Source organism: Bidens hawaiensis, unplaced genomic scaffold, assembly GCF_021521415.1.
Source record: "Bidens hawaiensis isolate Kalapana, Puna unplaced genomic scaffold, B.hawaiensis_p1.1 tig00003822_1, whole genome shotgun sequence".
NCBI lineage: Eukaryota > Viridiplantae > Streptophyta > Magnoliopsida > Asterales > Asteraceae > Bidens > Bidens hawaiensis.
In genome coordinates, this window is record NW_027491219.1 from 2123982 (window position 1) to 2268160 (window position 144179).

General features: G+C 37.1%; 3 protein-coding genes and 1 pseudogene across 3 annotated transcripts; 2 read left to right on the plus strand and 2 right to left on the minus strand.

Annotated features, from left to right (window-relative positions):
* The first annotated feature begins 38271 nt into the window (after positions 1–38271).
* Positions 38272–95405, plus strand: LOC143624500 (uncharacterized). Its single transcript, XM_077095132.1, has 8 exons — positions 38272–38434; positions 60198–60490; positions 60574–60702; positions 61177–61226; positions 61326–61423; positions 63359–63703; positions 93808–94200; positions 95334–95405. The coding sequence occupies exons 2-8, from the start codon at positions 60258–60260 to the stop codon at positions 95403–95405; spliced, it is 1320 nt and encodes a 439-aa protein (XP_076951247.1). The 5' UTR covers positions 38272–38434; positions 60198–60257.
* A 17269-nt stretch (positions 95406–112674) lies between these two features.
* Positions 112675–114984, minus strand: LOC143624501 (uncharacterized). The gene is made up of 4 exons (XM_077095133.1): positions 114488–114984; positions 113787–114087; positions 113010–113375; positions 112675–112923 (listed from the first exon to the last, which is right to left on the minus strand). The coding sequence occupies exons 1-4, from the start codon at positions 114982–114984 to the stop codon at positions 112675–112677; spliced, it is 1413 nt and encodes a 470-aa protein (XP_076951248.1).
* A 5144-nt stretch (positions 114985–120128) lies between these two features.
* Positions 120129–120638, plus strand: LOC143624502 (zinc finger BED domain-containing protein RICESLEEPER 3-like). Its single transcript, XM_077095134.1, has one exon. It carries the CDS (start codon positions 120129–120131, stop codon positions 120636–120638), a length of 510 nt encoding a protein of 169 aa, XP_076951249.1.
* Positions 120639–141570: 20932 nt separating this feature from the next.
* LOC143624503 (secreted RxLR effector protein 161 pseudogene) lies at positions 141571–142314 on the minus strand (annotated as a pseudogene).
* Between the last annotated feature and the right edge of the window lie 1865 nt (positions 142315–144179).

The window sequence follows — 144179 nt, forward strand, 5'->3', positions numbered from 1 at the left end:
TTTATTTAAATTAGTGAAACTCACCAACTATTCGTAGTTGACCCGTTTTCTTTACATGCTTTCTAGGTACACCCAAATTGGAATGAGTGATACGTGCTTGATGATGTGTTCTATTTTGTGGAAGCTTAAGGATCTTTATTTTGTATTAAATATACTAATGTACTATCGGTAAAACTTATGTGTTAACGCCTAGTCGGTAACGAAACTTGGAACAATGTAATACGTTGTAAATTAATGTAGTGGTGTTTTCTTTATAAGCAATGTTGTTGATATCAGATGCGTCTGTTGCATCCCGTTTACGTTTCCGCTGCGTTACGGGGTGTTACATGCCGGATGACCCTTTCGTAGATATTTCTGCGCCTTCATGAGGGTATTGACGCTGGTGGTCATGCCGCTTCTCTCACCCCGGATAGAAATTATCTCGCCGGAAGGGGTAGTAATGTGAACTATCTTGTCGTGACATATAATCTCCGCTCGGTTCTCGGATAACCAGTCCATGCCGACCACGACATCGAAACTACTAAGCGTAAAAGGAATAAGGTCGATATCAAAGACATGACCTGACAGTTTTAACTTACATCCCGCAAGTACATGAGTCGTTACTATAGTCTTACCGTCAGCTAATTCAACAGGAAACTTAGCATCTAACGGAGTTGGAGTTAAGTCTAAGAGTTGGCTAAAGGCTTTCGACACAAAATTCCTATCAGCTCCAGTGTCAAACAATACAGAAGCAAAACAATCGTTCACAGGGAACTTACCAGTCACCATGTGCGGATCATTGCGGGCTTGACCCGACCCAATTACAAAAGCTCTTCCCTTGCCATTGCTTCCACCACTACTGCCACTTCCATTACCTCCGTTGTTGTCGTTCTGTTTCAGCTTGGGACAATCTTTCCTGAAATGACCTTCCTGCCCACATTCGAAACATCCCTTCGTCGTCATAGGTGGTTTAGGAGCACCCTTGGCCGCAAGGTCTCCTCTACATTCCTTCGCCTGGTGACCCATCTTTCCGCATCTTTGACACTTGACACGGTCACATGGGCCAACATGATGATAGTTGCACCTATTGCACTTCGGATATTTCCCAGCATATCCGCTCGAACCCTGCCCGCTACCGTTGTTATTGTTGTTGTGACTTTGATTGTTAGAGCTCCGAGTGAATTCGGGCTTACGGTAGTGTTGTTGCGGTGGGAGGTTCGAGGACGAGGATCTGGTGTTGTCAAACTTCCTCTTTCCGCTGCTCGGGTTGCTGTTGCTGTTGTTGTCATTACTCAGGTTGTCACGGGCTTTAGTGGTTGAACCCCTAGGTGGTAGCGCACCTTGGGTCATAGCCTGATCCGTCAATTTGTGAGCTAAACGGATCGCTTGTTGAATCGTGGCTGGTCTGGAAGACGTCACCATGCCCTGAATCTGCGGTGCTAACCCATCGATATACATCTCAATCCTTTTACTCGGCGGATCCACCATCCGCGGACACATCACAGCCAACTCGTGAGAACGGGTAATGTAGGCTTCAATTTCTGAGCCCACCATCTTCAGTGACCAAAGTTCTGACTCTAACTTTGCAATCTCGGACAGTACTCTTCTCGCATCACATTCTTGAACTCCTCCCAATTCATCGCGTTAGCCAGTTCCAATCCAAGGATCTGTACATTCGAATTCCACCAAGTGAGGGCAGAATCCTCAAGTGTTCCAGCAGCGAATTTGACCCTACTGGCAGGGGAACAATTACACATCTAAAATGCCGACTCGGCCTTCTCAGCCCAACGCAGGAAGCCTATAGCTCCCTCAGTGCCCTTAAACGAATTGGGCTTGCAATCCAGGTAGTTCATGAAAGTACACGTTCCAGCTGTACCTCCGGCTTGATTTTGAACATGTGCAGCTAGAGCTGCCGCCGCATGGTCATTCAATAGGGTTTGGAGTTCTGCTGTGGTTAGTTTAATGTTACCGCGACCATGACCAGCGTTTCTTCCAGACATCTAGGTGTTATCATCCTGAGATGTCGCCGCCTGAGGACACGTCCGAGTGTGCATCCTCCTCAGTATCTTCCTCGGGTTCTTCCTCGGGTTCTTCTGCATCCGGGGCAATCTGCGCCCATAGTGTGTCGCTCGGGCTAGAGCTGTCGTTGCAAGGGCTCTTGCACTAAAAATTTGGTCACGCAAATCTATCATCTCTGCTTGCATTTTGTTCATTATCTCCACTTGCTGTACATGAGCATCCTGAACTTCCTTCATGGCTTCAGTCAGGTGGGAAATTCTCTTCCTAGCCTTTGCTCCATCCCATATCAATCTAGTAACATTCACTCTCGTCGAGTACATAATGTCAACTTCACGCTCTAAACAGGAGGCGAGAGCTGCGAAAGCACGATCCATTGGTTCGGTTATGGGTGGTAGCGTGTTGAAAGACATAGTACAGCCCAGGTGAGGTAATGGGGGAACTTGCTCGCGATAGACCATACGTCTGATCATGTTAGGGTACCAATCCTAGCTAACGTCGTTTTATATGCCTCCGGATAGGCGGTACCTCTTCGGTGTGGGAGCTTCGAGTTCCGGGACTACTCGGGGTGGGGATGCGGTAGGTAACTACGGTTCCTTCCCGTGAGCATGAGTCATCGGATCAGATGATGATGAGGGTGGCGTCGACATCCCTACAGGTAAGCCGTGTATGCGCGCGTATGAATGAAAGAGGTAAAGATAAGATTACAAGACTACACAAACCTATGCAGTGCGTATCATTATAACTAATGGGTCGTCGCGGTTATAGTCTAGTATGCATGCAGCTTCTAGTTCGCTATAACCAATGGCTCTGATACCAATCTGTCACACCCTCAAAATCCACTAACGGAGTTTTACCGTCAGAGGGTGTGAACTACAGGATCGGAATCATTAGTTATAATCAAACCATAAAACAAAGTTTCAAAACCATGAAAAACGTTTACGAGTAATTTAATGCGGAAGCGTAAAAACCTTTAACCAAAAGTTGCGTCACGCAGGACGACTTAAAACCAATGATAACTGTTAAAAATTAGTTTGCACAACAAAAGCGTTTTCAAGCAATGCATGTTCCTAAACCGCGCGCCCGCCTCGGCTACCTGAGAATAACATACTAAAAGTGTCAACACAAGGTTGGTGAGTTCACAAGTTTATATAAAAATAAAGCGTTTAGCGTTTGCGTTCAGCGTTTTGCGTTACAGCGTTTTGCGTTACCAGATGGTGTTATGTCAATTATATATCTATAGGTAGCTAGCCTATAAAACAAGTATCACTAAGTGTTCGACACCGAAGCTGACTGTTTATCATTTGCCTTGCCACCAGGTCATCCAGACCATGGTATGTGTTTAGCCAAGATTACACCCGCTCGACATCCAGTCGAGTTTAGCGTTGGGTGGGGTTTGTCAAACCCAGTAGTACTACTCAACAATGACTCGCTATTATCCAATATTAAACGGTTCGATGTGAATGAAGGACTTTAGTTAACGCGTTTGCCACTTAGTCTTTACAAGTGATATATAATCTATATAAACAAAATCTTAAATGCGTTTCGGAGTATGTTATCTCCCCCAAGTGAAAAGCGTTTAAAAACAGTTTAAAAGGGGAAAGTGAAACTCACTGTTTGCGAAGAAATTCCCAAATTAAATCACCAAGATGCGCGTCACAGAAAAACTCTCTCTAGCGTTCTAAAACAACAAAGAGATTTTTCTAAGTGTCGGAATATTATCGAGTCTCTAGACCCGGCACATAATACCTATGCACATAACATGTTTCCTGTTTCGTTTGTGAATCGTGTGTGACTTTAACAAATACATTTGTGATACGATACGCGTGTGAGCAATTATTTGTGTGTCATGTAATAATAATGTACATAACTAGCAATTATTCCCCGTAAGGGCAATTTGGTCAAATCATTACAATCAATTAGCAATTATTCCCCGCAAGGGCATTTTGGTCAAAACACGACAATTAACTTGCAATCATTCCCCTCAAGGGCAATTTGGTCAAAACACGATAATAAATTAGCAAGTATCATGTTTCATGCATTTTCACAAAACTCAGCAGCTAGTTTCACCGAGACAGAAATTCTACTTGAAAGATTGTACTATTCCACCGATCATAGCATCTCAATTAATTTACCAAAAATCATCACAGAAGCGTATATGTCTTAGGTTTCCAGAACATATTTTATTATATTTTCATTCCACATAGTTTTCTCACAATCATCAAATCATTACAGCAAACTCATAATAGTCAAATTCATGCGCAACAAAATTTTATTTGCAATTCCCGTTAAAAGAAAAATCCAATAAATGCAAGACCACTTGGGTTAGGTTCCTAACTCAATAAGTCAACTTCCAGAAGTAGAACCAACCCAATTGATCTCGTAGTTCATGAGATATAACATTTACAAAACAACCCAACAGCAGGTCTAACAGCTCAGCTTTGCACAACGTTTTTGTAAAATCATAAAAGTTAACCTTTACTTGTCCAAAAATTACAAATTTATACTCTATAGAAACTAGACTCAACCTAGTTTACTGTAGTACCAATAATCTCAACCAATTTTCACATTTACACTTTGTTACAGTCACTTAAACATCATTAACATATTCTGTCCAGAAACTGTTTGCATCCAAACTCAACATATTAACTATCTATGGACTATCATGCATTCATATAACACTCTCGACTCCATAAACACCATCCATGCACATCAATTACACATTACATACATGATTAGGGTTCTTGTTTGAACTCAATTCAAAGACTCAACAATTAACGTATAACAATATCAATACTAGTTATCATATCATTATCAAATCATCATCCAATCAAACAAAATCATATGAACACATAACCATATAGAATCGGCAGCTAGGGTTTGTGATTAACCCAACAAACATCAAAATCAAGTATAAAGGAAGCATAGGATAATCAATTATACCTTCCTAGCACCTAATTCTTCAATCAAACACTTGATTTCTTGATTGTATGTGTGTGTGTAAGTCGACGGCAGCCAAGGGAGGGGGAAAGGGTTTCTGATCGGGACTTGTGTGTTGGGAGAATAATAATAAGTTAGGGTTTAGTTATTATTTATAAACATAATATGTTACACTCAAATCTCTCCACTTTCAATTGTTGTTTTTCTAACTTAAATAACTAGTTTACCTCTTGAGTTAATGTTTATAACCATGTTATCACACAACACATAAGTCTAACACATAATTATCACATAATTACTGTTTTGACGTTTTTCGTTTATTCATCAATCGTTTGCGTCAACTCGTTTGCGTTTCAGTGCAATTCCAGAAAAACTACACATGTAGTAAGTGTTAAGCATCATTTAAACCCTAGTTTAAATGTAATGAAGTGTGCGTTATAGATTCAGTGATCTTAAGTTTGAATTGACGGAGTTGAGTTAACGGAGTTAACCTGAAATTGACGATTGTCACAAATACCGAATTCCATCGGATTCGACCTCTGACTTTCCATTGATTCCAAGCAAGGCTTCGAAATCTAAATTCTCTGCTTTTAAGGCTTCATGCTGAGCCTCCCGAATTCTTTACAACAACCCTGAATGTATAGTTAACTGCAATGCCCAAACACTTCGAGGCTTTAGGTTTTCCTTACGACTTAGAGCGTCAGCTACCACATTAGCTTTTCCCAGATGATACATAATAGCATACTTATAGTCGTTGAGAAGTTCAACCCATCTCCTTTGCCTCATATTAAGCTCTTTCTTCTCGAATATATGCTGAAGACTCTTATGGTCAATGTAGATGGTACACTTGCCTCCAAATCATTAGTGCAAATACAACAGCTCCCAATTCAAAATCGTGAGTCATATAAATTCGCTCGTGGACTTTTAATTGTCGACAAGCATACGCTATAAATTTCTCACGTTGCATAAGTACACATCCGAGACCTTTAATGGAAGCGTCACAACATATAACAAAATCATCGAATCCATCTGGCAATAATAGAATCGGTGCGATACAAGTTTTTTGCTTAAGCGTTTGAAAAGTTGTTTCCTGCTCTTCACCACACTTGTACACAGTGCCTTTATAGGTTAGAGCAGTGAGGAGTTGAGCGATCTTCGAAAATCCTTCAATGAACCTACGATAGTACCCAGCCAAACCAAGAAATTGGTGAATCTCGGTCGGCATTCTTGGGGTAGCCAATCCTTAATGGACTCAACCTTAGCTGGGTCAACATGAATACCTTGTGCGTTAACTTAACCTTAGAAGTTCCGAAATCAACCGTAAATTATGTTCGTGATCCTTTAGTCTTTGAGTATATCAAGATATCATCAATAAACACAATGACAAACTTGTCGGTCCCTTACTCACTAGGATATATCACTCACGATTATGTCGCAACCCACACTATAAAGTGTTGACAAGAAGGTTAACGACCTACTACTATATATGGAAAGAACAATAGTATGTTAACGGCGGAATCACTAACACACTATCTGTTGCACAACAAATGCTAATGTAACACACATAATCATTAACTCAAAAGATTTCCATTTATAGAAAGGTTCATACTATTGGAATCGATCTGCCCAAGACACATTATTGAGTTGATGTGGCTAGTACGTTATGATCCAAGTCGGGACATACCCAATAACAAGCTAGACAAACACCACGATATTTATTATTAGATATGATCTAGTTAATAAATATCAACACTTATGATAGTTGAAAAATGGTTTTCTAAATATTTTGCGTTTGTGTGATATAAATAAATTATGTAGATAATTTATATTTTGATAGATATTATGTACTTAGATAAATAACAAGTGTGGAAAAAATGAAATAAACAATTTTGAGTTTTGGTTTTGGTGGGAAATGCCCCAAGTGGGCCTGCCCTCTCTCTACTCTCTCTCCTCTTTTTTTTCTTTCAAGACCATGCAACCCTTTTGGTTGTGAGATCACCTTTTTACCAATAAGTTATCTCTCACACACACAAAACTCTCTGTTTTGTTGTTCTTTTCGGCCGAAAAGAACAAGAAGAAGAACAAGGGAGTTTTGCAAGCAAGCAAGTGTAAAATCCTAGCAACTTGGGTGTTCGTTGATGAGCTTGTACGTGTATACTAGCTTGAGGTTTTCCTCCGTTGGAAACTAGCCATTTGCAATATCATCCCTTTCAATTTCTGGAAATTTGAAGGTATGTAAACTAACAACATATGGTTTCTTGATAGTATGTATATTGTATATAGATCCTGGATTGGGTTTTATATATTAAACGGGTTTTATATGTATTGGTAAAGAAGATTTAAAACTAACTTTTTCCACTGCGTTTTTCTATATATGGGTTATATGGACTTTGATAATCTTGTAAAACCCAAACAATGGTATTGAGAGCCTCTTATACGATTACATGCTTCAAAAATGGGATCTAAAGTATTCAGGATTCTTTACCATATTGGCCGAAAACTTTAGGCATATTGGTTGCCCCTTGGGTTTTCAAGATTGTACCACACATGTATGTGGAAATCTGGAAAAATTAAGTCATTTGGATGACAAATTCTATTTGGACATAATCTGGATTTTTCAAGTCTGACCGAAAACTCTTGGTTGGAAACCAAGGTTTTTGGTCTAGCCGGAAACACCATAAGACCTGTTTTCGTTTTGGCCGAAAACTCATGGTTGGAAACCATAGTTCCCGGTCTTGGCCCGAGAACTCCAGGTTCTCGGCCGACTGAAATATTCGGGCCGAAAACTCTAAAGCTTTGGTCTTCTGACCGAAAACTCTCTTTCTGGCTGAGAACTGATAGGTCAAAGGGCAACCACTTTGGTCAAAGGTTGACCTCCTTGTTTGGATGTTAATAACCTAGCCATGATCTTGTGTCTATTTAAGTGATGTGTTGTGATTTATTCAATTTGATTGTAATATTCTTTTATTCGGGTATGTAATATATTTATTTATTTCAAATTGGTTTGTAATAATAAGTAGAATAGTTTTACTTCCTTTTAATTGAAAAATGTATAAGGATATATTTTGTAAAAGAAATGAAACTACATTACCATTTTGGTTTTGGGCCTTAATGGACCTAATAGTCCACCATGGGATTTAAGCCCAAATGGCCCAAGCCCAAAAGAGGCCCAAGTAAGCAAGGAGCTGAAATTTGGAGCCCAAATGGAAGCCCAAATAAAGAGAAAGGATCACAACAAGAGGTGAACACTTGAAGCATATGGATGCGAAGTCAAGTAGGAATTCACCAATTACATACTTTGTGTCATGCTCGTCTCTTAGGAGAGACCTTATGACACACTTGTTTCTGTCAACAAGTGTTGTCAATTTAGGTGGCTATGGTTATGGACTTGTGATTATTATTTATTCTTGTGTGCTTGATTTATGTTTTTTTTTTATCATATTTGGATATGGATGTTAACAATTTAAAATCAACAACTTGCATAAAATTGATTCCTTTAGAAATTATTAAGTAATAAAATTGGTTTTATTAACTATTAATGATTTCATAATAAAATGGGTTTTATTAAAAGGAATTGTGAAAATTGGTTTTCAACAAAGTACCATACATTTGAATGCATGCAAATGGAAGGTACATAAAATAGTTTTCCAATCTAGAATTTTGAAAACTTAAATCCCTTTTAAAACAAGTTAAACACCATCCTTTTATACAAAACTCGAATCACTTGGGAACTTGATGTGGGTAAAGGTCACCTAACCGCATTTAAGGAAGCTTGTGAGTTTGAGGTGGATTTACAATACTTGTGGGATACAGGTCTCCTAACCACTTGTATGTGTAAACTCTCACGTGTGTGTAAGTAGGACGACTTGATTTGGAAACCATGTGAATAGGGTCACCGAAGCATGGCGTACAAAGGTGTTGATGGGATTAAACATGCCAACTAAACATATGATGTTTACCCCAATCCCATAAAGCTAGAAGTTGCAAAGGGTTGCAATTGTCAAATGTTGACTACCTTGTTAATTTGAATAGGAGGATAAAAGTCACCTAATTACTATTTGAATGAAACATTGGGTTCTAGATTTTAATCATTAATTGTCTTGGAGACATTAAAGGGTATTAAGTATTAAAATTTGATAATGATATCGAAAATACTAGATTGAACTTTGTTAAATTTATAGATGGCCGCAAACAACAACCTCCCTAATGGAATTATCTCACCTGTGCATAATCTATCACTAAGATCCATTCTGGATAAGGATCGTCTGAATTACAACAATTTTATGGATTGGATAAGGATCGTCAAATACCAAAAATCCAAAAGTATTAACTGGATGGGAACAACCCTTCCCATCTAGGTTTATATGAAGTCTAAGCATGATTCGGAAAGAAAAGAAAGGGAAAAAATCCATCCATCATCAGTGAGTCACCCAGACCCAGCACTATAAGTTGGCGCTTCATAAGGGTCCTCTAGTTCATCCTCAAGGTCCTCCTCAGGATCCTTTTCTGGTTCAAGCTGCTCTTCCAACTCACTAATCCTATTAACTGCCAGGCCCAGATGGTCTTTCAAATGCTGCACTCTGCCAACCAGTTCAGCAACTTCGGTTCTCAACGCGTGAAAAGCTCGCACCATATTATGATGGTGTTCCCCAAGTTCCGTGTTCCTATCTGTCAGCTCTTTAATCCTTTGCTTAGCTAGATCTAAGTCTTTCCTCATATAGAATATCCCCCCAGGTGTTATCTTCCACTTGAAGGCGTTGGCGCTCCGACGAAGCTACTATAGCAGCCATCACATGTAACTCATGGCACAGAAGAACAGGAAGAGTAGGCTGGTCGGCTCATTAGATAACGAAGGGTTATTTAGACGAGGCATGGGTGGGAGATGCTCCCTACCGACGATATTAGCAACATACTCTGGGTACCAGGTCCATGTCTTTTGTCTCCTAAGCAAGTGAGAAGATCCACCCTGAGAGGTTTCCCCCTTCGACAAATCGGTATGGTGCCTCTTCATCCTTGCTGACGAAGGTGAAGTAAGATGATTTGGTGACAATGGTTCTTTACTTCCGGTGATGGGTTCCTTTCCATGAGCGCGAGTGGGATTTGATGATGACATACTGTAACATAGGCGGGTGCATGAATAAGTACCTACTATGTGTGTGATGTGTAACTAATGCAAGATGCTCAGTTATAGTCAGGAATGCAACCTAGTTCACTATAACTAATGACTCTGATACCAATCTGTCACACCCTCAATTTCCATGTGCGAGATTTTACCGCGAGGAGCGTGACAAACCAGGATCCCAGTCATTAGTTAAACCAAACGTCTAATATTTTAAAAGACTTTATTGTCCCATATTTTGGAAAACCATTTCAGAATTAACGGCTGTTGTTTTAAAGTGCGGAAGCGTAACATAGCGGGAAAGATAAATCCCTAAACAAAATCAAATAGTCTAAGGCGCAAAACACGCGCATGCCATAACATTATTAATTAAAAAGTTTCAAGTTATGATGCAGTTTTATTGAGTGACCAAACTCCTATTAGAGACCTGAGAAAGACATGACAAAACGGGTCAACACAACGGTTGGTGAGTTCACAGATTTGAGTTTAAAGCAAGTTTGTCAAACAAACCATTAAGTAAGTATTCATTGTAAGTGATAAGTGTGGATAATGTATGCATTAGTACTACCACTAGTTAATTAGGCTAGTTATCATGTTACATTAGTGTAAGTTCCAATGTGACCATGGCTGACTTGTTAGTTTGTTTGCCACCCACGGAGTCTAATATAAGACTAGTGCACGTCGCGTTTCTATTGAATGAAGACACCCGGCGACTCCCTCTCCCGAGAGTCTCGAGGGGGTTCGTCAAACACAGTAGTACTACCTTCATTACCCAACCAATATACAACTAGTAGTTGACCCGTCCGATGGACGGGAATATCAACTTAGGAATATTATGATTACATTAATACACTTTTAAATTATTTTTTTGTAACATGCAATTGATATGAGACGAAACATTATGCTAAGATAGTAATTATTCCCCACCTTCTTGCATGTAAAAAGCAATGATGACTAACTTTTTTATAATTTATATAAACTGTTGCATTAACTTTATTTGTTATAAATAATAAAGGACTAATTACGTATTTTTGTATTTTTGTTGTTGTTAATATAACAGATGAAGGACTAATAATGTATTTTTGTATGAATGCGGGAAACATAAGAGATTTATAAACACATTTTAGGATTTAAAACATGTGTTCTTTGTAAGGTAACCACCATATTCGCTCCACAACTCCTCATTTCAGTATCATTGTATTTGCACACAAGTTGACCCTACAAAGTGACATTGATATCTACAGAACTACATATTTAACGATATTGAATATACACAATTTGTACCCAAAAATAAGGTTAAACAAACTTACGCTTCATTAGTGTAACGATTCCGACGAAACCAGGTATACCCTAACCGGTAGACGTTAGTAACGTCACATGTAATGTCGGGTACACGAGTTACCATGGTAATTATACGAGAATACATGGTTCATTGTATTGATTGTACGTGAATATATAATTCACCGTATTGATTATGCGATCAAACGATCGATAGTTATTGAAACCCGAATGAATCGAGGGTTCAATTATAGACGAGATATATGATATTTAGTGATGTTACGAAGTATTAAAGCTTCGGGATAAGTGGATTAAAGCACAGAAAAAGGATTTCGATTCAATAGTACGTCGGTACGTTAAACGAAACCTTTAATACCAAACCGAGCAAGAGACGATCGATCAAGCCGAAAAAGATGCGTAATAACTAATAATATGACGTTTTAAGTTAATAAATGTCATGGGTTAAGTTTTTAAATCGGTTTTATATAAAATTCAATTTTTAGACCAAAAACGACCGTTTTAGCCTCGTTTTAAGCCGAATTAGACGTTTAACCTGTTGGAATACCGTATGCCCGAGACGCATAATCAGGTTAATGTGGCTAGCCGTGTTTGATCCAAGTCGGGTCATACCCAATAACGAGTTAGACACACACCAATTATGTATTTGTTGAGATATGATCTATAAAACAAATACAGAACACGACACATTCAGAAATCGGGTTTCTGAATAATTACTTGAAAGTGTTAAATAAATTAATTGGTTAATTTATTTATTCAAATAATTATTATTGGAATGATTATTTAACCATGTGTTCCTTTATAAAATGTTTTATAAAATATGGGGTGTTTATATATTTTATAAGGTATAAAACATATGATAAAAACATGAGTCATACACACTCCATACACTTGGTCAAAGTTGGTAAGGTTTGTTGGAGGTTGAGTAAGGATCACTTGACTAAAACCTAACAAATGATTTGATTGAGATATGATCTCATTATATAAAAGGTTCAAGACTTTCAAGTAAATAATAACAACAACAACTCTTCCTTTCTTTCTTTCTTTCTTGTTTACGGCAAAAAGAAAAGGAAGGGCTCGGGTCTCGGGTTTTTCGTGTTCAAGCTTCCTAGCATAGCTCGGTGTGTGTTGGAGGCTCGGGGTATATTCCGTTTGAGGGTTTTCCTTTGAAAGTCTAGCATTCACATCATCATCTTCTTCAACCATCTACTAAACTCTTAAAGGGTTAAGAATGTAAGTGTTTACAAGCTTGATAGTTTAGCTTTTCCGTATCATTTGATCCTTGCTTCGGGTTTCTAGTAAATAGATTATTGGTAATCTTATAACATGAATAAACTAGGTTATTCATGAACATATACATATATAAACACATGGATACATATGTTTAGTTTGTAAATATCACGCTTCCGCCTTAATTGTGACTAGTCAAATGGTTAACTAAGCTTGTTAATTTCATAGAAACCCAACAAATGGCATCAAGAGCCGGGATACGGGAAACTAAGCTTCGGGTTCTCGGTTTTATATTTTTTCCCCTTGAAAGATTTTATACAAAAATTAACATGCATGATTTTTTTTTGTATTTAATCTTGTTATTGTTTTTTGGCTTGGTTCAAAAAAAAAAAAAAAAAAAAAAAAAAATTAAAACCGAGTAAATGGGCCGAAGCCCAATTCGGGTGAATTTGGGCCGAAGCCCACTTTAACATGGTTATTGGGCTAACCGGAAATTAAAGGGAAAAGCTTTATGGGCCGAAGCCCATTTTTGGTTAAATGGGCCGAGCCCATGAGTTTTTTAATTGGGCCGAAGCCCATGTGTTTTGCACATGTGGGCCGAAGCCCATAATCTAGTTATTGGGTCAAGCCCAAATGGGTTGGGCTAGGCCCGATAAAGTCAAGGGGTTTTGGAACGGGTTCCTAAAACATAACGGGTTATGTTTGTTAAAACTAGACCGAGCCGTAGACCAAAGTGGATGTTTGTTTGTGGTTGATGTTGTGATTGTAGTTAATTATTCAAAGTTTCGATTTGTAATAATTAATTAGGGGCTATTTTGTAATTATTTATTCATATGGGTATGTAATAAATAGGTTATTTGTAATATCTTTATTTTATAGAAAAAATGTATTAGGACATTTGATTTTGTAAAATTAAAGAAGATTGCAAAATTGGAAGTTTGGGCCTAATTGGGCCGGGTATGGTGATAATGGGTCTCACAAGCCCATTAAAGGGATTCAAGCCCAAAAGGACCTAAGCCCACCAATTAAGCCCAAATGGAAGCTTATGGAAGCTAAGGCCCAAGTTCAAGCCCAATGGATCACAACGGGGTTGAAGAAGATGCTCGAAGCATTTGGATGCGGGATCGAGTGGGAGCTACAACATCCATGTGTCATGTGTCCCTTAGGATCGGACCTAAGACACACACTTGTTTCGGCTAACAAGTGTGGTCTAACTTAGTGGCTCGTGTCTAGTATAATTGTGTATGCTTGTTAATTAATTGATTGTTTGATTGTGTGGTTGTTAGATATTAGGATATCAACTTCGTCACATAGAATTAATTAACAAAGCATAAAACGGGTTCTAATAATTATCGGTAATTACGTGACACATAGTTTAATAAAATGGATTTATTAACTAGCCGTCTCACGCCCATAATAAAATGGTTTTATTATAAATTAGAATTTTGAAAATGGTTTCAAAATATCATGTTACTAAATGCATGTTAGTACATGATTTAAAGTTTTACAACTAGAATTATTAAAACTAAAAATCCCTTTTAAAATTAAGGATAATAAGTTAAACACCATCCTTTTGTATAACGCTTAACATATTAGTAAGCTCTTAGTGGGAAAAAGGTCACCTAACCGCATAGAGTAAATTAATATGTTAAGGTAATATTGGCATATAAATGGGAAAAAGGTCACCTAACCGTTTGTATGTTAATATTACAAGTTGATACAAGTAGGACGACTTAAATTAGAACCATGTGAAGAGGGTCACCCAAGCATGGGGTCTAATAGGTGTTGATGGGATAAACATGCCGACACGAAATATGATTTCGAACCGGTCCCATAAACTCTAGAAGTTGCAAAAGGGTTTGCAATTGTTATGAATAACTACCTTGATAAATCGACAATGGGAAAAAGGTCACCTAACCGGAGTCGGGTTTATCGTTGGATTCTAGATTTTAATTATTAATTATATTTGGTATATATATAAAAGGGTATTAATAATTAAAAAGGTAAAACACTAAAATGAACTTAATTAAAATTCTGCAGATGGCCGCACACGTCGACGACAACATAATCCCTAACGTCCAAAATGTCTCTCTCCGATCTATTCTCGCTAAAGACCGTCTTAACCACAATAACTTTTCGGATTGGTTCCGAAATTTAAGGATTGTTCTAAAACAAGAAAAATTATATCATGTTTTGGAAACACCTATCCCCGAAGAACCGGAAGAGGGTAGTGAGGTCGAATATATGAATTGGGTCAAACTTACGGAAGATTCCATTCAAGTGTCATGCCTCATGTTGGCGACTATGGTTCCCGAAATCCAAAAGGATTTCGAAAACCATAATGCGTACGACATGATTACTCAACTTAAGGAAATGTTCCTTAAGCAATCAAGAGTTGAAAGGTTCGAAACGGTTCGAGCCTTGCATGCATGTAGAATGGATGATAATCAACCAGTTTCAACTTATGTACTTAAGATGAAAAGTTACATTGATCGCCTCGCCAAGCTCAATTGTCCCATCTCAAAAGAGTTAGCAACGGATTTGATCCTTAACTCTTTGTCGAAAAGGTTCGACACTTTCGTGTTAAAATTATAACATGAACGGGTGGGACAAAACCATTGGAGAACTTCACTCAATGCTTAAAACAGCCGAGGCGAGCATGGGCAAAAGGGTTTTACCCATGTTTGCGATCAATGAAGGTAGATCCAAGAATCGGTCTCAACCCAATCCTAAGGCTAAGGTAGCAAAAAGAAAGGGTCCCCCAGTGCATCTTAAGGGTAAGGGAAAATCACCGGTTATGGCAAAGAAACAAAAGGTTATGGAACCGAAGGGTCATAAGGATGATCCTTGTTTTGGTTGTGGGGAGACCGGACACTGGAAACGCAATTGTCCGGTCTACCTAAAAGAGCTAAAAGACAAGAGGAATGCGGCGCATACCTCGGGTAATGTCTTTATGATTAATGTTGAGCTAAATCTTATTTCTTCTAACACATGGGTATTGGATACCGGATGTGGAACTCATATTTGCAATTGGTTGCAGGGGTTCAAAAAGAATGAAGACTTAAAGAAGGGCGAAGTGAATCTTTTCATGGGCAACGGTGCAAGGGTGCACGTGGTCGCTAGAGGAGACTTCACTTTATCGCTTCCAAGTGGTTTGGAAGTTATTTTGAGAAATGTTTTGTATGCTCCTAGTTTGACTAGGAACATTATTTCTGTGCACCTTCTTAGACAATGTAATTTTGACTTTAAATTTGTGAGATCAGAAATGCATGTATCATCTAATGGTATCTTTTATTTTAAAGCTGTACCAAACAACGGTATTTATGAATTGGTTCATGATAATACCTTAAATAGCTCATTATATCAAACTTCTACTAAAAGACTCAAAAAGGATTTGAGTGATTCCTACATTTGGCATTGTCGCCTTGGACACATAAACAAGAATCGTATAAATACTCTCCAAAAGAAAGGTCTTTTGAAAACAAACGAGTTAGGTTCGTTTGATGAGTGTGAATCTTGTATTCAAGGCAAGATGACCAAAGAGCCTTTCAAAGGTACAAATGAAAGGGCTAAGGATTTGTTAGGTATCATACATACGGATGTATGCGGACCTTTCAAGCCAACTAGTAGGAATAGTGAAAGGTACTTCATTACCTTTACCGACGATTTTAGTCGATATGGGTATGTTTATCTAATGAAACACAAACATGAAGCCTTTGAAATGTTCAAAGAATTTCAAAATGAAGTACAAAATCAGCTCGACCGAACAATCAAGGTACTCCGCTCCGATAGAGGAGGCGAATACCTAAGTGATGCTTTTCAAAGTCATCTTAGAGATTGTGGAATTATTTCACAGCTCACTCCTCCTGGAACTCCTCAACATAACGGAGTATCCGAGAGGAGGAATCGAACACTGTTGGACATGGTTCGATCAATGATGGCACGAAGCTCACTACCGCCATCATTTTGGGGATATGCGCTACTCACAGCGGCTCGTATTTTGAATATGGCCCCGACCAAAAAGGTGGATCGAATACCCTATGAAGTGTGGCATGGAAAGGTTCCATCCTTTTCATATTTAAGGGTATGGGGATGCATAGTTTATGTTAAACGTGACACCCCAAATAAACTTGAGGCTCGATCCATCAGGTGTATCTTCATAGGATACCCAAAGGATGATATAGGATATATATTCTATGATCCTAGTGAACAAAAAGTGTTTGTTTCACGCAAAGGATACTTCTTAGAAACTAGGTTCCTTATGGAAGGACCTAGTGAAAAGAGAGTGGAACTTGAAGAGGTTCAAGAATCACTGGATGATACACAGTTGGTCGATACTAGCTTTCAACACGAGGATGTTGAAGGTGATCAAATGGTTGATCATACACACGTTGCTCGCAGATCTAATAGGATTAGTCGACCTCCCAAGAAATATGGATTTCTTGTGGATGATTGCTACTTGGTCGATTCGGATGAACCGATCTCCTACAAAGATGCTATGTCACAACCTGATTGTGACAAGTGGCTTGAAGCCATGAGCGCCGAGATGCAATCCATGCACGATAACCAAGTTTGGGAATTGGTTGATCGTCCACTTAACTCCAAAATGGTTGGATGTAAGTGGGTCTTCAAGAAGAAGACCGATATGCATGGAAATTTAGATACTTACAAAGCTCGACTTGTCGCAAAAGGTTTCACGCAAACTCAAGGGATTGATTATGATGAAACCTTCTCGCCGGTTGCGATGCTTAAGTCGATCAGGATATTATTTGCCATTGCAGCTCATTTTGATTATGAGATATGGCAAATGGATGTCAAGACCGCTTTTCTAAATGGATATCTTGAGGAAGATGTCCATATGGTTCAGCCTGAAGGTTTTGTCGATCCATCTAATCCTGATAAAGTATGTAAGTTAAGGAAATCAATCTACGGGTTGAAACAAGCATCACGGATGTGGAATCATCGTTTTAATGAAGAAATCAAAGCGTTTGGTTTCGTCCAAAACGGTGATGAGGCGTGTGTGTATAAATGGGCTAGTGGGAGTATAATCATGTTCCTTATTTTGTATGTCGATGATATACTTTTATTTGGAAATGATATACCAAGTATGGAAAGCGTTAAAACGTGGTTAAGTAGTCGTTTCTCAATTAAGGATCTTGGAGAAGCGACATATATCTTGGGAATAAAGGTCTATAGGGATAGAAAAAGGAAATTGATCGGACTTAATCAAAGTGCATACATTGATAAAATCCTAAAAAGGTTCAGGATGGAAAACTCTAAGAAAGGTTTGGTACCTATTCCTAGAGGAACCGTGTTAAGCTCATCCCAAAGTCCTAGCTCTAAGGAAGAGCAGGATAGGATGAAGCATGTTCCTTATGCTTCGGCAATAGGATCTATTATGTATGCAATGATGTGCACTAGACCGGACGTCTCGTATGCTTTAAGCATAACGAGTAGATACCAGCACAACCCAGGTGACAGTCATTGGATGGCTGTCAAGAATATATTAAAGTACCTTAGAAGGACTAAGGATATGTTTTTAATATATGGGTCTGGTGAGGAGGAACTCGTCGTAAAGGGTTACGTGGATGCGAGTTTCCAAACTGACCGAGATGATTCTCGATCACAGTCGGGATATGTCTTCATTTTGAATGGAGGCGCTGTCTCTTGGAAGAGTTCGAAGCAGGATGTTGTCGCGTTATCCACTACAGAATCTGAGTACATCGCCGCTTCAATGGCAGCCCAAGAGGCTGCATGGATGAAAAAGTTCATCATGGATCTAGGGATTATCTCTACCATTCAGGAGCCCCTAGAGATATTCTGTGACAATGAAGGTGCTATTGCACAGATCAAGGAGCCTCGTGCTCATCAGAAAACGAGGCACATTGAGCGCAGATTCAACTACATAAGGGATGAAGTTGAAAAGAGAAAGATATGTATTCATAAAGTTCATACCGATCAAAATATTGCGGACCCACTCACGAAGCTCCTCGATAGGCCAAAGCATGAGGGTCATGTTTGTGCATTAGGACTTCGGTATTCTAGTGAGTGGATTTAATCTGTATTTAGTGTTTGTATAAGAACGAATGTAATGGGGATCTCATGAAAATTAATTATGTTTTAATTATTCAATGAGTTATGTTCTATATTTGCATGTTTAATCCATGAATGACTTATGTTGTTCTAAACGTCCGTAGTCGATCATACTTGTGGGAACAAGTATGAAGTTAAGACTATTATGAACTCGGATTGGTTGATATTCATGTGATGAATATAGGGCATAGGTTTGCCACCAAGGTTCATAGATATTTGTGGGATACAAATATTGGACATGATCCGCTCTCAAGGATCACTGCATGGAGTTAGTGCAATTGATCATAAGTAATCCTTGAGTAAAGGCGAGTATCATTGTGTCCTTTGACCTGAGATGCATATCGGATCTGGTTTTTCATCAAGTCTGATATCTTGACTCTATTCTTTGTTATTTCGGTAACACGATGACGTGTAAGAAAGAGATCAGATATTATATGAGATGACAACGAGGATGTATGCAGTCAAGATGGGATTTGTTCCTCTTATGTGTTGAGAGTTTAGATGTCTAAGGCCTGTTAAGTTAAATCGTTGAGAGAATGATCACTCTGTGTCTCTTCGATTTGACAGGACATCTAGTAACAAAGGGATGTAATGATAAGACTTACCTATATCATATCAAGTATGGACTTGAAGGGGATGATGTTATTGAATGGCACTTAGTCAAACACACTAGGGGTGGTGACCTGTTGTTAGGCGGTATTCACCATTAGCATTAACTTCCTGTGAGTCTCGTGCAAGTGGGAGATTGTTGGAATACCGTATGCCCGAGACGCATAATCAGGTTAATGTGGCTAGCCGTGTTTGATCCAAGTCGGGTCATACCCAATAACGAGTTAGACACACACCAATTATGTATTTGTTGAGATATGATCTATAAAACAAATACAGAACACGACACATTCAGAAATCGGGTTTCTGAATAATTACTTGAAAGTGTTAAATAAATTAATTGGTTAATTTATTTATTCAAATAATTATTATTGGAATGATTATTTAACCATGTGTTCCTTTATAAAATGTTTTATAAAATATGGGGTGTTTATATATTTTATAAGGTATAAAACATATGATAAAAACATGAGTCATACACACTCCATACACTTGGTCAAAGTTGGTAAGGTTTGTTGGAGGTTGAGTAAGGATCACTTGACTAAAACCTAACAAATGATTTGATTGAGATATGATCTCATTATATAAAAGGTTCAAGACTTTCAAGTAAATAATAACAACAACAACTCTTCCTTTCTTTCTTTCTTTCTTGTTTACGGCAAAAAGAAAAGGAAGGGCTCGGGTCTCGGGTTTTTCGTGTTCAAGCTTCCTAGCATAGCTCGGTGTGTGTTGGAGGCTCGGGGTATATTCCGTTTGAGGGTTTTCCTTTGAAAGTCTAGCATTCACATCATCATCTTCTTCAACCATCTACTAAACTCTTAAAGGGTTAAGAATGTAAGTGTTTACAAGCTTGATAGTTTAGCTTTTCCGTATCATTTGATCCTTGCTTCGGGTTTCTAGTAAATAGATTATTGGTAATCTTATAACATGAATAAACTAGGTTATTCATGAACATATACATATATAAACACATGGATACATATGTTTAGTTTGTAAATATCACGCTTCCGCCTTAATTGTGACTAGTCAAATGGTTAACTAAGCTTGTTAATTTCATAGAAACCCAAAAATAAGGTTAAACAAACTTACGCTTCATTAGTGTAACGATTCCGACGAAACCAGGTATACCCTAACCGGTAGACGTTAGTAACGTCACATGTAATGTCGGGTACACGAGTTACCATGGTAATTATACGAGAATACATGGTTCATTGTATTGATTGTACGTGAATATATAATTCACCGTATTGATTATGCGATCAAACGATCGATAGTTATTGAAACCCGAATGAATCGAGGGTTCAATTATAGACGAGATATATGATATTTAGTGATGTTACGAAGTATTAAAGCTTCGGGATAAGTGGATTAAAGCACAGAAAAAGGATTTCGATTCAATAGTACGTCGGTACGTTAAACGAAACCTTTAATACCAAACCGAGCAAGAGACGATCGATCAAGCCGAAAAAGATGCGTAATAACTAATAATATGACGTTTTAAGTTAATAAATGTCATGGGTTAAGTTTTTAAATCGGTTTTATATAAAATTCAATTTTTAGACCAAAAACGACCGTTTTAGCCTCGTTTTAAGCCGAATTAGACGTTTAACCGAATAACGAACTGAACCAGATTATCCAAAACATTATCCGGATTACGAGAATCCGAATATGTGGCCTAAAATGAAGAGGTGGGTCCCACCCCACCCCCTCACTATGTCCGATCGGACTTCACAACCCCAAAACATTTCATTTTCTTTTTTTCATCCAACTTTTCAATAAACCTCCAATTCTCTCAACACCAAGAGCCAAAAACCGAGATTTTTGACAAGAAAAACCGAGGTAAAAATTGTGTTATGTACGTGTTTATGTTCGTTTCTTGAGTGTTCTTGCAAGAAAAGGAAGTTTCCAAGTGAAAAAGGGTGAAAACCCGAGATGGAAACCGATTCTTGCATGATCAAGTGATGTATACAAGTTATACAAGGGATCTTGGTCCAAGAAAGGAGTTAAAAGAGTCAAAAACGAATTTTTACGGTTAAAATCTTTGTTTTAGTATCATAACCGTAACCTTGAAAGAAATGGCTTGATCGTGAGTGTAACTTGCTTGGTATTGTGGTATGTTGTTTGTAGATTCTGTATTTAGTGGTAGACAAGGCGGAAAGATGAGTTTGTAGCTTGTAGTGGCGGAAAACGAAAGGTATATTCGGTTATGTTCGGTTTTGGGAAATTTGGACAGATTGTTGATGCTTTAGAGTTAGGTCATGAAATTTTACAGAGGTGTTAAACACATGAAAATATGAGTTCTGTGAATTTTTGGTAATTTTTGGATAAAGGATGAATATTTGGTGAATTTAATGCTCGGTTTTGGCCAAAAATGGTGAAAAATAGTTAAATATCATGAAAAATTCTGGAAAATTGCAGATAAGCTTTTCATATCATGTATAAGTCACACACAAAATTTGAGGTCCGTTGGAGAAGTCTAAGTAGGCTTTTCGGTTAAACGAGTTCTAGGGATTTCTAGCTCGGTTTGGGTAAAAAGGGAATGTAAAAGAAGATTTTGGTTTTGGAAAAATTACAGGGGACTATGTGGATGGCAGGGGACATCCAGGAAAAATTTGGGATTTTTCTAAGATCGTTTGGTATTTACGACATATTTAGTGTTTAAATGGTATTTAAAAATAGATAAATAAATTTTAAATATAAGAATTAATTCTGGAAATATTTTTATAAAATTCCCCACTGTTAAAAAGTGATTTGGGCAAAATTTCAAGATCCGAGGGTAAACGGATAATTAATCGTGCTAATTAGCAAACTTTTAAAGTTAAAACGTGTAAACCGGTGAAGTTCGCTTAAGCGAGCTGACTGGTGTATAAAAACCTTGAAAATGGACTATTTTCATATAATTGAGTTAAACAAGTAAAAATAAATCATCCGAAAATAATTCGGATGATTTGGGTATTTTTAACCGATTTTAACGGTTTCCGGTACGCCAAAGACGGAAACGAGTCCCGCGGCCAATCGAGACGTCTAAACCGAGCTATGATTTCACATTTTAAATCAAATTATCAGATAACCACTATTTTCGGGTCGTGTGTGACCAAACTCATTTTTGAAACATAAAACGGATATTCGTGCTAGGCACGCAAAACGAGAAAACGACTAATAGAAATGGTGACCATGGAACTCTAAACGACATCACAATCTGAGTCCGGAGAAGTATTACTGGGTTAACATTTCCCCCGGAACAGGTACAGTACTGGGTTAACAGTGTCCCCAGATGTACCGATTGATAAGGTTAAAGATTATATAAACAATAATTGCATAATAACGATCGTAGGGATCATATTACAGATTGGACGTGTTAACTGATATTGATTGTTGTTACCTGCTTGCATGTGCTAAGGTGAGTTTTCACGAGCCCCTTTTACTGAACTGTTTTAAATATTTTCCCGGGGCGGAAAGCATGTTTTTATCAAAGTGTTTAAGTACATGCTGATCGCATGGAAATGAACGTATTTATATAATGTTTATTGTACGGAAATCGTACGGTAATGAATTAAGATGGTAATTGTCTGAGTTGCTAACAGTGTAAGGCCCGAAACAGTGTTCTGGGGTAACCGAGTTCCCAGAGGTTATTAAATGTGTTCTGGGGTAACCGAGTTCCCAGAGGTTATTAAATGTGTTTCTGGGATAACAGAGTTCCCAGAGGTTATTAAATGTGTTTCTGGGGTAACAGAGTTCCCAGAGGTTATTGGAAGTATTCTGGGGTAACAGAGTTCCCGGAGGTTAATCGATATGTTTTGGGATTAACAGAGTTTTCACTTGTGGGCTCAGCATAATTACATCGATAATAATATTATTTTATGATAATGATTTATCATGGTTTACTCGAATTGTGAAACTCACCAACTATTCGTAGTTGACCCGTTTTCTCACATGCTTTTCAGGTACAACTAAGATAAAATGATTGATTACGTGCTAAGTGCTTGATGTGTGTAAGGTTTGCGTGCTGGATGTTAGGATACATTATAACAGATAGAATTATGAACCGTATTGTATGATTTGTGTATCACCTAGACGATAATGAAAGACGAGATATTGTAATTTTGAAGTATATTAATGCATTCAGTTTTCTTTATAAACAATGTGGTTGATATCAGAGGTGTCTGTTGCATCCCGTTTACGTTTCCGCTGCGGTTGCGGGGTGTTACAGAACTTGGTATCAGAGCCATTGGTTATAAAAGAATTAGGATGTCTTTAAAAGATACCTAAAATATAACCAGTAGCTCAAGTATTATAGGATCTGAATATCAACTAATAATTTATAGTGACGGGGTCTGGATGAACTTGGATGGACAAGTGAGTTATTATGGTCCGGAACATAATAACAGACTTGTCCGCACGAGGGAATTCAGGGGAAGTCACGGGGTACATTAATAGGTAAAAATGGCAACATATGTGTAAAGTATATAGTATTATTTATACCTGCTAATGTGTATATATATATATATATATGTACATATCTTGTGGGTACATGTATTGAGAAATAGGACCCGGATAAGGAACCGGGGGGATGAAATAATAAAAGTGCCGAGGATGCTAAAAATTTCTAGAGCATCGGTTGATAATGAGTCTGACTTATCGGGTCATAATTATGATAGTACCAAGTTAGATCTCCCGTTTGACATTAACCAGAAATATCTAGTAACCGTCACTCCCAACCAAAATTGATGAATCCCTTACCCTACCAACACCGGTACCGTATATCCTAGTAACCCCAGATGTTCACCCGAACCGTCGACCCTCACGTACAGACGGATCCGTACCTGAACCCATTCTTATTCCATTAAGGTAAAGGAGTAAATAAATAAATAAATAAAATAAAATAAAATAAAATAATATATAGAAATATATATATATGTATTGCTCACTCACAAACATATGAGACAGACCAACTTCAGATTGAGAATTACCAATTTCAACAAACCTAGAACGCCTGAGGACAGTGACTGAGCAAGTGATAGAGTTTCCCATAATAGTAATTAATAATATTTGAAGGCAACCCATGTTGCGCAATTACCTTGAACCTTGCAACTCCCTATGTTATCCTTACATCCGTTAGATGTTTACACCCATGCATGCTCGAATAGAATGATTACCTATACACAAAGAGGTGTTGGAATCATTATAGCATAGTTGGTTGTTCGTTCGTAGGAGGTATACTGTGTATGCCGGATATACGAATAAACACGGATATTATAACTCCGTGGTATGTAATCGTTTGGTGCTCACGGAGAGCATGTATCGGTTATGCTATCATGCAGAAGGATATTGAAATCAAGTATATTAAACGTTGATCTTTGTTGAGAAAGATCTATATGTCGGCTGGTGACAAGAGTATGAAAAATGTTTAAACATTAACCGACGTCAGGTTAAGTCCGTATGTTATTATATTTATGGGACATATATATGCTAGATGCCGGTATGTGTAATATATATGATAATATTTGGTGTGTATGTGTACCTGCTGTTATGATTGAGCTGGTGACGAGCTATATGGTGAGATTAGTATTGATTACTGCGTACGAGATGAGTACGGCAGAATGACATAAAAAGAGTAACTCCAATGATGGAGATTGATATGATTCAGTTGATTACTCAAAGATAGCAGATGATGATACCGAATGTCGTATCACAGATCACTGCTAGTGTTGATGCGAATGTGATCGCAGAATTATAGATCGAGCAATCACATGAATATGAATATTTAAATTCTTAGTGGTATTACTAAGAGTGATAATGTCCCACCGGATACTATTATGACTACAAGTATTAGTTATAAACTAAACATGAATAGTAGTCGTAACGAATTAGATCCGGTATGAAGGATATGTTTGTTGGTTGTGTTAAGGAAATTATTAATAGTTTACTGATGGTAAAGAGAGGAATATATTAGCGAGGGGATAGAAAAGATCGAAATGGTTAAGGATATTGGTAAGAGGATAGAACATTGTGTAGTGAATTATGCTACAGATATGTTGGTAGATTATGTTGTATCGTGATGGAACACGATGGTACAAAATTATAGTTAGAAAATTATTGCTCAGATGATATGGTCAGGATTTAAAAATTCTTGTGCTAGAGCACTTTATTTCGAGTAATTAAACTCAGAGATTGGAAACTGAGCCATGAAAGATAGAAATGTTGTGTGCTGATCACTTAGAACACGCTAACCGTTTGAAGGAATTGTCATGTCTGGTAACATGGCTAATTACTCCTGAAACTAAGCGAAGTGATCACTATATTGGGGACTAACTCCATCGATAAGGAGTATAGTCAACCCTGTAAAATATACAACATTTGGAAGGGTTGTGTCACAAGCCAGCATTGATATATTCGACTTTATGGGAAGCGAAATGGAAGGACGTTAGGTGAGGCGTCGAGTGCTAAAGAAGAGAAATGATAAAGGTATAGTGCAAAATAGACTTGTGAATAAGTAGGTATGCCCTACAATCCAGAATTATACCAAGACTAGTTCTGGTGTGAAAACATGAACCGCATGAAGGATCCTTCCCTAAATGTAGAAAATATGGTTATAGGCAGGAAGAAGAATGTCGAGTGATAGTAGGCCACAGGTGTGGTAAAGATGGAAGTAATGCCCCAATTGTAGAACCAATTGAAGCCATGTGAACCGGCAACCCCAACCCATTCGTGTACAATCACTCCGAACCCAACAACTTCAATAATAATCCATCCAAAGAAATCAAATTATGCCAAACAGTTGTACTTGCTATGAATGTGGCAGTACAGAACGTTTTAGGAGAAATTTCCCAAAGTTGAACCAAGGTGTCGTTGAAAAACGAACCTCATGACAAACATCAACCTCTGATCAAGCAAGGAGCCGTACTTATGTGAGTAATTCGAATAAAGCACGTCATGATCCAAAGGTGGTATTAAGTATGTTGTAGTTTTAAATCAATATGCTTCAGTGATATTTTTACGGTCGTCGATAGAAGTTAGTTCCTGCTAACCTCATATCATTTGGAAAGATACCGATTAGTGAAACTATAGAACCCTATACTGTAGAATCGCTAACGGTAAATCCCTAATGGTTAACTAAATTGTTCGGAATTGTCCTATTATTCTGAACGATTAACCTTTCCTTATTGACCTACGACCAGTAAAGTTATGAAGTTTTGACGTAACAGTTAACATGGATTGGCTAATTCAACATGAAGCTGAAATCAAATATGAAAAGAAGATGATTAGAAGCTCTCTTTCGGGCGGTGAAGCGATTAGATACAGAGAAAAGTGTACGGTGTTATGTTACCACTCTAATCTCATCTTGATATATTATAATAGTTACGATAAGAAGACGTGGTGTATTTAACAAACGTGATTGCCAAAGTATTTAAAAGAAAACATATAGAAGATATCCCTATGGTACGCGAATTTCCACAAGTTTTCCTAGAAGAACTTCCTGGATTACCGCCAACCCGACAGGTCGAATGCAGAATCGATTTAATGTCTCAAGCCGGCCCTGTTGCTAAAGCATCTTACCGACTTGCACCAACTGAAATGCAAGAATTATTGGATAAAGGTTTTATACGACCTAGTTAGTCACCATGGGGTGCACCAGTGTTAATTGGGAAATGAAAGACGAAAGTGTTAGGATATGTTTTGATTAGAGAGAATTGAATAAAGTGACGATCAAGATTAGGTGCTCACTTCTTCGAAGTGAACGATCTGTTTAATCAACTGCAAGGGGCAATTTATTTTTAGAAAATTGATCTTAGATATAGTTATCACCTAATGAGAAATCCGAGAGGAGGACGTTGCAACAATAGCGTTTCGGACTCGCTACGGCCATTATGAATTCTTAGTTATGCCTTTCGGGCTAACAAATGCGCCGGCAGTATTCATGGAACTCATGAACCGAGTCTGTAAACTTTATTTTGACAAATTTGTCATAGCATTCATTGATGATATTTTGATATATTTGCAACGTAAAGAAGAGCACGAACGACGGTTAAGAAAATTGTGGAAATGTTAAAGCAAGAGGAGCTGTACGCGAAGTTTTCGAAATGTGATTTTGAATAAAGAAGGCATAATTCCTTGGTCATGTTGTAAAGCAACAAAGATTTCACAAAGATCCAAATAAGATAGAAACCATTAAAATTGTGCCAAGCGCCGATTTTAAGTCCCCTCGATGGAGACGATGGTTTTGCAGCGTATTGTGACGCATCGCGTAAAGGGTTAGAATGCGTGTTGACACAGTATATTAAGGTTATAGACTATGCTTCCCGACAGTTAAAAGTACACGAGTAAAATTACACTACTCACGACTTAGAACTGGGAGCGGTTATCTTCGCACTTAGAATGTGGAGACATTATCTCTACGATACGAAATGCACCATCTTCTCCGATCATAAAAGTTTGCAGCACATATTTGATTAGAAGGAACTGAATATGAGGCAACGAAGATGGGTCGAGTTGTTAAGCGATTATGACTGTGACATCCGTTATCACCCCGGTAAGGCTAACGTCGTAGCCGATGCCTTGAGTAGGAAAGATCGGGGTAAGCCATTGCGAGTGCGAGTACTGGGGATGATAGTCCAGTCGAACCTTTCGGACCTGATTCGAGTCGCTCAACGTGAGGCGTTGAAAGAGGAACAATTGGAAAAGTAGGGACTTTACGACAATGAGAAGAATTTCGAACAACGCGTGGATGAAATTCTCTACTTCAAAAATTGGGTTTGGATCCCGACCCCCATGACCTGCGTGAATTAATCATGGACGAAGCGCATAGATCGAAATATTCCATACATCCGGGATCGGATTAGACTATTGATGATACGAATATCTGAAAGGATTTTATTAATGGCCTAGTTTGGAGAAAGATATGGTTACGTATGTTGGTGAATATTTAAGTTATGCAAGAGATAAGGCTGCATACCGAAAACCCTTGGGAACGCCACAACGACAGAAAATTCGCCAATGATAGTGGGAATAAATTACAATGGATTTCGGGACACAAATTCCCAAGATATATCAAAGGCATGAGGCAAATTGGGTAATCGCGGATCGATTAACCAATCCTCGCATTTCATCCCAATCCATGACGATTACCACAATGAATTCTCGCCCAAATTCATGATGGTGAAATGGTATCTCGTCGTGGAGTACCAGTTTCAATTATCTCAGATCGAAATAGTCATCCTACTTCCAATATTGGAAGGCGGGGAAGGAAGCATCGAGAGCTTGAAGCTTTCTATGGGTGAAGTAATTATCACCAAGTTGTTAAATTGAAAATGGGCGTCAATCAAGCCATAAGATTGGAATTGATTCGAGAAACAACCAATCGGATTTATAACATTTAAGATAAGCTGAAAGCATCGCGAGATTGGCAAAGGATTTATGCCAACATTCATAGGAAACCATTGTCATTGGAACGAGGTGACAAGGCATTTTTAAGGCATCACCTTAGAAAGGTGATATGAGGTTTGCCAAAACCGAAAATAGCTCCTTAATATATTGGGCCTCATGAGATTATCTCCATGATTGGTCACTTAGTTTATTGATTAAAGTATTCCAGGGGCTAAGTACTATACATGATGTTTTGCCATGTATACGGATTGAAAAGTGCCTAAGCGATGAGGCAACGAAAGTACTAGTAATAGAGGTACTTATAGAAGACATGTTTGATATCATAACTAATTCCGTAATGATAGTAGACGGGAAAACTAAACAGTTTGGACATACCAAGCTTTATTAATTAAGATTAAGTGGAATTCACAACGAGGACCAGATTATACTTGGTAACGCGAGGATGAATTCTGAAGGAAAAACCCCCCACCTTTCTCTCGAAAGGAGATAGTGGGCGTGTAAAATTTCGGGGACGAAATTTCTTAATGGGGAGAGAATGTAACGATTCCGACGAAACCAGGTATACCCTAACCGGTAGACGTTAGTTACGTCACATGTAATGTCGGGTACACGAGTTACCATGGTAATTATACGAGAATACATGGTTCATTGTATTGATTGTACGTGAATATATAATTCACCGTATTGATTATGCGATCAAACGATCGATAGTTATTGAAACCCGAATGAATCGAGGGTTCACTTATAGACGAGATATATGATATTTAGTGATGTTACGAAGTATTAAAGCTTCGGGATAAGTGGATTAAAGCACAGAAAAAGGATTTCGATTCAATAGTACGTCGGTACGTTAAACGAAACCTTTAATACCAAACCGAGCAAGAGACGATCGATCAAGCTGAAAAAGATGCGTACCAACTAATAATATGACGTTTTAAGTTAATAAATGTCATGTGTTAAGTTTTTAAATCGGTTTTATATAAAATTCAATTTTTAGACCAAAAACGACCGTTTTAGCCTCGTTTTAAGCCGAATTAGACGTTTAACCGAAAAACGAACTGAACCAGATTATCCAAAACATTATCCGGATTACGATAATCCAAATATGTGGCCTAAAATGAAGAGGTGGGTCCCACCCCACCCCCTCACTATGTCCGATCGGACTTCACAACCCCAAAACATTTCATTTTCTTTTTTTCATCCAACTTTTCAGTAAACCTCCAATTCTCTCAAGACCAAGAGCCAAAAACCTAGATTTTTGACAAGAAAAACCGAGGTAAAAATTGTGTTATGTACGTGTTTATGTTCGTTTCTTGAGTGTTCTTGCAAGAAAATGAAGTTTCCAAGTGAAAAAGGGTGAAAACCCGAGATGGAAACCGATTCTTGCATGATCAAGTGATGTATACAAGTTATACAAGGGATCTTGGTCCAAGAAAGGAGTTAAAAGAGTCAAAAACGAATTTTTACGGTTAAAATCTTGGTTTTAGTATCATAACCGTAACCTTGAAAGAAATGGTTTGATCGTGAGTGTAACTTGCTTGGTATTGTGGTATGTTGTTTGTAGATTCTGTATTTAGTGGTAGACAAGGCGGAAAGATGAGTTTGTAGCTTGTAGTGGCGGAAAACGAAAGGTATATTCGGTTATGTTCGGTTTTGGGAAATTTGGACAGATTGTTGATGCTTTAGAGTTAGGTCATGAAATTTTACAGAGGTGTTAAACACATGAAAATATGAGTTCTGTGAATTTTTGGTAATTTTTGGATAAATGATGAATATTTGGTGAATTTAATGCTCGGTTTTGGCCAAAAATGGTGAAAAATAGTTAAATATCATGAAAAATTCTGAAAAATTGCATATAAGCTTTTCATATCATGTATAAGTCACACACAAAATTTGAGGTCCGTTGGAGAAGTCTAAGTAGGCTTTTCGGTTAAACGAGTTCTAGGGATTTCTAGCTCGGTTTTGGTAAAAAGGGGATGTAAAAGAAGATTTTGGTTCTGGAAAAATTACAGGGGACTATGTGGATGGCAGGGGACATCCAGGAAAAATTTGGGATTTTTCTAAGATCGTTTGGTATTTACGACATATTTAGTGTTTAAATGGTATTTAAAAATAGATAAATAAATTTTAAATATAAGAATTAATTCTGGAAATATTTTTATAAAATTCCCCACTGTTAAAAAGTGATTTGGGTAAAATTTCAAGATCCGAGGGTAAACGGTTAATTAATCGTGCTAATTAGCAAACTTTTAAAGTTAAAACGCGTAAACCGGTGAAGTTCGCTTAAGCGAGCTGACTGGTGTATAAAAACCTTGAAAATGGACTATTTTCATATAATTGAGTTAAACAAGTAAAAATAAATCATCCGAAAATAATTCGGATGATTTGGGTATTTTTAACCGATTTTAACGGTTTCCGGTACGCCAAAGACGGAAACGAGTCCCGCGGCCAATCGGGACGTCTAAACCGAGCTATGATTTCACATTTTATATCAAATTATCAGATAACCACTATTTTCGGGTCGTGTGTGACCAAACTCATTTTTGAAACATAAAACGGATATTCGTGCTAGGCACGCAAAACGAGAAAACGACTAATAGAAATGGTGACCAAGGAACTCTAAACGACATCACAATCTGAGTCCGGAGAAGTATTACTGGGTTAACATTGCCCCCGGAACAGGTACAGTACTGGGTTAACAGTGTCCCCAGATGTACCGATTGATAAGGTTAAAGATTATATAAACAATAATTGCATAATAACGATCGTAGGGATCATATTACAGATTGGACGTGTTAACTGATATTGATTGTTGTTACCTGCTTGCATGTGCTAAGGTGAGTTTTCACGAGCCCCTTTTACTGAACTGTTTTAAATATTTTCCCGGGGCGGAAAGCATGTTTTTATCAAAGTGTTTAAGTACATGCTAATCGCATGGAAATGAACGTATTTATATAATGTTTATTGTACGGGAATCGTACGGTAATGAATTAAAATGGTAATTGTCTGAGTTGCTAACAGTGTAAGGCCCGAAACAGTGTTCTGGGGTAACCGAGTTCCCAGAGGTTATTAAATGTGTTCTGGGGTAACCGAGTTCCCAGAGGTTATTAAATGTGTTTCTGGGGTAACAGAGTTCCCAGAGGTTATTAAATGTGTTTCTGGGGTAACAGAGTTCCCAGAGGTTATTGGAAGTATTCTGGGGTAACAGAGTTCCCGGAGGTTAATCGATATGTTTTGGGATTAACAGAGTTTTCACTTGTGGGCTCAGCATAATTACATCGATAATAATATTATTTTATGATAATGATTTATCATGGTTTACTCGAATTGTGAAACTCACCAACTATTCGTAGTTGACCCGTTTTCTCACATGCTTTTCAGGTACAACTAAGATAAAGTGATTGATTACGTGCTAAGTGCTTGATGTGTGTAAGGTTTGCGTGCTGGATGTTAGGATACATTATAACAGATAGAATTATGAACCGTATTGTATGATTTGTGTATCACCTAGACGATAATGAAAGACGAGATATTGTAATTTTGAAGTATATTAATGCATTCAGTTTTCTTTATAAACAATGTGGTTGATATCAGAGGTGTCTGTTGCATCCCGTTTACGTTTCCGCTGCGGTTGCGGGGTGTTACAATTAGCCAAAACAATCCTTCTTAATTGCGCATTACGTGATTTTGATGACTGCAATTCAGTCTCAACACAACCCCATTCACGCAGAACACCAGTAACATCTACATGTAAACAAAAGTTACTCATAAAATAACAGCCAATTAAAAAGATCTAACGTAAGACACCTGTTAAATAGGCAGTCTCATTAACAGGTGACGGCATGACGGTGAATGGTGTTAACTCAAACAAATAGCGTTTAGACAAAAACGGATGCATAAGGGAAGGGATAATTGACGTGTCAAGTGTAAACTGGATAAATTATCTCGGCGCAACGACCGATATCGATGTAGGCGATACACTTGACCCTCCTCCAAACGATTATTAAATCAATTTATCAAATGAGATTAGTATGAATTGCAGTATCCTGCTTAAAATGGGTTATTTTAATTTTAAAAATTCAGATAATAATTGTATTAATATAAATCTTTTGTAATCACATTTGTTAATTGATACATTAGTTATTCATAAAAAAACATCAATGGACAATATTCCTAGAGGTTTATAGATTTTGTAAATAACAATAGTAATCTTTACACGTTCATACAAATATTTACATTTATAAGAAATTAGTTTATTGATTTTTGTAAATAACTCTAGTAATCAATCAACAAAAATATAATAAAAAACTCATCTCATTGTTTGTAACACAACTATGTAAAAAGAGTCATAAGTTTTGATTTTATAAATTACAGTTTACAATAGACATAATTACGTGTAAAGTTATAAACTTACTGTACCTCCCACTTCCATGGATTGAATTCTAGTGTATTCTTATAGTTGTCATGGTTTAAGTGAATCGATGGCAGGCATACCATTACTTCCCAACCAGCTCGAAGCGTAGATCCTGCATAATTCAACATCCAAATCAAAGTACATTCACAAACTTTATTATTTATAGAAATTAAAAATGAAATAGAAGACTCGTGGTGCAACCTTTGAATTTGATATCCTTTAGTGCTTTCTGACCGTTCCTGAACTATGTTAGCCTAGCGGGCAGTGTCATTTATAAGCTACAAAATGAAGTAGTATATATTAGTGAGTGACTACTGCTGCTAGTAAAATCTATATTATCCATAATTGCATAATCATCATACCTAAAACATGAAAGTCATTGACTTATACTCTTTCCATTTAAGTCCATATTATGTATTTCTCTCTTTTATACAACATTATCATGCTCTTCCTTCACACAGTAGTCGAGACATCAGGTCATAGGGCTAAAGACTTTTAGCAATAGATAAATTTATTTAGATTCGAAACACGAATATAGACAATTTTATTATTAGATTGAATTAAGTCCTTTTCACTCACAAGGCTTGAAGGAGTTCTTCTGCAGTAATACACTCACTACTATATTTAGAAAAATATGAAAAGGCTGCAAAATTTGAATCCATAAGAATAAACCATATTAGAAAAAAACGTCAATAGTTCGATTATTAACAGATTACCATATGGGTTAAGCAACATGACGTGATCCTTCTTGACAAGCTACCCATCCCCGACCCATTTTGACATGATTAGTTAACCAACGGCCAATAAGTCTCCTCAACTTATATGCTGATTGAGCATTAAAACACTTTCATGGTTATAACCAACGCCAAGATATACCTAAATAAAGGAATAAGAACTGAGTAACCAACTTGTAGTTCGTCAAGTAATTGCTGATGGGTGTCGCCTTGATACTCCAATATGTGTGTGTTAGATTTTTTGGACCCCACACTACTGTTGTCAACAGACATTGCTAGTGGCCAGATTTGTAAACTGTTGAAACTATCAGTTGACATTTTTGATCCTTCACCATGCTTGCGTTGAACCCTTATGACAGGTAAATTGTCATGACCGTTTTTTAGGAGGATAATGACTTTCAACTTTGTAGCCACTTAACATGTTTCAAGTTTCTAGCATGTGGATTATCAGGTAGCGTTTATCAGGACTGTAAACAACCAGAACCTGAATAAAAAAATAAAAATTAATTCACATTAACATGTTCTCGTCTATTAAGTTCAATATATTTGCTTGATTGTCAGCAGGTAACTAAAACAAGAAATAAATCAAAACCTTGATATCATATATAAGCACTTTAGTTTGACCAAACTCCTTCACTTTGATCGCCAGGTCATCTCTTTGCTCATTAAGTTTATCAACTGTTTCATTAAGTTCAATATATTAAGGTCATCTCTTCGACACTACTCTACTCTAATTTGTCACAACACACTTCAATTACGTATATTTATGTTTCTTACATGCAAATGCTAATAATCTTTCACGCTTTGAAGTCAAAACTAGAAACCCTTTTGTAGGGGTATGGTACTAAACCCGGTTTTACGACCCTAAATTTATTATGTTTGGCTTATTTTATTATATGGACTAATACAATGTTATTGGGCTGAGGGGGTTTTGTGGAGGTAACCCTAACCAGTTAGGGTTACCTCCACAAAACCCCCTCAGCCCAATAACATTGTATTAGTCCATATAATAAAATAAGCCAAACATAATAAATTTAGGGTCGTAAAACCGGGTTTAGTACCATACCCCTACAAGCCCCCCAAGTCCAGCGTTGCTCCTGGGCGCACAAGCGTCTAGGTGGAGCGCTGGACTTTATGAGGTGTGTTAGGTCATGGGGCGGTTTTTTCCCTTTCCTTCGGCCTTGTCTTTATTGTCTGAGTTTTGGGAGGTTTTCCCCATGATGGTGACATGTTGCGGTCCTTGTGATAATGATGGTACCCTGGTATAAATAAGATATAGCACGCATCATAGTGGCGCGAGGCCTGATAAAAGATGGAGCGCGCATCTTGATAATAATGTAACATAACTTGCGCGCGAGGCAGCTTATGAGTTATGAGAATAATAAAGCCTGCGCGCGAGGCGACTTACGGATCTATGAGAATAATGAAGCTTGCGCGTGAGGCGACTTACGAGCTATAAGAATAATAAAGCTTGCGCGTGAGGCGACTTATGAGCTGTAAGAACAATAAAGCTTGCGCGAGTTGCGGCTTACGAGCTATAATAATAAAAAGCTGCGCGCGAGGCGACTTACGAGCTGTAAGAATAATGAAGCTTGCGCGTGAGGCGGCTTACGAGCTAAAATAATAGAGCTTGCGCGAGTTGCGGCTTACGAGCTATAATAATAATGAAGCTTGCGCGTGAGGCGACTTACGAGCTATGAGAATAATAATGAAGCTTGCGCGAGTTGCGGCTTACGAGCTATGAGAATAATAATGAAGCTTGCGCGAGTTGCGGCTTACGAGCTATAAGAAAAATAAAGCTTGCGCGAGTTGCGGTTACGAGCTATAATAATAATAAAGCCTGCGCGTGAGGCGACTTACGGGCTGTAATAATAATGGAGCTTGCGCGAGCTGCGGCTTACGAGCTATAAGAAAAATAAAGCTTGCGCGAGTTGCGGCTTACGAGCTATGATAATAATAAAGCCTGCGCGTGAGGCGACTTACGGGCTGTAATAATAATGAAGCTTGCGCGTGAGGCGGCTTACGAGCTATAATAATAGAGCTTGCGCGAGTTGCGGCTTACGAGCTATAATAATAATGAAGCTTGCGCGTGAGGCGACTTACGGGCTGTAATAATAATGAAGCTTGCGCGTGAGGCGACTTACGGGCTGTAATAATAATGAAGCTTGCGCGTGAGGCGGCTTACGAGCTATAATAATAGAGCTTGCGCGAGTTGCGGATTACGAGCTATAATAATAATAAAGCCTGCGCGTGAGGCGACTTACGGGCTGTAATAATAATGAAGCTTGCGCGTGAGGCGGCTTACGAGCTATAATAATAGAGCTTGCGCGAGTTGCGGCTTACGAGCTATAATAATAATAAAGCCTGCGCGTGAGGCGACTTATGGGCTGTAAGAATAATAAAGCTTGCGCGTGCGCGTAGACTGTGCGCCATGCGCAGATGTTGTGTGCGCGTGCGCATAGGCTCTGCTTTGTGTTATGCGCACGCGCAGATGTTGCATGCGCGTGCGCGTAGATTTTGCTTTGTGATATGCGCACGCGGAGATGTTGCATGCGCGTGCGCGTAGATTTTGTGTCCCGCGCCACGCGCAGATGTCACATGCGCGTGCGCGTAGACTTTGTGTCCCGCGCCACGCGCAGATGTCGGATGCGCGTGCGCGTAGACTGTGATGTGTGAGCATGTGGTGCGTAAGCATATGTAATATGCGTGAGCATCTGTGATGCGTGAGCATATGTGGTGCATGAGCATGTGATATGCGACTGCGCTCAAGCATCATGGTGGTGTGCATGTTGAACGGAGCGGAACCGCGTTCGGTCTTGTATTCGGCGCGAAGCCGTATGGGTTTATGAGGATTCCCAACCTTTAAGTATGGCGCGTAGCCATATGGGATATTATGAGGATTCCCAACCTTTAAGTATGGCGTGTAGCCATATGGGATATTATGAGGATTCCCAACCTTTAAGTTTGGCGCGTAGCCATATGGGATATTATGAGGATCCCAACCTTTAAGTTTGGCGCGTAGCCATATGGGATATTATGAGGATTCCCAACCTTTAAGTTTGGCGTGTAGCCATATGGGATATTATGAGGATTCCCAACCTTTAAGTATGGCGCGTAGCCATATGGGATATTATGAGGATTCCCAACCTTTAAGTATGGCGCGTAGCCATATGGGATATTATGAGGATTCCCAACCTTTAAGTATGGCGTGTAGCCATATGGGATATTATGAGGATTCCCAACCTTTAAGTTTGGCGCGTAGCCATATGGGATATTATGAGGATTCCCAACCTTTAAGTTTGGCGCGTAGCCATATGGGATATTATGAGGATTCCCAACCTTTAAGTTTGGCGCGAGGCCTGATGCGCGCATGCACGGCGATGGAGTGGTGACTCGTGAGTGCGCGTGCATGGCGGAGGTCTCTTGCGCAAAACCCAGATGGTGGTTTCCGCGGCGGCACATGCACGGCTGCGGAGTAAGAATCCGCGGGCGCGTGTACATGGCGGCGGAAGTCTGGTAATTTCTGGATCTGCAATTTTAGAGTCAGATCTGCAACTTTAAACCTAAAATCCAGGTCTGTAATCTAGATCTAGATCTGTAAATCAGATCTAGATAGATCTGAAGCTCGGAGCAGATTTAAAACCATCACAGATCCGGAGACCTGATCATTCGAATCAGGCCGTTTCTTTTTGCACAGATCTGGAAGCCTCTTTTAGATCTATGGATCTTTTTGAGCTTTTTCAGAACAAGCCTTTCAGCCTTTTTCTGTAAACTTCCAGATCTGGGTTTTTCCTGAGAGAGATCTGACAACCGAGATGAAGATCGAATGGTAGTTCGTTGCCGTCCCACGGATGGCGCCAATGTCGAAGCACGAAATGAATCTGACCTGATCCATGACGATGTTTCCACGGATTTTCGAGATGAACGAACCACGTCTTGGTCTTCTTCTCCGGCTGCTTGAGACCTGCAATGGTTTTTCGAGGGTGTGGAGGTGACTGCTAAGAAATACTGAGGATCTCTTGTTTACAGACACAAAAAAGTGGTGGTGGCTCTTATTGAGCATGACCCTTTAATAAGGAGGTGGAGACCTCCTTATATAGAGAGTCTCATGGCCACCATCATGGTACCCTAATGGGCCTAACCCAGTTAGGGTTACCTCCACAAAACCCCCTCAGCCCAATAACATTGTATTAGTCCATATAATAAAATAAGCCAAACATAATAAATTTAGGGTCGTAAAACCGGGTTTAGTACCATACCCCTACAGAAACGATACAATCCATTATAAATAAACAAATAAATGAATTATATATGAGACTTGTTAATAATCTTTATTATAAATAAAGTCCTTATGTTATATACCTTTGAATCTATTAATAGTTTCATTTAATTTAAATCAACATGCAATTTAACCACCACCTTGTCAAAAACAAATACATCTACAGATCTCTAAATTTTTTTCACCCATTAATTCTACAAAATAGTCCGATTATGGAGCAACATATTTGATCCTTCTCTCATTAGTTCTACATAAATTATCCGAAAATCATCTCAATTCATACAAATCCCGCTGCATTTGAAATCTACCTTGTTGTTGTTCAAGATCCGTGCTTGTTCGCGGTAAGAGAATCCATCATCTCATGGTTAGGGTTCGATGTTCTTATTTTATTGTGTTAAAGATTTGAATTAGATCGTTCATAAGAATGAATTAAATGATGAACCATATATAATTATGGGTTGGTTTTGTTTAGGATCTTGGTAATCTACCTCTATTATTCATTAGAATTTAGGGATAAGAATTGCTTATATACATATCCCTTTAGTTTTTGTCTGCAACATGAACGATATCGCATACAATTTGTCGGTGTTTATGTTTAGTTTCAAATTCAGAAAATTATATCTTCCTTTATAAATCAGTCATTTTGCCATTCATATTCCTTTAACATTTTTTATCTTTCTTTCGCCATGCCTACCTATTAACCAAAAACAAACAAGTAGACAATATTGTCGAATTCAACAATATAATACGGAATTGTTCCAAGAATTATCCGACTTCTACTTAGACCAGCTAGATAGTGAAAAATACCATAAGGATGTTAACAAAAAAAATAAAAAATAAAAAGAACCTTAGGTTACAAGTGAAGTTACGGTGCCCATAAACAATGGACGAAGAGGACATGAGTTGGATAGTGTGAAAAAATGCCGTAAGAATTCCATCAATTAGAGCTCTAGAACATACCCTCCCCCCCCCCCCCCCTCCTCCTCTTTCTCCCCTTCAAATTTAGTGATTTTTAGTTCTTTTGTTAGAACATTCACACTGAAACCTTTAATCTTATATTTTCTGTAGAATATAGAGTATGTGTTACACCCCGAAAACCATAATTTAAACAGCGAAAGACTTTGACTAAGTCATTCGGGTGGTGACAAACGCCGTTTCAGCCAATCACAATTAAGCATACATTTATAATAAAAGTTGAACTTTATTTAACCATCAGAGTCATTACACGTGTCATATCACACGATTATTATTCAAACTACAAGTTCAACATAAAGTCAACATTTTTCATTTAAACACACGCCACTATTTTCCCTAGGTCTTCGCGAAGCTTCCATACTTCATTTTAATTACCTAAAAAGCATATTATAACAGTCAACACGATGTGTTGGTGAGTTTCTCTTTATAACAAAATAGTCTCTCTCTCTCTCTCTCTCTCTCTCTCTCTATATATATATATATATATATATATATATATATATATATATATATGAATCGAAAACAACATCCATATAATGATTAAATCCGATATCAATTCGTGTATAATCGTCACTACACCCTGAATTATATCCAAAATATCCGTGTATAATGGCTTACCACCATTATAACACCAAACCGTGTGTAATGATCTACCGTCATTACATCACCAACAATAGGCATTATATTTCTTAAATAAATCGTGCTGTTGTAAACGAGCAAAGAATACAACATTACGTATGACTATCATAGTTGATAACACGATACATAGCAGACTCAAAATATACCCACTTTTAACCCAACGCGATGGAAGTGAGAGACGTCATCCCGATAGATCTACCCATATTTATGTGCCCCTTTCTAGGGTTAACCGTTATTTAGCCAACTAGACTCATCACGGGTTTGACAGAGTTTTTAAAATAAAATGATTTTACAACATCAATGAAATCCGTACGTATTAAACAAATATGGATTTACCCAAAACACAATTAATTGTCGATTTGAAAATAATTCTAGTTAAAAATCGAGGGGGGTTTCATAGAGAAACTCACGGCTTGTAGCTTTTTGTTCCAAAATCCCGTGTCCGATATTAGTAAACGTTTTGTTAATAAAAAACTTGGTTTTAGTTTTTATATAAAATCCTTTTTAGTTTATTAATCTTAATCTAGTGTCCACACAAGCACATAAGCAATTAAGTTTTTATAATGTTAACGAGTACACATAGTTCGGTTTCCCGTTAACTATTAAATAACTATGACAATTAACTAAAAAAATATATTTTAAGTTTCAGTTGCTGGAAAGTTTTAAGAAAATATTAATCTTTTTACTTTTCATAATTCTTGTCGGTTTCGTCGGTTTTGTCGATTTTATGTTTAAAATGAACTGTTTCGGTTTTTCGTTTAAAATGTAACTTATAAATCATATAAAATACTTGTTACATATATATTAATCAAGTTTTCTAAGTTAACTTGTGAAAATATATTATTTTCATTTTTTTAATATTTTCTTAAAATAGCAACTTTTTAACGCTTTCGTGTCGGTTTTTGCGACACGAACCGTTTAGGACTAAGTTTTATCATCTTGTCCTTTTCACATATATTATCTTATGTTATATATGAGTATTTTATAACTTTAGGGCCTGTTCTAAAATAGTCCCTAAGAGTTGTGTCGGTTCGTTTAAAAAGCCGATTTTTCGATCGTTAACGTTACCGACAAGTCAACTAAGTTGAACAAGTCTACACTAATCATCCTATGAACTAATCACACATATAATAAGACATAATTCACCATAAATTCAAGTTTTGATCAAATCATTTCACGAGACACGTTTAACCCAATTTTCAAGTTTCTAGTTCATATTCTAAGTTTATTAATAATGTTACTAATCAAGTTTTGTTATTTTTATATGAAAAAATATCATATTAATACAAAAATGTCCAGGTTCAAATAATCATATCATTTATGTATAAGTTCAAGTAGTTCATTAACCAACCAAATTATGAATTTCCCAATTGTTTAACTAACAAAGTTTCATGTTATTGTAACTTTTAATTTTTGATAATTCTATCTAATTCAATCTTCCCACTTTGATTAAGTACAAGTCTAAGTTTAATTCATTCAATTAGTTTAATAGGGTTTCATGCATCGTAAGTGTTCTATCCCATTTTGTTCTTTCAATTTATCATTCAACAAAGTTTCCTTATATAGTAAGTTGTTGTCCATTTTAACCAAGGTGTTAACTAATCCATGCTTCTAATCATGCACCCTATCTTAGTTCAAAGTTGTTATTAATCACATATTGATCACATTCATCACAAGTATTCACATCAAAATCCAAATTTCAATTTTTCTTAAATTAAAGTTTCCTTAATTAGCAACTTTAACAATCTTTGTTAATCATCAAATACTAAGTATTGATTCTATCGTATATCCTATCTTATTTTAAATTAGTTTATTCCATATCATTTCTTAATTCAACAATCCATCCAAATTCCCTAATTAATCCAAAACCCAAAAATCCCCAAATTTACAATTATGAACATATCCTTGTTTTGTTCATTTCTAACAACAATTTTCCATTAAACCAAGTCATTTCTACCAAGCTAATAATCAATAATAAATTAACATTTCTTTCCAACAACAAACCCTAACATCAATTTCTTTCAAGTTCATCTCAAATATTCAAGTGATTAACAACACCTAATATCAAACATAACGACCAATGTATGATCTTTAAGATGAATGTATGCATGTGTAAGTGGGTTTAATCCTTCCACCAACACATACATACATACCTACGGTTTATACATACACACCTACCACATCCATAATTTCAAACTTTCAAGCTCAATCTTAACTCAAGAACACCTAATTTAACATAGTTAACCCAAGAAATCATCTCATAAACAAAACTTACTTGTGTTCTTAAAGATCTAAAGATAAGATTGAGAGTGTAGTGGGCGTGAATGTGATGATCTTCCTCCTAGTTGATCATTTTCATGACTCTTGATTATGATTTGATTGTAAGTGTGTGTTTGTAATTTAGTGGTGTGTAAAATGTGTGTGTGTGTGTGTTGTGAGTTTTATAGAGAGAAAGAAAGATGAGTAGGGTGATGAGTAATGATTAGGGGTGAAAGGTGTGTGGATGTGAATGGTACAACACACCGTGTTTCTAGAAGATGTAATGATTGGAAGGGTGATGTCTAAGGTAGGTTGAAAGATGAGTGGTGGTGGTTACAACACATGAGATTCTAGAAGCTTTCAATCATTTGATGGGTGTATTATCAACAAATGAAGCCTTCTAAGTGTCATGGTAATGATTATGGCAATCATTACATGTGACATGTGTGGTGGGTTGGCCATTGTTTCTGAGAAAACTAGTGGTGGACGGTTTTGGGTTGGGTTGGTTAATGGGTATTTAAACAATAATCTTAAGTTTCCGTTTTAACGTCTAAAAAATTTTAGCTAATCAAACGATACCCGTTTTTAATAATTTTTTTCAGACTTTGAACGAAATTGGATTCTGGATAATACAAGCCTAAGAAACTAATTTTTGGAAATAGTTGACGTTGGATCCTTACTGGGTCGTCCACCGACACTCGGTTACTTATTTTGCAATTTTTGCGATTCAGGCTTTCTAATATTAAGTTTATACATTGTTTCGACTACTTAAATATGTATTTTAATTTTTCAAGATCATTTAGCCCCTTTAAGGATTTATTTACTTTTTAACTCGTTACCCGAGGTTATTCCATGTCAGGTTCGTTACGTGGCGATATTTTCTTTTTTTGTTGACTTTGAAACGTCTAGATCACTAATAAAGAATATTTTTCTCATAATGATGAGTTTTATTGCTAATCGAGATTATATTAGTCGCGGTTTAGGCTAATTTTTAGCCGGGCGTCACATTCTCCCCTCCTTTAAGAATTTTTGTCTCGAAAATTTTGGAGGTAGTACTCGAGTCTGATCTTACCAGAGATAGATGAAGTTATAATGTTTTCATTTGTTGTAGATATTTTCAAGTGAACTCAGGACCAAGTCTTGTATTCCACTTGACTTTGACTAACTTGATTAAATTTCGCCTAAGCTTATGAATGTTATTATTCATAACTTATGCAGGTTCTTCTATGAATCGAATCATGATGTCCACATGGACTCTTGTTGATAGGAATGACTAGATATTTCCTTAAATTTAATACATGGAACGTGTTACTTATTCTACTAATTTTCGGAGGTAATTCGAGCCTACACACAATTGGACCAACTCGATTGGCGATTTCGAAGGAGTCCAATATAATGAAGACTCAACTTCCCTCTAGCTTAGCTTAGTAATGTGATGGTTGAAAAATTCTATTTCCATATAAGGCTCCCAATAGAGGAATTGTAATGCTGGAAGATGATTGCTTAAAGAAAATAAGCTAAATGGTAGGCGAGTATTCATAGAATCTTGGAGAGTTAACCCGATCCTTGACATAGAAAGTTCTATGAGAGTTCAAATGCACCTGTAAATTCACAATTATGTTCCGGAACCATAATTGTCAATTTACCTTAAAAGATTACTCTAGCATTCTTTCCGTTAGGAATCAATTATTTTCTCCATCTTATCGTTTTCCTAATGGTTAGAGAATGAACTAATTGTTTTGTTATTACCTAGAGAGTGTCGTGCTTACTTAGGTGTTTGTGGGATTTTATTTATGAAATCTATGATGAATTAAGCATTTAGACTTATGCTTTCGTCTAATACTAATTCACATAAATTTTCATATCGAGGCATCTAAACTTTATCCAATCAGTTTTAGATTTCTCTTTCTTCAAGGCTTTGCCTTGTACTTTTCCAATCTGAGTTGTAAGACTTGTTTGTAACGTTAATCCCATCGTACATATATGTGAAGGCTTTTCTTTTATACTGAATCATCAGCTACAATATTCAATTTACCAGCATGGTAACAAATATCGCAATTGTAATTATTGATTCTTTCTACTTCAATGGGCTGCCCCATTTTGAATTCCATTTGATCTACAACACATAGAAAACCATTATGGTTGGTGTATACTTTGTTCTATAAAGGGGGTTTCTTCAAGTCTTAAGAGTAAAAACGTCAACTCCTAGCTTAAAAATGTGAGTTGTATAATGCTTCTTGTGCAAATTGAGTTATCATGATGCATAGCCCATCATCTTTTGTCTTTCTGCATAAGAATGCATACAAGGCCTAAACGTAAAACATCACAATCACTACAAATCTATGTGCTCCTTCTGGGAGGGGCAAGATATGTGCACTAAACCATCTTTTACTAAGTAATTGAGAAGTTTCCTCTTATCTTATTGTGTCAGGCATATTTCTTATCCTTTTGGGTTAATGTCATTATAGGTCAAGCTAATCTTAATTACACATCTCCAATAATTCTTAGTAAGGCCTAAAAATTGTCGCACGTCGTTAGGAGACCTTGGTGTTTCCCAATACTCAATTGCTTCAATCCTTACATGTATACCTTTCTTACTGATTATGTGTCCAACAAAATGAATTTCCCAAATCCATAAATCATACTTAGAGAATTTCTACCTTTAACTATTCTCAAAAAGTGTTGTTCATGAATTTTAATGGTTTGTGAATAAATATGCTTATGTAATCAAAGTAGGATTTGCATATCCTATTCATGAGATTTAGGAACATTACGACTTATTTGTCAATATGACTGGTTATGACTTACACACTTATAACGGTCTTATCGTGTTTCTAAATGTCTTTAGAAGGTCTTCTTCTATTGATATCTAGTTAGTAATTCGATATTCGGGTATAGATCAGGTCCTTGCAACTGATCAATTAAATCCTTGATTCTTGATAATGGGTATCGAATTTTAATGGTAAGTTTGTTCAGTTCCAGTTCTTGGAGTTGTTTGAATAGATTTTGTTTATCTAATGACGCCAATCTGTACGGATATCTAGATATCGGTGCGTCATCTTGTACAAGATCTAGTCTAAACTTGAAGTGTCTTGATGGAAATTATCTAGGAAAAGCTAAGGGGAAAAATTCTACATAAACTTGAATTGTAGGCATATCTCAAGGTGTAGGGTATTCTTCGTGTAATAATTCGTGTGTCTTGGTAACAATCATCAATTCGGTATCACACTAATCACCATGGATTGCTAGAGTTAACCACTGGCGAGTGGTAAACGTACCAGTCTTTTTGAACCCACGATCTTAGCATGATTTTCGGATAATTAGCCTATGCCTATATCAAGGTTGTCTAATTTAATAGGTATATAGATCATTACGGAGGTTATGGGTTTCTATCGAAAGATTACAGTCACGGATTACTATAGCGGTTTTCCATAAATAACTTAATGAATACCTTTTATCTAAGTCGATTGGTATTCTAGCAAGAGATAGCCCTAATCGTTTGGAGATCAAACTTAACCCGGATCTAGTATTAACAGGTACAAGAACATAATGGTTATTCAATGATAACTAAGTGAATTCTTAAGGGTTTTCATGGATCTTCCTCTAGCATTTTAATTTTTGAATTTGAGACAATCCTTTTTGGGTGTGTCGTTCATTTATCAAAACAATATCGGGTTTGCTTATTGCTAGCTACTAAATTCCTTGTTTAGCATTGGGTTTGCTTATCGCTATCTATCGAATTTCTTAGTTACCTAATGTTCTACTCAGTGTATACTATTGGGTTATAATAACTCTTGGAATCATCACAGATACCTTCAATCTTATTCTTCCTAGTGGATTTCAAATAATAGTTCTATTGCTAGTGTCTTCACTTGCATTACGTCTTTGTTGCTTCAATGTAGCGTTAATGTATTGCATGACATATTGAACTAATTTTTCAAAGTAGGTTGTTAACTTAGATCTTCTAATGGCAGATGTTTGTCTTAATTTGGGTGGTTTATTGTCATTTCTATTATTTTTGAATAGCAGAAATAGACAAAGGTCATTATTAATTATTGAAGGTGTGTGAATAAATATAGGAAATATTCACAACCACATAATAATCAATAAATCAACCCAAAAGATCATCGTGATAATGGAAAATTATCGTACTTGTTTAGAGTTACTAAAATAACTGCTAAATAGGTGTGAATACGTATCAGCACCAATCACAAGTTTTCAAATTTTTCCTTACCAAAATATCTAAGCTATAGGATATCTAACTAGAGTAATAAAAGGGAGTTACTAGAAGTCCAAGTATTCCATAAATAAGTTCTAAGAATTAAAACAACAACAATATTAATAACGGAGTTAAGCATCATGAGAATCTGGAGATATGTTCGCATCCTCATCCTCAATGATTTCAACAAGATCTAACGTAGGAAGATGAAATATGGTCCTAATGTTAGTGGGAACTAGGCTCTATAAATTCTCTAAAAGGAATATTAAGATTCACATAAAAGGCACTGACGCAGTGCACGATTGATGGTACAACAGAGGTCGTTGGGGGCGGTCCTTCGACCTACTGTCGATGTTGCGAATCTTGATAATAGTGTGTGAACTAAGCCTTTGTGACATGTAACATAATATGTACTAAGTAATAGATAGTAATTAATATATATATATATATATATATATATATATATATATATATATATAAAACTTTAACTTTAAACTTTACAACTTTATTTATTTATTTACCTATTATTATTACTATTTTCATTCATTTATTTATATATTTATTATTATTATTTTATTTATTTATTTATTAAAAAAACAATATAATCATTTACTTGATTATACCTTTGCTTCGTGAGGAGGGAAAACCGTGTGTTTGAATATACGAGTTATAGTTTGGAAATATTTACCCAAAATTTCTAATTCACTATAACTATTGGCTCTGATACCAACTTCTGTCATACCCCGAAAACCTTAATTTAAACAGCGGAAGACTTTGATCAAATCATTCGGGTGGTGACAGACGCCCTGTCAGCCAATCACAATTAAGTATACATTTATAATGAAAGTTGAACTTTATTTAACCATCAGAGTCATTACACGTGTCATATTACATGATTATTATTCACACTACAAGTTCAACATAAAGTCAACATTTTTCATTCAAACACACGCCACTATATTCCTGAGCTCTTCGCGAAGCTTCCATACTTCATTTTAATGACCTGAAAAGCATATTAAAATAACGGTCAACACGATGTGTTGGTGAGTTTCCCTTTATAACAAAATAGTCCATATTATATATATATATATATATATATGAATCGAAAACAACATCCATATAATGATTAAATCAAATATCAATTTGTGTGTAATCGTCACTACACCCCGAATTATATCCAAAATATCCGTGTATAATGGCTTACCACCATTATAACACCAAACCGTGTGTAATGATCTACCGTCATTACATCACCAAAACAATAGGCATTTTATTTATTAAACAAATCGTGTTGTTGTAGACGAGCAAAGAATACAACATTACGTATGAATATCATAGTTGATAACACGATACATACCAGACTCAAAATATACCCACTTTTAACCCAACGCGATGGAAGTGGGAGGCGTCACCCCGATACATCTACCCATATTTTTGTGCCTCTTTCTAGGGTAAACCTCTATTTAGCCAACTAGACTCATCCCGGGTTTGAAACGGTTGGTAAAATAAAATGCCTTTACAACATCAATGAAATCCATATGTATTAATGAACATGCTTTTCTGCAAAACACAATTAAATATCGATTTGAAAATAATTCCAGTTAAAAATCGAGGGGGTTCCATAGAAAAACTCACGGCTTGTAGCTTTTCGTTCCAAAATTCAGTGTCCTATATTAGTAAACGTTTTGTTAATAAAAACTTCGTTTTAGTTTTTATATAAAATCCTTTTAGTTTATTAATCTTAATCTAGTGTCCGCACAAACACATAAGCAATTAAGTTCATATAATGTTAACGAGTACAAATAGTTCGCTTTCCCGTTAACTATTAAATAACTAATTAGGTTAACTAAAATATATAATGTATTTTAAGTTTCAGTTGCTGGAAAGTTTTAAGAAATATTAATCTGTTATTTTTCATAATTCTTGTCGGTTTCGTCGGTTTTGTTGGTTTTATGTTTAAAATGAACCGTTTCGGTTTTTCGTTTAAAATGTAACTTATAAATCATGTAAAATACTTGTTACATATATATTAATCAAGTTTTATAAGTTAACTTGTGAAAATATATTATTTTCAATTTTGTTAATATTTTCTTAAAATAGCAACTTTTTAATGTTTTCGTGTCGATTTTCACGACACGAACCGTTTAGGACTAAGTTTTATCATCTTGTCCTTTTCCCATATATTATCTTATCTTATATATGAGTATTTTATAACTTTAAGGGCTGTTCTAAAATAGTCCCTAAGAGTTGTGTCGGTTCGTTTAAAAAGCCGATTTTTCGACCGTTAACGTTACCGACAAGTCAAATAAATTGAACAAGTCTACACTAATCATCTTATGAACTAATCACACATATAATAACACATAATTCACCATAAATTTCAGTTTTGATCAAATCATTTCACAAGACACGTTTAACCCAATATTCAAATTTCTAGTTCATATTCTAAGTTTATTAATAATGTTACTAATCAAGTTTTGTTATTTTTATATGAACAAATATCATATTAATACCTAAATGTCCAGGTTCAAATCATCATATCATTTATGTATAACTTCAAGTACTTCATTAACCAACCAAATTATGAATTTCCCAAGTGTTTAACTAACAAAGTTTCATATTATAGTAACTTTTTATTTTTGATAATTCTATCTAATTCAATCTTCCCACTTTGATTAAGTACAATTCTAAGTTTAATTCATTCAATTAGTTTAATAGGGTTTCATGCATCCTAAGTGTTCTATCCAATTTTGGTCTTTAAATTTATCATTCAACAAAGTTTCCTTATATAGTAAGTTGTTGTCCATTTTAACCAAGGTGTTAACTAATCCATGTTTCTAATCATGCACCCTATATTAGTTCAAAGTTGTTATTAATCACATATTAATCACATTCATCACAAGTATTCACATCAAAATCCAAATTTCAACTTTTCTTATATTAAAGGTTCCTTAATTAGCAACTTTAACAATCTTTGCTAATTATCAAATACCAACTATTGATTCTAGCATATATCCTATCTTATTTTCAATTAGCTTATTCCATATCATTTCTTAATTTAACAATCTGTCTAAATTCCCTAATTAATCCAAAACCCAAAAATCCCTAAATTTACAATTATGAACATATCCTTGTTTTGTACATTTATAACAACAATTTTCCATTAAACTAAGTCATTTCTACCAAGCTAATAATCAATAATCAATTAACATTTCATTCCAACAACAAACCCTAACATCAATTTCTTTCAAGTTCATCTCAAATATTCAAGAGATTAACAACACCTAATATCAAACATAACAACCAATGTATGATCTTTAAGTTGAATGTATGCATGTGTAAGTGGATTTAATCCTTCCACCAACAAATACACACATACCCATGGTTCATACATACACACCTACCACATCCATAATTTTAAACTTTCAAGCTCAATCTTAACTCAAGAACACCTAATTTAACATAGTTAACCTAAGAAATCAACTCATAAACAAAACTTACTTGTGTTCTTGAAGATCTAAAGAAAAGATTGAGAGTGTAGTGGGTGTGAGTGTTATGATCTTCCTCCTAATTGATCATTTTCATGACTCTTGATTATGATTTGATTGTAAGTGTGTGTTTGTAATTTAGTGGTGTGTAAAATGTGTTTGTGTGTTGTGGGTTTTATAGAGAGAAAGAAAGATGAGTAGGGTGATGAGTAATGATTAGGGGTGAAAGGTGTGTGGATGGGAATGGTACAACACACCATGTTTCTAGAAGATGTAATGATCGGAGGGGTGATGTGTAAGGTAGGTTGAAAGATGAGTGGTGGTGGTGGTTACAACACATGATATTCTAGAAGCTTGCAAACATTGGATGAGTGTGTTGTCAACAAATGAAGCCTTCCAAGTGTTATGGTAATAATTATGACAATCATTTCATGTGACATGTGTGGTGGGTTGGCCATTGGTTTTGAGAAAACAAGGGGTGGGATGGTTTTGGGTTGGGTTGGTTAATGGGTATTTAAACAGTAATATTAAGTTTCTGTTTTAACGTTTAACGAATTTTAGCTAATCAAACGATACCCGTTTCTATAATTTTTGTTAGAATTTGAACGAAATTGGATTCTAGATAATACAAGCCTAATAAACTATATTTTTGGAAATAGTTGACGTTGGGTCCTCACCGGGTCGTCCACCAACACTCGGTTACTTATTTTGCAATATTTGCGATTCGGGTTTTCATTATTAAGTTTATACATTGCCTCGACTACTTTAATATATTTTAATTTTTCGAGATCATTTAGCCCTTTTAAGGAGTTATTTACTTTTTGACTCGTTACCTGAGGTTATTCCACGTCAGGCTCTTTTACGTGGCGTTTTTTGCACTTTTTGTTGACTTTGAAACGTCTAGATCACTAATAAAGAAGATTTTTCTCATAATGATGAAACTTTATTACTAATTGAGATTATATTAGTCGCGGTTTAGGCTAATTTTTAGCCGGGTGTCACAGTATGGAACAAAGAAAACACCTAAAACCTTCCCCCGTTGGAATCTCTTTAAATACGAAAATTTGATAAAAGCAATTGTGGCCCTCTATTTTTAGAGAGGGATTATTCGATGATCTATATAATTTTCTAAGTGTGTAAAATTGAGAAAAAAAATAAGTGTTTGTATATAGGATAGAGCTACGAGATAAAAGAAAATTTATTTTTCGTCCCGGTTTTATAAAAACAATAAAAATTTTGAAAAAAAAATATCGGTTTAACAAAATTATACACATATGTATAATACTTATTTTTTTAATTTTATACATGTTTTTTATACACATATGCACAATTTTAGGTAAATGATAATGTACATATGTGTACATTACGTAACTAGAGATTCAATGAAATTATAAACATGTGTACAATAAGAATTTTTTTTTATGAAACCGGAATGAAATAAAAAAATTTTGGTTTTTTTACTTTTTTAAATTATTGTTTTTTTATGATTTTTTAAATATTTTTGTAGAGACTTTTTAGTGGTTCAAAATGGTTTTCAAAGTTTTCAATTTTCAAATGGTTTTCTTAGGATCCTTACTATATATATAGGGGAGAGTTATCCTAAAAATAAGTAGTTTCCTATATATACTAGAAAATAAATCATAGCCATTAGATCATGTTAATCAATGGTTGAGATATAAAATTACCAAAAACCAAAATAGTTTCTTATAATTACTCTTTCACCATTATAACAGACATAGTTTCTAGAATTGTTCTTTCACCATAATTTGTAACGCCACATGTCAAAAATCTGTTGGTTTTTACCATTCCTAGGAAACCCTTAATTTTTATTTGAACCCTTATATATATAGTAACTGCACCGTATATATATATATATATATATACGGTGCAGTTACTGTACGCTAATGCCTTAACATATGATAGGTACGCGAGACGCTCAAAGGCAAAAACAAAGGCAAAACCCAAAAAACGCTTAGAAAACGCTCACAAAAAACTAATACGCTCAGAAAACACTCAAAACGGTTTTCGTGAAAAAGGTGAAAAATTGATCGATTAACCATCCAAAACTGTTTTTTCGGTGTACCAATGATTAATTGAGTATGTATTGACGATTCCAAGATGTTTGGATGTGATTTCATGGATCGAATTCGTAAAAAAATGGATTAAAGTACGTATTGTACGTTAAGACATTATTGTATCGGATCTTTTCCCTATATATATATAATAGCTTTTAGTCCACGTGTCACACGGTTTTATTTAAGTTTTTGTATTTAATCGGTTTGCAATTCCTTTTTCATGGTTCACCGAACATTCGGATCTTTGTATGGAAAAAAATAGCTATCTATCTATTTTAAAAACTATAAAACTTAATAGTTATATGTATTAAACGAACTTATATGGAAGAACAATATACAAACATAAACGTACAAACATATATGAACGAACAAAATGAACACAGTTACATTAATTTTTAATCAAATGAACTAGAAATTTAGTTAATATTTGCTCGTTTATTAAATAAACATAAACGAACTTTTCGCTGAAAGGTTCACCAAACGCTCTATTCTTTTACCGGCCATTAGTTCAAAATCAGAATAAAAAATAGTTTCTAAAAACTCATCGTGTTCGTTCATTTAATTAAAACAAAATAATTTATTCGTTCATTTATCAAATTAGTATTGATAGTATTGGTAAATTCGAGTTGAAACAGTTTAGGTCCGGACACAATCATGTTATCAATAAAGGTTTGATCAGGACATGAACTTTTAAAGTGGAGGCCGAGATAATATCTGGAGTTAACTATTAATCTGAATGTTATATGGACTGGTATAGCCTCCTGACATTCAAACAACTTATGAAAAAAATCTAATGAATTCCTAACATAAGCATATAATTAAAATTTACAAGCCAAAAACACCAATAAATTATATACCGAATAATCATACATTAAGTAGTAAGCCGACAGTTAATGCGATTCTTCAACCGTACAAAATTAACTAGGTAGCAGTCAAGTAAACGGCGAATGATGAAAGGAATTCAAGAACACGTATGAAAAGAAAAGTAGGTACCCAGAAAAAAACCATAGCTTAAACACTAAGCTGACATTCGAATCAACTCTTCAGCCCATAGTTGATTGTTCTCAAAGCATGTACAATTATGATAGTTAATATTTGTTGTGGATCAAGTAATCAACCAACGGATCTGAAAAAAACTAGAATTGAAAAAATTTACTATAACTTTATGGAACCCAAATCCAAATACCATCAAGAACTTGATTGTAACTTAAAAAAGTGTACAAATAATTAAAATTACTGCAAAATACTCACAAAAGCAAGCTGGAACCTGCTTCAAGGTCCTAACATCTAAATAAGCGTGAATGTGATATTAACACCAACTACAACAAAATAATATTCTCAGATGAACCTATCACCTTCCTGCTTTCTAAAAAGATATGGAGATGATTTCTGCATCAAAACTAAAAATTAACACCAAATAAATATATCAAAATCCATTACGTGTACTAAACTACAATAAGTTCTCATGTGTTATAACCCACCACCACTGTTATGATAGACCTCCATGTCATCAAAACATAAATAATCAATGCTAAATCTAAAAAAACAAAACAAAACATGAAATTTTTGCTGAAAATCAATAGACGGGTCTTTTTCCTACCAATCTATTTCTTTCCACTACTCATTAATTAGACCCGTTAAATCTTCTTCATGAAATGCAACTTTCCAGATTGTCCTCAATGATAAACAATAAAGAATCCAATTGACCCGTTAGTCGAATCGACCAACCCGTTTTAGAAGTATTATCAAATCATACCACTAAGCAATGCCTAATTTTTTTGCAGCCTCATTAAACAATCCTCCTGTTATGTTTAAACCCAAATAAAACAACCTACTTTATGTTAAATTTTATAGAGTTAATGTACAATGTGTACATATGATATTATTTTATCTAGAAGTTGACATGTGTAGAGTCAAATCAAATGAGTGGCGAGAATCATCTTCTCAACTATGAGCACAAACACATGAAAGGCCTCTACCAAGCCATGTAGTTGAACCTGCTACAACCTAGGCTGTAATTAAAAAAAATATATATTTTATGTACAATCAAAAGAAACATTATGTACAACCAAAGAAGTATTATGTACACAAAGAAATATTCTATACAAATCTAATTTTAAACTGATTTCTTAGGGCTTTTGGTTGGAAGGGGAATACAAGTTGATTGATGTAAAACTTAGCTCGAAATGAGGCTCCACACAGCTTAATTAGTACTTCAAATCGGGTATTTGAACTTTCAGTTAACAAAATATTGGAAGGATGATGAGACACCATTAGTTCCATGAACTTTATAAATGTACCTCTAGTATCTGGTTTAATCATCTGTCAACAGATATAAAAATATTTAACAAGTCAATGCAGTCAAATGCAATAATAATCATAAATGGTAACAAAAATGCATTCACCTTGTTATCTAGAATGATATCAAAGACAACATATGTAGCCTCTTCAACATCATATACAGCCTCTGCAATCTACCTCACAAATAAAAAAGGTTAATAACTCTTACAAAATGTAACTTCAAATTGTAAATGTTTCTTTAGCAAACTTGTCCAGGGTCTGAGACGTTTGAATGAAGGTGATCATCTTCAAATTTCTCATCTTCAAATTTCTTGTCTTCAAGGTTATATGAGCTATATAATAAACAAATACAAAATCAAGCAGATGCATCAATGAATAACCTTTTATTCTCATTTTAATATAATATATTTATCTCAAACAATCATACATTCCTAATTGTTTGTTAATCAATTTAAGCAAACGCATAGGGGTTCTTCCATCATCAATAGGACGAATGTCACTTTTTTCATCTTTTCTATCCCATCCACCACTAACGAACTTAAAAGGTGGACCCCAATATAGTGTCGCGTAGAAACTAACAGAGAACTGATCACAGAGTTTAGTATTTACCTGGGCTGCCAAACATGATTAAACGATGAATTGGTTGCTAACCCATAAAACAATAAGAATGTCACATCCAAAAGAAAGGATGAAAAAATAGTAATGTTACCTTATTCGCACAATCTACTTGTGTCATAAATATAGTACCCGTATGAACAACACTGGCTCCATTAAAAAGCCTAGCAACCTTTTTATACTGGGGCTGCAAAAATAAAGGTGAAAAGATAAGCGGATCAATAAATATATGTTGCCCTTGTGAATGAAAAATACAAGTACCTTATAATTTCTACATGTTGGACACCTACAAAGTGTAATAATAATTAAAATTAGAGTTATACATATGGATATTTGAGAACCCAAAATGAGCTGAATTGTATTGTATCCACAGATCCAAAAATTAGAAGCTTCTAGCCATATAAAGTAAGATGCATTTCCTTTTAAGGTGTAGACAATCTACAGATCTCTGCAACTGTATGGTCCTTCATCTTTGTTCTTGAATCCCATACACATGCAATCGAGTTAAGGTGTCCATAAAGCCATAAAAATCCATCTGTAAGCGAAACAAAAATTGACGATTTGGTTTAATGTTTCTGTAGAAACCGAATTTACGGTTCGGTTTTAGTTTTGCATGTAATAGAAACCGAAAAAACCAAACCGAATAAACACATTTTCACTTTTTATTATGAAGTAATTTATAAGAATTTAATAAAACTATAACTCCCCAAGTGTTTAATAATTAATTAGTTATTAATTAACAAAATAATTTAAACCCCATACTTTCAAGCTCAACTAACAACCAAAAAACCTGAACAGTTTTAAAAAGCTCAAAAACCAAAGTTTCGGTTTTTGGTTCGGTATAACCTAAAACCGATCCAAACCGAACTTTAACATTTTTTAAAAATATTTAACAACTCAAAAACCAAAGTTTCAGTATTAGCCTAAAACCAAACCACATGCCTGACAAGTCACCGGCCTACTTTGATATCTAAGTTTCATATACCTTTGAAAACTTGCAAGTTACACATACTGCACATTTCCTAAAACGATCTCCGCTTAAGACAGTTTAAACCCAAATTTATAAAACCAGGAACATAAGTTGAATGTCAACCCTTTATTTTCAATATTATAAATTGCAAGTATTCACAATAAACTTTTATTTTCATTTCAAACCAAGTGAACTCAGAGTCTGACGTGAGGTCGAAGACTCACTCAAAAATAAACCGATTACAACTAATTAGATAGCAGTAAGCGGGTGCCAAACACAAGGAGTTTGTGAAAAATGTGTTACTAGATAGCTTTGTAATCTGACTATATTAAATTAAACTAAATTGCAAGTAAATTCAAAGATTTGTTTGTTTTTGTTGCTTAACGAAAAGAACTGAAAACAATTTCACGAGTTTTACTGATTCAATAAAAAGAATGCTTACTCCTGATTTCAGGTTTCCAAGATTGATAATGTTAACTTTTACTTTTGGGATGAACTACATAGACATTGTTCGTGAGTATGTGTTTGATTGTTATAAAAGAGGACTAAGTACTTGGGTTGTAAAAACGCAAGGTTGTCACTCGATAATCAGTTTTATATAGCCAACCCTAATTCCCTTCCAATAAATCTCGATTGCCTATGGCATCAAGAACTGATAGTCAAGAACACGAATTACACTATACTAACAATTACTAATCAAACTCACAATAACCATAGCAACATAATCAAAAGATCAAGTAACTCTCCCACATATAGCATAAACAATTAACAAACATTCAATAGAAAACCTTACAATTCGGGAGAGAACACAAAAGAAATTAGCCGAGCATGATTCGGTTCATCATCCCTTTGATTATAGTAATCATATCAAACACAAGTATTCAATGGTTACACAACTCACAGTTGATGTTATTGAACCCCCAAGATCGCCCATAGTCGTTCGCCAATAATAGATATGTGAAATGACAATTAAAAACGGATTAAAAACAAAGAAAAACGGATGTTACAGCTCCCGGACCCACCGTGGGCCACAATGGCTTCCACGGTGCCCCAGAATACCACGGTACGGTGGAAACTGTCATTTTGTGCAATTTTGACCGTGGCCCATGGTACTCATTTTCTTGTTTTCTTCATATCTTTCTCGTTTCAACTCCGTTTTCTTCGCCGTTTTCGCTCACGTTCTCGTTATTTCATCCCCTATCTCCTCATACCTGAAATTATATGAGTAACCATCGTCAGCTAATTCCATAAAATTAATTGGTTAAGCATATGCATTTATATCTTTTAGCTCGCTTAACGGCTTCCCTACGGTTCACCCGTCAGAGCCACCGTTAGCGATGATTCGTAAACCAAGTAAATAATTGGTTGGTTCCCATTCAAGCTAATGGGTCCTAAGGTTAAATTCCATGATTCCTTCATGTTGACCTAATAGGAATCGTATCTAGTTTCTACTCTAAATGTCATTTGTTTATTTTAGGAGGGGGTCAAGTGAAATATTTCTATAAATAGGTAGTAATAGCTAATAGGGAGATACAGAGTATGTTTATGTTGAATATGGAATTGCCATGGCTCCTGCTTATGCAGTGAGATAGGGCTAGGCCCGGGAATCTATTGTAATTTGTAACCTTTACATTTCGTTAATACAATCGTTCTTCCATCTTATCCCTATTATCCGATCTTCACTCTATCTATCACAATCATCACATATATCAAACCCTAGCATTTGTCCGACCTGCCTGTGACATGTCGTTTTATTCCGTTCCATCATGAAAATCCTAATTCAAAGTTATCGATTAGATGCCCATGAGCTTCCAATAAAGCAATTACAGACTGATGTCACTGAAATCAAATCCACCTTGAAGTTATTGGAGGAGGATTGAGCTTAATCGGTGAAGTTCCGAAAGGTATTTCTCAACTGGATGAAGCAACAGGAGAAGAGAAAAGATGATGTTTCGTCGGGATTGGGGTTTTCCAGCGAGGTGTTATCTGGATCTGAATCTACATATGGTCATATTACTCCAATTTCTTGTTACACCAAAACTGAAAATCCAATCAATACTCCACTTTCCAATGTGTTTGGCGCGGTTAATATGCGATCGATCAGTTCTTATTCTAGATCTTCGTCACATGTGGCTCAGGTAACTGTCGTCATACCTATATCAGCCAAAAATTCAATTGACCATGCCAAATCGGGGCAGACAGGTGATAAGTGGGTTATATTGAATGATCTTCGGTGGGCTTTGGGCTCCGGTATAGGGGTGGGCCATTATGTGGAGCAAGTTGTTATTGGCCGATACTCTCCAGATCTGTTTTTTTAGGAACATTCAACATATCGCTCTGTTTTTATCTTCACCGTTGTCATCGGAAGCGATTTTTCCAACAGTGGAGGTTGCATCATTCGAGCCCTCACTACATCCTAATTCTTCTTTTCCTTCCTTAATCGATTCAGATGTGGATCTTGTTATTGCTCCACATGTTACACCATCATTCTAAACCGCCTTCTACACCACAATCAATGATGTTTCCTTAATTGAATGCGTTACTTCCTTCATCAGAATATAAGGATTCGGGTTCTGAACAACTTACAATCAATTATGGCGCCTATGTTCCCAAATACGTAGCACATGTTCAAGTTCGACTCAAAACTCATATTCAAATATTCGTTTTCGATCCTGGTCCGAATTCTATTAAAACGCCTTATGTAAGTCAAATTATTTGCATCTGTCATCGTGTTTGTACGATTTTGTTGGAGTTTGGTATTTCGATTTTGGGCTATAAACTTGTTTTCACTCAGCGTTATTTTGACCAACTTATGGTGATTCTGTTTCGTGCTACGTTTGAGAACATCTTTGTAGAGCGTTGTTGCCCTAAAATACCGATATCTTTACCGATTTAAATAGATTTAGATAAGACGAATAAGCAGGATATCAAGAAAGTACTGACAACGAACGGGAATTCTCAGTTTTGGACGAACGTTCTTTCCTACAAAACTACGAGATTTTCTTTGGTGGTACAAGACTGCAAGTTCTGTTATTGAGTTAACTATTGGATCCTATCATTTGTGGATGGTTCATGGGCAGGGTCGACCACCTGAAAACGCTCTTGGGGAAGCCTGCGCTTGGTTATCAAGTCAGCTGCTCGTTCCCAGTCTTGAGGACAAGACTATTTTGAAGATTGGAGTATTGATAGGAATCGTATCTAGTTTTACTCTAAATGTCATTTGTCTATTTTAGGAGGGGGTCAAGTGAAATTATATTTCTATAAATAGGTAGTAATAGCTAATAGGGAGATACAGAGTATGTTTATGTTGAATATGGAATTGCCATGGCTCCTGCTTATGCAGTGAGATAGGGCTAGGCCCGGGAATCAATTGTAACTTGTAACCTTTACGTTTTCGTTAATACAATCGTTCTTCCATCTTATCCCTATTATCCAGTCTTCACTCTATCTATCACAGTCATCACATATATCAAACCCTATCATGACCCATTTAGTTTTTATATTTACTTCCTATTGTTTTCTTGTATAATTTACAACAATATACAGACCTTTCTTAGAAGCATGCAATTAAGATCGATATATTGCTATTTCTCCAGATGTGGCACTGTGATACAGATTTCCTTTGGATACCTATAATGTATATAAAAAATATCAAATCAGATATTAATAATTACAAAGTAAGCAGCTAACTAAAAGAGCTAATAATAATATCTAGTAATTAGGAAACAAAATACCTCAGCAGCATCTTTTGGATTAATCTTTACAGGTGCATATGCAAGTCGTGGATCTGAAACTTAACAATCTGCCACAAATTTAAGTTTTTCATTGTCATAATTTAAGTTTAATGCATTAAAAATCCATTAAATATCAAAAACTTAATATCAAGCCATTCTTTGGCTTCATATTGATCAAAGCATTACTCGAGAGATGCAACAACCCATGCGATAATAATCAAAACCTTAGAACAAAAAGGATTTGGCTTATTCATTTTTATATTTTCCATGTATGAGGCCACCTCTAAACACAACCTTCACTTTTAGTGGATAAACCTTTCACATCATTAGACATTAATGTTGGTTGTTTTTCTTTCTTTATAGAAAAACTTTCTTTTGTGTTTTATATGTGTTATTTTACTTATTATTATTATTATTATTATTATTATTATTATTATTATCATCGTTGCTGCTTTGGTCTGTATTGGGCTTTGAAAATGCAATCAAATTAGTAAAATTGTCAAATTATTTCACATAATTAGAAGTGTGATTTCAGAACCCTATTTTATGCTCGTCTTGAGCCTTAAAATTTTAAAGGATTATTGGATATGGTCCTGTGAACCAAAATGTGAACTACAACGAGGTGTTTTTGGATTTGATTAATGTGAAACAGATTAGTCAACTTGACTATTTTTCCTCAGAATTTTCTGTACACGGAATCTGACTTAACTGTTTTTATCAGTTAATAAGATAAAATTTTGGGATTTCTCTCTACGTATTTAATTTTTCACTTCCACTCTAGGTCATATATATTATCTTTAACTAAGTATGTGTATGTGTTTTCTAGCAGATTGTGTCAATTATGGATCTATGAACATCAACAGGGAAGAATCAAGGATTTATCTTATAAATGGACAATGTGACTAGACCCTTTGATGGCCCGGAAATCATAGAAATCAAAGAACCAATGTTGAGTAATAATGGACCTGATATAAGTCTATCTGCAGTTTCAGATGAATCATCGTTAAATGCAGCCTATAACGCGCCTGATGTTCGTGATGAAATAACAAGGACGTTAGGAGAAGAATGGTCACTCATACAACCCGATCCAACCACGCGAAGTAGGATTCCCATATTTCGAGGGTAGAGATTCAAAATTTTAGCCTGGTTATGTTATAACAAAACTTTTATTTGAAACTTGATGATTATGTGATATTATGTTTTAGGCTTGTTGAGCGCGTTCGACGAACAGTTCGTGGGTCTTCTGATGATATTGGATGGCTACAGAGTGCTCCAGAGATGCCTCCCGTTGAAGATGGGACAGACCGTTTTAGTAATATTCTTGAAATTATTAGGTACATAGAGACAATTTCTAAACAAAATTGATTGAACAGTGAACAAATGAAACACTAAATTGTGCTTTTATTTATAAATTTCTAAATTTGACAAATACTACTAAGATTTCGAAATTAGAAACTATTAAAAAAATTATTAAATAAATAAACATGTAAAATCAAACAGTTGTGATTTATGTTTTCTAGAACAAAAATAATATATGAAAATAGCTAAAGTTTTGAGAAAATTTTCAGTAATAAAGTTGGAGTCCTATGTGATGAAATTCAGGTCCAAAAACTCGCTACCTTTTAGTCTGCTGAGTATCTCAATATAACTCCACTCATAACTCAAGTTAAGATACTTTTGAAAATCGGACATTTTCTATCACGTTTTTTCCCTCTGAACAACTTAGCCTCTTAGGAAGTTAATTTCTTAATCTACTATCACTCCCTAAAGGACTACAACTATTGACCACATCATAATCCCTATATCAGGCACGATGTTCACATGCTGCCAAATTCAATGGTTTATCTCTTGGTTCCTGGTAACATTATACATATATCTTGTAAATATCCTATTTTGACGGGTTATAATTAATCATTTTGGCTTCTTATCATTATATATTATGTTATGTTTAATGGAGGCCTCTTTAGCAACCACGGACCACTATATTTTACCAGCACGAAGGCCACTTTTTTGAAAATGGGATTGACATGTCACATTGCAAAGATTCATAGTGAGGTAATTTACAATTATTTTTATTCTTATTAATACTCACTGTTTGAGTAGAATAGTTATAAGGTCGGGTTTGGTTCACTTGCAAAACACTTTTTGCCAGTTCATTTCGGTTTTATATTAATGCCTCAATACGATTAAAATGATAAACAACAACAATAATAATATTTGAATATGCTGTTCCAAAGTTGCATGTATTATTATGAAATCTGAGTGACTTCCAACCCGTTCGTCTATTCAACTTATTCACTTATCAGCTAAGTTATGTTGTTGAGCGTGTACAATACGGGTGGAAATATAGAAATCGTTTAAGAAAATATATAGTTTGAAATGACAAGATAATTTGTAGTATATTTTTGGGGACAACATGATATGTATTGCTTACCAGGGCGGCCATGGCATGGGGCTGAGTGGTTGCGACCATATGCCTGACTACCCGCTATGTCCGATTTTTCTTTTTTTAAATTATATATAGTTTTATGAAAAACAATATGTGTACTAATGTTTAAATTCAATTTCATAACAAGTAAGTTGGTCTAGTGGCAAAGAGGTATGGCTCCCAATCAAATGGATGTGGGTTCTAGTCTCATTTGAGACATTTCATGTTTATTTTTATATATTAGTTTTTTACATAACCCAAATCATAGTTAAAGAAACCAATTAAAAAATTAACATTTTAAACCCAACAAAATACCCTTTTTACTTAAGACCCAAAATATTTTTCACCTTCGGCCCTGGCATTGTTACGCGCATAACTTATTTTTCAATTCTCATAACCATTTGTATTACCCCTCTTATTGGAAGGGATTAATTGAAAAAAATTAGTTGTCTTTGATTTTGAAGACATCTGTAATATAATATAATAGAGTTATCATATGAAAATGAAGAACAACATAATTAATGCTGGCAAAAAAACATATATAGCGTGTTGTCTAATTTTGTTGATTTCAAGAATGATTTTAATACACAAAACGTAACAATTAGAAAAACATGACAACAAAGAGTATAAACCTTATGCACAATGGTTGCTTATTTCTATTGGATGTTTATAATGTAATTGTAAAAACATGGAAATTATAAACATTACATAGATAACATAAATAACATGCCTTAGTCTACTGGATACGAAGAATAATGGTTAACTTCAAACGGCATAGAGGATTAAAAAATCGTTAATGTAAAACTGTCTAACCCATCAACATTGTGTGTTAAATGTATATGAACAAAATGTTTAGAGTTATAGAGTATTCACCTTTTCATGCGTATATTAGGAGTTCCAATTTTATTTAATATCAAAATCATTAACATTAATATATAAACTGAATTGTTTACTTTTTGAATTATTTAATTATGAAGATAAATTGAGAAGCCTTAGTATGCATGGAAACTATAGTGATAGCCTAATATATAGATATTTGTACAAAAACTTATTTCTTTAATAGTATAGGTAAATATATTGATTAGATGACAATTACACTTGTGTATGTGACTTGGAAAAATTCTCGGTTTTAGTCCATTATTTTCTTTTTGTCTACGATATCATTTCAGTCCATGATGTTAAAACATCTATAATTCTATTGTTAACTTGTTTTGCATCGATCAAAATACCCAACTTATTAAAACGGACAAAAAAATTAAAAGAAACTTATAAAATATCAAATATTTGATAAAAAAAAATAGATTGTTAAAACTAAAATCGGAAAATATACCTTGGGGAAAGAGGATAGTACCATGATAGAATGAAGGAGGTCAACCTATTTCAAATATACAACATAGATTAAAAGTGATTAAAAACAAGCCGAAACCTAGAATTTCATCAAACTTGAGAGACAAAAACACAAACTCTAATTGACGTTTATAAGTAACTATATTGAAAGTTTATTGTCCTTAATCTATATGTTACTTCTGTTGAAGTTACATCATTAACATCAAATGTTTTAGGCATCGGTTGAAAGGAATGCTAGAGAAATAAAGGAGTACATTGAAGAGTTCCATTGGGGTTCTAAGAAGCGTGTTTTCCTACTTGGTCATAGTAAAGGAGGAATAGATGCAGCTGCTGCATTATCAATGTATTGGCCCGATTTAAGAGACAAAGTTGCTGGTCTCGCTTTAGCCCAAAGCCCCTATGGCGGTAGTCCTATCGCTTCGGATATATTGCGTGACGGGCAAATTGGGGATTATTTTAACGTCCGCAAACTTATGGAAATCTTGATCGGTAAAGTGATAAAGGTACATTGTTTTTCTATGTCTATTTCATATGTTGCTTTCGTTACTTCTTCTGGTTCTGTCATTATTTGCATTAAATGCAACTTCTCTACCTTTGGGTTTCCATATATACAAGCATACATATATACACACACAAATATATATATATATATATATATATATATATATATATATATATATATATAGGATCAGGATAATGTGAGAACCTTTTTAAAATTGAGAACTATGAGAACCATTTTGAAACACAAAAAACTCAAAAATAAAAAAATCATAAAATAAAAAAAACACAAAAATCAAAAAAGTAAAAAAACCAAAATTCTTATTTTATCATCCCGGTTTCATAAAAAAAACTCGGTTTAGCTAAATTATATACACATATGTATAATATATACATATATGTACATTTATATGTTTTTTTTGTACACACGTGTATAATTTAAGATAAATGATACAGTACATATGTGTATATTACGTAACTAAAGATTATATAAAATTATACATATGTGTATAATACGACGTTTTTTATTTTTTATATATTTTTTTATTTTTTTTAATGAAACCGGAATGAAATATAAGAATTTTGGTTTTTTTACTTTTTTAAAATTTTTATTATTTTTTGTTTTATGATTTTTTTAAATGTGTTTTTAGTGGTCTAAAATGGTTCTCAAAGTTCTCAATTTGCAACGAGTTCTCTTAGGATCCTTACACTATATATATATATATATATATATATGATAAGTTTCATTACAAAACTCTTACATTATTTAAGAACTTGAAGAAACCCTTGAAAACTAACGTTTTTTATAAAAAAGTTTTTGTATGTTAACGTTCTTGAGTGTAGCTTCATCACATTTTATATCTATACTTACGAGTTCAGTTTTGAAAATTAGTTTTTATACATATCTATGTTTTGTTTTACACTTATGTAAATTTGTTTGTACATTAATTTTACATATATGTAAACTTGTGATTAATATATGTAATCAAATTTTTTTATATAAAATATGACAAAATTACTCTTATATAATGTTACTATATAAAAAAAATTAAAAAAATGTTTGGTTGTATAGAGTTCTAGTAGTTCTTAACTTTTTTAGAGTTCTTAAATGATACTAACCCTGTGTGTGTGTATATATATAATTAAAATCATGTGAGAATCATTTGAAACTTGAGAACTTTAAGAATAATTTTAGACCAATCAAAAAACCCCTCAAAAAAAATTAAAGAAAAATTACAAAACAAAAAAAACGCGAAAATAAAAAAGTAAGAAAACCAAAACGCTTATTTAACATCCATATTTCAAAAGAAAAGAAAACAACTCGATTTATCTTTTGGGGTTCTTTTGGTATGTACACATATTTGTATTAACATTTAATCTCCAGTTACATAATATAAATATATGTACATTATCATTTATCTTAATTGTATATAAATGTTCAATATACTAATGTACACAATTATTGTCTTACCTATTTACATAACTTGTTAGTTTATATTCATACATACATTATCATTTTTCATACACAATCACGTAATTTGTTACTTTTGTTAATTTATACACATATATGTAATACTCATTTTTCAATTTTAAACACGTATGTATGAACACACATGTTATTCTTTAATAAATTTGTACAGATACATATATTATCATTTCCCTATGCAATCACATAATTTATTATTTTTTTCATTTATACATTGACGTGTGTTAATATATACAAAATAACTGAAGTATGGTTTCGCACAAATCGGTTTTAAGAATAGGCTTTCACCTACAAATAAACCACACATGAATGACAAGTGTACTTATCGTTTGTAATAAAGTGTCGGTAAGAACCGAGTGTCAATCCATGGATACGGTAATTTTCTAGTACTAAATCTTTATAAATGAGTAACCGAACAAAGAAATCTTGATTAGAATTTTTTAACTACCTAAACTAGCATACAATGAACACAAAGCAAGTAGAAATACAATAAACAATCAATCCAACAAAACTACCTAGACCGTGCATCCATTTATACTAGTGATACAAATGACAATGATAATGACAAAACATCATGAAAGGGTTAGCAATAACTAGTGGAAATTAAACTAGTGTTAAAATCTCATAACCAATTTAATTTCCACTAGTTATTCCTACCAAAATGATACAAAGTAAGCATGCATACACATACAAAGTTTATAAACAAACACTCAACACATCATTTTCCAACATAATATAGTCAAGCATTCATCATACTGATAATACTATGTAAATTAACAAGCATTTCAACCATCAATTTCTACTTAAGATCTTATCATAAACTTGAAGAACACCAAAATTACCAAAATCATGCATAGATAATTTATCACGTAAGTAAAATCTTCAACAAGAACTAAGTAACAAGAGTAATTAGCCCATAAGGCTTAGTATAATAAGAACAAACATGTTAGAAATCATATTACAAAACATGTTCTTCAACAAGGAATTGTAAACCAAAATTAAGCAAGAAATAAAGGATGGAATGATGATCTTGTGATGTTAGAAGCTCTAAAAGACCCTCCAAAATTTTGCAAATTATTTAGAGAGAATCCCCTAGCTTCCACCCTACTAAATAAAGAAGAATAAGTGTGTATAAAGCTCTTTGGACAGTTGGAACCGTCGTGCACCGGCATTAAGTCAGTGTTTTGTTTTCGGCCGACCAGATTTGCAGTTCCGCATCTGACATAAAGTATCGGCGAGATATGGCACGATCGTGCCCGACCATGGTACACTCGTGCGTGGTTGATGAGCACTCGGTACCGGGTACTACACTACCCCGTACAAGATGCGCTTGGCTTGGGTCTGGCGCAGTCGTGCCCGGACACACACATGGTTGTGCCATGTCTTGATTTGGCACTAGCCCGTGCACCAGCGTGAACTGGTGCTTTTGCTCGACATCGCACGGTCGTGCCATTCAGTGGCATGGTCATGCCTAGTCAAATGCAGAACCACCAAAACCAGAAGCACCTTGTCCAGGATTACCACCACCAAACAAATCTGGCATACTATCGAATGGGTCGGGCATAGTGAACTGACTCGGTTGGCTACCAAACTCTGACCGGTCATTACCAAACTAACCAGGTGAAGAAGCACCATATGTCCACTTGTGAGCGGCAGAAAGAGTGTAGCCATGATGTAAGCATGTGCCCGCTCGGGCAAGAACAACCACTCGATGCTCCTCTGACTGTAGTCGGCAGTGTATTCGATCAAGCCCCCTGACGAGTCTGCTCGTTAGAGGGTGTATCCATACGCGTGTTAAGGTTATGCTGTACTGTATAGATCTTATCCTGAGAAATCTCAAACTAGTCAAACATGTGCCACAAATCGTCCTAGTTTTGTGGCGCGTCGGCATCACGGGGCCCTCCTGATCATGCATCACCTCATCCTCAAAATAGGGTGGTGTAAATGGTCCCCAAACTCGCCCGCGCGCATTGACTAACTGGGTGATGTTTCCGATCTTCCAGATCATGCCCATAGCCTTAAATTTCTTCATAATTAAGAACCCATCGGAGAACTTAGTCCAATCGCGCGCCAGACCAGAACTAAAGACCTTCAAAAGCATAACTAGCTCTGTGATAATAAGTCCCCAACAGAAAGTACTCCCCGGATGAGACCCCACAGCTCGGTTGAGACACTCAACCAAACTAACACCCAAGCTACATTCGTGACCATCAATATGCTATATAGGTGAAACATGACACGTGTAACGACATTACCCACACTGTCACCACACCTGCAAATATAGTGAAATATGGTGTGGTAAAGTAAGCGGTGGATGGGGTCGATGAGTTAAGTGGCCTTTGAAGATTGACAACTGTGCCGCTTAGTTGTAAAACGAAGCCAAAACTGATCCTTTTCATCAGCATCGGGAAATTCACGCAACCCATCTAACAAGTCGGTTTTGATCTCCTATGTAGTGTACAAACCGAGTTTTCTAGAAAATGTGGCCACAGACCAAGTATACCACTTGCTTCCCAAGCAGAATTGTACCCCCTTTGCTTTGTCATGCACATCTTCACAGGGGTTCTTTCGAAAGTGTTAGAGCCAAGGAACTCGATAGTCAACTCAGTGTGGCTGACGAATACTATATAATCTTAACACAGGGGTGGTTAGCATCTCTTCATACCACTCGCGCTGATTTAGTTCATCAAGCGCGTCAAAAGAGATGCTACGACCCGTGTCCATTGAGCCTTGTGGGACGCACGTCTCATCAAACTTTGTCCTCGCCATGATATTTTGGGCATTATTGCGAGTGAATTGCAGAAACGTATGATCCAACCCTAACATCTGTATAAAAAGATGGAAGAATAAGCACAAAAACACGAAAAAAGTGGAAAAACAATTTGTTCGGGAAAGGGTGCATGGTCGTGCCGAGCCAACACACAGCTGTTTGATCAGTATGACCGTGCACGAGCCTGTGGTCACTGATCTGGCCTGACATGACCGTTCCATGACACAGCACGCCCGTGCGCTTGCTGTAGAAACAGTAAAAACGGGCCAATCTTGCTCGTTTTTCGCATTAATCGACCACGACCGAACGCACCAAAAGAAAATTTGATGGGAAGAAAACAAAAGGGGGTTCTCTCTCTCCCCCTTTATATAATCAGACATGTTTTACATCTTTTACATATTTTAACATTAAGAAAAAAACATACATTTCATATATTTAAAAATTTTACATGCTTTACGTTCAGATCTTTTTTACATGTTTACATACTTTACATATGTAAACTAGAGAATTCTTTTAATACACCAATAAATTTAACAAACGCAAATTGGAATGTAACAAATGTAAATGAACGAGTCCATTAACAACTCCAAAATGTAAGGAATTTAAAAAAAAACATTCTTTCAAATTAAGAATTCATTCTTAGAAACACGCTTACGAAATTTATTTTGTTCCAATAAAGAATTCAATCGTGGAAACCAAATAAAAAAATTTAAAAAATTGTTAATCAAATAAAAAATAAGTAGAACATGATACTTCATGTAAGGCCCCGGTCCCGGTGCCCCACATTGGCGTTGGATTTACTCATAAACACAATTCTAAATATCAGAGTTAAATTAACTTTCGCGGAATAAATAAAAATTCAAACATTCATTACAAAACATTCATAACTTGTCTTTAAAACATAACTTAAAATATCTTATTTAAACATCATGACAGATCTTCAGATTTCAGCCTCTTCAATTCTTGCCACGTGTCTCCCTCAAGCTAGCTGCTTCAGTCTATTTACCTGCGTGCATACTAAAAGTTAGCTACGCTAAGTGAGTTCTAGTTAATCAGGCAACATAAAACACATTCACATACTTACACATATACGTATCCGAAGATACTTAGCTCGTTATCTTTCTTACATACTTTCATACTTTCATTCTTTCTTTCGTATGTACATTCATATATATTTTAAGAGTATTTCGTCCTATAACATTCGCAGATACTATTAGGGTATGTTCCCTTCATTCGCTTATATTATTAGGGTATATTCCCTTCATTCGCATGTATTAGGGTCTGTTCCCTACATTCGCAGATATTATTAGGGTATGCTCCCTACATTCGTACAACCATACCTCCATACTATCATTCATACGATTTCATACATATCCTGCTTTTTCATTCATACATACTATATACACAATAACATATTCCAACACTTACCTTCCTTGGCGATACGTGCAATATTCGAAGATCGTTCACGTACCGACAAGCATTCATTCATAACTTCGATAACTATTACACATATCATATATGGCACACACCTACCACTTAAGGTAAGCGTATTAACTATTCAAATCGAGTATGCACACAACCCCAAAAACATAACAATGAAATGGGGCTAGAAACTCACATATAAGCGATTCTGTCACACCCCCATCTTAGGCCTAGGAGTGCGACCAATAGTTGGTACCATAACTGTAATAAATCAGAGTTGTGTTAATTTAGCGGAAGACTTATAAACTTCAAGGATCAAAATATAATATTTACATATATTCAAAAGACGAAATTATAAAATACCTGTTTAAGTTGTTAACAAAAGTATTACTTGTTTTATAATTACAAACCACCATTTAATATGTTAAGTTTACAAAATGAATCCGAGCCATCGGATATTCAAAGCACTTCGTCACTCCAAGTGCTAACTTTGTTCACCTGCAAAATGTAAATAAAATACGTCAGCAACGAATGCTGGTGAACACGCTGACGCAAAAATATTTACTTCTACTTTATTACCCCTCGAGACTACGCCTGCCTCAGCCCAACGTGGCTTAGGAATAACAAAGTTAAAACAACACATTATAAATTCAAGTCTCTACTCTAGGTCACCTCAGCATACACCGCAGCGCTCGACTTAGTTAAGTACCCGAAATATACACAACGGTCGTACTCCCTGCAGGAGAGCATCTCTACGACCAAGGGCGGTACGGTGTGCCCACCGCGTAGTACCACCTATGTAAGGATCCAGACACACGTATACCACAGTCTGAGGACTGGGTTTATACTCTTATTTATAACGGTTTTAGGAACACATAGTTCCTTGTAAATAACTTTCGTATAACATGTTTGACTCATTTTAAAAAGTAAGTTTATAAAAGTTTGGGGGCGTATTCACCTTATCGCTTTGGGATCGGCTTCACTCACTGTCCGAGTGTCTATCCCTTGCTATCTTGCACCTATAGTACGAGTATAACCATTTGTTAGTCGGATATACAATCCGGCTTAAGACATTTAGTCTTATTTTATAACTCAACCTCGATGAACCTTTAGTTCATTTTCTTTTACTTAAAAACTTTTAGTTTAAATATAATTATAAACCTTTAGTTAATATTTAAAACCCGACGTTTCTTCTTCTCTAAGAAACATATTCTTTTTCTTTATTATTTAAGAATACACATTATTACTTAAATAATAATTTCATAACAAAGAGTATACATATATACTTACACACATATATACATATTTATGATTCAATCTTTTATTCTTTTCTTTGTTATGTTTGTATTTCTTTTATCGAGGCATCGAGTATAATCTCAACTTAAGACTTAAGCCTTATAATATAATATTATATTGATTTTTCGTTACGCCTAACCTTATTGGCGTATTGGAAACCCTAGGAACTTGAGCAGCAATCCAATGCCGCTTGGTTTCTTTCGTTGTCTTGATCAACTTATCCCCTTGTCGCCAAACGATATCACCAGTTCTTCAATACTCGATGGCACGCTTTTCAAGACTCATCGCCATGAACACACCTTCTTGGTTGTATGTGGGAGGAGGGTGGCACGAACTTCGATGAAACATTGGTACACAAACGAGATATCGGGGCACGCTTATCGAGGGAAATCGTTAATATGAACTTGGAATTCTAGTGAGATGTTAGAGAGAGAGAGAGAGTTGTATGTGCAAATTGAGGTGTGGATGGACTGAACCCGTAGCCTACTATTTATAGGCAAATTTTGGATCCCATCGCGGTACGCGATGAGCTCCTGGGCACCCGTCGCGTACCGCGACGTAGCCGTGCCCAGTCATGTAGTAGGTCTGCCACGTGGCGACACGTCCCAGGCGTTGCGCCCTGTGGCGACTGTGTTGCCACGTGGTGACACGTGGCAGCAGACGATGCCACCGTGTGCCATGTGGCACACGTGTCACAGTGTATCAGACACCCCATAGCGATACGCGATGGGTATCTTTTCTGATCCATCGCGTAGCGCGATGGGTCAGGAAATTAGAATTTTCATTTTTAACCTCGGAGTTTGGAATTTGGCAGAATTGATCCCTAGACTTTGAAAACTTGACATTTTTGGCTCAAAATTTCAGTAATGTTACATCCTCCCCACCTTGAAATAAATCTCGTCATCGAGATTGCTTCACAAGAATAAGTGGGGGTATTCCTTTTTCATTTTCGATTCGAGTTCCCATGTATATTCGGGCCCTCTACGCGAGTCCCGTTTTACTTTCACAATTTTCAAAGTTCGTCTTTTTAATTTCTTTGTTTTCGAATCTTCTATTTGAATTGGACGTTCTACAAATTTTAAGTTTTCTTTTATTTCAACTTCTTTTAATGGCATAGCCAAAGATTCATCGGTTAAACACTTACGCAGATTCGAAACATAGAATGCATCGTGTATCCCTTGCATTTCCTCGGGCAGTCGCAATCGGTATGCAACAGTGTCGATTCGTTCAAGTACCTCAAAGGGTCCAACGAATCGAGGACTCAACTTTCCTTTCTTACCGAAGCGAACAACTCCTCTTCAAGGCGAGACTTTCAAAAGAACCTTATCTCCACATTTAACTCTAACGGCTTACGACAGACATCGGAGTAACTCTTTTGGCGATCACGTGCCGTCTTAATTCGTTCTCGGATTTGGAGAATCTTGTCGGTGGTTTCTTGGACTATCTCGGGTCCAGATAATTGATTATCTCCGGTTTCAGACCAATACACGGCCGTCCTACACTTACGACCATATAACGCCTCAAATGGTGCGGCTTGAATACTTGTGTGATAACTATTATTGTACGAGAATTCCATTAGGGGTAAGTGGTCATCCCACCTTCCACCTAAATCAATCACACAAGCCCGAAGCATGTCTTCCAACATTTGAATAGTCCTTTCGCTTTGCCCATCGGTTTGCGGATGATAGGCGGTGCTAAGGTTAAGCTTAGTACCGAGAGCTTGTTGGAAGCTTTTCCAAAAATGAGACGTGAAACGACTGTCTTGATCAGAGATTATAGACAACGGTACTCCATGCAAAGCAACAATGTTGTTCACATAAATACGCGCTAGTCTATCCATTGAGTACGACTCATTGATGGGTATGAAGTGTGCGGATTTGTTAATCGATCCACAATCACCCAAATAGCATTGTGTTGTCGAGTCGTTTTTGGGAGTTTGGTAATGAAATACATAGTAATTAACTCCCACTTCCATACGGGAAGTTCGGGTTGCTGAAGCAATCCCGAAGGCTTTTGGTGTTCAGCCTTGACTTGCAAACAAGTTAAACATTTCGCAACATGTGAAGCGACATCTCTTTTCATTCCATTCCACCAATAATTTGCTTTAAGATTATGGTACATTTTGTCGCTTCCGGGATGCATCATATACTTGGATTTGTGAGCTTCATTAAAAATTTTCTCACGTAAGCCTCCAATGATTGGTACCCAAATCCTATTTCCGAGTCTAAGGATACCATCATCACCCTTGACTAACGAGTCAATGGTGCCGTTGCGTTTTTCATCGGAGATTTGGTTTTCAATAATCGCTTGAGCTTGGGCAGATTTGATTTGTTCGAAGAGATCAATTTGAAGTTCTAGACGCAACGCTCAGACTCTTTTGGTCTTTTCAGGTTCTTTACGACTTAAGGCATCATCCACAACCTTGGCTTTGCCTTCATGGTAAACAATCTCACATTCGTAGTCGTTGAGCGTTTCTATCTATCGCCGTTGGCGCATGTTGAGCTCTTTTTGATCAAAGATGTGTTTTAGACTTTTGTTACTGGTGTACACGGTAAATCTTCCTCCATAGAGATAGTGCCTTCATATCTTAAGTGCAAAGATTATGGCGCCCAACTCTAGATCATGAGTCGTGTAGTTCTTTTCGTGCACCTTTAGTTGACGAGAGGCGTAAGCGATTACTTTCTTACGTTGCATTAGTACACATCCCAAGCCAGAGTGAGATGCATCACTAAATACTACAAAATCCTTAGTACCTTCTGGCAAGGCCAGTATCGGTGCTTGGGTGAGCTTTTGTTAAAGTATATCGAACGCCTCTTGTTGGTTCGTTCCCCATTCATACTTGATGTTTTTAGGAGATAAGGACGTTAGGGGAACGGTGATACGAGAAAAGTTTTCGACAAATCTACGGTAATAGCTGGCCAAACCTAAGAAACTTCGGATCTCGGTTGGCGACTTTGGGACCTCCCACTTAGAGATAGCTTCTATCTTAGCGGGGTCTACTTGAATACCGTCGACATTAATAATATGACCAAGAAATTGCACTTCATGCAACCAGAATTCGCATTTTGAGAACTTGGCGTACAACTTTTCGGTTTTAAGAATTTCAAGCAAAGTTCGAAGGTGGACTTCATGATCGGCCTTTGACTTAGAATAAATAAGTATGTCGTCGATGAATACGATAACAAATTTATCCAAGTAAGGCTTGCAAATACGATTCATCATGTCCATGAACGCAGCCGGAGCATTAGTAAGTTTAAACGGCATGACCGTGAACTCATATTGCCCATACCTTGTTCGAAAAGTAGTCTTTGGAATATCCTCAGATTGGACTTTGAGGTGGTGATAACCGGAACGAAGATCGATTTTGGAAAAGAAGCTAGCACCTTGAAGTTGGTCAAAAAAGATCATCGATTCGAGGAAGTGGATAACGATTTTTGATTGTGACTTTGTTTAACGCACGAAAATCGATACACCTACACATGGATCCATCCTTCTTCTTGACAAATAGAATTGGCGCTCCCCAAGGTGACGAACTTGGTCGAATAAAACCTTTCTCAAGAAGCTCATCGAGTTGTTTCTTCAACTCCTTCATTTCAGTTGGCGCTAAGCGATATGGAGCTTTGGCAATCGGAGCAGTGTCGGGAATGATCAAAGATGTGTTTTAGACTTTTGTGATCGGTGTACACGGTAAATCTTACTCCTTAGAGATAGTGCCTCCATATATTAAGTGCAAAGATTATGGCGCCAACTCTAAATCGTGAGTCGGGTAGTTCTTTTCGTGCACCTTTAGTTGACGAGAGGCGTAAGCGATTACTTTCTTACGTTGCATTAGTACACATCCCAAGCCGGAGTGAGATGCATCACTAAATACTACAAAATCCTCAGTGCCTTCTGGCAAGGCCAGTATCGGTGCTTGGGTGAGCTTTTGTTAAAGTATATCGAACGCCTCTTGTTGCTTCGTTCCCCATTCATACTTGATGTATTTAGGAGATAAGGACGTTAGGGGAACGGCGATACGAGAAAAGTTTTGATAAATCTACGGTAATAGCCGGCCAAACCTAAGAAACTTCGGATCTCGGTTGGTGACTTTGGGACCTCCCACTTAGAGATAGCTTCTATCTTAGCGGGGTCTACTTGAATACCGTCGACATTAATAATATGACCAAGAAATTGCACTTCATGCAACCAGAATTCGCATTTTGAGAACTTGGCGTACAACTTTTTGGTTTTAAGAATTTCAAGAAAAGTTCGAAGGTGGACTTCATGATCGGCCTTTGACTTAGAATAAATAAGTATGTCGTCGATGAATACGATAACAAATTTATCCAAGTAAGGCTTGCAAATACGAATCATCATCTCCATGAACGCAGCCGGAGCATTAGTAACTCCAAACGGCATGACCTTGAACTCATAATGTCCATGCCTTGTTCGAAAAGCAATCTTTGGAATATCCTCAGATTGGACTTTGAGTTGGTGATAACCGGAACGAAGATCGATTTTGGAAAAGAAGCTAGCACCTTGAAGTTGGTCAAAAATATCATCGATTCGAGGAAGTGGATAACGATTTTAGATTGTGACTTTTTTTAACGCACGATAATCGATACACGTACGCATGGATCCATCCTTCTTCTTGAGGAATAGAATTGGCGCTCCCCAAGGTGACGAACTTGGTCGAATAAAATCTTTCTCAAGAAGCTCATCGAGTTGTTTCTTCAACTCCTTCATTTCAGTTGGCGCTAAGCGATATGGAGCTTTGGCAATCGGAGCAGTGCCGGGAATGAGATCGATCTTAAACTCTACTTCACGATCGGGTGGAATTCCGGGAAGTTCATCAGGAAAGACATCAGAAAAGTCGGAAACGGTAGGAACGTCTTTGATTTCTTTTGGCTTTGACTCTTCAGTGACGTAGGCCATGAATGCGAGGCATCCTTGATTAAAACATTTGTTAGCCTTAATCATGGAGATTATGCTAACTTGGCCAGCGTCTTTGTCCCCTTCAGTTCGAATCGTTCGCTTATCAAGGGCTTGAAGTTCAATGGTTTTGCTATTGCAGATGATACGAGCATGGTTATCGGATAACCAATCCATACCATGTACTATATCAAAACCAGCCAGACTCATGGGCAACAAACAAATAGGCAGAATATAACCAACTAAAAGAATTTTTCCGTTTTCAAGGTCTTCGGAGATCTCAACGATTTCGCCACTAGCAGTCTCGACGCTCAGAGTTTTATCTAATTTTGTTAATGGTTCATTTAATAGACTACAAAAATTATAATCTATAAAACTTAAATTGGCACCTGAATCAAATAAAACTCTCGCATAGGTGTCGTTGACTAGAAACGTACCGGTAATGGTTTCCGGCATGTCAGCGGCTTTCTTTGTGTCGAGTACAAAGACTCGAGCGTTTCCATTCTTATCTTTGCCACTTCCACCCGCACCACCAGTCGCGGGTTTGTTCTTTAGGCACTCTAAACTGAGATGGCCCATCTCTTTACAGTTGTAGCACGTCATCCTTTTCTTCCTGCAATCCGCAGCATCATGACCCGTACGATTACAAGATTACATCGTCCTTTGTGATACCTCCTACAAGTCTTGCATTGTGTGGCGTTTCAATTGAATCGGTTTTGATTTGCGCCCTTGCCTTTGAATCGATTGTTTCCTCCACTTGTTCTTCCTTGAGTTGTTGTTGTAATCTTCTTATCTTCCTCTTTGTTGCGGACCAATCTGCCCATCAAATAACCAGCTAACTCCATCGCAGAGTCAGCGGTTTGAGGTAAGTGAGACCTTACCATGTCGCGGATTTCCCGCGGCAGTCCCCAAATATATCGAGTAACTTTTCTGGATTCAGGATGAATCAGCTGGGGAACCAGACGACAATATTCGTGAAACTTAGTGTTGTATTCACGAAGGTTTGTCCCCACGACCTTAAGATTGAAGAATTTTGTTTGGATTTGGTCGGTCTCATGCATGGGACAAAACTTTCCCATCACAATTGCCTTAAACTCATCCCAAGTCAGGCCATACATCACATCTCTCCCTTTGCTCATCAACAAAGCATTCCACCACTCGTGCGCCTCTCCTTTAAACATCAAGGCGGAATATTGAATTTTCTCCTCATCGGAGCATTTGCTTGTTATCACAATTGTTTCCATTTCCTCAAGCCACCTCACGGTCGTGATGGCTCCTTTGTCACCATGGAACTCTTTTGGTCCATAGTATTTGAAGTTTTTGAATGAACACCCACTTATCTTGAGTTTCTTAAACTCACGTATAAGTCCAACCGGCGTATAAGTTACTATTGGCGTATAAGTCGTTTTTAACGTATAAGTCTTATTGGCGTATAAGTTGTTCCGACGTATAAGTCGTTCCAGCGCATAAGCCATTCATATACGGCATATATACGCTTATATATACATATATGGTACATTCACACATATACGCTGCAAGCATACTTATACGTTAATAATACTTATACGGTTCATACATACATATACGCTTTCATACAACTTATACAGCTTATTCAACTTATACGCTTCCCATACTTATACGTTTGATCATTCATACACGCCAAACATACATACACTCTTCATATACATATACGTCGTATATACTTATACGGCGTATATGCTTATGCGCTACTTATACGTCTTATGTTCATGTCAGCGTTTATTTCACGCGTTTTTGAGGTTTTTCATCGATTTCGGCACCGTCAGCCGCCGTTAACCACCTTGGTGGATCGGGGTTCGATTTTTTATAGTCTAGCTAGCTTCGGGGTGTCCAGATCTGAGCTAAGGTGGTCCTTAAGCTTGTTTTTGGTTGATCCAAACGAATCATACGCCATCCCGGGGCTGCGGTGTCGGGTTCTAATATATTGGTACAACTGAGATAAATCATTTTTTGCCTTCGGTTGGTCTCAGATCGTTGAAAAGATTAGTGTAGAGAGTGTTTGACTTAAGTGTGTGTTTTTGAAGGTGTAGGCTATGGTGTAGAGATGGATGGAAATGGAAAGGATTAGAGTTTAAGGAGTATTTATACTCTCTTAAGCCCTTAGATCTTAGGCTCATCTTTTTTGGTTCATAATTAATTTCATCTAAATAGCCTACTTATCCTTCCATCTTTACTATTTTATTATTTCTCTACTAACTCAAGTAAACTTTTCCATCATAAATAAATAATATATTAAATATTATTCTTAAAAAATTCAGGATGTTACACTTCCAGCATCACATCCACAATGGTTCAAGTTCTTAGATTGAAGATCCTGAAAAATAAAATACTTAAGTCTGCATCTAAACTCCTAACAACATCCCTCCGAACGCTAACCTGTGATATCATATTAACGTAGTAAAGAATCTGAAAATTGCACGAAGATAAACCTAATCCAGAACTTGCAACTAAAAAACCAACTACCGAATATCCCCTAGCGATCGTCGTTGGCATCCTCTTCAAACCTCTGGCTTCAACAGTGGATCTGATTATTATCGCCTGAATTTAACAGTGGATCTGATTATTATGGCCTGGTTGTTGGAATATAAAGGATACATGAGTACTGAATAATGTGAAAGAGAGAGAAATAGGTAGAGAGGGAAGCAGCTTGCTTTGATTACATGTGTGACAGAAGATAGATAAAATGATTAGATGTAAATGACAGAATTACCCTTTAACTTATAAAGTTAGAAGCATATGTGGTTTAATATCAACCATTCAATGGGGTTTCGAAGGTACTCAAGATAACTTGGGGTTCCAAATTACTTTCTATATATATATATATATAGAGAGAGAGAGAGAGATAGGTTAGACATCAATGTATTGAATGGATTAAATAAGGTATATCTTTAATAGTTAGCAATGAAGATATAGAAGTACAAAAATTGATATTCTACGACAACATTATGCTTGAAAATACTATAAATCATTATATTTAACTTACCTACTTTTTTACATATTTTGCATATACCAACATTCTCTATATATGATTGTTGTAAAATGCATGTAACACCTAATTCAAGAGGTTCTAAAAATTTTCATATCACGTTTTGGAAATCACATAACCTAATCACACAAAAAAAAGCAAAATACAAAAATATTCTTAATGGAATGAACATTTAATTGAATCCTACAAATTAAAATGTAAGGTTTAAGTCTAATTGACCAAATAGTAGTAAATAAGAAACGATCCTTGGATAACAAATTAATTGTGGGTGGATTCATGTACATAAATTTTATTCTTAAGTATGGGATAAAATTAAATAGGAATGAAACTACGAGGGGCCTTAATGAAACTTTGGAAACTAGTTCCAATTGTTGGGTTCGTATGCCTTTTGTTTAGGCCCGATTTATTAAATGAAGTCTAAAGGGTAGACGGGTGTAGGGTGGCCAGACCGAAGCCCGACCCAGTTTAGATTTCTTGTTTAATAAGATACAAACCCTAAGTGTATCTCTATATAATATTGTTATGTACTTGTAATCAATGTCACTCAATAAAGAATATTTAGTTACTACCCGTGGACGTAGGTCAGTTTAGACCGAACCACGTTAAATCCTCGTATTCGTTTATTGCATTCGTGCGTGTGTTCGGTTAGTGTGTGCGTTTAATCCTAATAAGTGGTATCAGAGCTTAGGTTCGGATCACACAAAGAACATGTTGAACCGTTTTTTACGCCGCCGCGTCACCGCTAGCAGCCGCTAGAGTTCCGCCGTCGCCGCTGTTATTTCTCGTTGCTGCAGTAGCGCGCAAGGATCGGCCGCAGACTCGTGTTCAGGTTCAGTTATGTTTGAAAGCAATTATTCTACAATAGTCGTTGCATCTCGAAACCAATATCGTTTGTGGTTTGTTTCTCTGATTCTTGTGCGCCACCATTTAAGAAAGAAAAAAAATAGAAAGCAGATTCTCTTTTGTTTTGGAAAGTAGGTTAAGTTGGTGGTTGGGTAAAACATTATTTTTTTATGGATCGTTGGCAGCAGTTCATTATCTCTAACAAATTAATTTGTGTTTTGTTAAGTAAACTAACTTTGTTTGACCGAATAAACAATTGGTTTAATTTTCGTGGGTCAGAAATAATTTGGACAGTCTAGCCAAGAGATTATTATTTGGGTCGAGATCATCTTTGAGCATACAATGAGCCTAGAACAAGTAAATCAAGATCTATTTTTTTTGAAGAACCGTTGTTAGTCAGAAGAAGCGTTTAAGAAACGAAGAGTCAGTGCCAACCGCGTTTGTCAGGTTTTCTCGTTTTAGTTTATGATTATCAGTTCGTTATACCGCTGCGTTTAAAATAGGTTGATTATTTAACAGAGCTCAGTAGAACAATCGTTAAGTTCAGGCTCATGTTGCTGTGTTTGTCTCTGTTTTTATCCAGTTTTTTGTTTTAGTCCTTGTCATGGCAGAAGAAGGAAAGGTTTCGATACAGAAGTTTGACGGACAGAATTTTGGTTGGTGGAAGATGGAGATTGAAGGGCTACTTTTCCAGAAATACTTGGATGTAGTGTTTGAGGATGAAAAACCAGAAAAGTTGTCAGAAGCAGAGTGAAAGAAGTTAGACAAGAAAGCTAGGTCTTGTAATACACTGTCGTTGTCGGAAGATGTGGCGTTTAACATCTTGAAAGAAACCACAGCCCGTGGTATGATGGAGGCACTATCCAACATGTATGAGAAGTCTTTAGCAACGAATAAGGTCTATCTTATCAGAGAGCCAGCGACAACTCGAATGAAGGAGGGTAGATCAGTTACAACGCATATCAATAATCTTAATTCAAACCTCTCTCGCTTAGTGCAGTCGGCATTAAGTTTGATGATGAAGTTCAAGGCTTATTGCTATTATCCTCTTTGCCCGACAGTTGGTTGCAAACAGTGACTGCAGTTTGCAGTTCGTCTACAAAAATTACTTTTGATAGGATTCGGGATTTGATTCTTGGAGAAGATTCAAGACGCAGTAACTTGGGTAAATCATCAAGTGATATATTAGTCACAGAAGGTTGAGGTAGGGGAAAACAACAAGGCAGTAGGAGCAGGAAGAGGAGTCAGTCTAGGACTCGCAAAGATATTAAATGCTGGGGTTGTACTGAGAAGGGACACTTCAGGAGTCAGTTTCCAAATGGTAAGAAAGAGGTGAACGTTACAGAAGACGACACAGATGACAGATTCAGTAGTGATGAGTTTTTAGTTCTTAGTGTTGATACTAACGTTGATTCTTGGGTGATGGATTTCGGTGCATCGTTTCATGCCACTCACTTTAGTGAAACAATGAAGAATCTAAAGTTTGGGGATTTTGTAAAGGTTCGACTTGCGAACGATGATATTCTAGAGGTTACGTTTGATTTCAGTTGGGCAGTTGGATGACCAGGGGCACGATATTAAGTTCGGGAATGGGCAGTGGAAAGTAGTCAAAGGGAATCTCGTGGCAAGAAAATAGGTTTGTTGTATATGGTCGATATGTCACTGAAAGGAGTGGATCCAGTTTTGGTAAAAGACAAAGTCCGGTTCACAGAATCTCGTGGGAAGAAGAAGGTTCGTTTTGAAAGTAACAAACCCAGAGCCAAAGTGAAGATTCAGGATGAACGATCTAGGAAGGTTAAATCAGTTGGGGGACATCGTGACAGTGGGAGCACATGTCATGTTTCAGCTACAGTTCCAGGTCGACAGTGGATTAAGAAAACTAGTATTCCAGCTGTAAAAGTCTCTCCAGTGGATTACTTGCTGAATATGGAGAGTGTTTGTTCTCAGGGTATCTCAGGATCCCGGTAGTTTGTTTCATTGGGAGCCGGTAGGGACAGAGAACGGGTCAAAGGCAGTTTTAGCCGTGACTGACGTGTTAGAGCTCCGGGGAGCTTCTACGGGACTACAGGTTATTTGATGAGAAGGCGGTGGCTACTATAAGATGTTTAGATTACAGAAGTACAATGAGGATTGTAGACGGGAGTACTCAAGGCCTCCGAGTAGGAGATTGTTGGGTTCGTTGGCCTTTTGTTTAGGCCCGGTTTATTATTTGAAGTCTAAAGGGCAGACGGGTGTAGGGTGGCCAGACCGAAGCCCGACCCACTTTATATATTTCTTGTTTAATAAGATACAAACCCTAAGTGTATCTCTATATATTATTATTATGTACTTGTAATCATTGTCACTTAATAAAGAATATCTAGTTGCCACCCGTGGACGTAGGTCAGTTTAGACCGAACCACGTTAAATCCTTGTGTTCGTTTATTGCTTTTGTGTGTTTGTTTGGTTCGTGTGTGCGTTTAATCCTAACACCAATCTATTTAAACCTATTCACGCACCGTAGCGTTCTTTCTCCACTAGGCCTAGTTCTAGTTTATATTTCAAAATCAAAATTCCTAGATCTAAAATCAATACATGAAAAAGTTCTTTCTCCTGTTAATGGATATGAAACAAATCGTCTGCTTGTGACGATTGGTTATGAAGAGCGCCAAAAATTTGTTCACGACGTCTTCTCCGGTGGTTTTGACAGAAAATATCTTGTGGTAGATCTTGAAGCATAAAAACATACTGGGGAGATAATCCGCCGCATATCTGGTGACGTTCTCGGGCATGATTATTAACTAAAACTGTAGACCTGGATCCGCGCATAACGGTTATGAGTTTGATGTTGTTGGGGGATGATTTGTTCAAGTGAGAACAATATTTCGAAAGAGAGAGTGAAATTTTGACTCTTGAGATATGGAAAACTTAGTGAGAGAGAGATGTTTTCACAGTCAAAATGGTGTAATACCTAAATTACCTTTTCTGCTTATTTTCATACATGGTGACATGGAAACATCATAACTAATTATTTGTGTTTTAAAGGTCCCCAACATAACTTACGATTTCAGTAAACATCCCCCCCTACACACATAAATATATAAATATTAGGTGTGTGAAATCAGTTACTTATTGTTTAGGTATTTGAGTCTGAATACATCTATTCTATGTATAATTGACTATCAGAAAACCTATGTGTCGCTCTCTGGTCGCCCACTGGGACCACCAGATTCATTTCTAAATGGTGAAAATTCTATGTGTTTCATCCGTTTAAGTTAAAGGAAAAAAATAAGGTCATGGGCGTCACCAAACTGGATAGCCCTTAAACGGGTTATAGCATCTCATTTATTTGTGAAACATTTTCATCATCAGATAATAATTTTCACCACTCGTGGGTCTCACCAAAACCAGATAGCCATAAAACAGGTTATGTATATCTCAAATAAGTTTAAAAATAAAGCGGGTCATGAGTCTCACCAAACCCGAATAGCCCTTAAACGGTTATAACACCTCATTTATTTCTGAAACATTTTCATCATCAAATAATTACTTTAACGGGCCATGAGTCTCACCAAACTGGGATAGCCCTTAAACGGGTTATAAGATCTCATTTATTTGTGAAACTCTTTAATCATCAAACCCTAATTTAATTTATGTCTTCTACATATTCTCCATCGCCAGCCTATACTCTACATCACCGGTTAACTTCTTATTACCTCCCGCCATCGTCAACCTCCCTTCTTATACATCAACCACCATCATCACCCACATCAACCGCCCCTTCTTTCTTGGATTTCTCCATAATCACCAAATGAACACCAATTAATCGGCCACAAGTTCAAATCTAGGCAGCCTTGCCTCCTCTTTTATATATGAAACTCTATTCAAGTCAACTGGTTTTCATCTTCATCACTCATGCCACCACCATCATGCCAACCATGATTCCAAGCCTATAACGGTTGTTTCTGGTGGCATATTACTAGCATATTATGCTATATCAAATCTATAAAAGAATGTACGATTTAGTTTTTGATCTTAATGCTCTCTAGTACAAACATCATTTAAGATTTAAATGAACAGTTCATGAACATAAACGAACATAATTGAACAAAGGTAAATACATAAATGAATAATTATGGAGAAACGTAAAAGAACACAAACAAACATAAATGAATATAAATAAAACACTTAAATGAACACAAACTAACAAATATATAAAACATTAAGTAAATGATTTGTTCATTGATTCATCCAAAAATGATAAAATGTGCATAACCAAACATAAATGGATCAAATAGGTCCAAGTTTATTACAAACTTCTTGCAATAAATTAAACTAAAATCCAATATATATATATATATATATATATATATATATATATATTCACAATATTAGAAATGACGAGTGTAAAAAAACCGTAGTATTAGGGCTAAAAGTGTGTGTGTGTGTGTGTGTAGAGAGAGAGAGATTATAACCTGTTTAAGTTAAAAAAAAAAAAGACAACATGACAAAAGACGTCCTTTATGTTTGAACATTTTTTCGATAGACGTCCTTTAGCAAAAGAAATGGCAGAAAGCATACTTCACGTTTCAAATCTATTTCATGTTACATCCTTTAACACGAACCCAGTTAATTTTTTCTGTTAAATATGGTCATGTGCCTTGAACATGAGGATAGTTTTGTAATTTTACAATTACTTTAATAATTAAAACTAAAAATATTTAAAATTCACTCCTCTCTCTCTCCCCCCTTTTCTCTCTCTCTCCCCTCTGTCAATACTTTCAACCCCATTGTTCATCTTCTTTAAAGAAAACAAAAATAAAAGCAAAAAACATAATAAATCAAATTCCTTAACCATCGCTCACACACTGCTCCCTAATTTTGGGGATCTAGGGTTTCAGAGGGAGGCGGCTGGTGGTGTTAAAGGACGTAACACGGCGGTGGTTATAGAGGGAGACGGTCGGCGGTGGTTACAAAGGATGGCAGAGCCGGGGGTGGTTTGAGGTGCGTAGCTTGCAAAAGTCCTAATTTTGGGGATCTATGGTTTCAAAATACTCATCACCCTCTCCTTGATTTCATCATCTGAATACTCTAATCGAACTTCTTGGATTTGGGGAAGAAGATGAGGTTGAGGAGAGTACGACAGTGATGTAGAAGTTGTGATGGTGTGGACAGGTGGTGGCGGTTAGCAAGATGCGGTATTTGTTAGTTGGTGGTGGTGGTGAATATTAAAGAGGGAGAAGAAAGATGGTGGTGAGTGGTGATGGTATGACAATCTAATAAATTAAAGAAGGGATAGTTTGATGGCAGGTGGTTGTGTTGGTTTTGGATAAAGATGGGATGGTGGTAATGGTGGATGATTATCGATCTGTAGAGAGAAAAAGAGAGAGATTTTATATATTTTTAAATGATTTTAAATATTCTTTAAATAAATTGGTGAAATGACTTATATACCCTCAAGTGCTTCACATGACCAGATTTTAATAGAAAAATTTAACTGGGTTAGTGTTAAAGGACGTAACATGAAAGATATTTGAAGCATGAAGTGTAAGGCCCCGTTTCCGGTACCCTACATTGGACGTTGGATTTACTCAAAAACGCAGTTCTAAATATCAGAGTTAACTAAAACATTCGCGGAATATTAAAACTTTCATAAAACATTACATAATAATTCATAATCATGTCTTAAATAAACATCTTGTCTTTCAAATCAAACATTTAAACATAAAACATCTTGAGTCTTCATATGCCAGACTTTTATTCTTCTGCCATGTATCACCACTCAAGCCAGCTATCTCATCCTACTCACCTGCGTGCATACTAAAAGTCAGCTACGCTGAGTGAGTTTTAGTTAATCACACATCATACAATACATACACTTACCTTCAATCATGCATCCGAAGATACATAATAATTACTTTACTAATTTACTTTCATTACATGATTGCATACACACGTTCATACTTTATTACTTTCATACTATATAATTACTGTCCATTCTATCTCAGATATTAGTAGGGTCTGGTCCATCTTTCCTTGTCTATCTCAAAAATATTATTAGGGTCTGATCCCTTTCTTTTCTATCTCAGATATTATTAGGGTCTGATCCCTTTCTTGTCTATCTCAAATATTATTAGGGTCTGATCCCTCTTTTCTTGTCTTTCTCAGATATTATTAGGGTCTGATCACTTTCTTCTCAATCTCAGATATTATTAGGGTCTGATCCCTTACTTCTTCATTTTCGTACATACTGTCTTTATATACCCGTAACATACTTATACATTCTTTAATCGTTTATAAATACTCATATGTTGTACATATATCTATCATACACATTCATCTTTCATATACATACCTCCCTTGTCAATATGTGCAATGTCCGAAGACCGTTCATGTACCGACAAGCTTTCATTCGCGTTCATAACACAATAACTATAACATACATCATACATGGCATACACTTACCATTTAAGGTAAGTGTATTAACTATCACATCGAGTATGCACACAGCCCCGAAAACATAACAAGGCAAATCCCCTTGCTGGGGTTGAGCTAAACGTAGCCTGATTCATGGTCTAATCCGTTATCAGAACTTAGCGAATTGGCGAGTAACGAATCACCTGATTCGTTATCTGATTCGTCATCTTACATGATCTGATTCCTTAGATTAGTTCGTTATCTTAGTTCGTTAGCTAATTCGTTATCTTTACGTGACCTAATTCGTTATCTTAACACAACGAATTGGGTGAGTAACGAATCACTTGATTCGTTATCTGATCATAACGAACTGGGGAACTGATTTGTTATCTTGCCATGACGAATTGGTTAACTAATTCGTCACCTTATCATAATGAATTGCATCAATCTTATCCAGACTTTGACTCATAAGTCAAAGTCAAAATCGATATAAACAATACACAGTCAACCACCACACCCAACTGAAACTTATTTGGGTGATTACATCCCAAACAACATATCAGCTGGTAATATATTAAAATAGGCACCCCACCCTTTATTTTTTTATTTCAGTAATGGTGGTGGATAAATTAAAGAAAGAGAAAGAGAGTTTTAATCGTATGTATTGTTGTTTTTTTATTTATTAACATGTTTTTTTGTTATAACTAGGTGAAATGACCAATTTGTCCTCACGTGACCTCTACATGACCTGAATTAACGTTAATATATAAGGGGGTTAGGACCAAATGACAAGCGATGTTGGATTTGAAAACACAATAGATAAAAAAGATCATTTTAAAGGATAAGAAATGAAGTTTTCTACAAAAATAAAGGACAATATCTGTAAAGAAAATTTGTTTTAAGTAATATCAATTATGCCCTGTTGGTAAATAACAATTCCAACTTCATTCTTGGCTGGTGGAGGTCCCAACTAAAGGTGTATGTTTTACCAACGGCCCGCGACTAACAGATAGTTAACTTTGTTAGTTTGTTGTTTACGTGGCATGCCTAGCGGACCGTTGGAAAGAAACCAATTTTCCTATCTACAATCCAATCAAAATACTATAAACATTATTAAAAGATATTAATGAAGTACAACACAGTGGTAATATAACAATTAATATGAACGGTAACATATCAACCTGAAAAATACACACACACACACATACACACGCACACACACACACACACACATATATATATATGATTAAGATCATGTGAGAACCATTTTGGACAAAAAAACTCTTTTTAAGAAAAATAAAAAAATTATAAAACTAATAAAAAGTAAAAAACCAAAAAAAAATATTTTTCATCCTGGTTTCACAAAAAAAGTAATATTAAAATTTAAAAAATATCGGTTTAGCAAAATTATACGTAATGTATAATCCTTATTTAAAAATTTTATGCATGTCATTATTTATACACATATGTATACTTAAGATAATCATAATGTACATATATGTACCTTATGTAAATCGAGATTAAATAAAAAATATACATATGTGTATAATTAATTTTTTTTTTGAAACCATGATGAAAAATAAATATTTTTTGTTTTTTACCTTTTTAAAATTTTCTTTTTTTTCCCGTTTAATACTTTTTTAATATATCTTTTAAAGGTTACTTTTGTGTCCCAAAATGGTTCTCAAAGTTATCAATTTCAAAAAGTTCTCTTATGATCATCCCTATATATATACACACACAAGTTTTTATCCCCCATGTTACGGGGTGGTTTACATTTTTCATTTATAAAATCTATATATCGTTTTTTGGATTTTAATTCTATTTATTGTAAGTAAGTTAATAATATATTTAGGGCTTAATGATGAAATGGTTTCACAAATAAATAAAATGATATAACCCGGCTTAAAAGTTAACTGGTTTTAGTGAGACCTATGACCCTCTTATTTTTTTTACTATAAAATTGTGTCTTACTTATAAATAATATTCTTTTTAAAAATCGGATATTAAATTTTAGTATATCCCTATTTTAAAAGATTTTCACATCAAATATTTGGTAAGATTAATTTTTAAGTAATTACATGTTATAACCCGTTTAAGGGCTATCTAAGTTTGGTGAGATCTATACCTACGTTTTCGGGTCAAATGCATAAAAATCTCCATTTACAAATAAAGCAATCTGATGGTTTGAGAGAATGTACAAAGCTTTCGTTTATTTATATCTATAATATATACAAACGAAACCATTAAAGGCTCTCTGGTTGCTCCCTACATTCACTCAAGCCACCAGATTGCATTATTTCTAAATGAAGGCTTCTCATGCATTTGACCCGAATTCACGCGTGTGGGTCTCACCAAACCCAGATATTCCTTAAACGGGTTATAACATCTCATTAAATTTAAATATTAATCTCACCAAATATTTGATATGAATATCCTATAAAGTAGGGATAAACTAAAAATATCACTCGTAACTTCCTACGTATATTATTAACTTCCTAAATATTTGTAAGGCCCCGTAACCGGTGCCCTACATTGGACGTTGGATTTACTCATAAACACAGTTCTAAATATCATAGTTAATTAAAACTTTGTGCGGAATATAAAACTTTAACCATAAGTCATTACATAATTTTCAAATATTGTCTTATCAAACATTCATAGTCATTTAAACATAAAACATAGTCTTTAAAAACATCATAACATTTCCTTGAGATGCCAGTATCTTTAATTCCATGACATGTGTCCTCATCAAGGAGCTGCCTCATTCTACTCACCTATGTGCATACTAAAAGTTAGCTACGCTGAGTGAGTTCTAGTTAATCATATAACATATAATACATCCATAAACATTCTTATATACGCGCCCGAAGGTACATATACATATATAGTTCCTTACCTTTCTTCATACATTCATACAATCATACTTTCATTCTTTCCTTTATACATACATATATACATACACTTCGTCCTATAACCTTCCCATATATTATTAGGGTTCATTCCCTACATTAGCGGATATATTTAGGGTCCCTTCCCTTTCTAACCATACCTTCCATACCTTTCTATACATTCATAGTTACAATTTCCATACGTACATGCATCATCTATACATCATATATATATATATATATATATATATATATATATATATATATCATATCTTTAAACTATCCCTTGATGGTACATGTAATATCCGAAGATCGTTCATGCATCATCAAGCATTCATTCATACATAAATCATATAAGAAATACATTTATCACTTAAGGTAAGTGTATTAACCAATCACAACGAGTAGGCACACAGCCCCGAAAACATAACAAGGAAGTGGGACTAGAAACTCACATGCACTCGGTTACGTTCACCGTTAATGGTTATTCCTTTCTTTAGCTGTGCACGGCTAACTATATAATAATTACATGTATCAATTGACTATCACTACTCATATCTTATTTCTAGTTTAATTATAACCCTCAAAGAACGGGGTCCGGGGGCAGCGCCCCTGGCAGCGGGGTTCTAGGGGCGGCAGCCCCTAGTGGGGTCCAAGGGGCAGAGCCCCTGGCTGGGGTTAAGCTGTCTTAACACATTTTCCATTAGGATTCTTAATTATTATTTAATTCGCCCTCTCATTCGTTATAACGAATTAAGCCTCTTTCGTTACCCTAACATAGCCTAATTCGTTATCTAGGCACGTCCTAGTTCGTTATCTTTTCATCATCTAGTTCGTCATTATGATTCGTTAGCTGATTCGTTATTCTGGTTCGTTATCCTATCATAACGAATTAGGTAAGTAACGAATCACTTGATTTGTTATCTTACCATAATGAATTGGTGGGTAACAAATCACTTGATTCGTTATCTTAATATAGCGAACGAAGTGAGTAACTAATCACTTGATTCGTTATCTTGTCTTAACGAATGGGCGTATAACGAATTACTCGATTCGTCATCTTGATCCGTTCATCATAACGAATTAGAATCTGTTCTTATCCAAACTTTGACTAAGGGTTAAAGTCAAAATCGTCAAGAACATACGCAGTCAACGTCTATCAGATCTGCAATTAGACCCTAGATCCTTAACGAAACATCATGATTTAGGGATCAATGAACTCGGAATCACCTCGCCTACAAAACCCAATCCAGTAATCACCCAAATATTGCATTTTACACTGTGCGATTTGAACATATATACATACGGCTCATTTATCAATCGATTAGCCCATCAAATATTAACCAATTTCAGTAAGATTTGTTGTGTTGGGTTCGTTTTTATCATTCTCATACAAATCTAAGATTTCCCAAACAAATCCGAACCTAAATGAACGATTTCTAATTATAAACGTACCTTAAATGAGTCAGTTTACGAACACGGTCTAGTCTCAATGTAGGTTTGGCTTGTTTCGTCGTTCCAGCACCAACAAGCACGGGTTTTTACCTTCGGATCTTGGCTCGGGTTATAGGATAGTGTTTGTGTGTGTTTTTGATGGTGTAGGTTATGGTGTAGAGATGGATAAAAATGGAAAGGATTAGGGTTTAAGGGGTACTTATACTCTCATAAGCCCATGGACCTAAGTCCAATTCCATCTCTTATTCCATCTTCTAAAGTCCAAGCCCAACCATTTACAGTTTATTATCTAAACCGATAAACGACACACTATAAAATAACGAGATTTATTTTATTATTTCTTATCGAAAGTAGGATGTTACAATATTTGATATGAAAATCCTAAATATATTATTAACTTCCTTATAATAAAAAAATTCAATATTCAAAAATGTATATAAATATTATAAACGAATAATATAAAACAACCACGTAACACAAGGATAAAAACTACTTTAAGATATATATATATATATGTGTGTGTGTGTTTATAAAGCACAATAGCCTACATACAGTGGCAATATAGCATTGTACGTCGTATAACACTATAATGGATACAACGCCGGAACCATGGACTCTTAGGGGTCATCATGTATGTTTTGGTAATCATATACATTAAACATGTTACCCCATAACAATTTCTTACTAAATTAAAGGTAAAATAATCAATAGAAAATAAACTAATCCAAATACACCAACAAAACTAATATATATCAATATATATATATATATATATATATATATATATATATATATATATATATATCCTAGTTTTTATCCCCGTATATTACGTATGTTGTTTTATATTATTTGTTTTTAATATTAATTTATTTTTGAATTCTTATTATTTTTATTTTATGAAAGTTAATAATATACATATGGTTTGATAATAAATTGTTTCACAAATAAATGAGATGTTATAACCCGGTTTAAAAGCTATATGAGTTTAATGAGACCCTATAAAATTGTTTTTTAATTATAAATAATATATATATTTTTAAAGTAAATCGTATATTAATTTTTAGTATATCAATACTTTATAGGATTTTTATATCAATTATTTGGTGAGATTAGTTTTTAATTTAATGAGATGTTATAACTCGTTTAAGAAATATTTGGGTTTTACGAAACCAATACCCGTGAATTCGGGTCAAATGCATGAGAAGCCTCTATTTAAAAATCATGCAAATCTGGTGACTACAAAAAAAGGAGCGACCACATCGCGACACCTAGGATTTTTATGGTTTCGTTTATATATATATATATACATACTAGTTTTTATCATTCGTATTACCGGGGTTGTTTTATTTTATTTGTTTATAATACTTATTTAGTTTTGAATTTTTATTTTTTTATTGTATGAAAGTTAATAAATATACTTATGGTTTGTTGATAAATTGTTTCACAAATAAATAAGATGTTATAACACAGTTTAAAAGCTATATGGGTTTGATAATACCCAAGACCCGTTTATTTTTTTTACTATAAAATTGTTTTTATAATTATAAATAATATATATCTTTTTTTTTAAATAAATCATATACTAATTTATAGTATATCCCTACTGATAGGATTTTTATATCAAAAATTTGGTAAAATTAGTTTTTAATTTAATGATATGTTTTAACCCGTTTAAAATATATCTGGGTTTGATTAAACTCATACTCATGAATTCGGGTCAAATGCATGAGAATCCTTAATTTAAAAATCAAGTAAATCTAGTAACTTTAAAAAAAGTGGGAGCGACCATATCGCGACACGTAGGATTTTATGGTTTCGTTTATACACACACACACACACACACACACTAGTTTTAATCCCCCGTATTACGGGGGTTGTTTTATATTATTTGTTTCTATATTCATTTATTTTTTGAATTTTTATCTTTTGTATTGTATGAAAGTTAATAATATACTTATGGTTTACTGATAAATTGTTTCACAAATAAATGAGATGTTATAACCCAGTTTAAAACCTATATGGGTTTCATAAGACCCAAGATCCGTTTATTTTTTTTACTATAAAATTGGTTTTTTAATTATAAATAATATATATCTTTTTTTTAAAATAAATCATATATTAAATTTTTAGTATATTCGTACTTTATATGATTTTTATATCAAATATATGGTGAGATTAGTTTTTAATTTAATGAGATGTAGCCCGTTTAAGAAATATCTGGATTTGATGAGACCCATACCCGTGAATTCAGATTAAATGCATGAGAAGTATGGATGAGCAAAATCGGTACTGGTACCTGTTGGTATCGGTACCGAAATCAGTACCAATTTGGTACCGTCGGTACCGAATCAGTAACAAATTTTTGAGTTTCGGTACCGGTACGGTACAGGACAGGGACCGGTACTTCTCGAATTTTTTACTTTCAATCCCGGTCCCGTACCGGTACCGAACCGTATATTTCGGTACAGGTACCGGCACCAAGAATTCACAATTTTCGGGACCGAGATTTTCGGTACAGTCCCAATCTCATTCCTAATGAGAAGCCTCCATTTAAAAATCAAGCAAATCTGGTGACTCCAAAAAAAGGGGAGCAATCGCATCGCGACACGTAGGATTTTTATGGTTTCGTTTATATATATTATAGATATAAGTAAAACCCCGACTAGGTTCTTCTTTTATTACCAAACTATGTTAGAGCCCGTGTTTCACATGGAAGAAAATTATAATAAAAATAATATATATATATATATATATATATATATATATATATATGTAATAGTGTAATACGTAAATTCAGTTATTTTATGTAATAATTTCTATTTATGACTTTTATTTTATATTCATTTAAATTAAATTATAATTAAAATTGAAATACATGTATATATAAAAATTAATATATTTGTCCTTGATTTTTAGCATTTAATAATTTTTCATGATTTGTATAGTTGAATTTTTGTTATTGATTTAAACTATTATAAAATTGAATTAGTAAAGAATTTTATATTAAATTGTAATAGGTCAAAGATTAGTCTTTCTATATTTATATAAATAAAATGAAAAGTAATGGAAAGAGGATTTTATGCCTTTAATGAATTGTTATACATTTTAAATGAATGTTAATTAGGTGAAAAATGCTTTTAAGAGAATTGCGTATGTTGACACTATAAAAATGTCATGTGAAAAAATCATCTTACTTTAATAGTATAATTAGATTAGTTAAAAAATTAAATGTGTCAGGCTTTTTAGCGAGCAGTTTAAAAGACCCTAAAGAGAATCTCGTCTTCTTCCCCAACGTATCACCGGCCAAGGAAGAGAACCTCGGATTTTTATCGGGTAGTTTTAAAACACATCTACGTGTGTGTAAAAACTTAATGTGCACAACTAAAAATACACATCTATATATGTTTAGCTTTAAGCTTATTTATGTGATTTCTTATATTATCATAAATCTGATTACATGAATTAAAATATGGAAATGTTTCTTTTACAGAGTAGACTTATACACGTTACAAAATTAAATCCATGATTTTAAGTATTGTTAATAAACAAATTAAATCCTGCTATTACATGCATTATAAACTAGCTAGCTTATTGTTAATTTTGTTCATATATAAATCAACTACACCCATTTGCTACATATAGTTCTAAACATGATATTGTTGATTTTGAAGGGTGACATGCAAGCACTCGAAGATTTAACATACACAAAGCGAAAGGAATTCTTGAAAAAACACCACTTACCAAAGGAACTCCCAGTTGTCTCATTTCATACCGAAGCCAAAATTTCTCCAGCAGCTCTTGCGACTCTTACACGTATTGCACAAGCAGAAATACCAAGATTTGCTCATGTATCAATGCCGGTTGTGGTGCCTCTTGGGGCCACACTGGCTGCTTCTGCCCAACTGCTACAAACCAGATATGGTGAGAAAAGTGACGGACTCGTCACATGTCGTGATGCAGAGGTCCCGGGCTCTGTGGTGGTACGACCTACGCGGAAGTTGGACCATGCGTGGATGGTTTACTCTTCAACTAATGATGACCCTCTAGAGGCGGATGCTTCTCAGGTGTGTGAGGCTCTTCTGACCTTGGTCATGGAAGTTGGACTCAGAAAGAATCATCTTTCTAACGTTAGACCAGAATAAGTCTCATATTAAAGATGGTGAAGGGTTGTATAACAGGTTATAAGTATAAAGTTAAAATTTAAATATACATATGCATGAATATGTTGCAAATTGTCGACATGTTATTCTTATTATGTGTGTATTTTATTCATATGTATCGGTCCAATTTTTTAATTACAACAATCTATAATCTATATATAGAGCAAAGTTAAAATAAGAAGTAAAACTATCCTAAGAAGTGTAAGAAGTGTTTTTTACCCTTAAAAAATAAAACACACCAAACTAACAAAATAAAACACACCGAACAAAAGACACACTAACAATATTCACCATCAGATGATCACATCCAACGCCCGATATTACTTCTCACACTTCTTACAAATAACTCACTTCTTATTTTAACCCCACCCTATATATATATAGGGGTGAGTTATAATAAAAAGAAATAATTTTCTAAGAAGAATAAGAATCAATCTAGGCCATTGGATTTATGATCTAATAGTTGAGATTCGTAGTTTTTAAACTACCAAATAGTTTCCTAGGATTAAGGATTTATGCTATATAGTTTCTTAACTCTAACTTTTGTGCTATTCTTACTCTTCCTACAAAACTATGTATTTTTATTTTAACCCTTTTCTATATATATATAATACAAAAACAATTCTCATGTGACGCTCTGCTCTTTGGTCGCTCCTTCTCACTTTTTTTGTTGGCATCCACCATGTTCATTTTTGTTGAATGGTGGACTCTAGACATTTAACTCGTTTAAGATTTAATAATCTTGGGTCATGGGTCTTACCAAATTTGGATACCAAACGGGTTATATCATTCTCATAACCAATCAAGTGCCATTCCCAAATCAAATCCGCTCTTCTATCTTCTGTCGTAATGTACTTGGCCCTCTCATCAACTCCCATCCATCTTCAATTACAAACCTAGATCCCAAGTTTTAAATAACCCTGAATCGATTCTAATGGTATCATAATTACCACGACAATAGATTCTGCATCGAAGGTAAGATTTTACTCTTGATGTTGCATCTACTCTTTATTTGTAATTTTATTTTGATTGTTTAGAGTGCTTATTGCTTTGTGCAACAAGGATTTCAAAGAAATGCTAAAGATAACATACTCTCTATTGGAAGTTAAACTAAATATATGGGTCCATGTGTCATTAGTAGAAAGTATGTTTATAATGTTCTTATGTATTTGTTAAAGTAGAAGGGTCTAGTATATATGTTGAAATTTAATAACTGACTTACAGTTATTATGGTTGGTTATATAAACCCATCAACATCTTGTTGTAAAACTACGATCAATACATATTCATTCATCAATAAAGAAAGTTTTGTGTCTCTTGTTCTTCAATTCTCATATCATCATATGTGTATCTTGATTTACAAACAGTGGTATCAGAGCACACGGTTACAAATATGAGAGAAGGAGAGAAAGATCATCGATCAGAATTAAATAAATAAATAAATAAATAAATAAATAAATAAAGAGAAGCGGATTAAATCAGAACCGAAAGTAATCAATCAAGAAGGTAACAGGTTCGAATCAAATCGGTAAACATAATCAATTGAAGAAAGTCTATTGAATCAATCGTGAAAGGCAAGGGGTTCGTTCATCACTTTTTCTTAAAACCCATTAGTTTGATTTGTCTTATCTTGTTTTCGTTTCAAAAAGCAAAGTGTTTAACGATAGTCAAATCTGAAGTTATTTAGTTATATATTTTGATTTTAGAAACCACATATTAAATTATTAAAGAACCAAGGAAAACTAAAAGCAAAGGTTTTCGTTTTAAACTGCATACCAAATTAAGAAAACAATAAAAGGTTTAGGAATAAGAGTTTTTTAATCAAAATCTAATAGTAAAGATTTGGTGTAAATTAATATTTAATGAAAGTTGAAAGAAACCAAAACCGTGAATTCGTACGGTGGTATAATCCACCGTGGTGCAAGAAAGTTAGTCATGTGTGGCGTATTAAGTCATGTGTGGCAAACAAGTCATGTAAGGAAAGAAAGTCATGTGTGGCAAACAAGTCATGTATGGCAAATAAGACCTGTGTGGTATAATAAGAAGCAAAAGAAAGATTAAAACAAGATAAGGAAGAAAAAGTCCAAGAAAATAAGGCAAAAAAGCATGGTTGGCAAAGAAGGCAAGAAAGATGGAAGCCTATCAACATCAGAGACAAGAGCAAGTATAGATGTTCCGATTGTGGTGAATACGAACACTTTGCAAAAGATTGCTCTGGATAGAAGGAAGACAAAAAGAAGAGGCACATCTTGCCTATGAAGAGTAACCATTGCAATTGTGTAAGGAAGTTAAGAAAGATTGAGAATATTTTAAACTATAATTAGTTTAAGGGAAGTATTGGAAGTTAAACTAAATATAAGGGTCCATGTGTCATTAGTAGAAAGTAAGTTTAGAATGTTTTTATGTATTTGTTAAAGTAGAAGGGTCTAGTATGTATAGCTGAAAGTTAATAACCGAATTACAGTTATTATGGTTGGGTATATAAACCCATCAACACTTTGTTGTAAAACTATTATCGATACATATCATTCATCAATAAAGAAAATTTTGAGATCTTCAATTCTCATATCACCGTATTCATATCGTGTATGATTAGTAAAGAAAGTTTATGATTAGTATGTTAAATGTTGTGTTAATTTTTAAAGCTATGTGGAGCTACTATGATGTATTTCGTTTTTAATCCATTTAATGACATAATTTCTTGATTGATTTGGTGATTAACAATATTTATGTAGAAGTCGAAATGGGAAGGCTTGGCATTGCTCGGAATCTATTTCCTATTGGAGACAGTTTTTCCTAATATCGTACTTTTCTTTTGCGGTCAGATTCAGGTTCTTTTCAGTGTAAATTGTTGTGGACGTTCATATGAAGAAACACGAATCCACCCCTTAGGTCTAACAAGTTAGTCCAAGGGTAATGATTAAGTATTCCCCACGATGGGTTATAATCCTTCTTGACGCAGATGAGTATATCCTGCAAAACAGAACACCGTGAGCTCGTTACGAGGAATTTGGGGGGGGGGGATTCTCTCGTAACCACCCTCCGGCATGAGAATCAGTACTTTGTAATACGATAAGAATGTATTGAGAGAGAGTTATAATGTTGGATCGTGCATCCTTTACCATTTGGAGGTATGCTGGTATTTATAGCCGGAGGAGAGAGAGTATGGCCAACCACCTTGTCAGCTTTTCACCAATTATATTCTCCACTCATGCGGTCGTGGAGGTTGGTGGACATCATGGCCTTTTGACATTGACGTGTGTACTATTTTGTACCGTCCTTTATGTGTTATCCGATCCCTATTGGTTGGGTGATATTCCCAATGTAAATTCTTCCTTTTTGTCCCATGCTGGTGGAAATCTTAGCACTACCATTCCCTAGGTGTCAGGAAATGTTTGTTATATTGGGCTATGGTTCTAGCGCCATGCAGGTTGCGTGGCGCACCATCTGTCCGCTTTTGTTAGGCTTATGGTTGTGGCGCCAAGTCTTCCGCCCAGCGCATAAGTTATCCACTTATCGGGTGTTATGCTAATTCTATGGTGGGTTCAGTACCCTACCTTTACAAGTCCCCAAAGTCCGTAGTTGCACTTTTTGAAGAAAGGGGAGCTATGGACTTATCAAGGGCTTTTGACAGCTAATGCGTATTCTATCTGTTCGTTTTGTGTTGGGTAGTTAATGAAAACCCTTATCTGGCGCGACCTGTTTTGACCTTTGGTTATTGATAATCGTCATATGGCGCAACCTAATTTGGGTGTTAGGTTACTAGAAACTGTCCTCTGGTGGAGCCTAATTTTGGACGTTTGGTTACTGAAAACTGTCCTCTTGCGGAGTCTAATTTGGCAGGTGGTTATTGAAAACCATCCCATGGTGGAACCTATTTTGGCGGGTGGTTATTGAAAACCATCCCATGGCAGAGCCTATTTTGGCGGGTGGTTATTGAAAACCATCCCATGGCGGAGCATATTTTGGCAGGTGGTTAATGAAAACCATCCCATGGCGAAGCCTATTTTGGTGGGTGGTTATTGAAAACCATCCCATGGAGGAGCCTATTTTTGCGGGTGGTTATTGAAAACATCCCATGGCGGAGCCTATTTTGGCAGGTGGTTCTTGAAAACCATCCCATGGCGGAGCCTACTTTGGCGGGTGGTTATTGAAAACCATCCCATGGCGGAACCTATTTTGGCGGGTGGTTATTAATAAATCATCTCATGGCGGAACGTATTTTGGTGGGTGGTTATTGAAAGCCATCCCATGGCGGAGCCTATTTTGGCGGGTGGTTATTGTAACACCCCGTAACCGCAGCGGAAACGTAAACGGGATGCAACAGACACATCTGATATCAACAGCATTGCTTATAAAGAAAACACCACTACAATAATTTAAACGTATTACATTGTTCCGAGTTTCGTTACCGACTAGGCGTTATCACATAAGTTTTACCAATAGTACGTTAACATGTTTAATACAAAATATTAGACCCTTAAGCTTCCACAAAATAGCACACATCATCAATCACGTATCACTCATTCCAATTTGGGTGTACCTAGAAAGCATGTAAAGAAAACGGGTCAACTACGAATAGTTGGTGAGTTTCACTAATTTAAATAAACCATGACAATTCATTATAGTAATCATAAATTAGCGATGTAATTATGCTGAGCCTACAAGTGAAACCTCTGTTAACCCAGAAACACATCTAATAACCTCTGGGGACAATGTTAACCCAGAAACACATTTAATAACCTCTGGGGACACTGTTAACCCAGAAACACATTTAATAACCTCTGGGGACACTGTTAACCCAGAAACACATTTAATAACCTCTGGGGACACTGTTAACCCAGAAATACATTTAATAACCTCTGGGGACACTGTTAACCCAGAACACTGTTTCGGGCCTTACAATATTAGCAACTCAGACAATTACCATCTTAATACATTACCGTACGATTCCCGTACAATAAACATTATAAAAATACATTCATTTCCATGCGATCGGCATGTACTTAAACACTTTGATAAAAACATGCTTTCCGCCCCGGGAAAATATTTAAAACAGTTCAGTAAAAAGGGGCTCGTGAAACTCACCTTTTCGTGAGTAAAGATGTAATACTGTGCGCCGCTACCGGTCCGGATCTGTAATACGATCCCTAAGTAGTTACTACACAATTTCTATTAATATAACTTAAATTCGTGTTAACCGGTACGTCTGGGGACACTGTTAACCCAGTACCGTACACGATCCGAAAACAGTTGTTACTGTTATTTTATTTAAAATGGTGAAATTAGAGCTCGGTTTAGACACCCCGTTTGGCCGCGGGGCCCGTTTCCGTCTTTAATATACCGGAAATTGCTAAATCGGGTAAAATTACCCAAATCATCCGAATTACTTTCGGATGATTTATTTTTACTTGATTAACTTAGTTTCATGAAAATAGTCCATTTTTAGGGTTTTTATACACCAGTCAGCTCGCTTAGGCGAACTTTGCCGGTTTACGCGTTTTAAGCTTTAAAAGTTTGTTTTTATGTTCTGTTTAGCACAAATAATTATCCGCTTAGTCTCGGATCTTGAAATTTTGCACAAATCAGTTTTTGATAGTAAGGAATTTTATAAAAATATTTCCAGAATTAATTTTTATATTTAACATTTATTTATCTATTTTTAAACGTCATTTAAACACCAAATATGTCAAAAATACCAAACGACCTTAGAAAAATCCCAAATTTTTCTGTGATGGCTCCTGCCATCCACATAGTTCCCAGTAATTTTTCCAGAACCAAAAACTCATTTTTTTATGCCATTTTCACCAAAACCGAGCTAGAAAACCCTAGAACTCGTTTTACCGAAAAGCCTACTTAGACTTCTCCAATGGACCTGAAATTTTGTGTGTGACTTTTATATGTTATAAAAAGATTATCTGAATTTTTCCATAATTTTTCATGATGTTTAGCTATTTTTCACCATTTTTAGCCAAAACCGAGCATTAAATTCACCAAATATTCATCCTTTATCCAAACATTACCAAATTTTCACAGATCTCATATTTTCATGTGTAGATCATCTCTGTGAAATTTCATGACTCAAATCTAAGTTTATCACAATCTGTCCAAATCGTAAAAATCATACGAAAAACCGAACTACCTTGTGTTTCTAGCTTTAGATCGCCAAGATCTTGCTTTCTAGCCTTTGCTAGCAACTAGATATAACACCTACAAGCACAATAACACCACACCAAGCAAGTTATACCCACAATCAAGCCATTTCTTTCATGGTTTCGGTTAAGACATCAAAACAAAGATTTTAACCGTAAAAATTCGTTTTTGACTCTTTTAACTCCTTTCTTGGACCAAGATCCCTTGTATAACTTGTATACATCACTTGATCATGCAAGAATCGGTTTCATCTCGGGTTTTCACCCATTTTTCACTTGAAACCTCATTTTCTCAAGATTTTGGAATTAAAAACCAAGATTAAACCATAATAACATGTTTATACCTTATGGATCTTCTTAAAAATCAAAGGTTTTTGGTTGAATGTGTGGAGGATGGAGAGAAATGTGGAGTTGGGAGTTTAGAAAAAAAAAATGAAGTTGTTAAACCATATACAATGGACCGATCGGTCCTTGTTATGGTGTGGGGTGGGGCCCACATCTCAAACCTTGGCCACACATTCGGATTGTGTAATCCGGATAATGTTGTGGATAATCTGGTTCAGTTTGTTTTTCGGTTAAACGCTTAATTCGGCTTAAAACGAGGCTAAAACGGTCGTTTTTCGGCTTAAAAATAAAATTTATATAAAACCGATTTAAAAACTTTAAAAACTTAAACCACGACATTTATTGACTTAACATATCATATTGTCGGTAATTGTGCATCTTTTTCGGCTTGATCGATCGTCTCTTGCTTGGTTTGATATTAAAGGTTTCGTTTAACGTACAGACGTACCAATAAATCGAAATCCTTTTTCTGTGCTATAACTCACTCATCCCGAAGCTTTAATACTTCGTAAACCTTACTAAACATCATATATTTCGTCTATAATGTAATCCCCGATTCGTTCGGGTTTCAATAACCGTTCATCGGTTAATCGTAATTCCAATACGACTAGCTATACATTCGAGTATAATTCGTACTGTGAATCTTATATACTCGTATAAACACATTATAATTCATATATTCGGTATTAAATAACACGTAAATAGTATATACCGGCTAGGGTATACCTGAATTTGCCGGAATCGTTACATTCTCCCCCTGTTACAAAAATTTCGTCCTCGAAATTTTACGCGTCATCTACTTCCTTTTGAGGAAATAGGTGGGGGTATTTCTTCCGAAATTCGTCCTTTCGTTCCCATGTATATTCTGGGCCTCGTTGCGAATTCCATCTAACTTTGACCAGTGAAATCTTATTGTGTCTAAGTTGCTTGATTTTCCCGTCTACTATTTCTAGGGGCTCCTCTACGATGTTGAGCTTATCATTTATTTGGACACCCTCTAAAGGTAACACCAATGTCTCATCCGCCAAACATCTTTTCAAATTCGATATGTGAAACACGTTGTGAACTGCACTCAGTTTATCAGACAGTTCTAATCGGTATGCTACAGGACCGATTTTTGCAGTAATGTCGAATGGTCCAATGTATCTAGGGGCTAACTTCCCCGCCTTTCCAAATCTGACTACTCCTTTCCAAGGTGATACTTTCAAATACACTTTATCACCTTTCTCAAATGATAATGGTTTTCTACGGGTATCGGCATAACTTTTCTGCCGATCCCGTGCGGCCTTCAGATTGTTCTTAATTTCAAGGATTTTGCTGGTCGTTTCCTGGACTAGATCTGATCTAATAACCTGTGTGTCGCCCACTTCAGTCCAGCAAAGTGGTGATCGGCACTTCCTTCCATACAATGCTTCGTAAGGTGCTGCCTTTATACTGCTATGGTAACTGTTATTATAGGAAAATTCAACGAGTGGGAGATGTTGATCCGAATTTCCCTTAAAATCCAGTACGCATGCACGAAGCAAATCCTCCAGTGTTTGAATGGTCCTCTCAGACTGACCGTCGGTCTGAGGGTGGTAAGCTGTGCTTAGATCAATACGTGTTCCCAGCGCTTCTTGTACAGCTTGCCAAAGATTGGAGGTGAAATGGCTATCTCGATCGGAGATGATTGAGATGGGTATCCCATGACGAGACACAACTTCATTTATATAAATCTGCGCAAGTCTCTCGGTGTTATAATTATTTCTAATCGGAATAAAATGTGCCGACTTGGTTAATCGATCCACGATTACCCAAATTGCATCGTGTCCACGGGACGTCTTAGGGAGATGTGTCACAAAATCCATCGTGATTTGCTCCCATTTCCATTCGGGAATTTCCGGTTGTTGTAACATCTCCGAGGGTTTCTGGTGCTCCGCCTTAACCCTCGCACACGTCGTACACTTGCCGACGTATGTGGCTGTATCCTTTTTCATACCCGGCCACCAGTAGAACTCCTTCACATCCTTGTACATCTTATCCGATCCCGGATGTATGGAATATTTCGATTTATGCGCTTCGTCCATGATTAATTCTCGGAGGTCATGGAGGGTCGGGATCCAAATCCGATTTTTGAAATAGAGAATTTCGTCCACACGCTGTTCGAAATTCTTCTCGTTACCATAAAGTCCCTCTTTTACCAATTGTTCCTCTTTCAACGCCTCGCGTTGAGCGACTCGAACCAGGTCCGAAAGGTTCGACTGGACTATCATTTCCAGTGCTCGCACTCGCAATGGCTTAACCCGATCCTTCCTACTCAAAGCATCGGCTACGACGTTAGCCTTGCCGGGGTGATAACGGATGTCACAGTCATAGTCGCTTAACAACTCGACCCATCTTCGTTGCCTCATATTCAGTTCTTTCTGATCGAATATGTGTTGCAAACTTTTATGATCGGTGAAGATGGTGCACTTTGTACCGTAGAGATAATGTCTCCAGATTTTCAGTGCGAAGATAACTGCTCCCAGTTCTAAGTCATGAGTAGTGTAATTTTTCTCGTGTATTTTTAACTGTCGAGAAGCATAGGCTATAACCTTATTATTTTGCATCAACACGCGTCCTAACCCTCTCCGGGATGCGTCACAATACACGACAAAACCATCGTCTCCGTCGGGGAGACTTAAGATCGGCGCTTGGCACAATCTTTGTTTTAGCGTTTGAAACGCCGTTTCCTGCTCTTCACCCCATTCATACTTTCGATCATTTTGGGTCAGAAGGGTTAAAGGTTGGGCGATGCTGGAAAAGTTCTCTATAAATCGACGATAATATCCAGCTAAGCCTAAGAATTGGCGGATTTCCTTTAGCGATTTAGGCGCTTGCCAATTCTTAACTGCTTCAACCTTACTTGGATCAACGTGTATTCCTTGATGGTTTATAACGTGACCAAGGAATTGCACTTCTTGTAACCAGAAGTTACACTTGGAGAATTTTGCATACAACTTCTCCTGATTTAGAAGCTCTAAAATTAATCTTAAGTGTTGCTCGTGCTCTTCTTTACTCTTCGAGTATATCAAAATATCGTCAATAAACACGATGACGAATTTATCGAGGTAGGGTTTACAGACACGATTCATGAGATCCATGAACACTGCTGGCGCATTTGTTAGCCCGAAAGGCATAACTAAGAACTCGTAATGGCCGTAGCGAGCCCGGAATGCGGTTTTTGGGATATCCTCCTCCTGAATTCTAACCTGATGGTATCCCGATCTAAGATCAATTTTTGAGAAATAGCTCGCACCTTGCAGTTGGTCGAACAGGTCATCAATTCGGGGGAGAGGATACCTATTTTTGATTGTCAACTTGTTCAGCTCCCTATAATCAATGCACATTCTAAGGCTTCCGTCCTTCTTTTTCACGAATAGTACCGGTGCACCCCACGGGGAATAACTAGGACGTATAAATCCTTTATCCAACAATTCTTGCAACTGGTTGGATAATTCTTGCATCTCTGATGGTGCAAGTCGGTAGGGTGCCTTAGCAACAGGGCCAGCTTGAGGTAATAGATCGATTCTGAATTCGACCTGTCGGGTTGGCGGTAATCCAGGAAGTTCCTCTGGGAAAACTTGTGGAAATTCGCGTACCACTGGGATATCGTCCACCCGTTTTTCCTCAGGATCCGTGGCCGTCAAGCTCGCTAGATACGCCACGCATCCCTGGCGTATATATTTTAACACCTTGAGGTGGGATATAAACGGTATCATATTGCCCGACTTCTCACCTTGCACTAATACCTCTTCGTCATCCGACACCCGGATCTTGACGATTTTCTTTTCACAGTTTATTTCTACCTTGTTACGTGCTAACCAATCCATTCCCACTATCACGTCGAAACTACCCAACAAGTCAATCAGAAAGGATTGTTCGTTCAGAATAAAAGGGCAATTCCGAATTATCTGATTAACTATCATGGTTTTACCGTTAGCGACTTCTACGGTGTAAGGTTCTATGGTTTCACTAATTGGAAGGTTTGCAATCGATAGGAATTTAACAGAAACAAAACTTCTATCGGCGCCTGTATCAAATAATACAGAAGCGTAATGATCAGAGACGAGGAATGTACCTGTCACTACGCTGGGGTCCTGGCGTGCTTCGTTCGCCCCCATCACAAATGCTCGGCCTCGCGCTGGGTTGGACGACGATGCCGGACCCGCGGTTTGCCGCCCATTTCCTCCCTGATTCAGTTTCGGACAGTTTCTCTTGAAGTGCTCTGTGCTGCCGCATTCAAAGCAAGCACGGCTGGTGGTCATCACTTGATTTCCTTGTGGGTTTTGTTGTCGGGCTGGTTGGGTCCTAAATGGCTGCGCACGGATAGGTTGCGGTTGTCGGTTCAGGTTGTTCAGGTTTGTCCTACATCTCGGTGCGGAGTGCCCTTCCCTGCCACACCGATGGCACACTACCACCCTGCACTCGCCTCCATGTTGGTAACCGCATTTCCCACACCTGGGAAACGTCCTTGTCTGCGGTTCTTGCCTTCCGCCCGAACTAGTCATGGCGTAGTTCTGGGCAGCATGCCTAGCACGTTTACCTTGCTGCTTTTCCTGGATCCTATGGTCATGTGTACCCCGCTTTCCCCCAGCGGATTCTCCCACCACCTTCAGTGACCCGCTCCTTACGAAATCATACGTAACGATACCAGCTTGCGTCACCGCACCCTCATACGTCTGGTGTCCCCCAGAATTGACTATACTCCTTACAACTGGAGTTAGCCCCCAAATATAACGCTCAACCCTCTTCGACTCTGGGTGACCAACCATGGTACCAATCGCGACAACTCATTAAACCGGTTCGTATAACCCAAATGGTCTGCCCCCTGCATCTCCAGGTTCCACAATTCATGTTCTAATTTCTGCAATTCGTTTTTCGGGCAGAAATGTTCCAGTACAAGAGCCTTAAGCTCTGTCCAGGTCATGCGGTTTGTCGCCGCCTGACCCTGGGTCTGCACTATCGTGTTCCACCATGTCAAGGCATGGTCCGTGAATGTGCAGGTGGCGTACTTTACAACACAGTCCTCGGGGCAGTTGCTGATGTTCACAACTGATTCTATTTTCTCGATCCACTTAACCAACCCATTTGGTCCTACAGACCCGCTAAACTCTAGAGGTTTGCACAACATAAAGTCTTTGATCGAACATCCCCTGGATGCAGGAATCGGTTCAGTGCGGTTCGTCTCTACAGTTGGTATAGGGCCATTACTGTCCGTAACGACCACTCTAGGCGGTGCGTCATTACTCGGAATCGTGTTATCATTCTGTGGAGGATTAACATTTTGTTCCCCGTCATTATTGGTGGTCGTTTGATTGCTCGGAGGGGTTGGATTGGTCGAATTATTAATACTGGCGGCGATGCGCGATACTATATCCGGTATCGCCGCCTCTAACTGTTGAGCAATCAAACGGCTCACATCTACTTCCGACATTTGAGCTGATCGTTTTGGTGCCATTCTACACATCATCAGAAAATACATATAATTAATACAAGTTCCAATCATAAAACACAACAAACTTTCCATTCATTAACAAACATTAGAACATATTACATCCATGTCAGTTCACATACTTTCCTGTCATCATTACATAAGTTAAGTTTTCCTACATAGGGCCTATGTCGGCATCATCTCGACATAACCCACAATGGGTCAGTGCTTGAATGATACCCAAAAGTATCTATAACGATATACCCCAAAAGAGACCCCCTAAGGGCCAGTGGTTGTATTATAACTACCCAAGATTCACTCTATGTTAGCATCACCACTAACTGCTTACACAGAGTATCAAAAAGCGGTCCCTGTCTACTCCCATCCTAACCCAACTAAACACGGTGGTATACCAACCCCACCAACACAGCCACCATCACAGCCAGCATAACCCGGATCCGCGTCTCCATCCGGCCGATCATCCACTGGGAGTATGAGCACTCCCTCTTCAGCTGCGAAATCGCATACTGGTGGTCCAGTATGCAGTCCCCCAGATACATCCGCCTCTGCACTTCCACTGTCAAGGCGGCGGAGTGCTCATTAACCTGCTCGGTGAGCACTCGAAGCCATGCCGCCGCGTCCCTTTCCTGCCTAGGGAGACCCCACACAGGTGGAGTCACAGGCTCGGGCTGGGAGCGGGAGGACTCGCCCCTGCGGGTAGCAGGTCTGGGTGGGGGCGAGGTAGGTGGGACATGCGGAACACTGATCCGCGCCGTGAGGCGGGGTCCGAATCCGGGAGGGACAGGGATGGCCTGTGGTGCGGGCGGGGTAGGGGATCTGACAATCCTGACTGGGGAGGACTGGCCAGAGCTCCTACGACTAGCCTCGCTAGGCTCAGAGCTGGATGATACGCGTAGGCTCCCAGAGTTCCCGGAGCTGACTTCCTCCGGGTCCTCCTCCACCGACAAACTAGGAGTTCTCGACATTCTTACCTGCACACAAGTTAACAAACATATAGTTCTTTCCATAGTGTAAATCATAATCAAATTAATATGCACTTACTTATACAACTTGACCACATAATTTTTCCAGAACCAAAAACTCATTTTTTTTTATGCCATTTTCACCAAAACCGAACTAGAAAACCCTAGAACTCGTTTAACCGAAAAGCCTACTTAGACTTCTCCAATGGACCTGAAATTTTGTGTGTGACTTTTATATGTTATAAAAAGCTTATCTGAATTTTTCCAGAATTTTTCATGATGTTTAGCTATTTTTCACCATTTTTAGCCAAAACCGAGCATTAAATTCACCAAATATTCATCATTTATCCAAAAATTACCAAATTTTCACAGATCTCATATTTTCATGTGTAGATCATCTCTGTGAAATTTCATGACTCAAATCTAAGTTTATCACAATCTATCCAAATCGTAAAAATCATACGAAAAAACGAACTACCTTGTGTTTCTAGCTTTAGATCGCCAAGATCTTGCTTTCTAGCCTTTGCTAGCAACTAGATATAACACCTACAAGCACAATAACACCACACCAAGCAAGTTATACCCACAATCAAGCCATTTCTTTCATGGTTTCGGTTAAGACATCAAAACAAAGATTTTAACCGTAAAAATTCGTTTTTGACTCTTTTAACTCCTTTCTTGGACCAAGATCCCTTGTATAACTTGTATACATCACTTGATCATGCAAGAATCGGTTTCATCTCGGGTTTTCACCCATTTTTCACTTGAAACCTCATTTTCTCAAGATTTTGGAATTAAAAACCAAGATTAAACCATAATGACATATTTATACCTTATGGATCTTCTTAAAAATCAAAGGTTTTTGGTTGAATGTGTGGAGGATGGAGAGAAATGTGGAGTTGGGAGTTTAGAAAAAAGAAAATGAAGTTGTTAAACCATATACAATGGACCGATCGTCTCTTGCTTGGTTTGATATTAAAGGTTTCGTTTAACGTACCGACGTACCATTAAATCGAAATCCTTTTTCTGTGCTATAACTCACTCATCCCGAAGCTTTAATACTTCGTAAACCTTACTAAACATCATATATTTCGTCTATAATGTAATCCCCGATTCGTTCGGGTTTCAATAACCGTTCATCGGTTAATCGTAATTCCAATACGACTAGCTATACATTCGAGTATAATTCGTACTGTGAATCTTATATACTCGTATAAACACATTATAATTCATATATTTGGTATTAAATAACACGTAAATAGTATATACCGGCTAGGGTATACCTGAATTTGCCGGAATCGTTACAGTTATTGAAAACCATCCCATGACGGAGCCTATTTTTTCGGGTGATTATTGAATACCGTCCCATGGCAGAGCCTATTTTGGCGAGTGGTTATTGAAAACCATCTCATGGCGGATCCTATTCCTGCCAACACTTGTCATCTTTCCATCCTTATTGGAGTGATGACGTGTTATTTGGCGGGAAAAGATGAATTAAATGAATGTCAATGAAACGACGGTTCGACATGACGGTTTGACGATGGTTAGACTTTGCAGTGCAGCTTTTCGTCTGTGTCAGGCGCGTGAGCGAGAATCCCAGTGGCGCGCCCAGCTGTAACACATTTTTCTGACATATTGTTGGCGTGTCACCTGGCGAGTAGACCGCGTGGCTTTCATCCCTTCCGTACCCCTCTCCCACATTAATTGTGATGTTAAAAGAGGGAGTTACCTCTTTAAGATTTCATTATTCACCAGAATTCTTTCCTTCAAAATTCCTTTCTCCTTTGATTCTTCTCTTTCGTTTTATGACCGATTCATCTCAATCCACCAAAGCCAAGAAGAATAATACTATGGAGTTCGTCTGTTGTCGTATGTTTGCCGATGACTTCAACAACATGGTCAAGGTTTACAACCTTGGCCCTGAGTTTGAGCCTGAATTGCCCGCTCCGGGCCAGACGGCTCAACAAGATCCAAACGGCAAGATTGTCGTGTATACGGAGTATTTCCTCCTAGGAAACTTCCGTTTTCCCATTACGCGGTTCTTGTTAGAGGTTTTGGATGCATTTGGGCTGCACCTCAGCCATATACATCCACTCGGAATGGCTCGCCTCCGCCATTTAGAGTATACTTGTCATTGCCTTGGCGTTACGCCTACGGCTGACAAGATGTTGGCTTTCTACCATTGGCGCTTGTCCCAGGGTTGGTATAATTTGTTTACCGGTTCTTGTGCCAAGGCCATTGCTTTGGAGGTGCCGAAGAGTTTGCACAAGTGAAAGAGTCTGTTCTTCTACGTTACTGCGCGGGTGGTTCCCCATGCGATGCATTTTATGGACGCGAAGGAGCTCCCTGAGCCTAAACCAGTCCCCTATTCCGGGACAGACTGGTTGAACACCATACAGGTCATCCTCTCCCTACTCCGCCACTACTCAGAGCACGCGCCGGTGCTATTCGGCATGAGTCGTATTTGGGAAGATATGACAAAGGTTCCAGTCATCCATAACGGTGGTCAGGGTTAGTGATTTACTTGTTTGTTATGGACTCCCGTTTATTTATTTGGCTTTTTCTAATGTTTTTGTCTTTTGCAGAGGTGAAAGATCCCATGCTCCTCCTGCAACCTGTGCCAAAGGACCCCAAGGTTTTGCGCCGGAGGGAGTTAGTTCCCCGTGAGGAGCCAATCCTCATGATGACTGCCTCCAACTTTGTGTTTCCTCTTCCTATGGGGCAGTCACTTCCTCCACGACCGCTGCTACCTCCCAGCTTCGTCAACCCAAAGGAGGGTAAGTTTTTGACTTTCTTTGCTTTCATTTGCGCGTTTCCTGACGTTTAGTTTGCATGTTTCAGGTAAACGGTCTCATATTATGAGATTTCCTAAATGCAGTGGGAAAGGCGCACAATTTAGTGGTTGGAAGGCGGTTGCGCCTCCGAAAGATGCAGCCGCGAGAAACGTCATGGATGATGATAACGATGTCGTCATCATGTCCGGCGTTCCCTTCGACTCTCCGGTATCTTCATCGACAACATTGTTTGTGTCACCTGGTTCCGGCAGTAACGTCGCGTCGCTCCCAGCCACCTGTCACCAGGCTTGTTTCTCCTTTTCTTCAGTTTCTCCGCCTGTGACCGTTGTGACTGTTGTGGACACAAATCCACTCGCCGCCACTCCAATTTTTGTGGCGACAGGTCTTGTGTCTTCTGCAGCCTTTGCTCCTGGAACTGGTGTGGATACGACTTTCGTATCTACCAGTTAATCTTCTTTCTCTGCTGCCGTTGGGACGTTCACTGTCCCACACAATGCGGCGTCTATACCTGCGGGTGATGAAGAAGAAGAAGAAGAGGCGCCTCGCCTCTTCAAGAAGCCCCGACATGGTGGGTTTGTGAAGATGAGCAGTTTGGTTAAGTCTTCAAGTTAACATTGAATGCTTTTTATATCTTTCCTTGTCACGACCCTTCTGATGTTAACTGATATTGTTACAGGGGTTTCAAAGATCTCTTCTTCGACGGACACTCCGGTCGTTTCCGCCGTCGCCTCTTCTTCCGCGGCTGTTTTTGCCAGTTTGCCGATGATGACAAGTGTGGGCAACTTTTCTGAGGTGATGTCTGTTGTACAAATGATGACTTTGCCGATGATGACGGGTGTGGTTGGCCTGTCTGAGGCCGAAACCGTTGTGACAACAGTGTCTGTGTCGACGGAATCTGTTATTCCGTCCGAACCTCAGTCTACGGCGTCAATTTTTGAACCAATGAAGGCAATTGTGGATGACTTGCTTAAGGTTTTCAGCAGCCAGTCAGTGGGTGTTTCATTCGCTGACTTTATAAAGTTTAAGTAATCCTCGTCGGTCAAGACTTATGTTCTTGATGGCGACGAGATTGTGCAGCCGCCCCCTTTTAGCGTCGGGGCGGTAGTGCGTGGTAAATTTTTTTATTTTCCTGGTAGCAGTGGTGGTGGTGGTTCTAGCGGTGGGGTATTAAGTGTAGATTCAGATCCCCATGATTCTATTGATGAGAACCGAATTTATCAGCCTAAGAAAAAGGTTACCCGTGGCGCCAATTTTGAGGACCCTGCTACCTGTATAGAGTTTTTGGAACATTTTGTTCCTCCTGGCGAGTGCATTGCTCGCAAATTCCAGCCTCAAGAGTTTGTCTTCTGACGCCGTCTTTCACCATGTTCAGTCTCTCTCCAGTTTAGCGAAGCTGGTGAGCGATAATCGCGCCCTTCATGCATAGAAAATCGAAATTACTGCTACCATGAGGGATATGGAGCAATCGGTGAAAAATACCGAGGCTGCCGCTTGGAAGGCGGGTCGAGAAGCAGTAGAGCACCGCCAAGCTCTGACTGTTGTTGAGGGAAAGTTGTCGAAGGTTAAGGAAGATTTGGTGGAATCTACCTATGAGCGCGTTGCGCGCTATAACGAGATCCAGGCTGCGTGCAATAAATCAAATGATGATCTTGCTGATGCACGCAACCGTGCTCATTCTGCCAAGGAGGCTGCCGCCAAGCTCAAGGAAGAAAACGCTTCTTTGCGCAAGAGTATTGAAGAGTTGGAGGCGGAAGCTGAATTGAGGAAGGCGGATGAAGGCAAGCTGGCTGACACTCTGGTTTCTCATGAGAAGACCATCGAGTTTTTGACTGCTGAGTGTGTTGCCGCTACCGCCGACCACGATTGGCTGTTGAAGCACGCCATCTGCAAGGTGACCTTTTTATTCTCCTACTCTTTCTCTTTCGTTAATGCTAACATATTTATTTCGTAGGTTGCCCAACGCATCATTACTGCTGATGATTCGACGAAGTGTGTTGGGCACCTTGTTACCGCTGCGCAGCAACTTGGGCATAAGACCGGATTCCATGAGGCTGTTATGAATTTGCGTGATAACCTTCCTCCTGAAGCCTGCATTCTTTGGGGTATTGATGTGGAAGCGGAGTACAAAGCTGTTGAGACTGAGTATGATGCTCTTTCATTTCCCATCCTTTCCGCCGTTTCCCAATACACCAAGGAAGAAAATGGCGTGCAATTGCTGAGGAAGTTGTTGGAGCCTGAGAAAACCGGTCCTTCCACCAGTCATGGTGGTGACGGTGAAGATGTTGTTGCGGCTCCTGATCAGACGGGAAAGAGTTTGAACGACGTCGATTAGGGTTTCCCACTGATTTGTATAGTTTTGTATTTTATTTTGTGGATGTTGGTATCCGCTTTGTAAATACTTTGTATATATATGAAATGAAGTTTTTGTTTTGTTTCTTTTCTTGTGAAATGCGGAGTATCGTTTTCATTCATATTCGGTGGCCCCTGGCTCGTTTTTACAAGTTGAAATCGATTTACATGTAACACCTTCGCAGTTGCGCCTCGTTACATGTACTTGGAATTGGTGAGCCATCGAGTCGCATCAGCGCATAAGCGCTCTTTCCCAATATTTCCTTTATCTGGTAGGGGCCTTCCCATATTGGTGCTAGCTTTCATTGCGCTTGAGCTTTTGATGCCTCGTTGTTGGGAAGGACGTAATCTCCAGCATTGAACTCACAAATCTTTACTCTTGCATCATAATACTTCTGGAGCTGGCGTTTGTAATTTTGTTCATGCGTTGCCGTAAACTCTCTTCGTTCTTCAGAAGCGTTAAGTCTAATCTCCTTTCGGCTTCGTTGTCCTTCAGAAATGTGACTCTTGGCGATGGCACTCCGACTTCTGCCGGAATCATTGCTTCTGTGCTATAAGTTAGGTTGAATGGTGTTTCGGCGTTACTTGTGTTTCTTTTGGTGCGTATTGCCTAAAGGACATGTATGAGTTGATCAACCCAATCTGATTTGTAATCCGCCAGCCTTCTCTTAATGCCGCCGATAATCCTTCGATTAGCACATTCCACTTCTCCATTCCCTTGTAGATTGGCGATAGAAGTGAATGTTTGAGTAATGTTTAACTCTTTAAGCCATTCTCTGATGCGTTGGTCTGTGAATTGTGTTCCATTATCGCTGACCAAATTCAAAGGTAGGCCAAAATGGAATATGATGAATTCCCAAATAAATTTCTTGATGCTTGCTTCATTTATCGTTGCCATCGGTTTCGCTTCAATCCATTTGGTGAAGTAATCAATCGTCACAATCAGGAAATTCACTCTCCCTGGCGCTTCCGGAAACGACCATGTTATGCCAATTGCCCAATTCTGGAATGGCCAAGATGTTGTCACTGAAATCATAGCATTTTTTGGGTGCAATGTGTTTGGTTCATGGCGCTGGCATGAGCTGCACCGCCTTTGTTATTTTTCTGGATATATGTGCATGCCCGGCCAGTAATATCTCGTGTTCATGATCTTGGCTACCACCATTCATGGACCTGCGTAAATGTCACAAATTCCTTCGTGAATTTCTCTCAATAGGTAATTTACGTCTTGCGTGTCCACACATCGGAGAAGTGTCCCCAAACAAGATCGTATGTATAAAATGCCATTCTGAAGTGTATAATTCAGTGCTTTGTGACAAATCTTTCGGGCCTCTGCTTTCTTTTCTGGAAAGGTACCTGATGACAAGTAGTTGACGCTTGGTGTCATCCAGTTTGGTGGGGTTGCTAAGCATACACAGACTTCTCTCACGATTGTTGAAGGATTTGTTAAAACTTCTACGTGGACGTCTTTGGCGAGGTGTTCGAAGCTTAACGATGCTAACTTGCTAAGAGCATCTGCTTGTTTGTTTTCACTTAGTTTCACATGTTTCACTTTGCACGTGATGAAGGTTCCCATTAGCGCGTTATCTTGCGCCAGGTATGATGCCATTTTCTCGTCTTTTGCATCATATGATCCTTTATTTGATTCGCCACTAACATTGAATCGACGTGCACCTCCAAATGTTGAGCCCCCAACTTCCTGGCGATTCTCAAACCTGCCAACAACGCTTCATACTCAGCCTCATTATTTGTGCTCTTGAATTCGAGACTTATTGCGTATGTAAAGTCTTGCCCTTCTGGGTTGGTTATTTTAACCCTGCGCCTGCGCCTTCGTCATTGGATGCCCCGTCAGTGAACAATTTCCATACTTGTTCTTTTTGTTGTTCTGCTGGGGGTTCTATCTCCTTTCGGCATTCTTCCTCCTTCTCATGGGGTACTTCAGCAATGAAGTCTGCCAAAACCTGACCTTTGATTGATGGTCTCGGTTTGTATTCAATAGCGTATTCTCCCAACTCTATCGCCCACTTCGCCAGTCTTCCGGATAATTATGGCTTGCTTAACACGTTTTGTAGGAGATAATTGGTGAGAACGTGTATTGGGTGTCCTTGAGAGTACCTTCTCAAGCGGCGTGCCGTTTGTACCAGCGACTGAACCATTTTTTCCGACGTGGAATATCTTGTTTCTGCATTCGCTAGAGTACGGCTTACGTAGTAGATGGGTGTCTGAACACTACCTCTTTCCACCATTACTACCGCACTAATTGCCTTTACTGAAGCCGCTAAATATATTACCAATGGTTCTTTGGCATTTGGCACCGTTAATATTGGCAATTCCGCTAAGCGCGACTTGATTTCTTGGAACGTTGCTTCCGCTTCCACTGTCCATCGAGATTGAGACTTTTTGAGACAGTTTCTCAGGGTTGAGACAAATGGGAAGGATCTTTCCGCATGACTTAACAGGAATCTGCTGAGTGCTACCAACAGGCCATTAAGTGTTTGCACTTGTTTGATGGTCTTTGGGGAGGGCATTTTCAATACCGCTTCCACTTTCTCTGGATTGGCTCTGAAGCCGCCGTTTGTCACGATCACTCCCAAGAATTTTCCTTCTTCCATTCCGAATGAACATTTTCCTGGGTTAAGCTTCATGCTGATTAAGCGCAGCATTCTGAAAGTTTCTTCGATGTGTTTCAACATCGCTGCTTCCGTATCGCTTTTGATCACCTAGTCGTCCATGTAAACTTCTAGGTTTTTCCCAATTTGAGCCTTGAATTCTTGTCGATTAGACGTTGGTACGTGGACCCGGCATTCTTGAGGCCGAATGGCATCATCTTGTAGCAATACGTTCCATTGTTCGTTCAGAACGCCATTTTGTCTTGATCTTCCGCCGCCATGTGGATCTGATGGTACCCTTTATATGCGTCCAAGAAACATTTGAATTGAAAGGGGACAAGCGCATCCACCTTTAGGTCTATTTCTGGTAAAGGGTAACAATCCTTTGGGCACGGGTTGTTGAGATCTTTGAAATCGATACACATGCGCCATTGGCTGTTTGCGTTCGGTACCATCATTCGGTTGGCTACCCATGTTTAGTACTGAATTTCGCGGATTATTCCCGCGTCTATCAGTTTTTGAACTTGTTCGTCACAGGCTTTGCTTGCTCTGGTCCCATCTTTCTCCGCTTTTGTACAACTAGAACAAAAGCTGGATTCACTTTCAGTTTATGTTCCGCATTGGCCCTTGGGACTCCTGTCATGTCCGTTGGTGTCCATGCGAACATATCCACATTGCTAAGGAGTAATCTTTTCAACGCATTTCGCGCTTCCTCAGAAAGGTTAGGCCCTATTGTTCTGGGAACTTCCTATTGAGCACCCATTTCTCCGCATCTCTTGCTTTGTTGGTTTTTAACATTTTTTGTGGCGGTATTTTCGCTTCTGCCACGTGACATTCTTTGTTGGCATGGATCATCACTAGCCACGTGGGAGTTGGCACCCCCAATATGCCATTTGTTGTTGAGGGATTGGCATTGAAGTCTCCAATTGCCTCCCTTCCCAGGATTACATCATAGTGTGGGTGTGGCGTTTCCATGACCAAAAAATCCACATCCTATGTTCTTAAGTGTACCCCGTCGGCGAGCTTAACTGGGAATGTCAACTGTCCCATGGGGTACTCAACACTTTGATTTAAACCTGTGATTGAGGCGTTGACAAGTGTTAGCCGGCGCTTGTCTTTTTCTTCCAACAACTCGAAACATTGGCGGTACATGATGTCGGACGTCGCCCCCGCATCAATGAAGAAACGAGGTGTTTAGTAATGGCCAAACACTGCTATGATCACTAGCGGTGCTTTCCTATTCGCTCCTCCTTTCACCTTTGGGAAAATCACGTGCTCCTCTTTTCAGGCGGCATGCTCCACCTTGCTTCACTCTTTGGTTTTCATGCCGCCAGAGATCATGTTGGCATGCAAGTCTTTGATTTCCTTTTCTGGACTCCAGCTGTCGCGAGAAGGCGGACGTCTATTTTTTCCTCTGATACTTTTAACCAGGTGTTCCAACCTTCCATTTTTGACGTATTCTTCAATGGCGTCTTTCAGGTTTGAACACTTATTGGTCATGTGACCATGTTGTTCATGGTAGTCACAGTAACTTTTCATGTATGTGTTCGGCCCTGGTTTGATTGGAGCTGGCTTTTGAGTTGGATACCCTCCGTATACATTATCTGCGCTGAGCTTTTGGTCAGCGGGGTCCATCTGCTAGACGAATGTATCTGCCCCTTTTGTTTTCTTTTGAAGGGGTCATACGGCGTGGTCTCCTTTTGCTGATTTTCATGGTTTAAGCCTGACCATACGGAAGATATCTTTTTCCCCTGGCGGGCTCTATTGATATCATTTCTTGCATCACTACGCATTAATTCTTTGCCTAACCTCTTTTATGTCCGCGCGTATCTTTTGGATGCGGTCATGACATCGTCCCAACGATAAGGCATACCATCCCTGCCCGTAAGGTTCCGAATCAGATCATCGCACCTTACATTTTGGCGGAAAGCTGCACGCAAGAGTACTTTTCCAACACCACCAATGTTCAAACCCTCTTGGTTAAACCTGGTGATGAAATCTTCCAACGTTTCACTATCTCTTCTGGTCACATTAAGGATGTCTGCTAGGTCACTGATGTGACACCGCTGTTGGCTAAATTGTTGGGTGAACTTACTTGATAAGTCATCCCAACTTATGATCTGGCCCTCTGGCATTCTTTCGAACCAAGCCCTCGCCAATCCGACCAACGTTAGTGTAAAAATGGGGCACCATAATGGCATGGTCCACCCTGATACTAACCCGGCGGCTATGTAAGTTTGTAAATGATCGTCTGGATCTAACAGACCATCATACTGGCTTACCGTTGGCGAAATTTTTGGGTTTTCATGTAGCTCCACCTTGGCAATCTTTCTTACGAACTCTGACTTTCCTGCCGATGTCGTTGGTCGGTATGGTTTGGAAAAGTCCTCATTCGCGTCTGGATGGTATTTTACTAGCTTCTAGGTGGCGGCATCTAGAACCCTCCAACTTGCTTCGTAGTCGGGGTCATCTAGACGCGAGTCACCTTCCAGACGCGATCTATGTGACTTGTCTTCTGCTTTGCTGTTCTGTCGAACGACTGGCGCTTTTCCAACTGGTGTTTTTGTACGAACTGGATTTGACTCCTCTTCATACTCATCATCTTCCTCTTCACCATTACTGTTGGCTTCCGCATCAAACAATGTTCTTGGTTGAAGAACCGCCGCCATTTTTTCTTGGACCTTGTCCCTAAGCTTTTGTTGTTCATCTTCTAATCAGGCCATTATTTGTGGTGGCATGGTTACTTGTGACCATGATTTCGTTTTTGCTTTCTCCGTAACGGTAGGGCGGAGGGTGGACGCATCAGCGATGCCTCCGCCACTACCTATTACGTCAACAATTTCTATGTTTTCTTCTTGGTTGGCATTTGACTGTTGGCCAACCTCTTTAGCTGGGATTTTGCCACTCATCTGGATCAAGAAAGGAGTGTTTTAAGAGTTTTTTCTGTTCTAGCAATATGCACGGATGGAGCCAATGAAAAAACACGAATCCACCCCTTAGGTCTAAGAAGTTAGTCCAAGGGTAATGGTTAAGTATTCCCCAAGATGGGTTATAATCCTTCTTAGCGCAGATGAGTATATCCTACAAAACAGAACACCGTGACCTCGTTACGTGGAATGGGGGAATTCTCTCGTAACCACCCTCCGGCGTGAGAATCAGTACTTGGTAATACGATAAGAATGTATTGAGAGAGAGTTATAATGTGGGATCGTGCATCCTTTACCATTTGGAGGTATATTGGTATTTATAGCCGGAGGAGAGATAGTATGGCCAACCAACTTCTCAGATTTTCCACCAATTACATTCTCCACTCGTGCGGTCATGGAGGTTGGTGGACATCATGACCTTTTGACATTGACGTGGTGTATTATTTTGTACCGTCCTTCATGTGTTATCCGACCCCATTTGTTGGGTGATATTCCCAATGTAAATTCTTCCTTTTTGTCCCATGCTGGTGGAAATCTTAGCGCCACCATTCCCGAGGTGTCAGAGAATGTTTATTATATTGGGCTATGGTTCTGGCGCCATGCAGATCGCCTGGCACACCATCTATCCGCTTTATTAGGCTTATGGTTATGACGCCAAGTCTTCCGCCCAGCGCATAATTTATCCACTTATCGGGTGCTATGCTAATTTTATGGTGGGTTCAGTACCCTACCTCTACAATGTAGTAGGAAAATGTAAAATGCTTGACATCAATTAGGGATGAACATTTGGTACCGAGTACCGGTACCGAAAATCCCAAACCGATTAAATTCGGGACCGGTACCAAGTATTTTCAAAATTCGGGATCGGGAAAATCGGGACCGGTACCGGTTTTTTTCGGTAATACCGATTTAGTACCGAAATTTTGTATACAAGTCCCAATTTAAAATTATCTATATCCATAACAATATCACCCTCACCAACTCTCAGTGCCTTCACACCACCTTCATACACCACCACACCTCCATCCTCTTGTGCCTCCATCGCGCTGCTAACACCCAATTCTTCATATTTCCACGTCGCATGTCACCATCAGCAACACCTTAATCCCTAATTTTTCACCAGTAAATTGCATTAAAACCCTAGTTTTGTTAATTTCATGTTTTTATGTTAATTTCAAGTTATATATTGAGTTTTATGGATCATTTACAGACCGGTCACGGTTACAGATGGCATCTTGTTCTTCTTCTTTCAATGAACCCCCTCATTCTCAAATAAGTTTGTTAGTTGGTTTTTCAAGTTACCTTTGTAATTTAGTATAAGGCTTATTGTTTTATATGGCTTGTACCTTTTAGGATGATGATGAAGATGATGATGATGAAACATATGTTGTTGATACCCTTCAAAATGACCATGTTGACCTTAGTGATGATTCAAAATCATGTAAAGAGGTGAAATAAAAATCAAGTCGCAAGAGAAAACAACCAACAAAGAAAAATGTTTCCCAAAAGAAACCTAAAACAGGAGGCGAAAATAAACCTAAAACAGGTGGCGAGAGATTTGTGTAATGGAAACCTTATGACGTTGTTTATCTAAAAGAGAAGCATGGAGTGTTTCGGAAGTACAGAAAGTGCAAGTGGTGTAAAGAGAATATTAGAGCCGATCCAAACCGAAACGGTACGTCGGGTCTTAAAAGACACACTCCGACTTGTGTCAAAAATCCTGAGTTAGTCAATAAGCAAACTAATTTAGAGTTTAAAAAGGAACCTAGTGGAGAAGGTAGCGTGACAATATGGAAACATGACGATTCTAGAATCATGAAAGCTTTACTAGATTTGTTTATTGTTGCCGAATTACCTTTTAAGCTTGTGGAGCATCCAGCTTTTTTTGAATACACCAATGCGTTGAATGGAAAGTTCGTTTTGCCATCAAGACATAAATTGTCTAGAGATATTGCAAAGTATTTTATTGAGAAAAGGAACAATTTGTTAGCATATGTAAGTAAAACTACCAACACCGTACACTTGACCACCGACACATGGACATCCTCATGTCAACGGGTTAACTACATGGTTTTGACGGCACACTTTATTGATGATGATTGGGTTATGCATAAACGAATTATTAATTTTAGACCCATTTATTGTCATAAAGGGGAGGATATTGGTCAAGAGTTATTGTAGTGTATTCATGGTTGGGGTATTAAAAATGTTATGACTATGATGGTTGATAACGCGTCTAGTAATGATAAGGCAATTGCTTATTTGTTGAGAAAACAGCCTAATTTGTATGATGAGGGGAGACATTTTCATATTAGGTGTATGGCACACATACTAAACCTAATTCTAAAAGATGGTTTAAGAGAAAACAATTATCATGTTGAGTGTATACGAAAAGCAGTTAGACATATTCGAAACTCAACACAAATAATGACCAAGTTCAAAAAGTGCATAGAAGAGTCGAATGTTCAATCAAGTAGGTTTTTATGTGGAGATATGCCTACTAGGTGGAATTCCACCTATGAGATGTTGAAAACGGCGGTGGATTTAAGGGAGGTATTTTTCTCTTATGAAGTTCAAGATAGCAGTTATATTCACGATTTAGAACGACTACCTGAACATTCGGACTTTGGTGCTTGCGAAAAATTGGTTGAATTAAGTTCAAGACTAAAAAAGAAATTGCATCAGCCACATCAAAGCCCTTGGCCCACATATTTGTTAGAGAAATCCTAGATGTGGACGAACATCTACGGGTGTGGGATTGTGATCCAAGTTTTTTCACAATGGTTAGTTCAATGCGTAAGAAATATGACAAGTATTAGGGGAAGTTTGACAAACTTAATGACTACATGTATTTTGCTATTATCTTGGATCCCACCATGAAATTACGTTTTATTGAACATTGTTATGAAGATATGATTATCTCTAACAAATCCGAGGATGATAATTGGAGTGAGGACGATATTAAAAAGATGGTATCGGTGAAGAAGATTGAGCTTGTAAGTAGGTTAGATGAGCTATTTCAAGCATACAAAGAAAGACTTGAAAAGGTTGATCACAATTCGTCATCCCAAGAAGCACGTAATGACGATGTCGTTGTATGTGATGATGGCAATGAATTCTTTATGAAGTTCCTAAATAAGGGTGGAAGTCAATCGGCTAGTAAGGACACTGAGTTACAAAGGTATTTGAATGAGCAAATAGTTGATTTTAGTATGGGATTTGACATACTTAAGTAGTCGAAACAAAATGCAATTAGATTCCCGATTGTATCCCGGATGGCTCGAGTTAAATCAATTTACTTTTTATCATTTATTTATCACTACTAGTTATATTATAGTTGTTTATTAAGTTTGTATAATTCTTAGACATTTTGGCATTTCAAATTTTCACGGTCGCATCCGAATCGGCGTTTAGCACCGGCGGTCGTGTACTAGACGCTTACAGAACAAGGTTGTCAACTAACATCATTGAAGCTTTGATTTGCACCCGAGATTGGGTGAGAAAGTCAAAAAAACCGATTGTGGATGACGTGGACGATATATTAAAGGATGCCGATGTTGCCATAGGTAATACTACACTACTATTTCTTGATTGATTTCGTTATATCATGATATATTGGTTTTATAATGGTGTGTTACATCCTGATTTTGATAAGAATAATCAAATAAATTTCGTTTATTTTATAGTGTGTCATTATCGGCTTAGATAAATAAACTATAAGATGATGGGCTTGGACTTTAGAAGATGGAACAAGAGATGGAATGGGCCTTAGGTCCATGGGCTTAAGGGAGTATAAATACCCCTTAAACCATAATCCTTTCCATTTTTATCAATTTATACACCATAGCCTACACCATCAAAAACACACACAAACACTATCCTTTAACCCGAGCCTAGATCCGAAGTCGAAAACCCGAACCCGTTGGTGCTAGATCATCGTGACAAACCTAAACAACATCAAGACTAGACCGTGTTCGTAAAACGACTCGTTTAAGGTACGTTTATATCGAGAACTTGTTCATATAGGTTCGGAATCGTTTAGAAATCATAGATATGTTTGAATCTTATGAAAACGAATCTAACGAAACAAAAATTACTGAAATTGATTAACATTTGATAGGTTAATTGTTAACCTAAAAGAACCCGTAATATAGATGCATAAATCGCACCCTATAAACACGGATATTTGGATGAATGGATGGTTGGGGTTTGTTGGCGCTAGGATACCGGGTTCATTGATACCTAAATCATGATGTTTCGTTAGGGATTGAAGGTTTAATTGCAGATCTGGTATACGTTGACCAGTTTGTGTTCATATCGATTTTGACTTTGACCTCTGAGGCAAAATATGGATAAGATTACTGCAATTCGTTATGTCCGGATAAAGAATTAGTTCATTAGTTCGTTATGACAAGATAACGAATTGGCTCACCCAGTTCGTTATGTCAAGATAACGAATTAGCTCAACCAGTTCGTTACGTCAAGATAACGAATTAGGCTAACGAACTAGGATAGCGAACCAGATAACGAATCAGATGATTCGTTACTCGCCAATTATTTACAATTAAGATAACGAATCAAGTCATGTTCAGACAACGAATCAGGATAACGAATTAAGGAAGATTACATAACTGTAACATTGTAACGATTCCGGCAAATCCAGGTATACCCTAGCCGGTATATACTATTTACGTGTCATTTAGTATTGATTATATGAGTTATAGTACGTGTATACGAGTATATATGATTCATAGTACGAATCATACTCGATTATATAGTGAATCGTATTGGAATTACAATTAACCAATGAACGATTATTGAAACCCGAACGAATCGGGAATTACATTATAGACGAAGTATATAATGTTTAGTGATATTTACGAAGTATTAATGCTTCGGGATAAGTGAATTATAGCACAGAGAAAGGATTTCGATTTACTAGTACGTCGGTACGGTAAACGAAACCTTTAACATCAAACCAAGCAAGAGACGATCGATCAAGCCGAAAAAGATGCGTAATTATTAATAATATGATGTTTTAATGTCATGGTTTAAGTTTTTAAAGTTTTTAAGTCGGTTTTATGTAAATTTTATTTTAACCCGAAAAACAACCATTTTAGGCTCGTTTTAAGCCGAATTACGAGTTTAAACGAGAAACGAACTGAGCCAGATTATCCAAAACATTATCCGGATTACGGAAATCCGAATATGTGGCTAATATTGAAGTTGTGGGGCCCACCCCCACCCATTACTTGGACCGATCGGTCCCCTTTACACACATTATCAATTCATTTTTTTTTTTTCTAACACCAAACTCTCTCAAATCTTTCAAACCTTCAAACATTCAACCCAAAAACCCTTGATCCAAACCAAGAACACAAGGTATAACACATGTTTTATTGCTTAAATCTTGTTTCCAACTTCATGATCTTGAGAAAAGGAGGTTTCAAATGTAAAAATGGGTGAAAACCCGAGTTGAAACCGATTCTCGCATGATCAAGTGATGTATACAAGTTATACAAAGGATCTTGATCCAAGTGATGAGTTAAAAGAGTTTAGAACGAAATTTTACGGTTGAAATCTTGTAAAATGAGTTTTCCATGTGAAAGACGGGTGAAAGCCCGAGATGAAACCGACTCTTGCATGATCAAGAGATGTATACATGTTATACAAGGGATCTTGGTCCAAGAAATGAGTAAAAAGAGTCGAGAACGGATTTTTACGGTTAAAAACCTTTGTTTTTATATCAAAACCGACACTATGAAAGAAATGGTTTGACTGTTGGTGTAACTTGCTTGGTATAGTGTTATTGTGCTTGTAAGTGTTGTATCTAGTGGCTAGCAAAGGCTAGAAACCAAGATCTTTGCGATCTAACGCTAGAAAACACAAGATAGTTCGGTTTTCGTGTGATTTGTGATTTTGGACAGATTGTAGTAGGCTTAGATTCGGGTCATGAAATTTCACAGAGATGATCTATACATGAAAATATGAGATCTGTGAATTTTTGGTAATTTTTGGATAAAAGATGAATATTTGGTGAATTTAATGCTCGGTTTTGGCCAAAAATGGTGAAAAATAGCTAAACTTGATAACAAATTCTGAAAAATTTAGGATAAGCTTTTTATAACATATAAAGGTCACACACAAAATTTGAGCTCAGTTGGAAAAGTCTAAGGGGGCTTTTTGGTAAAACGAGTTCTAGGGCTTTCTAGCTCGGTTTTTGTGAAAATGGCTTGAAAAATGAGTTTTGGGTTCTGGAAAAATTCCAGGGAGTTATGAGGATGGCAGGGATCATCCCAGAAAAATTTGGGATTTTTCTAAAGTCTTTTGTTATTTTTGACATATTTAGTGTTTTAATAAGGTTTAAAAATAGATAAATAAATGTAAATATAAGAAATTAAATCTGGAAAATTTTTATAAAATTTCTTACTGTCAAAATAAGTTTTGTTCAAAATTTCAAGACCCGAGACTAAACGGGTAATTATTTGTGCTAAAAAGAACATAAAAACAAATTTTTAAAGCTTAAAACGTGTAAACCGGCAAAACTCGCATAAGCGAGCTGACTGGTATATGAAAACCCTAAAAATGGACCATTTCCATAAAACTAAGTAAATTAAGTAAAAATAAATCATCCGAAAATAATTCGGATGATTTGGGTAATTTCACCCGATTTTACTGTTTCCGGCACCTAAATGACGGAAACGGGCCCCGCGGCCAAACGGGGTGTCCAAACCGAGCTCTAATTTCATCACTTTAACTAAATTAACAGTCAAACACCATTTTTGGGTCGGGTGTGACCAAACTCATTTTTGAAACTAAAAACGGATAACCGTGCTAGGCACGCAAATCAAGGAAATCATAAAAATGATAATTTTGACCGTCAGACTCTAAGCAATGTCACAATCTGAGTCCTTAGAAGTGTCACGGGGTTAACATTGTCCCCGAATCGAGTACAGTACTGGGCTAACAATGTCCCCAGATGTACCGATTGATACGTATTTAATTTATGGGAATTATATAGTAACGACTAGATATTATATTACAGATCCAGGCTTATAGCAGTTCATTGTATCACGTCCCGACTCACAGAAAGGTGAGTTTTCACGAGCCCCTTTTACTGAACTGTTTTAAATATTTTCCCGGGGCGGAAAGCATGTATTTATTAAAGTATTTAAGTACATACTGATCGTATGGAAACACTTGTATATTGAAATATATATATGGTTTGATGCATAGAATACATAAATTGTTTATCGTGTGGGATTGTTCTGGGGTAACATAGTTCCCAGAGGTTATTATTATTGTTCTGGGGTAACATAGTTCCCAGAGGTTATTATTGTTCTGGGGTAACATAGTTCCCAGAGGTTATTATTATTCTGGGGTAACATAGTTCCCAGAGGTTATTATTGTTCTGGGGTAACATAGTTCCCAGAGGTTATTATTGTTCTGGGGTAACATAGTTCCCAGAGGTTATTATTGTTCTGGGGTAACATAGTTCCCGGAGGTTATTATTGTTCTGGGGTAACTTAGTTCCCAGAGGTTATAAATGTTCTGGGGAAACATAGTTTCCCGCATAATTACATTGTTTAATAAATGATTATTAAAATGATCTGTCAGTGTTTATTTAAATTAGTGAAACTCACCAACTATTCGTAGTTGACCCGTTTTCTTTACATGTTTTCTAGGTATGCCCAAGTTGGAATGATTGATATGTGCTTAATGATCTGTGCTACTTGTTGGAAGCTTGCTGATCTATATTTTGTAATGAATATATTAATGTCTTATCGGTAAAACTTGTGTGTAACACCTAGACAGTAACGAAACTAGTAACAATGTAATATGATATAAATTAATGTAGTGGTATTTTCTTTATAAGCAAGGCTGTTGATATCAGATGTGTCTGTTGCATCCCGTGTATGTTTCCGCTGCGGTTACGGGGTGTTACAGAACTTGGTATCAGAGCCATTGGTTATAAAGAATTAGGATGTCTGAAAGAGATACCTAAAATATAGCCAGTAGCTCAAGTATTATAGGATCTGAATATCAACTAATAATTTATTGTGACGGGATCTGGATAAACTTGGATGGACAAGTGAGTTATTATGGTCCGGAACATAATAACAGACTTGTCTGCACGGGAGAATTCAGGGGAAGTCACGAGGAACTTTAAATAGGTAAAATTGGCAACATATGTGTAAATATATGATAATATTATTATGTGGTAAAGTTGTATAAATAAGTATGTATTAATTTGATTATGAATTACACTATGGAAAGAACTATATGCTTGTTAACTTGTGTGCAGGTAAAAATGTCAAGCCCGCATAGCTTATCAGTAGAGGAGGACCCGGAGGAGGTTAGCCCGGGAAACTCCGGGAGCCTACACGTGTCATCCGACTCCGAGCCTAGCGAGGCGAGTCACAGGAGCTCGAGCCAGTCCTCCCCGGCCCGGATCGTCAGATCCCCTACTCCACTCGCACCGCAGGCCACCTCTGTCCCTCCGGGATTTGGTCCCCGCCTTACGGCGCGGATCAGCATTCCGCGTGTCCCACCGACCTCTCCCCCACCCCGACCTGCTTCTCGTCGGGGAGAGTCCTCATCTCAGCCCGAGCCGATGGCTCCACCTGTCTGGGGCCTTCCTAGACAGGAGCGGGATGCAGCGGCCTGGCTACGAGTGCTCACAGAACAAGTAAATGAGCACTCAGCCGCCCTGACCGTGGGGGTACAGAGACGGGTGTACCTTGGTGACCGCATACTGGATTGCCAGTATGCAATCGACCGGTTGACAAGGGAGTGCTCGTACTCCCTATTGATGGTTCAGCGGTTAGAGGCGTGGCTCCGAGGGGTGATGGCAGTAGTGGTGGCGTTGGTGGCAGTGATGATGTGGTGGGCATACCACCGTGTTTAGTAGTTATGTTTGGATGGGGATAGTCAGGGACCATTTTTTTTGATACTCTGTGTAAGTAGTTAGTGGTGATACTAACATGGAGTGAATCTGGTTTAGTTATGATACAACCACTGGCCCATAGGGTGGGTCTCTTTTGGGGCATAATCATTATAGATACTTTTGGGTATCATCCAAGCACTGACCCCTTTACGGGTTATGTCGAGATGATACCGACATAGGCCCTTGTATTAAAACTTAGTTGTGTAATGTTGACTGGAAAGTATGTAAACTGATGTTTGTGTAATATGTATCAATGTTTACTAATGAATGAAATATGTATTGTGTTTTATAATTGGAGATGGTTTTGATTATATATATTTCTTGATGTTGTGTAGAATGGCACCGAAACGATCAACTAAAATATCGGAAGTAGATGTGAGCCGTTTGATTGCTCAACAGTTGGAGGCGGCGATACCGGATATAGTATCACGCATCGCCGCCAGTATTAACAACTAGACCAATCCGACCCCTCCAAGCAATCAAACGCCCATAAATAATGACGGGGAACAAAATGCTAATCCTCCAAGGAATGATAACACTATTCCGAGTAATGACGCACCGCCTAGGGTGGTCGTTACTGACAGCAATGGCCCTATACCTACGGTAGAGACAAACCGTACTGAACCAATTCGTGCATCCAGGGGATGTTCGATCAAGGATTTTATGTTGTGCAAGCCATTAGAGTTTAGCGGGTCTGAAGGACCGAATGGGTTAGTTAAATGGATAGAGAAAATAGAATCAGTGGTGAATATCAGCAACTGTCCCGAGGATTGTGTCGTTAAGTACGCCACCTGTACATTCACCGACCATGCCTTGACATGGTGGAACACCATAGTACAGACTCGAGGTCAGGCGGCTACAAACCTCATGACCTGGACGGAAGAGTGTTGGAACATTTCTGCCCAAAGAATGAATTGCAGAAACTGGAAAACGAGTTGTGGAACCTGGAGATGAAGGGGGCGGACCACTTGGGTTATACCAATCGGTTTAATGAACTGTCACGATTAGTACCGTGGTTGGTCACCCCGGAGACGAAGAGGGTGGAACGTTATATTTGGGGACTTACTCCAGTGGTGAGGAGTATAGTCAACGCGGGGGGACACCAGACGTATGAAAGTGCAGTGACACAGGCTGGCATTGTCACGTATGATTTCTTGCGGAGCGGATCACTAAAGGTGACAGGAGAATCCGCTGGGGGAAAACGGGGTACACATGATCATGGAATCCAGGAAAAGCAGCAAAGCAAACGAGCTAGGCCCGCTGCCCAGAGCTATGCCATGACTAGTTCGGGCGGAAGGCAAGAACCGCAGAAGGGAACGTTTCCTAAGTGCGGGAAATGTGGTTACCACCATAGTGGCGTGTCCAAAGAGGTGGTGTGCCACCGGTGTGGCAGGATTGGACACTACGCACCAAATTGTAAAACAAATCTGAACAACCTGAACCGACAACCGCAACCTATTCGTGCGCAACCATTTAGAACTCAACCAGCCCGACAGCAGAACCCGCAAGGAAACCAGATGGTGACCACTAGCCATGCTTGCTACGAATGCGGCAGCACGGATCACTTCAAAAGGAACTGCCCGAAACTGAACCAGGGAGGAAACGGGAGACAACTCACGGGTCAGGCATCGTCGTCCAATCCGGCGCGAGGCCGAGCATTCGTGATGGGGGTGAACGAGGCGCGCCAGGACCCCAGCGTAGTGACAGGTACCTTCCTCGTCTCTGATCATTACGCTTCTGTATTATTTGATACAGGCGCCGATAGAAGTTTTGTCTCCGTTAGATTCCTTTCGGTAGCAAACCTTCTTATTGGTGAAACCATAGAACCTTACACCGTAGAAGTCGCTAACGGTAAAACCATGATAGTTAATCGGATAGTTCGGAATTGCCCTTTTATTCTGAACGAACAATCCTTTCTGATTGACTTGTTACCGGTAGAATTGGGTAGTTTTGACGTGATAGTGGGAATGGATTGGTTAGCACGTAACAGGGTAGAAATAAACTGTGAAAAGAAAATCGTCAAGATCCGAGTGTCGGATGACGAGGAGGTATTAGTGCAAGGAGAAAAATCCGGCACCATGATACCATTTATATCCCATCTCAAGGTGTTAAAATATATACGTCAGGGATGTGTGGCGTATCTAGCGAGCCTGACGGCCACTGATCCTGAGGAAAAACGGGTGGACGATATTCCCGTGGTACGCGAATTCCCACAAGTTTTTCCAGAGGAACTTCCTGGATTACCACCAACCCGACAGGTCGAATTCAGAATCGATCTGTTACCTCAAGCTGGCCCTGTTGCTAAGGTGCCCTACCGACTTGCACCATCCGAGATGCAAGAATTATCCAATCAGTTGCAGGAATTGTTGGATAAAGGATTTATACGTCCCAGTTATTCCCCGTGGGGTGCACCTGTTCTATTCGTGAAAAAGAAGGACGGGAGCCTTAGAATGTGCATTGATTACAGGGAATTGAACAAGTTGACAATCAAAAATAGGTATCCTCTCCCCCGAATCGATGATCTGTTCGACCAACTACAAGGTGCGAGCTACTTTTCAAAAATAGATCTTAGATCGGGATACCATCAGGTTAGAATTCAGGAGGAGGATATCCCAAAAACCGCATTCCGGACTCGCTACGGCCATTACGAATTCTTAGTTATGCCTTTTGGGCTAACAAATGCGCCAGCAGTATTCATGGATCTCATGAATCAAGTCTGTAAACCCTATCTCGACAAATTCGTCATTGTATTTATTGACGATATTTTGATATACTCGAAGAGTAGAGAAGAGCACGAGCAACACTTAAAGTTAGTTTTAGAGCTCCTGGATCAGGAGAAGTTATTTGCAAAATTCTCCAAGTGTAACTTCTGGTTACAAGAGGTGCAATTCCTCGGTCACGTTATAAACCACCAAGGAATACACGTTGATCCGAGTAAGGTTGAAGCAATTAAGAATTGGCAAGCGCCTAAATCTCCAAAGGAAATCCGCCAATTCTTAGGCTTAGCTGGATACTATCGTCGATTTATTGAGAACTTTTCCAGCATCGCCCAACCTTTAACCCTCCTGACTCAAAAGGATCGGAAGTATGAATGGGGTGAAGAACAGGAAACGGCGTTTCAAACGCTAAAACAAAGATTGTGCCAAACGCCAATCTTAAGTCTCCCCGATGGAGACGATGGTTTTGTCGTGTATTGTGACGCATCCCGGAGAGGGTTAGGATGCGTATTGATGCAAAATAGTAAGGTTATAGCCTATGCTTCTCGACAATTAAAAGTTCACGAGAAAAATTACACTACTCATGACCTAGAACTGGGAGCAGTCATCTTCGCACTTAAAATCTGGAGACACTATCTCTACGGTACAAAGTGCACCATCTTCACTGATCATAAAATTTGCAACACATATTCGATCAGAAAGAACTGAATATGAGACAACGAAGGTGGGTCGAATTACTGAGTGACTATGACTGTGACATCCGATATCACCCCGGCAAGGCTAACGTTGTAGCCGATGCCTTGAGTAGGAAAGATCGAGTTAAGCCACTACGCGTGCGAGCGTTGGGAATGATAGTCCAGTCGAACCTTTCGGATTTGATTCGAGTCGCTCAACGCGAGGCGTTGAAAGGGGACCAATTGGAAAAAGAGGGACTTTTCTGTAACGAGAAGAATTTCGAACAGCGTGTGGACGAAATTCTCTATTTCAAAAATCGGATTTGGATTCCGACCCTCCATGACCTTCGTGAATTAATCATGGACGAAGCACATAAATCAAAATATTCCATACATCCGGGATCAGATAAAATGTACAAGGATGTGAAAGAATTTTACTGGTGGCCAGGTATGAAAAAGGATATAGCCACATACGTCGGCAAGTGTACGACGTGTGCGAGAGTTAAGGCGGAGCACCAGAAACCCTCTGGAATGTTACAACAACCGGAAATTCCCGAATGGAAATGGGAGCAAATCACGATGGATTTCGTGACACACCTCCCTAAGACACCCCGGGGACATGATGCAATTTGGGTAGTCATGGATCGATTAACCAAATCAGCACATTTTATCCCGATTAGAAATAATTATAACACTGAGAGACTTGCGCAGATTTATATAAGTGAAATAGTGTCTCGTCATGGCATCCCCATCTCGATCATCTCCGATAGGGATAGCCATTTCACCTCCAAACTTTGGCAAGCTGTCCAAGAAGCATTGGGAACACGTATTGACCTAAGCACAGCTTACCACCCTCAGACCGATGGTCAGTCTGAGAGGACCATTCAAACTTTGGAGGATTTGCTTCGTGCCTGCGTACTGGACTTTAAGGGAAATTGGGATCAACATCTCCCACTCGTCGAATTTTCCTATAATAACAGTTACCATAGCAGTATAAAGGCAGCACCTTATGAAGCATTGTATGGACGGAAATGCCGATCACCACTTTGCTGGTCTGAAGTGGGTGACTCGCAGGTCATTAGATCGGATTTGGTCCAGGAGACGACCAGCAAGATTCTTGAAATCAAGAACAACCTGAAAGCCGCGCGGGATCGGCAGAAGAGTTATGCCGATACCCGTCGAAAACCGTTGTCATTTGAGAAGGGGGAAAAGGTATATTTGAAAGTATCACCGTGGAAGGGTGTGGTTAGATTTGGAAAGGCGGGGAAGTTAGCCCCGAGATACATTGGACCATTCGACATTATTGCAAAAATCGGTCCTGTAGCATACCGATTAGAACTGCCTGATGAACTGAGTGCAGTTCACAACGTGTTTCACGTGTCGAACCTGAAACGGTGTCTATCGGTATTACCCTTAGAGGGTGTTCAAATAAATGATAAGCTCAACTTCGTAGAGGAGCCCATTGAAATAGTGGACGGTAAGATCAAGCAACTTAGACACAATAAGATCTCGTTGGTCAAAGTTAGATGGAATTCGCAACGAGGCCCAGAATTTACTTGGGAACGAAAGGATGAATTTCGGAAGAAATACCCCCACCTATTTCCTCAAAAGGAAGTAGTTGACGTGTAAAATTTCGAGGACGAAATTTTTATAACGGGGGGAGAATGTAACGATTCCGGCAAATCCAGGTATACCCTAGCCGGTATATACTATTTACGTGTCATTTAGTATTGATTATATGAGTTATAGTACGTGTATACGAGTATATATGATTCATAGTACGAATCATACTCGATTATATAGTGAATCGTATTGGAATTACAATTAACCAATGAACGATTATTGAAACCCGAACGAATCGGGAATTACATTATAGACGAAGTATATAATGTTTAGTGATATTTACAAAGTATTAATGCTTCGGGATAAGTGAATTATAGCACAGAGAAAGGATTTCGATTTACTAGTACGTCGGTACGGTAAACGAAACCTTTAACATCAAACCAAGCAAGAGACGATCGATCAAGCCGAAAAAGATGCGTAATTATTAATAATATGATGTTTTAATGTCATGGTTTAAGTTTTTAAAGTTTTTAAGTCGGTTTTATGTAAATTTTATTTTAACCCGAAAAACAACCATTTTAGGCTCGTTTTAAGCCGAATTACGAGTTTAAACGAGAAACGAACTGAGCCAGATTATCCAAAACATTATCCGGATTACGGAAATCCGAATATGTGGCTAATATTGAAGTTGTGGGGCCCACCCCCACCCATTACTTGGACCGATCGGTCCCCTTTACACACATTATCAATTCATTTTTTTTTTCTAACACCAAACTCTCTCAAATCTTTCAAACCTTCAAACATTCAACCCAAAAACCCTTGATCCAAACCAAGAACACAAGGTATAACACATGTTTTATTGCTTAAATCTTGTTTCCAACTTCATGATCTTGAGAAAAGGAGGTTTCAAATGTAAAAATGGGTGAAAACCCGAGTTGAAACCGATTCTCGCATGATCAAGTGATGTATACAAGTTATACAAAGGATCTTGATCCAAGTGATGAGTTAAAAGAGTTTAGAACGAAATTTTACGGTTGAAATCTTGTAAAATGAGTTTTCCATGTGAAAGACGGGTGAAAGCCCGAGATGAAACCGACTCTTGCATGATCAAGAGATGTATACATGTTATACAAGGGATCTTGGTCCAAGAAATGAGTAAAAAGAGTCGAGAACGGATTTTTACGGTTAAAAACCTTTGTTTTTATATCAAAACCGACACTATGAAAGAAATGGTTTGACTGTTGGTGTAACTTGCTTGGTATAGTGTTATTGTGCTTGTAAGTGTTGTATCTAGTGGCTAGCAAAGGCTAGAAACCAAGATCTTTGCGATCTAACGCTAGAAAACACAAGATAGTTCGGTTTTCGTGTGATTTGTGATTTTGGACAGATTGTAGTAGGCTTAGAGTCGGGTCATGAAATTTCACAGAGATGATCTATACATGAAAATATGAGATCTGTGAATTTTTGGTAATTTTTGGATAAAAGATGAATATTTGGTGAATTTAATGCTCGGTTTTGGCCAAAAATGGTGAAAAATAGCTAAACTTGATAACAAATTCTGAAAAATTTAGGATAAGCTTTTTATAACATATAAAGGTCACACACAAAATTTGAGCTCAGTTGGAAAAGTCTAAGGGGGCTTTTCGGTAAAACGAGTTCTAGGGCTTTCTAGCTCGGTTTTTGTGAAAATGGCTTGAAAAATGAGTTTTGGGTTCTGGAAAAATTCCAGGGAGTTATGAGGATGGCAGGGATCATCCCAGAAAAATTTGGGATTTTTCTAAAGTCTTTTGTTATTTTTGACATATTTAGTGTTTTAATAAGGTTTAAAAATAGATAAATAAATGTAAATATAAGAAATTAAATCTGGAAAATTTTTATAAAATTTCTTACTGTCAAAATAAGTTTTGTTCAAAATTTCAAGACCCGAGACTAAACGGGTAATTATTTGTGCTAAAAAGAACATAAAAACAAATTTTTAAAGCTTAAAACGTGTAAACCGGCAAAACTCGCATAAGCGAGCTGACTGGTATATGAAAACCCTAAAAATGGACCATTTCCATAAAACTAAGTAAATTAAGTAAAAATAAATCATCCGAAAATAATTCAGATGATTTGGGTAATTTCACCCGATTTTACTGTTTCCGGCACCTAAATGACGGAAACGGGCCCCGCGGCCAAACGGGGTGTCCAAACCGAGCTCTAATTTCATCACTTTAACTAAATTAACAGTCAAACACCATTTTTGGGTCGGGTGTGACCAAACTCATTTTTGAAACTAAAAACGGATAACCGTGCTAGGCACGCAAATCAAGGAAATCATAAAAATGATAATTTTGACCGTCAGACTCTAAGCAATGTCACAATCTGAGTCCTTAGAAGTGTCACGGGGTTAACATTGTCCCCGAATCGAGTACAGTACTGGGCTAACAATGTCCCCAGATGTACCGATTGATACGTATTTAATTTATGGGAATTATATAGTAACGACTAGATATTATATTACAGATCCAGGCTTATAGCAGTTCATTGTATCACGTCCCGACTCACAGAAAGGTGAGTTTTCACGAGCCCCTTTTACTGAACTGTTTTAAATATTTTCCCGGGGCGGAAAGCATGTATTTATTAAAGTATTTAAGTACATACTGATCGTATGGAAACACTTGTATATTGAAATATATATATGGTTTGATGGATAGAATACATAAATTGTTTATCGTGTGGGATTGTTCTGGGGTAACATAGTTCCCAGAGGTTATTATTATTGTTCTGGGGTAACATAGTTCCCAGAGGTTATTATTGTTCTGGGGTAACATAGTTCCCAGAGGTTATTATTATTCTGGGGTAACATAGTTCCCAGAGGTTATTATTGTTCTGGGGTAACATAGTTCCCGGAGGTTATTATTGTTCTGGGGTAACATAGTTCCCGGAGGTTATTATTGTTCTGGGGTAACTTAGTTCCCAGAGGTTATAAATGTTCTGGGGAAACATAGTTTCCCGCATAATTACATTGTTTAATAAATGATTATTAAAATGATCTGTCAGTGTTTATTTAAATTAGTGAAACTCACCAACTATTCGTAGTTGACCCGTTTTCTTTACATGTTTTCTAGGTATGCCCAAGTTGGAATGATTGATATGTGCTTAATGATCTGTGCTACTTGTTGGAAGCTTGCTGATCTATATTTTGTAATGAATATATTAATGTCTTATCGGTAAAACTTGTGTGTAACACCTAGACAGTAACGAAACTAGTAACAATGTAATATGATATAAATTAATGTAGTGGTATTTTCTTTATAAGCAAGGCTGTTGATATCAGATGTGTCTGTTGCATCCCGTGTACGTTTCCGCTGCGGTTACGGGTGAAATTTGGAATGATAATTTATTTAATTAAATCTTATAATTATTTCATGTAAAGTTTGACGCAAGGTATTTTTCCGTGTCGCCACCCTCGTTTTGTTAATGGAATCCGACAATCCGGCATATAACCTTATCCTAGTTTAGGAAAAACTAATGAATTATCTTCATATGGTAACCGTCTGCATGTTAACCGTTCGTTGTGTTTTCCGTTCGTAACCGCTGCCGGATTTTCCGTCTGTAACCGCCGCCGGTAGTCAAGTCCAGAACTCCGATATACTCCATCGTACCGTTGACAATAGGAATGTTTTAATTTTATGAATTTATTTTGTTTAGATTTCGATTTGAAGATATTAATTGGGTGATTGCATCTTTCCTTGATTTTGCTTTCAGATTTGAAACATCTATTTTTGTCTCTGATTGTGTGTTTTTTGGTACAAAGTTGGGCAATTTCCAAAAAAAATAATAAATAATTGCCTTATGATTTGATATCTATTTGGTTTTGTAATAGCAGACTAATGTAAATATCCTAAATACACTAACCAAAAGCCTTACTTGGGTATTTCAATTTGTGTAAAGGAATGTATCATACGAATGAAATCAGAAAGTGTGTACCCGGATTGAAGAAAAGAAGATTCTCACGAAGAACGAGCGGATGAATTCATGTAGAGATCAATTCGTGCTGATAACGTAAAATGAACCCGAGAATTTAGAGAGAATTTGTGTAGAATATTATTCATCATCAATTCCAAATGTTTAGTACGTCAGAATATATATACAAGAATATAACCGTCACTTATAGTTATGTAGGGTATTGTATATCTGGTTTATAACACTAACTTTTTTCTCAAAACATATCTTTATTACAAAATTTTAATTTCAATTAATCCATACTGCCACATAATCATATATTAAACTCTGCCATTTTTTTACACATCGTATTGGTGCAACATAACTAACTTTTTAAAGATATTTAATTTGGATTTTTCTCCAAACACCTTTAAAAAACACCAATTTCTCAACCATTGTGTGGTTTCACCATTTCCAAATAATCATCTTCACCAAATAACCACCTTCAACCGATGAATAACCGTCACCCTCCCGTACCTATATATACATACAGGGGCGGAATTACATTCAACAGAAGGGTGCAGCCGCCCCCTTAATATTTTCTTCTGGTGTGTTATATATACGTTAAGATTTTGATTGCCCCCCATAAAATTTTACAAGTGCCCCCTTAATTCGGGATCTATGTTAATGAATATTGTTAATTGGATATGGAGAGTGATAATGTTTGTCATAGAAAAATGGTAAAGTTTGTAGGTTTGTTTGATAAGGAAGATGAAAGTGAAAGTGAAAGTGAAAGTGAAAGTGAAAGAGAGGTTCTTGGAAAGTGGAGCAGTTAGAAAAATGTATAATTTATCCAACTTTTTAACTGCTGATATAAAGTTCATGTATTACTACACTATAATAATAGTATTTAATAGAAAAATATCATTTTTATGTTAAAAAGTATTTGATGTATATCTAGTATTTTATAAAATACGAAAACTTATTCTTTATTTTTGTGAAAGTTACTAATTACAATTAGTTAGCTGCGTGCCCGCGCGATGCGGCGAGGTATGCACGTAAACTTGACATCGGATGCGTAACCGGTGTTACTGTCTCTGTATGCGCGTGACTTCACAATAGTACATGCATAACCCGACGATAGTATGCTCGTATTGTAGCACTGGAATTTTAACCAGTGTTAGTAAGCACGTCACACAACAACTATGCACGCTTAGTCAGGTGTTGGTGTGCACGTAAGGATACATGAACTCGTTTTGACCCACAACCCATTCCGCTTGACAATGTTCTAACCGAAATTCGTTATGACTTGACCCCTTTCAACGACTTATTCCAACCTTAACCTTTTAGACCCATAACCCGAACGGCCGACCCCCCCCCCCCCCCCCGATTCGTTTGCCAGTCTTTAATGGTAATCACGTAACACGTTAAGTTTTTAAAGTGAAAAAAAATATAGCAATACCATACTCAAATTAAAGAGAATAAAATTCTCGTTTTTATTGTATATATATTTTTAAAAAATTTTGATGTATGAAAAAGTTATTAACGTTTAAACGTCGTCGGGGTAGTTGGTTTAAAATAAGGGGTATATATGTAACTATTATATAAATTAACAAAATGTGATTAAAGTTAAAGGGCTATACTTGTAATTATTTTAAAATACACTATAAACCGTAACATGATTTTACTTTTGCTAAAAGACAAAATTGTCAAAAACAAAATTATCCCTAAAGTGTCTTAATATTATGCATGGAAGATTGTACCTAAAACAATGAGTTTGGTACCTCTTAAAAATTAAGAGATCCCTCACTCATGCTTTATATATAGTATAGATATATAAGAGTTCAAAAATTAAAAATAATCATTTAGCTTTTATTTAACACTTATTAGTATAAATAACTTTTAATATACAATTTCTTATTTTACAAAATTTTAACTATACGGTTGTGACGTTTTTACCTTTATTATTGTACATTTCGATGTTTATGTTTAGTTTGTTTACATCATTTTCAGTTTTCGTTAACTTTATCATATATCAACATATATAAAATGAAAATCCGCAAAGAACAATTTTATAAATATAATATATAGTTATACATTTGTAATGACGTTTAATATACTTATATTGATTATATATAACTTTATTAGTTTTTTAAGCCGTGTATTTACCATATTTGTCAAATGATAGTGTATCTTTATTTGCTTATTACTTTTTATATGACCGACCCGACCCAACCGAAACTGGAGCGCAAAAATTTATTATATGGAGAACGAAAATAGACAAACGACCTTTAAAAATTTCTGCCCCCCATGATTAAAATTTCTAGGTTCGTCACTGTATACATACCCATATTTATCTATTCTCACCCCAACTTACGATGTTATTATACATATATACTTACGTTCAATCATTACGATGGTGGCGGTACATGGCGATCACAACTAACTCATGACATCATCCTCGGCACCGCTTCCACGGCTCCACCGATGACGACATAACAATGGATGGTGGCCGGCTTTGAGTTAGCGGGATAACCGCCTGCATTGGGTGATGAACCACCGTTGAAGCATTTGAAAGCATCAGACATTAACCGCTCTTCGCCGCCTGATGATGATGGATACTGCGTTAAAAGACACCAGACTTTAATCGATCTTCGCTGCCTGTGGAGACTTATCAATCATGCCCGTGATAAATTGCATAAATTATGTTACCAATATTTAATATAAAAAAACATAAATAATTATATGTAGTGTCATTTTTAAAAAAGAAATATTTTTAAAATTAGCACATTCTGTTAATGTTAATAAAATTAACAATATGTAAAAGCATACCATTTGTAGCGTCATGAAATTATAGAAAAATTAACATTTTTACCAAAAAAAACTATTCATGCACACATAATTAATTAACATTTTACCAAAAAAAATCATTATTTTAATTAAATGGCATCGGATATAATTACAAATTTTACTCTTAGAGGTTAACCAAATATACATTTTTAACATATTTATGAATTTTGTTTTAAAATTTTACCAACTCATGACCATGTTAAAATTCAAAAATGCCAACACAAGTGTTAAAACATGAACACACTTTATAAGTGTTAATACATAAGCACACTTTAGAGGTTAAACAAATATACAGTAGTTTGTTTAAATTCATTTTATTTGAATTTCTTTGTGGTATAATTGCAAGTACTAGAATGTACTTGCTTTGTTAACAAATATTATGTATTTGTATGTTTATCGAGAGAACCTATGTTGGATTAAAAAGAGTCAATTTGTTTGACTTCGTAACAATCATTTTATTTGAGTTTGTTTGTGGGTTATTTGCTTTGTTAACAATGTTATGCTATTTTATATTTGTTACAAACTCTGTTGAGAGGATATGTGTTGGTATCAAAAAAAGGTTTTAGATATAGAATGTTATTCTATTTTATGTAATTATAATCCAACATATAGATTATAGAAGACAGAGAAAAAAAACCTACGTACATTTAACATGAATATATTTCTCAACCGTGTATCTGTTTAACTGTTTAAGCATATGTATTAGATCAACATCGCTTATAATAAGTGTTTAATTATCCTTTTATCAGGTTATAACTTACGTAACCACTTTATTTTTTCAGTCAAAATATATAAGTTTATCACAATTTTTAAATGCTCTTTTCGATAATCTTTTTAAATATAAGTTTTAATAATTTTTTAAAATATTGTTTTACTTTTATTATCTATCTAGATAGATTTGATATAACATGCATCATATCATTGGATATATGGTTGTTGATTGTCTTTTATATTTAGGTTGTGTAACAATTATATTAAATATTAATCTTTGCATGGGTATGTTTTTGTTTATGCTATCATGCTACTTGATTTTAATGTAATTTATGAGTATCACCGAATAATGATGTTTGTATACAAATATATAAAATACTGTCGTAACACGTGGATAACATTGCTAGTTTTATAACAATTTAAAAACACCATTAATAAAATAGGATTTTTATAAATGAAAGGATTATTTGAAAATAAATATGTTTCTAACTATAAGTTAAAGATTTATATGGAGTTATTGATTTATTCTAATATTCTCTTATATATTTTTCCAACTCAGAACATTATATTCACGACTCACAAGTACGTAAATTACTTGTTTTTTTAAGTTTTCTTCTATGATATGATTTCTAATAAATCTGTTAAGTTATTGATATGAAGTTTCATGAAGACTGCTCTAAACATGGAGGGTTTCTTTATAGTTTTGTATTTTTTATGAAGACGGTCAATCGGTCATCCGTTTACTCATAACTTAAATGATCAGTTGGACCTTTATTATAAATAAATAGAGTTTGTTTTTAGATTTTATATAAAGATAGTTTTGCTATTTTGACATCTACTCAACCGTCAAATGGTATAAATATAGAAGTACTATATCTATACTATATATAAAGCATGAGTAAGGGACCTCTTAATTTTTAAAAGGTACCAAACTTGTTGCTTTTAGTACAAACTACAATGCATAAATTTAAGACATTTTAGGGGCAGTTTTGTCTTTTGACAATTTTGTCTTTTAGCAAAAGTAAAATCATACTTTGATTTTTAAGTTATTCAAAATTAACTACAAGTTTGGTCCTTTAACTTTAGCCATATTTTGTTAACTTATATAATAGTTACATATATACCCCTTATTTTAAACTAACTACCCCAACGACGTTTAAACGTTTATAACTTTTTCACACGTTAATATTTTTTTAAAAACATTATACCATAAAAACATGTATTTTATTATCTTTAATTTGAGTATGATATTGGTATACTTTTTCTATTTTAAAAAGTTAACGCGTTACCTGATTACCATTAAAGACCGGCAAACGAATTTGTTGGGTTCGGGCCATGGGTCTACAAGGTTAAGGTTATAATGAGTCGATACAAAAAGGTTAATTTAGTTTGGAACAGGACGGGTTTGGGTTGAAAGGGGTCAAGTCATAACGAATTTCGGGTTTAACAGTGTTAAACGGAACTGGTTGCGGGTCAAGACGAGTTTAATGCAGCGTTAAGTGAGCATCGACACCTGATTGCACGTGTACAACCGTTGTGTGACGTGCTTACATATACCGGCTAAGATTCCAATGCCGAAATACGAACATACTATCTTCAGGTTACGCACATACTATTTTGAAGCCACGCACATACAGAAACGGTAACACCGGTTACGCATCCGATGACATGTTTGCATGCATACCGCGCCGCATCGTGCAGGCACGTAGCTAGTAGTATATCACGAGAGGCTTGATAAACTAACAGTAACCAGTACCGCATCACAAATTGTCGATGCTGCAGCATCACGCTGGTTTTTTGCTAGTAAAAATAAAAATAAATAACTAATTAAAAGGTTGGAGATCAGCCAAAAGTTGAATTAAAAATTCCCAAAATCTCAAACATAAGAAATATCAATACCAATCATATTTTATGTACAAAGAGGTTAACTGAATAGAGATCCCACACATGTAACCCGAAAAATTAGACCAAAAATCAGTTGAGGCTGTTTTAAAGTGGTACAGAGGAATTTGATTATTATTATTGACTGATGTATTCTATATTTTGGTTATATACTACCAAAAGTACAAAAGAAGGATATTTAAATACAATAAAGGTTTGACCCTTAACAAAGGAAATACAAAATAAAAGGAATATGCTATTCCTTGATTGTAGCCCAGCAACGGTTGGAAGCAAGCTGTCAATATATGTCAATATATGTAGAGATCTTTAAATGGGGGAAATGATGGAAAGTGATCCCTTGCAATATTCCTTTAACTATTTTGTTACAATTTCTAACAGTCCCCCTTAAGTTGAGTAGTCGGATCTCCAATGCTCAACTTGCCAAGACAATTGTTGAATATTCTTCCATTAACGGCTTTGGTTAAAATGTCTGCAAGTTGGTCTTCTGATCGGACAAATGGAAGTTCTATAATCCCCGCTTCAAGTTTTTCTTTGATGATGTTTCTATCGACCTCCACATGCTTTGTACGATCGTGTTGAACATGATTTTTTGAAATTTGTATTGCGGCTTTGTTGTTACACATGATTCTACTAGCTTTGGTTTGAAGAAACCCGATTTCTGTCATAAGTTTACGTATCCATAGAACCTCTGCCACACCCCGTGCAATTCCTCGGAATTCCGCTTCGGCACTAGATAATGCTACGACCTTCTGTTTTTTGCTTCTCCATGTAACTAAATTTCCACCAATCAGAGTGAAACAACCCGATGTTGATCTTGCATCATCTTTGTCTCCTGCCCAGTCTGCATCGGTATATAATTGAATTTTTAGGTGTTTATTTGGTTGGAAGAGAACCCCATGGCCTGTTGTCCCTTTGAGATATTTGATAATTCGCCATACTGCTTCCATGTGAGTGTCTTGAGGTTGATGCATAAACTTGCTAACTACCCCCACTGCGTATGCGATGTCTGGACGAGTATGCGAAAGGTATATTAATTTTCCTACCAAATGTTGGTATCTTTCTTTGTCTGCTAGTTTCCCTCCTTCTTCCATGTGGAGTTTATGATTAACCACCATTGGCGTATCAGCCGGTTTGCAGTCTATCATACCTGTCTCTGCTAAAAGGTCAGGAATATATTTTTTTTGACATATAAAAATACCCCTTTTAGATCTTAGTACTTCAATTCCAAGAAAGTATTTAAGCCTTCCCAGGTCCTTCATTTTAAATTCTTTAAACAAGTTTGCCTTCAATTTCTTCATCATCGTTCCCTGTAATGATCATGTCATCAACATATATTATTAAATAAGTTACAAGGTTACCTCTGTTTTTAAGGAAGAGCGTATGGTCAGATTGCTTTGTCGAAATCCATATCCCTTCATTGCTAGGGTGAATCTGTCGAACCAGGCTCTAGGAGATTGTTTCAGCCCATAGATAGTTTTTTTTTAAATGACAGACTTTTTTTTCTTTGAAGTTTTCTGTGAACCCGGGTGGAGCTTCCATATATACTTCTTCTTTTAATTCTCCATGAAGAAAGGCATTCTTAACATCAAATTGATGAAGAGGCCATCATTCATTTGCAGCTAACGAGAAAAGGACCCTAATTGTGTCAATCTTGGCTACCGGAGAGAATGTTTGTGACAATCGTCAATTCCAGGTTAACCTCGTTAACTCAACTCCGTTAATTCAAACTTTAAAGATCGTTGAATCTATAACGCATACTTCATTACATTTAAACTAGGGTTTAAATGACGCTTAACATTTACTACATGTGTAGTAGTCTTTCGGGATTTGCACCGAAACGCAAACGAGTTGATAAATAAACGACAAACGTCAAAACACGAACTATGTGATTACTATGTGTTAGGATTATGTGCTATGTGATAATATTATGGTCATGTTAACTTATTGTGCAAGTATGATAGAATGTTCTAGAAAAACAACACTTGGAAAGTAGAGGGATTAGAATGTAACTTGTATATCTATAAATATATTATTAACTTAACCCTAACTATTATTATTATCCTAACCCTAACCTACAAGTTCCGATCGGCTCTCTCTCACCTCCCTTCTCCACGGCTGCCGTCCACAAGAACACCCACATACACCATCAATTCAAGTCTTTGATCCAAGAACTAAGTGCTAGGAAGGTATATTTGATCATCCTTCACATCCTTGTTGATTGAATTTGATGTTTGTTGGGTTAATAACAAACCCTAGCTGGCCGATTCTAGGTGTTATATTGTTCATGTGATTCTTGAATTGATTTGATGATAAAGTGATAACTAGATTGATATTGATACATGATTGATTGTTGTTCTTGATTTGAATTAAAACACAAACCCTAATCTTGTATGTATGGTGTGATTTATATGCATGGATAGTAGTTATGGTGTCTAGAGGGTTATATGGATGCATGATAGTTCATAGATTGTTATGATGTTGAGTTTTGATGTGAACAGATTCTGGACAGAATATATATACGATGTTTAACTGACTGTAACGAAGTGTAAACGTGAAAATTGATTGAGATTGTGGGTACTGCAGTAAACTAGGTTGAGTCTAGTTTCTATAAAGTATAAATTCGTAATTTTTGGATAAGTGGAAGTATACTTTTATGATTTTACAAAAACGTGATACAAAGCTGAGCTGTTAGACCTGCTGTTAGGTTATATTGTAAATTCTATATCTCATGAACTACGAGGCCAATTGGGTTGGTTCCACTTCTGGAAGTTGACTCACTGAGTTAGGAACCAAACCCAAGTGGTCTTGCATTTATTGGATTTTTCGTTTACCGGGAATTGCAAATAACATTCTGTTGTGCATGAATCTGACTGATATGAGTTTACTGTAGTGTTTTGATCATTATGAGAAATCTATATGGAATAAAAATAATATAAAATATGTTCTGGAAACCTAAGACATGTATGTTTCAGTGGTGATT

Excerpts from the sequence above, each read along its gene's own strand:
- LOC143624501 (XM_077095133.1), bottom strand. The coding sequence starts at position 114,984 with ATGGAAGAAGGAAAATTCTTGGGAGTGATCGTGACAAACGGCGGCTTC. Across the intron at positions 113,376-113,786 it reads CAATCGTGAGAGAAGTCTGT|AATTGGGCAATTGGCATAAC; the intron begins GTATGCTTAGCA and ends TGGCCATTCCAG. Across the intron at positions 112,924-113,009 it reads CGGATTACAAATCAGATTGG|CACAGAAGCAATGATTCCGG; the intron begins GTTGATCAACTC and ends CCTAACTTATAG.
- LOC143624502 (XM_077095134.1), top strand. The coding sequence starts at position 120,129 with ATGGTTGATAACGCGTCTAGTAATGATAAGGCAATTGCTTATTTGTTG.
- LOC143624500 (XM_077095132.1), top strand. The coding sequence starts at position 60,258 with ATGGACAATGTGACTAGACCCTTTGATGGCCCGGAAATCATAGAAATC. Across the intron at positions 60,703-61,176 it reads AATATTCTTGAAATTATTAG|GCACGATGTTCACATGCTGC; the intron begins GTACATAGAGAC and ends TCCCTATATCAG. Across the intron at positions 61,424-63,358 it reads TTGCAAAGATTCATAGTGAG|GCATCGGTTGAAAGGAATGC; the intron begins GTAATTTACAAT and ends CAAATGTTTTAG.